This window comes from Nycticebus coucang, chromosome 14 (genome assembly GCF_027406575.1).
Source record: "Nycticebus coucang isolate mNycCou1 chromosome 14, mNycCou1.pri, whole genome shotgun sequence".
Taxonomy (NCBI): Eukaryota; Metazoa; Chordata; class Mammalia; order Primates; family Lorisidae; genus Nycticebus; species Nycticebus coucang.
The window spans coordinates 68491309-68632453 of NC_069793.1; the positions used below are offsets into that span (position 1 = coordinate 68491309).

At 51.1% G+C, this 141145-nt stretch overlaps 3 protein-coding genes across 7 annotated transcripts; all 3 read right to left on the minus strand.

The window, feature by feature from the left end:
* Window positions 1-641: 641 nt before the first annotated feature.
* Window positions 642-12647, minus strand: KLHL35 (kelch like family member 35). Its single transcript, XM_053560275.1, has 7 exons — window positions 12508-12647; window positions 9059-9940; window positions 7031-7215; window positions 5210-5328; window positions 4387-4575; window positions 2059-2247; window positions 642-1015 (listed from the first exon to the last, which is right to left on the minus strand). Exons 2-7 carry the CDS (start codon window positions 9937-9939, stop codon window positions 827-829), a joined length of 1752 nt encoding a protein of 583 aa, XP_053416250.1. The 5' UTR covers window position 9940; window positions 12508-12647; the 3' UTR covers window positions 642-826.
* Window positions 12648-14615: 1968 nt separating this feature from the next.
* GDPD5 (glycerophosphodiester phosphodiesterase domain containing 5) lies at window positions 14616-105591 on the minus strand. 5 transcript variants are annotated; one of them, XM_053560277.1, is made up of 18 exons: window positions 104772-105591; window positions 71923-72006; window positions 58189-58364; window positions 41867-41970; window positions 38077-38170; window positions 37066-37125; window positions 29688-29786; window positions 29287-29380; window positions 28789-28934; window positions 24251-24333; window positions 22733-22883; window positions 21980-22198; window positions 21328-21485; window positions 20868-21015; window positions 19170-19252; window positions 16802-17014; window positions 16326-16438; window positions 14616-15203 (listed from the first exon to the last, which is right to left on the minus strand). In XM_053560277.1, exons 3-18 carry the CDS (start codon window positions 58303-58305, stop codon window positions 15055-15057), a joined length of 2031 nt encoding a protein of 676 aa, XP_053416252.1. In that variant the 5' UTR covers window positions 58306-58364; window positions 71923-72006; window positions 104772-105591; the 3' UTR covers window positions 14616-15054. The 5 variants fall into 5 exon arrangements, with proteins under 5 accessions (XP_053416252.1, XP_053416254.1, XP_053416253.1 ...); XM_053560279.1 differs by lacking the exon at window positions 16802-17014 and adding an exon at window positions 18640-18654 and having other exon boundaries at window positions 104772-105588; XM_053560278.1 differs by lacking the exon at window positions 104772-105591 and adding an exon at window positions 100849-100950.
* Window positions 77133-77657, minus strand: LOC128564685 (cytochrome c oxidase subunit 6A1, mitochondrial-like). Its single transcript, XM_053560286.1, has one exon. The coding sequence runs from the start codon at window positions 77641-77643 to the stop codon at window positions 77317-77319; it is 327 nt and encodes a 108-aa protein (XP_053416261.1). The 5' UTR covers window positions 77644-77657; the 3' UTR covers window positions 77133-77316.
* Window positions 105592-141145: the final 35554 nt, after the last annotated feature.

Genomic DNA, 141145 nt, shown 5'->3' on the forward strand with positions numbered 1-141145 from the left:
TGTTTAGTTTACTATTCTTGAACTGCTATTATATACATTATTTTTATGCATGAAACATTAATATTTTATTTTATTCAGACAGAGTCTTGCTCTGTTGCCTGGGCTAAAGTGCAATGGCATCACTGTAACTCACTGCACCCTCAAACTCATGGGCTCAAGCGATCTTTCTGCCTCGGCCTCCCAAAGTGCTGGGATTACAGGTGTGAACCACCTGTAATCATGTTTGTTTGTTTCAAAATAAACATGAAATATTTTATAGTTTAAAGTGCGAATGTCAGAACCTAATACTAATGTGATAGTATTAAGAGGTGGGGCCTTTAGGGAAGAGTTTAAATCACTTAGGAAGTGAGGGCAGAGCCCTCATGAATGGGATTAGTGCCATTATAGAAGAGGTTGATGCAAGCTGCCTTACCTCTTTCCACCATGTGAGGACAAAGCAAGAAAGCACCATTTATGCAGCAGAGAGCCCTCCCCAGATAAAAAATCTCTGGCACCTTGATTTTGGACTTCCCAGCCTCCAGAACTGAAAAATAAATTTCTGTTGTTTATAAATAACCCAGTTTACAGTATTTTGTGAAAGCAGCCCAAAAGGACTAAGATGGTTTAAAAGTGCTTTGTAAAGATAAAGGAAGTAATGTTGCACACTACTTATCTAGGCAAAGCAGGCTCAAGTTGGAAAACAGATCCAATGAGGTTTTATTTCTACAAGAAAAGGGGACAATAAGTTAAGGGGCTATTTACATGGAGGTGCCATGAGGGGAGCAGAGAGGTTCGCCTGCATTCCCCCTGCTTCTCTACCTCCTGGCTCATGCTGTCCAAGTCTGAGTCACTTGCTTAAGCTCTGGACAATGGTGACGCAGCCGTGGGAGCTGGTACAGCGCTGCAGGGATGGCTGGGCCTCTACTTGCCCACTGCTGGGATCAAAGGTGAAGACCCTATCGGTGCCTTCCCCACGATCATCCCGCCCGCCAAAGATGTAGACCTTCCCATCACACACAGTCACGCCACAGCTCTCCTGGGTGGACAAACAGAAAGACAATTAACCACTGGGTCCAGCCTGGGGGGCCATTTGTCCCTAACTGGCCAACCCAGATAACAGAACTTTGACCCACAGACTATATGAACAGGCAATCTGGATTGCAGAAAAGCAGGAAACTGGATTGACCTGAGTTCAAGCTCTAGCTTGACCCTTTTTCAATGTAATGCCTTGGACAAGTCACTTAACCTCTCTGGGCCTCAGTTTCCTCATCTGTAAAGAAGAAGAATAGTGCCTTCTTCATATGGTTCTATTAACAGTTACGGGGTTAAGCAGGTAGTATATTTTACGTAGTGCCTGGAATATGGTAAGTATACCAATAACAATATTGGTGCGGTGTTGGTGGCTCAAACGAGTAGGGCACCGGCCCCATATGCTGGAGGTGGTGGGTTCAAACCCAGCCCCGGCCAAAAACTGAAAAACAAACAAACAACAACAACAACAAAAAAATACAATACTAACCACCACCACCTTAGGCTCTCAGACTCAGAGATGCCAGAAATCTTAGACTACTAGGGTCCCCAAAGGTTAGGATTGGCAGAGACCACCAGTTCAGCCACACCTTTATATAGTCTCTTTGGAGTTTCATGGGATGGTGACAGGTGGGGGAGCCTAGGAACTCCGGGGCCCAGAACTTCGAGGTCCTCAGCCTCCCCTCTCTGATATCACTGAAGCAGGAGAACTTAGCAGATCTCTTCCCTAGCCCCCACCCTATAATAGGCTACGAGCTGGTGGCCTTTAGGGCAGCGTCATTTAGGAACCCCCCTCCCCAAGGCTATAGCCCTTGGGACACGGGTTCTAAGCTCTGTCTTAACATGGCCGTGGGCCAGGTCCTCAATTCTCCTTATCTGTGAAATACACAGTTGATTATCACTGTGAGGACAAAGAGTGCTATATAAAATCACCAGGCATGGAGTCAACACACAAGACTCACTGCCTCTATGATACAGAGGCTTAGAAGTGGGTTCTGTTCTCCTGAATGGAACCAGTACCAGGAGCTGAGCCCAGAAGCCTCCACTTACCACCGGGCTGGGGAGGACAGCTGCCTCCCCCCAGACATCTGTGCCAGGATCATAGGTGAAGATTTTGCTCATGAGGCCTCCCACCACATAGATGATGTCCTCAAGGGAGACAGCTTCAAGACACCGCTGTGAAAAGGGTGCTGGTGACCGCAGGCTCCACTGGTCCTCCTTGGGGTCAAAGCACTGCACCTGGGATGTGGAGGAACAGCAATGAAGATTCATCCTCAATCCCTGCCTCCCCTCTCCCTCGGGGCACCCATTCAGCACAACAACACTTGCCAGTGTCCACCAAGCCTGAGGCAGCATCTTGGAGGAGACCCACTGTCCTTGCCCTAAAATGCCCTTAGTCTAGTTCTAAGTTCTATCCTCTGCCCCTAGACCTCCTTTGTCAAAAGCCACCTGATCTTTCAAGGTTTGGCTGAAATGCCACCTCATCCTTAAGGCCTTCCCTGTTTCCAGTCCCCGACCATCCCCCCTTGCAGAAAGTCTCCCCTTTGATGGAAAACTCAGTCACCATGTGTAAGAGAATCACATGAATTTGGGAGAGGTATGTGTCCCATGTATGTCTGTTGGTGCTTCAGAAGGCCCTCAGAGCAGGTCCCTCACAGAGATGTGTTCCTGGCTACATGCACTGCCAACTCCTTTCTCTATTCCTGGTGCTTTGAAGTCATGACAAGACTCCAAACCCGGCCCCAGCCAAGTCATGACATGTCTTATAGCCCCATGCCTATAGCTGTCCACAGGCCTCCCAAACCCATGGGTGATTTGATGCCCTTAACAGTTTCTTTCTTTCTTTTTTTTTTGCAGTTTTTGGCCGGGGCTGGGTTTGAACCCACCACCTCCGGCACATGGGGCCGGTGCCCTACTCCTTTGAGCCACAGGCTAAGGATGCACTCGTGCAACCTAGCTGCCTGCCCACCTTACTGTTTCTTCAGTTGTTTTCTTGGAGACCCAACACAACAGCGAGTAAAAGTCAGTGCTGCATGGGATAGTGCCAAACAGGGCCTCCAACCACAACAGCTGCCCACTCACCTCAGGAGAGTTTGGAGGAACGGAGCCCGACAATAAGGAAGGATGGGGATCCTAGTCTGGGATTCAGTCCCAGGACCACAGCTTGTGAGGCCATCACAGGCGGGAGGGAGCAGCCATGATAAAGATTAATTTTTATGGGTGGTGCCTGTGGCTCAGCAAGCAGGGCGCTGGCCCCACATACCAAGGGTGGCAGGTTTAAACCCGGCCCCAGCCAAACTGCAACAAAAAAATAGCTGTGTTGTGGCGGGTGCCTATAGTCCCAGCTACTTGGGAGGCTGAGGCAAGAGAATTGCCTAAGCCTAAGAGCTGGAGGTTACTGTGAGCTGTGATGTTACAGCACTCTACTGAGGGCGACAAAGTGAGACTCTGTCTCTTAAAAAAAAAAAAAAAAGATTAATTTTTATTCATACAGAACCTAAATGCTGAGAGGCTGAGGCAGGTGGATTGCCTGAGCTCACAGGTTCAAGAACAGCCTGAGCAAAAGCGAGACCCCCATCTCTAAAAATAGCTGGGCATTGTGGCGGGCGCCTATAGTCCCAGCTACTCCAGAGGCTGAGGCAAGAGAATCACTTGAGCCCACGAGTTTGAGGTTGCTGTCAGCTTATAATAGCCATAGCCCTCTACCCAGGGCGAGAAAGTAAGACTGTCTCAAAAGAAAAAAAAAAAAAGCCTCAATGTTCAACAATAGAAAATTGGATTTGTAACTGGTTCGTCAAGCCATGGGACTATTGCAGACATTGAAATGATGGCTGCGAACAGTTTCTGAGCATGTGAAAAGTACTTGTACAAGAGTAAAAAGCAGAATGCAGAATTTTACTAACAGTGAGAATACAAATCTAAGAAAAGCAAAATTCAATTCAGGAGAAGCCTGGAAGGCAACGCATCACATATTATAGTAATAGTAGTTAGCCTTAGGTGGGATTATGGGTGATTTTTTTCTTTCTATTCTCTTTGCTTACTAAATTTTCGGTAATGAGTGTATTATTTTTGAACTGAATAAAAGCATTTTAACTAATCCCACCCCTTACTTAATTTAAAAAATCTATGAAGCCCATATGGCACCAGTCAACGATTAGAGTTCAGGTGTGCTCTTCACACACTCAGTGACCTTGGGGTCATTTCTCTAAACTCATTCCCTTGCCTGAAACATGGGGGTGACCACTCTGTGATGTTGACTGGATTGAGAAAATGGACGAGGGCCCGAAAGCTCCCAGCTCTGCCCCTAGCACACACGGTAGGCGTTGCTGGTTTTCTGCAGCCTCCAACGCTCTCTGGGTCCCCAGGTGCAACGCCCACCTTGTCGGTGTTGATGCCATCCTGACCCGCGCCTCCGATCACATAGACTCGGCCAGCACAGGGAGCCACCGCCGCAGAGCTCACAGCCTCCAGGAGGGGCGCGGCGGCTGCCCAAGTGTTTGAGAAGGGGTCATAGCGCTCCACGCTGCGCAGGCGCTGCAGGCCGTCGAAGCCGCCCACTGCGAACAACTGCGGGTGGGGACATGAGTGGGGGTGCCAGGAGTTACTGCTTGGTTACCTGGCCTCAACGCTTCAGTCTTTCAGTCTGCGAGCAGGAAACTATCCCCATCCCCACCCCAGCCTCCAGACCAAGTCAATGAGAGTAGGGGCCCCATCGCTGCCACCACCTGGGAGGCCTCCACTCAGTTACTGAACCTCCCTGGTTGGTTTCCTCCGGTCAACCGCGGATGAGACCAGTCTCTCACATGAGCATTGAATGCGATTAGATCTTGCACCAAGCTGATACTTAATAATAGCCAGCAGCTTATTAAGGGTTTACACCTCCACTTAATCGAGTCTAAGAAACACTTTTATTTGCATTTCTGAATTCAGGATGTAGCTTAGACAATTGGCATTTTTTTTTAGTCTTAAGTGGTAGAGTCAAAATTCAGACCTAGCCTGTTTGACCCCAACCCACACTCTTGACCCCTAAGTTGTTACCATTACAGCAATTGCTATCATTATTAGCATTATTATGTGACTTTGGGCAAGGCCCTTTCCTTTTTCTGGGTCTCACATCCCTTCTGACACAGAGGAGGTCTAGCCTTCTCCCACACAGATCCATATTCTGGGTCCCAGGGTGGCAGCTGTAGTGTGTGCCTACCTGTCCCTGCACGACTGCCATCTTGTGCCTCCACCTGCCCTTGTGCAGCGAGGCTACCTTGATCCAGGTGTGCAGATGGGAGCTAAACATCCACACATCGCGACTGTTGATGTGGCCTCCTAGGGAGAGAGAAGCAGCTGTTGCCCCCAAGTGCTCTTGTTATCCCCAGTACCCCTAAAGAGCTAGAAACTAGGGCCTCCAGATCCAAAGGAAGAGTTAAGGGCTGACCACAGAAAGGACTTGCCCCTGGGCTGCTGTAAGACTCTGGGCCTGCGACCCACACAGTGTGCTTTGAACCAATGGGGAGAAGGTCTGAGTTAGGACTCCTCTGGGGAAAGCCTGACAGATGGAGGAGCTGACCTTTACTAGGTGCCTTATGGTGTTGTGCCAGGCTTTGTGCTCAGGGAAGCAAGGAGGGGAGCACTCTACTAAAGGTAAGAATACAAAGGGTACCCAAGACAAGCATCAGGAATGTGCTGGGGGCCACGGGAAAGCACAACCACCTACACTGGGAGAGCAGAGGGGTAGAGAGTGACCCAATAATCCTCCCCCATTCTGCCTTCACCTTTATCATGATTTCATTTCTGATCTCATCCCTCCATGAGGTGTGGGCATTCTTATACCCAGTTTACATAAAGGAAGCTCAGATGAGGCTTAGAGACCAGCAATGACATGTTGAAGATTACATTGGCTTTTGTCAGAACAATGACTAGAGCCAGAGCAATGCCTGGCCCCCAAAGTCAGCACGGTACTGCTGAGGGACACAACACACCCTATGGGGCCAGGCACTGGGGAAACAGGCTGTGGACTCTTTCCCCTGGTGCCTGGCCACACTGGGAATCTTGACCAGGAATTCCCCAGGAACAACCCTGACTGTACCTCTCAACCTGAGTGCATGACCAGAACCACATCTGCTTGGTAGCACCCACTTGTGCATTATCAGTGGCACCCAGCAAAAACCTCACATGTTGCTCAAGAGCATCAGTGACCTTGGAAAAATCATTCAGTGGTAATATGTGGTCTGGATGGTCTCTGAGACCTCCCTGGCTCATGCTACTGCTACTTACCTTTCATAGGCACCCATAGCTCACTACAACAGTCTACCTAGGCCCAGAGCCAAAGTCTCCCTAACTGATCCCTGCCATATTGACAGTAGCTTGCCCTCCTCTCCAGGATACTCTCAACCTGTGTTTCACAGGCCCTCACTACCCTGGGTTCCTTTCTGAATGTCTTAGCCCTCAAGCCTTTGGATGTATTGTTCCCTCTGACTTTCAAGGTCCGGGCAAAAAAATCATCCCTTCCATGAAGTTGTGCCAGATTCCCTAAATGGGATTCTAGATCACTTGGAGACTCTGAGAGCTCTGAAAACTTTCTGCCTGGTGGTAATGTGATGTCTGTCTCCTCTCCAAGGCACTCCAAGGGAGCAAGGACTGTATTATTCTCCTCTGAAGCTTTAGAGCCTGAATCTTAGGGAGGGCACAGTTTATTGGTATCAAACAGATCTGTGTTCCTCCCAGTTCAGTCGGTTTTGTGACAATGGGGAAATTCTGAGCCTCTCTGCCTGTTTTATAATCTGTGAAATGGTATTGTAGAGGGGATTAAATAAATGTAAGCTGCTTAGCACAATAGGCACATAGTAGGTTAAAAGAAGAGGTAAAGTCGGAGACACATCAGTGATCGCCTTTGCGGGCATACCAGTAACAGTAGGGCATCAGAAAAATCCCACCCCCATCTCTCGATTGGAGGGAAAAACAAAGGAGGTGTTGTGTGGCTGGTGATGCGCCAATCCCGAGAGGGCTCCTGCTGCGGCCCCGCCCTCACCGGAGACATAGACGTCATTGCGGAGAGCGCAGGCGGCGAACTCCGAGCGCGCGTAGCCGGGTAGGCTGGGCAATGGGATCCAGCGCTGGGTCTCTGGGTGGTAAGCATCCGCGAAGGGCAACTTCAGGAGACCCTTGCGGTCACAACCGCCGATGACCACGATCACTTCAGCTAGGTCCATGAATCTGGTGTGGGGATAAGCCCGATGTCCGCTGAACCACACCCAAGTCACGCCCCCCTCCTCCCTCTCGCTAACCACACTGTACGATCCTGCTGCCCTTCATGCCCTCCTGCCCCTCCCTCCGGACTCTACCACTTCCATCTTCCCTCTGGCTACTAATAGGAAGAGCGTCACTAATTCCATCCCATTGTAATGACCTCTAACTTACAGGGAAAAAAATCTTTTTGTTTTTTGTTTTTGAGTCAGTCTCACTCTGTCACCCTGGGTAGAGTGCTGTAGTGTCATAACTCACAGCAACCTCAAACTCCTGGGCTCTGGCAATCCTCTTGCCTCAGCCTCCCTGGGACTACAGGTGCCTGCCACAACACCCACTAATTTTTCCATTTTGAGTAGAGATGGTCTCAGCTCTTGCTCAGGGTAGTCTCCAACTCCTGAGCTAAGACAATCCAAGTGCCTGGGGCCTCCCAGAGCGCTAAGATTACAGGCTTGAGCTACTGCGCCTGGCCAAAAAAATTATGTATCTTTATGGAGCCCTTGCCCTGACCTAGAAAAATCACCTCCTTTAATCCTCAAGACAGTTCTATTAAGTAGGGATTATTACTCCTTTCCCGGAGGAGGAAACTGAGGCTCATAGTCTATGGCTTGCTCAAAACCACGCAGTTAATAAGTGCACAGGTTTGGGGTGGCGCCTGTGGCTCAAAGGAGTAGGGCGCTGGCCCTATATGCCTGAGGTGGTGGGTTCAAGCCCAGCCCTGGCCAAAAACTGCAAAAAAATAAATAAATAAATAATAAGTGCACAGGTTTGTCTAATGCTGACTCATCTTCTTCAACACCTTTTTCTTTTCTGGCCTCCATCCCCAACTGCTAATTCTGCTGCTTCTCTCCTCCTAGGGCCATCTCCTAAAGCCATCCCCCAGTAACGGATTCTATTGAACTAGACCACTCACCTCTTAAGCAAGGCATTCTTCCCTCCTACTCACTTCTCAGCCTTCTGACCCCAACAGAATTTCCAAACCCTTTTGTTGGTATTTTTCTAATTTTTTTTAACACACATTGAGCATCTTTGTCCCAGACTTCGTGCTTAATATTAAGAGATATAGGGGTAAGACAGTGTTATCCCAGTCTTCTGGCTCTGGGGTGGTGGTGGTGATGACAGACCATCTGGGATTACCCTACCCACAGTGTTTCAGTCTGACATTCCAGGGAATAGGTCTCTTATTTTTAGTTTCAATGCTCCTGTCTATTTATATACCTCACTAGCCTGTGAGCTCCCAAAGAGCAAAGGGTATTTCCAAATCAACCCCAAGGACCCACGGCAGGACCTGCACGGAGTAAGCACTTGGATTATGGATGCACCAGCAAGAGAAAGCAGGTGCGGGACTCCCTACACCTCCCCCATTGGCCTATTAACTCTTTTTTTTTTTTTTGTAGAGACAGTCTCACTGTACCACCCTCGGGTAGAGTGCCGTGGCGTCACACGGCTCACAGCAACCTCTAACTCTTGGGCTTACGCGATTCTCTTGCCTCAGCCTCCCGAGCAGCTGGGACTACAGGCGCGCGCCACAACGCCCCGCTATTTTTCTGTTGCAGTTTGGCCGGGGCTGGGTCTGAACCCGCCACCCTAGGCATATGGGGCCGGCGCCCTACTCACTGAGCCACAGGCGCCGCCCATTAACTCTTCAAAACCAGAACTCCCAGCAACAAGCCTAGAAAATGTTGAACAAATGACTGAATTTCATCAAGAGGCATGGCTAAGAGAGTGAAAGGTTGACGCAGGAATGAGTGAGTGGTTGAAGAACGTTGGAGAACGTAACAGGGTGCGGGTGGTTAGGGGGCAGCGGCCGTACCTCCGCGGCCGGGCCCGCAGCGTGCCAACCTCGCGGCCAAGGATGAAGCAGGCGCGGGCCTCGAGCAGCAGCGGGCGGCACTCTCCGCAGGCCTGCAGCAGCTCATCCGCTTCCACCTTCTCCATGAAGTAGGCTGGCGCCAGCAGCGGCAGGCGCACGTGCTCCAGCAGGCGCCGCAGCTGTCCACGGCGGGCCGGCGCGTCGTGCCGCACCCAGCGCATGGCCGCCTCGAACACAGCCTCCTCGCGCGGCACACCCAGCGCGGGGTCTGCCAGCAGCGCCGCCACCTCGTCAGGCGCCAGCTCCAGGAAGTCGGCGTGTCGCGCCACCTCGGCGAACGCTTGGCGCAGGACCCGGCCGCAGCGCTCGGCCAGCGAGCTGAGTGAGAAGGAGGCGGCCACGCGGAGCAGCGCCAGGCTGTTGGTGGCGCGCAAGCTGCCCTCTAGGAAGCGCACGCAGTCCTCGCGCAAGCCCGCCACGCCCAGCCGCTCCGCCAGCGCCAGCACGGCGGCCGCCTCGTTCTCGGCGCGCAGCCGCACGCCCGCGCCGTACACGTAGTCAAGCACCACGGCTAGCGCCGCGGCTACCCCAGCCGGCCCGGTACCCGGCGCCTCGGGCGCCACCGGCACCACGGGTACCACGGCCAGGCCGTGCTCCGGCCGCCCGGCGGCGAACAGGCTGCGGAAGTAGGCGCTGCCTGCGCTGAGCGCCGCACGGTGGCACGGGAAGTCGCGGCCGCCAGCGCGCAGCACCACGTCGGTGAGGGTGCCGCTCCGCCGGTACGCGTTGAGGGTCTGCAGGACGCGCTGCGCGTGGCAGGACCCCGCGCACTGGGCTTCGCAGCCCGGCTCCGACTTCTCCGACCCAGGTGCCTCCCGCATCCTGCCGGGTAGAGAACATAAGTAGAGTCGGGGAATCTACCTGTCTGGGGTCAAGTTAGGGGAGTGACTGTATCCATTTATTCCTTCCTTAGATCACTAGTTTACTCACGCGTGTATGCTTCCATAGATTCGACTATTCCTTCCACACACCTACCCAGATTCCTTGCAGCCACCGTGATCTAGTTCCTGTCTACTGAAAGGGCTCCCTGCGTCATTGGTACTCCCTCGCTTTTTCATTCAGACACATTGCCTTTTTCTGTTCTTCAATCTCGCAAAGTTTTTTGTCTGTCAATATCTGCAGTAGACAGATGGCCGGGGCTCAAATAGGGTAATTCGAGGAGAGACTAATAAAAGAACGATTTATAAACGGAGGCAGTGTTTAGGGACTCCAGCAGGGATAGAACAGTGAATAGCAGGAAGCCTTTACTGCCCCAAGGTCTGAGGGGGGAGGGCAGGGAGGCTACTGGAACCTGGACAAAATATCACTGTAGGGGAGGGTCCAGTGACCAGATCAAAGGATTCAGGCTACTCCACAGAGACCCGCCTCGAACACAGCGTCCTCGCTGGCCACGCGAGGTGGAGGGGGGAGGGGAGAGGGTAATGATAACTCTTCTTTGCTCAGTCCATACTGTCTCCTGCGGATATCATCTCAGGTTGGTACTTCCCATTGACCAAACCCGGATCACTCTAATTTAGAGCGGTTCTCAACCTGTGAGTGACAACCCCTTTGGATTATGTTAAAGGTTTGTGGCATTAGGAAGGTTGAGAACCACAGTTTAATTAGAGTCTAATAACTCCCTCTCCCTCCACAGCACAGCACAGCACCTTAACATGGTAGATGTTCAGTTAACACCTGTTCCAAATCGAATGAATGTATGCAAACAAATGTTTATTAAGAGCCTTTTCTGTGCTAGGGAGTGAGCATGACAATCACAGTCCCTCCCTTCCTACAGCTCACAGCTTGGCAGGGGCCCTCTGGGAAGTACAGAATCCTAGGGGAGCTCATAGAAAGGGCACTAAACCCAGTTGGAGGGAGGTCAGGGAAAATGTCCCTTCAAACTTGCCAAGTGAAGGTAAGGGGAGTGGAGGGCGGGTGTCTCCAGCAGAGGGAATAGTCTGTGCAAAGGCCCAGAAGACAGGAGGGCAGGGGTTAAGCCCAGGCTGGGAGGGAAGTTGGCTTCTCTCTAGTGAGTACTTCACTTTTCTCCAGGAGGCACCTGGGAAAGTGGAAAGAACTCTGTGGACAAATGAGAGTTTTAATCTTGTCTCTACCACAGACTTACAGTGTGGCCTGGGCCAGTCACTCCTCTTACCCACCTCACACCTGCCTCAGTTATTTCATGTGAAATCACAATTCCTACCTCCCAGGGTAGGAACATATGACAAGTGCTAGGTACATAGTACAAACTCAATGTTTCCTTGCAACATTCTTATTTAAGAAGGGAGCATACTATGTGTGCTAGTTGCTTTTATGTATATAACTTAATTTGACCCTCACAACCCTAGGAAGTGTTTTTAGAGCAACCCTTCTGCTTCATTTACTTTAGTCATAGGAAACAAGCACGCAGAAGTCTGGCCTTCAGAGGTTTCTGACAAGGATCAGAGGAGGGAAGGCACTGTATAGACCGAAGGACCATACCATGCTGGTTATGAACATACGCCATCTGCTTGCATACCTCCAGAGACAGGAGCTTGCTCCTGTATGTGGTGGCTTACTCTAAGGAAGCTCAGATTCCCCCCTCTACCCATTGCCTCTCCCTCCATTCACCTTGTCCCAGCTGCTCTGCCACCTCCAGACATTAGAACCTGCCCAGTGTCAGCCTGGCTTTCACCGTTCATGCCCTGATCCCTGCCTCAGCGTCACAAGAAATTAGCTCCCTAGTGGATAACAAAGATGGATACTTTTGCTTAAGTAAAAGGGCTAAGACCTGAACCCTGCTGGCTCTAGGGTCTGCCACATTTACCAGGATGTCATGTCTCAAGGAGCATCCCAGGACCAGCAGAGGGAGGTGAGACAGGTCAGCAGAGCATGCTACCCCCAGTCTGTTCTCCACTGGCCCAGAAAGCAGACATGCTTTGAGCTGAGATCCAAAGGGGCAGGTCTCCTCAGCACAGGAAAGCACTTCTCCTCGCAGAGGTGCCCCATGGCACAAGGGGCTCCCTGGGAGGAGGAGGGAGTCCCCTCCTGAGCATACCCATACTTTTTTGTTCTTTCTACTTCTACCATGCTGGGCGCTGTGGACACAGGATGTCAGACCCAGTTTCCACCCTGAGGATTCCCAGTCTAGGAGCCAAAGGACACCCAGTTGGAAGATGGAGGGTGAGCGTTACCATGTAGGGCTCCCTGGGCATCCACCCATCTCAGCTGAGAGTCTAGGCTCCTCCAGCCTAGACACTGGGTCCTGACACACACCGAGGGACCCTGCTTGTAGACGTGGACTTGAGCATGCCCCCACCCTTGTGTCTTTTTCACACTCACATCCACTCTCACCAACACAGGCTTAGTCCTGACACCGCGAAGCCTGGCAGCTCTGCCCCCAAGCCCTGCCCCAAGTACCTGCTGCTTACCTGGCCACACCCTCTCCGCAGCTGCTGCTCTTGCAGGGACCTCTCCTGTCCGTGCCTGCCGCCCACACCCCTGGCAACCCAGACTCCAATGTCCCTGCTGCTCTGCCCAGACTCCTGCTCAGGCTCAGCTGTGGGAGGACAAAGGGGCTGGACGCCAGGGGGAGGGGAAGGGAGAAGTGAGGAGGAGGGGGAGGACATTGGGCTTTTGTTCCCTCTTGGACTAGCCCTGGGAGGGAGGGAAGGCAGGAGGGGGCGAGAGTAAGCATGGGATTGAGTGTGTATGCAACTAAGGGATCTGATGTGGTTGGGATTGGGGGTGACCTAGTGCTGGCAGTGTCCCTGATGATGATGGATTTGAAGGTGTACATGCGGGGGCATGTAATTATGTGGTTGTGAGCATATGGGTGTTCTGGGTACCTATGTGTCAGTGTGGGAGTGCATGGAACAAAATGTGTAGTGTTGGCATGGGTTTGTGTGACCGTATAGCTGTAAATGTGTGACTGCCACAGGGGTAGATCTTGGTTTCCTTCCCTCAGCCTTGTGTGATTCTGTGCCATGTCTACATTCCTGCTAGACAGCAGATCTGTTACTGTAGGAGTTTCATAACCTTGCCTCTATGCAATGTTCATCCTGTGTGTGGGATCTGTGTCTCTGGACTGTGTGTCACAGGGTGTGTATGTGTGTGAGAGAGAGATGGTGTGAGTCAAGGTGTTGTGTGTCCCTTGGAAGAGCACAGTGGTTCTGGGTATCACTCACCCCCTTGTCCAGGGGGAAGTGGGAGCTGACTCTGCCCCAGGAAGGGAAGCACTAGCCAGAGATTCAATATTGAGGCATGGAGAGTGAACCTCTCAGCTCCCGGAGGAACGGTCCTCAAGACTAATATGTGTGTGTGGGGGGTGGGCGGTATAGATTCTAACATTTGGAGGGGGCTCTTCCTTTCCTCCAAGGCGCCAGACTCTCTCAGTCCCTAAGAATTCTAAAGACCTCTGTTTGGAGAAGAGACACATCCCTTGACTCCAGGAAGCAAGGAGTTAATTGAATGCAGGCCAGAGCCGGAGTTAGCCTCTTCCTTCTCCCTTAGGACACACCTGCGGCCATGCTGACTGCTGAACCTCTGGACAAAGGTCAGAGTTACAGGCCTGCCCTGACTCCCCCACTGACCCCTTCCCACAGAGGGTAGAGGGCAGATCTCCGAGGACTAAAAGCCAGGAACTGACACCTGTTGTCCCAAGGCTGTATTGTGCTGGGCATGGGGGTGAGCCTGCCCCAAAGCCCTGAGAAGTCAAAGCCAAACTCCAGCCACGGGTAACAGGCATCTCTGGGCTAAGGGCTGGTCCCTCCATAGTCCCAGGGCTCAGGCGCCTCCATGTGGCCATGAAGGGACCTACCACTCCCATTCCCCAGCCCTACAGGTCTGTTGTGTCCTTCCTAGCTGGTGTGGAAGGCACACGTTGCACTGGAGCCAGTGTCTGGGTGGGATTCAGACTTTGCTGGTTCTAAACTGTGTGGCGTTTACCTCCCCGAGGCAGTCTTCCCATCCACAGCCATGACACTGGTTCCCAGCCCCACGGCTGTTAAAAGAACCCCTGGCATCATGGCTGATGCAAGGTAGGGCCTCACCCATCCTGCCACTTTCCCATTAATTTCTGAGAATGATTCTTCCTTAAATCATGAGGTCAAAACTGAATCCTAAACCCAGCATGCTCTGTCCCTACCCTCCTGCTGACAATTCAGAGAGATGACACACATCAAGATGGCAGCTTTAATCATTGTGGCCAAGGCCCTTGGGCTCCCTCCACTGTAGGCATACACACCCACCCTTGACCATGCCCACATGGCTCCTTCCCTATGGCCACAGATGGTGGGAACCTGAGGTTGCAGCAGTCTGTGGATCTCCAAAATGCCCCAGCGGCCTACTGGACACTTGGGCATGAGATTGAGCAGCCCCAAACTTGCACTTCTGGCCATGTCTAGCTGCTCCTAGAGGACATGGCTGGGGCCCTCTCCCAGGACAGGGGGCCAGCGGTGGTGAGAGGCTGATCAGGCAGAGGATGTGTCTCCACCACCTCAGCTGGCTTTCTCCCTGGGCCGAACCTCCTTGTGCTTTGAGACTATGGGCAGAGTAGAGCTGCTTCAGGTAGAGGCCCAGTCCAAGCTCTTGGGGCAGAATAACAATAGAGAGGTCAGTCATGGATGGCAGGAGAACAGACACATGTGGGCACAGGTGAGCATCCACCTCCTCCATAGCTAGTTGGGGCATGGCATGGCCCAGTAACCCATCCAAACTTCCAGGTCTGGAAGCTAGGGAGGGCCGCTGGAGGGGGACCAGACCCCAGGCCCCACACTTCCCAGAAGGAGCCCCAGGCCTGCTGGGGTGTCTGAGAGGCAAGAGTCCTGGCCCAGCTAGGCCTCAGGGGAGAGGGGACACCCATCCAAGAGAGACCGTGGCTGACAAGGTGCTTGAACTGACAAGGCTGCCGTGCAGCCAGCTCCCATAGTGCTCTGAGTCCAGACATGCTTCTGCCAGCTCTCCTGGGTTCCCGGTTTCTAACGCCCACTCCGGTCTGTGAGAGTCTTGGTGCGGGTGCCACCCCCTCGAGGACCCACAGGGGTGGTATTGCTGTTGCCATAAGTGTCATAACTGTTGTCTGAACATATGGAGAGCTCATCAGAGACCTCCATGCCATCGCTGATCTCTGTTGGGCCAGAGGGAGACAGAATGTGAATTGAGGTAGGGGAGGGCCTGAGGATGTCTGGCAGATGGGGCAGGAAGGGTAGCCTGTGACAACGTAACTGGGTCCTTGGAAGCTGATGACATCACTGGGCTCAGGTTGGCATTGAACCTGGCACTCCGGCCTGTTGGTCTCTGCTGAGCCCTCTGGCCCTGCTATAGTTTGCTGTTCCTGGAACTCCACCTTCTAGCCACAGAGAACCCTCTAGAGTATGTGAGTATGGCACTTACATGTTTACTTTCCTTTGGGTCTTTGTACATATTAGCCCCTCTCTTGGTAGTGACCTCCCCATCAATACCTCCTTTTCCTAAAATCTAGCTCAGGTCTTCTCATTCTGTTGTTTCAGACCCCTGGAAGCCTCCTCTAAGTGACCCCGACTGGGTTGGGGTCTGGGCACTATGTCCCCAGTGCCTGGCAGAGTGCCCTGCTCAGCCCCTGGGCACCAAGAAGAGGCTCAGTAAAGGTCTGCTGAGTGGAGCTCAGCCCCATGGTGGTGCCCAGTGCTCTCTCACCACCTCTGAGCACACTCTGCCCCACCTGGAATGCCCTTCCTTCCCTCGCTCACCCAACCCGCACCTCAAACCCGAGACCCAGGCACCTCCCACCCATCCTCATCTCAACATGTCAGTCACTCAAAACCTTCCTCACTGCCCCGGGCAGTTCAGCTCCTTATCCGTGATAACTCTATTTGCCATGTCTTTGTTTACATATCTCCTTCTCCCCCAGACTGGGAGCGCCCACAGGGACTGGCAGTGAGCAAGAGCAAGACCAATATTTGTGGCATGTGTGTGTGAACTAGGCAAAGGGTCATGGGCCTTCAAAACAGACTCCTTCCCCACCCTAGCCCGACCTCCCCTTTGCCCACCAAGCACGATACTGACACAGAGCCACAGGGTTTGCGTGTGGAGGTGTATGCACCTTCGTGTGTGGTGGGTATAGACCCAGATAGGCTGGTGTGTGTCTGTACCCATGGCCTTCCCTGTATGTGCTGCACGTGAACGTGTGTGCTTGTACATCTGTGTACACACATCGGGTATGAAGAGCTGAGCCCTGTGCCTGCCTCAGCTCGTCTGTGGGGCTGCGCACCTGAGAAGATGAGCTTTTCCTTCATGATGCTGACGTCTCGGCTAGCCCGGCGCACTGCAGCGCTCAGCATGATCTGCTCAGGGTTGTAGCTCCGTATGCCACCCAGGCGCCACCTGCAGAGATGGCCCCATAGACATCAAGTCCTTCCCCACACCTTCCCTGGAACAGGGATCCTGCCCACTTCCACAGGCTCTCTGGACGTGGCCTGAGAAACCAGCAGGGCTCTTGTCCCTCTGTATAAATGGGGCAACTGAGGCCCAGAGAGGGTTGGAGTTGGGGCTTGAACCAGAGCCTAGTGAATCTTAACCAGGGCTGCCTTGCCTTCCTCTGACCTCCACAACCCTAAATCAGCAGCCCTGCCCCAGGATCAGAGTTCTGTCTCAGGTGACCCTGGTTCTCTTTGGATGGGACAAATTTGGGGACAGGAGGAGCTTAGCAGGAATGAGTCTGATGACCTCCCAGGAGTGTATACCAACCTCAAGGAGCACCAGGTGATGTCTCCTATAGCTCCACAATGATGACCAGGCTGAGTGAAGCCAGAGGGGAGACCCCAGGAAGGAAGGGAAGGAAAGCAGGGAGGTAGGGACAGGTGTAGGGGGCTTTGCCCAGAGCTGGTCTTCACGGGTTTCTGAGGGAAGGGGGTTAGAATGACATGGGGCAGGGCTGTCCATTGCTCTGTCTCAGCAACCCTAGTGGGAGGAACAGTTCAGAGCCCTCATCCCTCTGAGGGCCCAGACAAATACAAGGCTGGGGTGTGTACAGGGTATGCAGGGACCAGGCACTGAATGGGGAGGACTCGGCTTCCCATGCCCAGCCCAGGATACTGTGTCTGCTGTTGTTCCTCTGAACTGGCCCCGCATCCCTGGCCTCTGAACTTAGACTTTTCCTGGGGTCTAGGTGGAAGGATCTACTAGACCCCCAGCCATATCTCCAGCAAGAGGAGGGGGTGGTCAGCTTGGAAATAAGAATGCAACCCCCCAGGGAGTGAATTCTGCTTGGGTGGGTGGAAGGAGCTAAGACTCCATAAGAAACCAATGGCAAGTTTCTAGATGGGGTCAGTGCAGCAGAAATGGACAGACAGGTGGACAGGCAGACAGATGGATCAACAGAGCCGACAGAGAAGGGGACAGCAGTGCTCTGGCAGGGTGCCTGCCCTGTGACTCCTCGAGGGCAGTGACTGCATCTTATTCATCACTGTGCCCCCAGCACCAACATCAATGCCTGCCATTCACAGGTGTCTGGCGGATACTTTCTGAGTGAATGAATGGAATAAGCCCACAGGGAAATAATATTCTCTCCCTCTTTGTCCTCCAAGGTCCATCCTCCACCAGGCCTCTCCTGATCCTCAGGAGACAATGGCACCACCTTGGCTGCGTCTGAACAGGGCTGGGATATCTGTGCCTGCTCCTGGGATCATCACAGGGCAGCCTGCCCAGCACATTGGTAGCCCATGTGAGGAAGCCTGACCCCCTGCTGCAGGTCCAGCATGTGTAGATGTCTGTTAACTCAGTGGAGGAAGAAATGACTGGGTAAACGTCTCTTTGCTGGGCTCATTCCCACAGCCAGGGAGCACTGTTTCTCCTCCTAGAGGCTGGGTGGTAACACTGCCTGACCCTGAAGGGCCTAAGGCACTTGACCAAGGGGGACCCGGATCCCTGAGCTCTAGGTCTTATCTTGGAAATTAACACTAAAATCCAGAGGGAAGGTGTCAAGCCTAGGTTTCTAGCAACCAGAACATCCAGAACAGGAAGATCAGCCATTGCAGGGTCCCCTGGGGGGATGAGGAAAAGGCCGAGTGTAGGGGGTAGAGGAGTTGGAGTAGGAGTCAGAGGCAGGATGTGAGGAAGAGCTAGATGAGAGAGACACAGAGGAAGATAAACAGAGCAGGAACAATGGGAGAGGAAAACCCAGAGAGGGGAAAATGGGAGGAGAGACGGGAGTTTGGTAGAGTGTGCAGTGTGCAGGTGCTGAAGGCCCCTGTGGGTGGTAGATGCAGAGGGGTGGGGGGCCCAGGCAGGGTCCCTTCCCCAGAGGGAGACACTTTGGTGCTGAGGCCAGGTCAGGAAGCTGACAAGGGAGCGCTGGTCCCATCTGCAGAAACTGCAGTAGGAACAGAGCCCAGGGGGACACACAGGCCAGATGGGAAGAGCAGAGAGGAGAACTGCAGGGGCTGGGAGTCTTCAAGCAAGGGAAGGTGTCTGCAAGTGTGACCCGGCACGGGCTTGGTGCACAGCAGGCTTTCAGACAGAACTAAAGAAGGGGGTGGCAAGAGGGAGAGAAAGGAACAGGAGGAGGAAGATCACACCAGAATTACCTGATCAAGTGATAGCTGTGAGATGCCAGAGTGCAGCAGAGAGAGGGGGTGGGGAGAGGAGGGACATGCGCCGGATCAGAGCAGGATGGGACAGAGAGAGAACGTCAGTCAAGAATAAAACCCCAGCCCCTTGGTTGTGGCTGAGTGGGGCCCCGGGCTGGCCCTGAACCCTCCCCAGGACCAACCACACCTCCCACTGCGACCCTATCCCAGCTGTCTTGCTGGGGGCTGGGAGGTTTTCAGCATGGCGAGTGCTGGTGGGATATACCCTGGCTGCCCAGGTGTGCACCTGGGCCTGGAGATGGGTGGAATTTCACCTTAGTCCACACAGCAAATCACAGCAGTTTGGCTCCAGGCTTCCAGCTTGGCCTTTATTCCAGAAGCCACCCAGCCTCTGGTTGAGAGGAATGTGGGGCTACTGGGAGCCCTTCCTACTCCCCTGGTCAGGCCTGGCAGAGGGCCCTGGGCTCAGGGGCAGGGTCAACTGGTTGGGGTAGGGAAGCCCATGGAAGGGGTCAGAGCCTACTCACTTCTGGAACACAAAGATGCCAACGATGAGAGTGAAGGAGATCAGGTCGGTGGTGACCCACATGAGACAGTACTCGTCCGGGGCCTGTGGACAGATGACCGAAGCCAGCTTCCAGTCACGGCCAGTCGAGACTGAGTGAGTATTTATGGGTTGGAGGACCCCACGTGACCAGTGGGAAAGGGCAAGGGAGGACCTTGAAGGGGCTTGGTGTCTTAAGATTATATTTTGCAGAAGTGGGCTCTGGGTAGAGAGAGAGAGAGAGTGTGTGTGTGTGTGTGTGATGTGAGATCAGGGTAGGACAGATCTGTATGGTGTTCTGGGTATAGGTGGTGTGTGCTGGGGGGTCTCTGTGCTCAAGGGAGGGCTCTGAGTTGGGAGCTCATAGCAAGAGCCAGGCAATAAAAGGCAGATACATGAACGTGAGGGTGGCACAGGACTAGCAGGTGGGCATGGGACCTGTGACCAGACATGTGGCATCTGTGGATGAGTACACATGTCACCTTGCAAAGACCGGGGACATGGAGTGAGGGGCTAGGCCAGTAGGCCCCTGTGCAGCCTTCTGTGCAGTCTCTGTTTTAGGCAAAGGTGGGGATGGGGCGGGGGTGGAGGTCTGCTGGTCAACTCCTGAGAATTCCAGTGTGCTCATCATCAGTGCTGCCAGTGAGTTCTTTCATGTCATTCTGAGTGGAGCCTTCAGAGGTGTTTAAGGATGAGGGGCAGGTGACAGCTGAAGAGAAAGCCTTTAGAATTCTGAAGGGGTCATGATGAAGTCTGGCACCCACTGCCCCGGCCAATGTCCTCCCCTCCAGGCCCCTCTTGACTTCTCCCCCTTTCCCCAGGTTGCCTTCCTCCACCCTCCTCTCCACATAACCATCTGTGGCTCAGATCCAATCATGGGCACAGACACCTTCTTAGCCACAGGAGACCTTCCACCTGCCTTCCACGTCCTTGGGGAGGTGGCAGCAGAGCCACAACCCCACTGATCAGACAGAGGTCTGGGCCCAGGACCCCAGGGCAGAACGGACTGGCAGGTGGCCTGAGTGTGGGTTCTTAGTGAGCCAACTAGACATGGCTTTACTCTGTTCTCTGAGCTGATTTTAACGCTCCCCACTCTTGTCCTGTTGTCACTCTCTTTTTCCAATGACTTTCCTTCTTTAAAACAAAATATAATAAACACCAACCCCGGGCGGCACCTGTGGCTCAGTCAGTAAGGCACCAGCCCCATATACCGAGGGTGGCGGGTTCAAACCCGGCCCTGGCTGAACTGCAACCAAAAAATAGCTGGGCGTTGTGGCGGGCACCTGTAGTCCCAGCTACTTGGGAGGCTGAGGCAAGAGAATCGCTTAAGCCCAGGAGTTGGAGGTTGTTGTGAGCTGTGTGATGCCATGGCACTCTACCGAGGGCCATAAAAGTGAGACTCTGTCTCTACAAAAAAAATAAATAAATAAACACCAACCCCAAACCAAAAAATCCAAGCAGTTGTTTACTTCTCCAAGGCCCTTTAGTGAGGTTTTTCTCCCTGTGAGTGAGGCCCAGTGTCTGCCAGCACCCTGGCGCAGATCCCAGAGGTCATGCAATCCTCCCCCTACCCCACATGGACTCTCCACCCAAGACCCCACCAGGGACAGCCACCAACACAGAGCTTGCTGAGTGGGCCACAGGCAGCTCTCAGCTCTCCCCCAACACCCTCCCAACTCACCATGATCCAGAGTGGGGAAAGCACCTGGGACAGGGTGTGGGAGTTGTCAGATGTGACGGATGGAACCCCTGCACACCACAGCAGGGAGAAAAGCCACGGTGCATTGACTGTGTAGAGGTTCACACTCAGGTTCCAGGATGCATAGTCCCTGGGGCAGGGGGAGGCAGAGGGACAGAGGCAGATCAGCTCTGGACTCACAGCCGTGGACTCACTGTGCCACTCCAGGCACAGTGTATGAAGCTGGTAAATTAAGCTTCCCTTCATGACCTTATGTCACCCTCACAGCTGACCCTGGAGGAAGGAATGTCTGCTCCAGAGGGCCAAGCTCAGTTATAAGCCTGGGTCTGCCCTACACCCTTTACCTCTCATCCCTGTCTGGCTGTGCAGGGGTGACAAGCCTCAGGGAGGCTCAGTCCCCTTCTCTGGGTGAACTCAGGACAGGGCAGGGCGGGACAGGCACCTGAGCTCCTGGCGGGACACCTGAGTATAGCGCAGGTTCAGCCACTGGATGTGGCCTTTGCGCAGGCTGGTGACAGTCTCCTTGGAGCCTGATGTCTGCTGGAAACCAGGAGCCACTTTCCGCACGAGGGGCCTCTGCCTGTTGGGCAGCCACATGACCTGCAGGCAGGAGAGGAGGTGGCCTCAGAATGGGGTAGGAGTACCTACCCATCTTGGAGCACCTGTAAGGGTTAAAAGAGATGGGACCTAGCACGAGGTGAACGCTCAGAATACAGTCATTAGTAGAGGGTGAGTTGGGAAGTGCCCTGGCAACAACTCAGGAAGCTTCCCTCCTGAACCATTGTCACAAGATGGAAAACCCATTTACCCCTGACTTTGCACTCAGGGATGCATCTAGTGTGCTGTCCTGAATATGTATCTTGTTTCTCTGGTCTCAAATTATTGTACTATAGTGATGTGGGAAATGCTCCCACCCTTCGTACATTTGAAAGGATTTTTTTTTGTTCCCCTTTTGTCTCCACAATGACCATGTCAGAGAAGTGAGGGGCACACGATCCCATTTTATAAAAATGAAAACAGCAGTCTGGAGAGGGGACAAGGTGAGCTTAATGGGAGCAGGGCTCCGGCTGGGCCAGGACCTGCGGGGGCCTCACCTGGTGCTGGGGGAAGCCGGAGTGTAGCACAGCCTCCAGGGTGACGTTGAGGAAGCTGCTGCGGTAGGGGTGCTCCCGGGGTGGGTCTCGCAGGTTGAGCAGCAGTGTAGCGTTGCCCTTGGCCAGCTCCAGGAGCTCTGCCAGGCTGCAGATGGACTGGTTCTGGGCCTCCTTGTGGTCGGAGGGTGACAGGGAGCTGGCCGTCCAGAAAGGGTCAGTCTGGCAGGGACACACATGGCTATGTCACCAGCCCTTTGGGGCCCCCATGTCTTCCTGGCAACCATGCACGGAGACCCCTGGGCTGCCAGTATCTGCTTGTGTCAAACTGATGGCTGTGGCCCTGTGGGGGCTCTAGAAGCCCCTAGTCCTGACCTCTCTATTCCACACCCTGCTCACTGAGAAGATGACTTGCTTGGAATGTCTCCCAGACCCCAGCATGGTTCTCCTTTAGTAGCATGTCAGACCAGGGAACCAACCTCTCTCTAGAGTTTTAAGAGTTAGTACTTCTATTAACTGTCGTCATCAACATACTTTTCCAGGAAGGGAGAGGGATCCAAGAACAAGCAGTGACAACCATGAGATGAGGTGGCAGTGACAGGGGCCCAGAGGAGGGTGGGCCTGGGCTCCCTGGCTGTGGGTCAGGGATGGTCTGGGAGTAGGCATCACCGGAGCTATTGCTACCCCTGCTTCTCCTACTGCTTGGGGTCCCTGTCCATGTTTTCCAAGCCTCAGACTGGATCGGCTTAGCCAGACCTTCAGGAACCACTGGCCAGCGTTGAGCCTCTGCAGGGTGGTCCAGTTGAGCATGGAGGCAGGTCTGCGGGCCAGTTCCGGGAACTCCTCTTCCACGTTGGTGGTGCGGCGCAGGGTGGCGTCGTGCATGAGGAAGGGTACACCATCCAGGCTGCATGGAGGGGAGGCCACTGAGTCTGCCCATAAGCGATCACCTCCCCACCTGGCATGGGATCCACCCCTCTCTGAGCCTCAGGCTCCCCATCTGCACAGGGAGGACAGTGGGCTGGTGGGTGACCACTCCGGCTCTCTATGATGGTCAGATGGGACTGATGAGGAGAAAGGACTGAGAAAGGCTGGGTTTATCCTCTTAGCAGCCTTGGAAGGTAGGGGCTACCTCCCTTCATTTGATATTGGGGAAAATGAGGCTAGGAGAGGGAAGTACCTCACTCAAGGCCTACAGCCTGTAAGTGGGAACAAAATCCATATGATGCCATAATGAGAACAGTCAAATGCAGGTCCCCTTGACAAATTCCATCCCTACCTTCACCACCATTCTTGTGAATGGGACTGTCAATAGCTCATGTCACCTTAATGTGTGACATTAGCTCATGTCACAAAAAATTCTGTACCCATTCTCCAAGGCATTTTTACCACCATCTGCTCCTAAGTTGTGATAAATACACAATTCTATGATGTCTACACTGTGAACAGTATCCTCACATATGTGATGTATGTGAACCTTGTTCAGTACACAACCTGTGCAACCACATATAGCAGCCCTGCCCTCCTCCCTTCTCAGAGATAACCTCTGTTACAAGATTGGTGTGAATGGCTGTTCTTGCCATTTATACTAAAACACATTTGTATATCTACATATAGAAAACATATGTATCATTTGTGTATGATCTTTAAAATATAACTGGCATCATAGTGAATGTATCATTCTGCCCTTGCACATTTTTCTCATCAGAGTGTTTGAGCTCTATCATGCAGAACCACACAGATCCAGATTTTCTTTCAAGTGGGTCCATGGCAGGGCTCCAAATCCTCATCCCCCACCCTTGCCTGCATCAAGAGCTTTTCTTCTTTCCTCTATTTTATATCCTGGAGTTTGCCACAAGATTTGTTTGCACAAACAGGCTGCCTGCCTTGCTGTGAATAATCCAGGCCTCCACTCTCCCATCTCAAAGGCTCTGAGACCAGAGATTTGGCCAGCAGGGACTGGATGAGAATGCCGCTTGGGTTAGAGGTGCTATTTTCTTTCTTTTTTTTTTTTAGAGACAGAGTCTCACTTTATTGCTCTTGGTAGAGTGCTGTGCTGTCACGGCTCACAACAACATCTAGCTTCTGGGCTTAGGCGATTCTCTTGCCTCAGCCTCCCAAGTATCTGGGACCACAACGCCCAGCTATATTTTGTTGCAATTTGGCTGGGGCTGGATTCGAACCCACCACCCTCAGTATATGGGGCCGGCACCCTACCCACTGAGCCACAGGCACCGCCTTAGAGGTACTGTTTTCTTCCCCCCTCACACTTACCTGATGGTGATGTCAGCCTGGAGTCCATACAGTTTCTGCTCCAGGGCCTTCCGGAATGACATGAGTGTGTGCTCTGGAGCCAGCTGGGGAGGAAGAGGCGGGGAGAGGAGGGCCAGGATTCAGCTGATGCACCCTCCCTGCTAACAGAAAGCCTTCCACACTGGGAGGCTGGGGTGGGCCTGATCCTAAATCTGGCTCTTCCGCAGAGTAGCTGTGTGACCCTGGGCACCTGCTCAGCTTCTCTCATATTCAGTTTTCTCATCTGTAAAATCATGCCTACGTCACAGGCTTTTCTGCGGGGGGGGGGAAGAGAGAGGTGAGTAGTGCTGATGTATGTAAACACTGACACATAGCCAGCACTTCAGAAATAGTAGCTGTGATCATTACATTGTCATTGCTGTATTCCAGGCATGGAGCTAGACACTGGGGTGGGAGGACATTTGTACAGTCCTCTGTGGCAGCCTCAGGCTGAGGCTGAATGTGAAATTCCTTCTTAGTTATACCCTGCGGCAAGTCCAGATGGAGATCCTGGAGGGAGAGGAGAGGGTAAATGGATGGTAGTTTTAGTGGGGTGACTGGCTTCCTCACATGTAAAAACATGACAACACCATCTCCATCCTTGGGCTGTTACATGGATTAAAAGCCCCCTAGCACATTGCCTGACACATACAGTAAGTGCTTAATAAATGGCGATCATTAATTCTACAGCATATAAATCAGATGACCCTGGTTCTAGCTATGACTCTACCATTTACCTAGCACTGTGACTGTGGGTGTATTTCTTCCTCCTGTGGACCTCATTTCCCCATGTGCCCCTTGGGGCTGTGTACACTCTGAGGCTCCTTACCATGGGAGAGTTGGGGCTCTTAAGTCTTCCTTAGCTCCATCTGATCTGAGGACCCTGTCCTACCCTTTTCAGTCACTAGGGGTCAGCACCAAACCAAGGATTGGGCTAAAACCAGGTGCCTGTGGCGTGGGGAACAGAGAGGGAGGGAGGGAGGACGCCTGACAGTGAAGAAATGGGGTGGGAATCTCATCTCTCCACACCCCAGGCCATGCTCATTCCCACCTTTTCTTCCTCTGGTCTTGGTGTTCCCTAACTGTGACACATTCCCCTCCTCTGAGAGGAGCCAGGGAATGATGAGGACTTTGAAGTTCCAAATGAAGGAGCAATTCCATTTTGCCCTCACCCATCTGGGGCCTCAGTTTCTTTAGTTATAATGGGAGCTAACATCATCAACATCACTGGTGAGATGACGGGTGTCAGAGACCTTATCCCAGAGCCTGGCGCACAGTAGGTGTCTATAATGAGTTCCCTTCTTCTCCTTTCTCAGCACAAAGCAGCCTTGTCTCCCAGTCCAGTTGGCTATGTGAGGCCCCCAGAGAAGAAGTGAGACCACAGAGGCACAGAGAGGAGCATGGGCTCAGTGGAGTTCACACCTGTCCCTCTTCCAAATGTTCTGTGGCCTGGCTTATCTCGCCAGTGACCACACAAGAGGTACCGGTGCTCCCTTCTGCATGGGGTGGGGCTGCAGAAGGCATAAGCTTAGAAGGGGCTATGAAGACCCTTTCGGAGAGGGAAAGTCTTTCCTGGAAGCTAAGATTTCCCTGAGTTAAGTGCTGGCCTCCCTGGAGAAAGGCACAGAAACCTGGGCCTCCTTGGCCAGACTCAAGGCTCTGGGAAGGCCCCAGAAGCATGCATGAATTCTTAATCCTCACCTCAGCACTCCCACCTGCATCAGGCAATTCCAAGAGGGTTGTGTTGTCAGGAGTGTGTGCATGGGGTGGGGGTGCTACTCAAGCAGGACACTGTGGCTACAGTCCCAGCTTTGGAGTTTGTCCAACCAAATATCAAAATACACATAGATGAACACCCACATGTACTACACACAGCAGGTCTGAACAGGAATAAAATATCCAGGGCACACAAATGGTCTCTAAGACAGAGATGTGCACTTGGTCTTACCACACACAGATATATGGACCTAGAGTCAGAACCAGCCCCCTCCAGGTAATCATCTGAGGGCTACATGTGGATAAACACAGGTATAGACATCAATACACATGTAGCCACAGGGAGGCACACACCAGGCCCTTGGCAGCACCTCAGAAACCACCACCAGGATGAAATCAGCCAAATGTACAATGTGAAAAATTCTATAGGACAAATGACTCAGTTTCTTATAAGCAGCATAAGGAATTAAATGGAGAGGGAATGCTATGGAGTAAAAGATAACTTGGCAGACATGTTAACCAGATGTACTACTCAGACCTCATTTTGCTCTTGACTTTTTTTTTGAGAGTCTCATTGGTAGAGTGCTGTGGGATCATAGTTCATAGCAGCCTCAAACTCCTGGGTTCAAGTGATCCTCTTGCCTCACTCTCCTGAGTAGCTGGGACTACAGCATGCCCAGCTAGTTTTTTTCTTTCTTTTTTTTCTTTTTCTATTTTTAGTAGAGATGGGGTCTCACTCTTGCTCACACTGGTCTCAAACTCCTAAGCTCAAGCAATCCACACACCTCGGCCTCCCAGAGTACTAGAATTACAGGCATGAGCCACCGTGCCTGGCTGGGATCTTGATTTTTTAACAACGGAATTATAAACATGTATTTTCGAGACAACAAAAAAAATCAAACATGATTCGATATAATATTAGGGAATTATTGTTATTTGGTTCAGCATAATGACAGCACTGTGATTATGATTTGCTTTACTACTGCAGGAAAAGGCACGCAGGGTACAGATTAGGCGAGAATGGCAAAATGTTGATGAATGTTGAAGGTGGGATTGGATTCATTACGCTGTTCTTCAATATGCGTCATTATACTGTTCTTTCCACTTCTGCATACGTTTGACATTTTTCTATTAAAGAAAACCGTCCATGTTGGGACCACCTCACTCCCCTTCCTCCTCCTCTTGCAGCATCAGCACACTGTTTTTGCCCCCTGACCTCTGAGTCATGGAGAGAAGAGGAGCTGTATCTTCAGCCCCTGAGAAGGGAGCCCATCCCCACCCCCAGGCTTGGGCCCACTTCCTGGGAAGGCTGCGCATCTGTAGCTTCTAATTTCACCTCTTAACAACCAGTGGTGTGGACATCAGTAACCCAGAGGCGAAAGTGGACCATCTTCAACATTTATCAACATTTTGCCATTCTTGCCTAATCTGTTCCCTACTTGCCTTTTCCTGCAAATCCAGATCCCAGCTGGCTGCCTCTGGGAGGTGCTGAAGCCGGGGATAGCCTGGAGATTTTTTTTTTTTTTGGTAGAGACAGAGTCTCACTGTACCGCCCTCGGGTAGAGTGCCGTGGCGTCACACGGCTCACAGCAACCTCTAACTCTTGGGCTTACGCGATTCTCTTGCCTCAGCCTCCCAAGCAGCTGGGACTATAGGCGCCCGCCACAACGCCTGGCTATTTTTTGTTGTTGTTGCAGTGTGGCCAGGGCTGGGTTTGAACCCACCACCCTCGGCATATGGGGCCAGTGCCATACTCATTGAGCCACAGGCGCCAGCAGGAGGCGCCAGGGTCCAGCTCAGGGGCTGGGGTCTTCTCTAGAAAGTAACACCTACCATGGACAGTGGAGGACTCTGGGAGGACTCACAGCCATGTCAGATTTGACACCTCCTTTTATACCTGCTACCTGGTGAGGGCCCCTTTAGCACCATGAAATCCAGCCACACTATGGAACTCTCAGCAGGGACCAAGCTCCCGGGAGGTCCCCGAACTTCCCCTAGTGGCCATGGTTGGTACTGCCTCTGTTGAGAAACATGGGTTCAAGGCTTTGGTGGGTGAGGAGACTCTGGTCCAGAGAGGCGGGGCTGATCCAAGGCTACAATAGTGTCTAACTTGTACTTTCTGTGTGCCATGTGCCTCTCTGGGCACTTCACATGTGCCAAATCCTGCTTCTCACAACCCTGTGGCAGGTAATTCTGCTACTTCCGTGGTACAAGATAGGAAACCAGAAGAGATGGAAACTGTCTGGGCTTCCACAGCTTTGAGAGGCTGAGCCAGGATTCCAAGCAAGTGGCCTTGCAGCCTGTCCTCTCAAATGAAGCTCTTCTGCAGGGTCATGGGACACCTCAGTGGCAGGGGCACCCCTCCTTCCTCTGCTCCCACTCAGTCCCTTTCAGCTGTCTGCACTCGAGCAGAAGCCTCTGCACTGCCTCTCACTTTCCTGCCCCACAGCGTGGCAGGCTCTCCTGCTGCCTGGTCACATCTCCTGGGCCCACACCCAGCACCTTCCCCTTGGGCCTTCCTAACTTATAACCAGGTCTACCCAGGCCTAAATCCCTCCTGCATCTCTGCAAGGCACTCAGAACAAAAGTGAAATCTTTTGAGCAGGATGCCTTCTGGACTCTTCAGGATTTGAAGAGCTCTCTGGCCCTTGTCACCAATCCTTCCCATGTATCTCTCACAAAAGAGCTAAAATCCCTTGCTGTTATATTGCATACATCAGATTCATTTCCCAGCAAGGCCCTCTCCTCAAATGGCAGCCACACCCTGCACCCCGACATCTGTTAGGACTCTCAGGGGTACTCACCATGGGGGCTCCGCGGTGGCCAATGAGGGCAGGCTTGGGGCCGAGGTCCTTTTTCTCCATGATGCAAGGAGAGGAGATGGTGAGGGGCACCAGGTAGAGGGCAAACGCCACGGTGAGGAAGGTACAGAGAATAGTCACCTGGGAAGCTGAAGACACAGGCCGTGAGTGCCTCCTGGTAAGCCGCCACCTCCTGCTAGGCCCAACCACAAGCCCTGGGCAGGTTGCAGGTGGGATGCTGGAGCCCTCTACCCCCTGTCTGTCAAGACCCAGGTGTGCAGAGGGGCAGTCCTCCTTCTTGCTGGGAAGGTGAGCCCCACCTCTAACTCATGCAGACGTGGCGGAGGACTGAGGCCGCAGCCCTCCATGGGGTCCCTCGGCACCAGAATCGACCTCTGCTGAGTGAGGGCTACCTCATCCCCAGGTCACCAAGGTAAAGTGCAGGTGAAGGCAGCACAAGATGGCTTGGCACTTGCAAGGGTTGGGAGAAGCCATACTCACAGGACCTCTCTGCACGGGCGAACTGTCCTGCCACAATCCAGGAGAGCATAGTGACTGCAGCCAGGGCCCCCACGTGCAGGAACGGGGCTGTGCCCTGAGTGTAGAAAGAGGTAAAAAGGACCAGTGACTCCCACCCATGGCCAGACCCTCTGGTCGGCAGAGTTCTCATGGCCTACCTCTACCTCGGAGCAACCAACCCTGTCTCCAGGGCCACTGAGAACTCTGGGAATCTCAGGACCCAGGCTTGTAGCATCCTCCCTGCCTCTGACCTGCAGTATCACCCTGGGCCCCACCCTGCTCCTCTCTGGCCTTGGTCTGGAGAAAGGAGAATGGTGAAAAGGCCCTGCCTTGTTGCCAGCATCCTGGGGCAGCAGCAGCAGCCCACCCCCTGCCCTACTTACCTGCAGGGAGATCAGCAGCACCTCCCACTCGTCCTCCCACAGCTGGGCCACGGCTGACATGGCCACGACTGTTGAGGCCAGGATGACCACCAGCCCTATCTGGAAGGGGAAGAGTCACCAGACAGAGGGTCAGAGCATGGTCCCCGGTGTGTCTGCGAGGGCCGAGGGGAGACTGAGAGACAGACATGGGAGAGGTAGAGGGAGTAAGAAAGGTGGACCGAGCAGGGCAAGGGGCAAGAAGAAAAGAGGCATGAGCTACAAGGAAGCCAGGGACAGGCAGATGAGATGCTCGGCAGACCCCATGGAGGAGGAACAGAGAGAAATAGGAGTGAGGCTAGAGAGAAGCCAAGATAAGGAGGAGCTACGAGGAGGGAAGACACCCAGCAGGTGGGGGCCTCCCCGGGCCTGGCAGGTCACCTCCAAGGCCCTGCCCTGTCTCCCAACAACTCGGGCATGACAGGTGAAACCAACTTGCCAGGCCACAGGGGCAGCAAGCTGAGGAGCTGGGTCGCCTGCAGGAGCCTAATGCACTGCCCAGCCTTGTACCCTGGGCTGGGCTCACCTGTTTCAGGCAGGAGCCAGGGGTGGGGCAGGGCAGAGCTCCACGGCTGGCCCTGGGCCTCAGCCTCTCTGCACCTGGCTTCTGGTGTGTCATGGGGCTGCCCTCCAGCAGCCTCCTGCAGAAAACAAGGGGCACATCTCTGAGGGAGGCCTAGGTTGTACCTCCCAGGGGAAGAGATAGTTGGAGACAGATGAGATCTGGATCCCTCAAACTAAGTGAAACTAAGGTAGGGTTCTTATCTCTTGAGCCCCCACCTTGAGCCCTGAAACTCGCTCTACCCACCAGCCCTCTCCACACCTCCAAGCCTGCGTCCCTAAGGCCCAGGCCAAATCTCTCCTCCAGCTTCCTGCAGTCCCCACTTTGTGGGCCAGTCAAGGCCCTACACCTTGTCCCTCAGACTTCTCTAGACTCATCTCCTACCTCCACCTCTAAAGGCTTGTCTACCATGGCACTGTCAGCCCAGCCGGCCCACTCATGCTGTTCTCTCTCCCAGCAGGGTCCTCACCCTTTTCCTCCCCTGAAATATCTCCCCCCTAAAGGGGCAGCAGCATTCCGAAGCCCTCTGACAACTGAATAGGACTAAGTGGAGATTCTAGATGGTGAGGGCGGCAGGGGCCCGTCTTCACTCCCTGCCAGGCAGGGAAGATGAATTCTCCCTGGGATTACATTTTCCTTTGGAAGCCTGTCATTCCAGCCCATCAACCTGGAGATGAAAGTCCCCTAAGAAACAATAATGAGACTGAGATAGGTAATGGCTTTTAGGGGCTCTGGCTGGTCGGCTCCGGACAGGGCGGGAGAGAAAGCGCAGACGTGCCTGGGTCTGTGAGAGGTACTTGGGACATTGCAGCCTCATTTCACCCACTGGGAAATGGGGCTCAGAGAGCATGAGGACTTGCTTAGTCACGTGGCTTTGAAGGAACAGATCTAGAAATAAACCTCTCTGCCTGTCTCAGAGGCTTTGCTCTTTCTCGGACATTAGGCTGCTGTCAGAGGCTGAGGAGTCTCTGCAGGAGCTCCTCATGACCCCCAAGAATCCTCCTCCTATATCTGCCCACTGAGACCCGTTGTGGGAGGAGGCCCTGGACACAGCAAGAACCTTTGGAGGGTCATTTCTGAGAGCATCTTATTACAATACTTAATTGCTAGTGGAAATAACTTGCAATAATGTCTATTCCACATGATCCTAACACAATTAAGAGTGTTATTATCTCTAGTTTTACAGTTGCTGTGGTGGGAACCATCATGCTCAGCAGCATTAGCGCACGCTCAATGTCTGGCATTGCCCCCCGAGGTTGTGTCCTTAAGCCACAGTAATGGCCTTGGCTCCCAATGATGCAACTGCCATTCCTTAACTCTGGCTGGGGTTTAAAGGAGGGCTTTACAATAAGTAGGAGGCCCCTTCCTGGAGGCACAGTAATCTACCTTAGATGCCTGGAGACGGACCACTATCCACCTCTGAGAAAGTGGTCTTGGGTTTTCTGTCCTGGTGGGATGGTGGCTTGTGACAGCAGTGGAAGGGATGCAGAACACAATCGCCATTTTTGTTCACTTGATGAGGCTTGCCTGGGTTGTGGGACTGAAGAGGAGTCGGAAGTGTCTGACCTCTGAGTTCTATGTCCCAGCTGGCAGCCAGTGGGCCTAGAGTTGGGGGCCACACCTGAGTCACATTCCTTGCTCACATGTTGGCTCTGCTGCCTAATGGGAAGACTAACTTCTCCAGGGATCTTTCCAGAGCTGTGAAATGAAGATACGAGCGCACAGCCAGAATGGGTTGGAGGAAGATAAATGAGAAGGAAATGAAGTGCTTAGGACAATGGCTGGACCAAAGGAAATGTTTACTGAATCTTAGTGGTATCGTTTATTTTATTTTATTTATTTTAGAGACAAAGTCTTACTTTATCGCCCTCAGTAGAGTGTCATGAGCTCACAGCAACCTCCAACTACTGGGCGTAAGTGATTCTCTTGCCTCACCCTCCCAAGTAGCTGGGACTACAGGCACTTGCCACAACACCCGGCTATTTTTTTGTTGCAGTTTAGCCGGGGCTGGGTTCGAACCCACCACGCTCGGTATATGGGGCCAGCACCCTACCCACTAAGCCACAGGCACCGCCCCTTAGCGGTATAATTTTTTTTTTTTGGTATACCTGCCACCTTTGGTATATGGGGCCGACGCCCTACTCCTTTGAGCCATAGGTGCTGCCAAGCGGTATAATTTTTAAAAGTGGGCACAGTATCAAATGAACAGGATTACTGTGAGGAGTAAATGAAATTCTGTGTGGCGCGTGCCTGATGCATATAGTCAGTGGCCCACAAATGATGGTTATTGCCACCATGATGAACACAGTGCCTGGCACACAGGAGGCTCTCTGTGAATGTGCCTTCTTTAGGCTGCAGCTGGAGGGAAAAAGGCTGGATACCAGGAAGAACTGTGGAGCCAGGGCCAGTGTTTGGAGAAAAGTCTGAATTCACTGGGAGAGTGGACATGGCAGGACAGCAGGCGGAAGCTGCTGGAATAAGGGCTGGAGGCAGAAGCCGCAGCCCAAGCTAGGCCAGTCCTGCTGTGGCCATGCGGCACCCAGGGCTCCTCTCTGGGGCTCAGGTTGGGTCTCTGCAGACCTCTCCTCTATGCAGGTCCTGAGCTGGGGGCTGCTGCCACTGTGGCAGGGGACCCAGGCAAGGTCATGAGAACAGTGCTGTATGCTCAGGGCTATGTTGGAGGACAGCCTAGGAGGTGGGAGGTGTGACCCAAAGCACCTCCCAGAGACGTCTGAGTGGGGCAGGCCTCAGGAAAAGGGCCTCCTACTAACTGTAAAGCCCTCAAGCACCCTTCAACCTTCTCTCTCACCTCTTGGGCACCTGGACTTCACCTGGGAGGGATTTCTAGAAAACAGGAGCTTGGGGGAGACTGGGTTGGAGAATGAAGGTCCTCATGTGGGTACCGATCCACCCACAGTGGCTGCAAGCGGCCCCTCCCACCTGGTCCTGAGCACCTCTATCCTCCTCTCCCCAGGATTCAGAAGAGCCAGAGACTCAGAAAGGAGTTCATGATTAAAACATACTAAAAACTGCAGTCTTTAAAGCTGGCATAAGGCCAGAGAGATAAATAAAAAGTAAAAAGTTCCGAAATAGACCTGAATACATAAAGAATATTTAATATGATAAAAATGGCATCTCAAATTAGAGGAGAAAGGATGGATTAATCAGTAGAGAGGGCTGGGGACATTGGAAGGCCATCTAAAAAGAACATAGTAAGATCATACAAATCCCCTAAATAACTTTCAAAAAGGTTAAAAAAAATGAAATGTTAAAAATAGTGGAAATAGGCTTAGTGCCCATAGATCAGTGGTCAGGGCACTGGCCACATACACGGAGGCTGGTGGGTTTGAACCTGGCCAGAGCCTGCTAAACAACAATGACAACAATATTAAAAAAATAGCCCGGCGTTGTGGCAGGCACCTGTAGGCCCAGCTACTTGGGAGGCTGAGGCAAGAGAATGGCTTAAGCCCAAGAGTTTGAGGTTTCTGTGAGCTGTGATGCCACGGCACTCTACCCAGGGTGACATAGTGAGACTCTATTTAAAAAAAAACAGGTAATTAATTACCAAATGATACTACAGAGAAATATTTTATAATCGTGGAATGGAAAAGACCTTTCTGACACAAAACTTAGGAGCCATAGAAAGAGATATCAGATTATTGTTTTATTTTTTTTAGAGACAGAGTCTCACTTTGTCACCCTCAGTAGAGTACCGTGGTATCACAACTCACAACAACCTCAAACTCTCAGGCTTAAGCGATTCTCTTGCCTCAGCCTCCCAAGTAGCTGGGACTACAGGCGCCCGCCACAATGCCCAGCTATTTTTGTTTGTTTGTTTTTTGTTGGAGTTTGGCCAGGGCCGGGTTTGAACCCACCACCCTCGGTATATGGGGCCGGCGCCCTACTCATTGAGCCACAGGCACCGCCCGAGATGACAGATTCTAATACTTAAGAATAAAAAATGGTAAAAATATAATGAGCAAAGTCAAAAGGTAAATGATAAACTAGGTAGAATCATATGCCATTTATTAGCCAAAGGGCTAATTAGCCACATCTATAAAAAAACTCCAGCAAATGAATAAGCAAAAAGCAAATCCCAAGGCAAAAAAGGGCAAAAGTGATAAAGAGACACTTTATAGTAGTAAAATATGAATAACTCAAATGTGAAAAATGCCAAATCTATAAAAATTATCATCAGGGAAATGCAAATTGAAACTGCAGTAAGGTACAATTTTTCACCCATTCGATTGGCAAAAGTCAAGAAATCAGCTAATGCTTTATATGTGAGGGTACGTTTATAGGCACAACCAAGTAAGGAGGCCATTTGCAAGATCAGAATGATGGAATATGTATTCCTTACCCAGAAATTCCTCTCCCAGGTCACTGGCATGCTGTCCTGGCAAAGGACCAAAAGCACCTGGGCTGTCAGTGGGGTTCAGGAACAGGGACTGCCTAGATACCCAGGAAATCAGGGAGTTTCCAGACCAGGAACAGGAGTGGGTGCAGACACCAGTGGGATGCTATTAATGCACTGGAGGAGATGGAGCTCCAGAATTTTATTAAAATGCAGAACAGAGGGTGTAGGGGGCAACTGTTTGTGTTTAAAGAAAAAGGAAAAAGAAAATGCATATGTATAGTTGTGTGTGCTTCAAATGTCTCTAGAAAGACAGTAAGGAGATTTTCATTGCGTACTTTTAAATATTGAACCATATCGATGTATTACATGGCCAAAAATTAATTACAACAAAACAAAACAAAAAAGAAGGATTCCTTAAAGTCTTAGATTCAAATGACAGAATTTTGGGAGGAGAATAGACTTTCCAATCCCTGTTTAAATACTTTGAGCTCCAGGGAATTCCCTCCCTCATGGCACGGTAGCTCCAGCTCTGCAGAAGCTGGTGTCCAACTCCCTGCATTGATCTGGCACCTCCAGCTGGCTCTGGGATCTATAGCCCTCTCTCTCAGGATCAACCAGGTGTGACCTGACCTGCCGAGAGCCAAGCATGGCTCCAGGAGGTGACCACAAAGTGTGCCAGTTCCATCCGGGGTCCAGCTGGTGCATTTCTTTCAAGTGCCAGCTGTGTAGCCAAGAGAAGAAAGTGCCTTTTAGGGGACTGCAGAAGCCCAAGCAAGACCTCAGCATATGGTGACAAGCAGGAGAAAGGAGGGAGGGGACCAGGGCTGCTCCCAACTCCTCACCCCTGTAAGACTTCAGTTAGTAGGGTCTGATATCAAGTCCCAGACTGACGGCAGATGCCCCTTGGACTCTCACAGCCACCTCCCATTCCACCTGGATCAGCTCAAGCACATCTGTCCTTCTTCCTCTTCCTCTCCCAAGTCCCCCTTACAGATAAAAATGAGCTCCTCCCCTCAGAATCACTCTGGACCAATCTCATGGGCTCATGAATATTTCTGCCCCTTCCTAAATGACATTCCCACTCTGGGAAAAGAGATGACCCATGACCCAGCCCTCCCTCTATGGCCCAAATGCTCCTGGGAGGGAGGGGCTCTCCCTTGGTCAGCCTTGTGCCACCTCTGCATCCAGTGGGGCCTTGAGAAGAGCAAGCATTGGAAACATACATTCAGCACCTTGTGTCACTGGACATGAGCCAGAGATTAGCTCTGGAAGACATGAGGTCTGTCTGCTTTGGGCCTGCCCTGAGTGGGGCACTGGGCACAGAGAGATGGACTAGGCTAACTCTGGCCTCTAGGGAATACCTAGATGGGCCGGTCAGGGTTGGATAGCCAGACGGAAACTGACAACACAGATGCTCAGAAATGTGGCAGAGATGGCTGCAGAGACTGGGGGAGCCCCAAGAGAGAAGCCTGTGTACATAAGAGGATACCGAGGAAGGATCTAAAAGAGAGAGAAAGGGAGGGCGAGAGCAAAGGGTTAGACAGCGCCTGTGGCTCAGTGGGTAGTGAGCTGGCCCCATATACCGAGGGTGGTGGGTTCAAACCGGCCCCAGTCAAACTGCAACAAAAAATAGCCGGGCGTTGTAGTTCCAGCTACTCGGGAGGCTGAGGCAAGAGAAATCGCCTAAGCCCGGGAGTTGAAGGTTGGTGTGAACTGTGTAACGCCATGGCACTCTACTGAGGGCAGAAGAATAAGACTGTCTCTACAAAAAAAAATTAAAAAAAAAAGAAGAGCAAATGGTTAAAGGGAGAGAAGAGGTAGATAGGCTAAGAGAGGCTGAGGTGCCTCACACACAGGAGCTGAGGGTGACTGTCCCTTGCAGGGACTGGGAGAAGTTGGCAGGGGCCAGGTCATATTGATTGGGGGTGTGTGGGTCATCTTGGGAACATGGGGAATGGTGGAGAGGCTGTAATCTAGGAATCCCAACACTGAAACAGGGTTCTCAAAAGGGCTCACTGAAGGAGGGAAAGAAAGTGAGACCCGAGGCAGGGCCAGCTAGAGGGCCGGGGCTACAACAGGAGCCATGAATCTGTTGGGAAATTGCATGGCTACAGCGCTGGGATGCTGGTTCTTCCACTTCTAAACTAGGAAACTTTGGGAAAGTTATGTAACCTCTTTGTATCTCAGTTTTCCAAACCAGGAAACAGGATAACAACAGTTTCTACATCATAGGGCTGCAGGGAGGGTTTAAAGAGTTAAAACAGGCCAGGTTGTGAGTGCTTGGCACATACTGAGCAATCAGTGTTAGCTATGAGAACAATTAAGACCACCATCCAGGGGAGGATGAGGCCCTGGCTCTTCCTCTGCTGCTGGGGCCTCCAGCTTCCTTCCCCTGTCCCAGCCCCAGTGGAAGCATCCCTTACCTTGTGCAGCCAGTGCAGGTTCATCTGCTGTCCCACAGCAATGTGACATAGTGCCAAGACCTGGGGAGGGGCCCACAGGGTGACAGTCAGGCCCCATGTGAGCAGAAGCCTTTGCCCATTCCCCATACACCCTACTCCCCAGTGCTGCTCTAGGCCCAACCCAGCCAGAGTCAGTAAACCCTTCCTGCAGGCAATGGGAATGCCCTGGCCTGCCCCGCCCAGCCCAGCCCAAGCCTGGCCTCCCCCAGATTATTCCACCCCTCTAGCCCTCTAGGCTTCTCCTTCTCTGGGAATTCCCTCATTTTTTTTTTTTTTTCTTTTGAGGCAGAGCCTCAAGCTGTCACCGTGGGTAGAGTGCCATGTCATCATAGCTCACAGCAACCTCCAACTCCTGGGCTCAAGTGATTCTCCTGCCTCCGCCTCCCAAGTAGCTGGAACTACAGGCGCCCCGCCACAACACCCGGCTACTTTTTGGTTGCAGCTGTCATTGTTGTTTGGTGGGCCTGGGCTGGATTTGAACCCACCAGCTCAAGTGTATGTGGCTGGCGCCTTAGCCACTTGAGCCACAGGCACAGAGCCAGGGAATTCCCTCATAAAGTTTCATTCATCTTGCTACACTTGGACTGCCCAACTTAATTCATCAAATGTTTTGGGAGTTCCAGACCCCAGGATTTTGAAATGGTCTTGAACCCAGGCCCCCAAGGAGCTCCTAGGCCAGCATGGGGATAGATCTGAGTCTCAGGTTCCTGGAAGAGGAAGTCTGCAGTGGGCTAATAGCCAGGATGGCTCTCACTGGGTGGGGGGAAAACATTCTAGGAAGGGGCAGCTGGGGAGACTGGAAAAGCAAGATGACCTCCCACTTTGGGTACCATGGCTCAAAGGTACAGTGCCCCAGAGGGCCTAGGAAAAGCCAGCTTCCCACTTTTGATCAGGGCCAGCTCCTCCATCAGGCTGCCAAGTCTCCCTTCCCCTGGGAGCAGATCACCTGCCCTCCAAGACAGCCCCGCATACCAGGAGGCCAGCAATGTATGTGAAGGCAGCAGCTGTGGTCACAAGGATGGGCACAGGCCAGTCACTCCAGTAGCCCATGCGGTTGTAGAGGTACCTGCCAGGAGGAGGAGGGGTGGGGGTCAGACCTCCATTGGGCCACTGCTGGCCCAGGAACCAGGATGGTCTCAGCTCTGATGCAGCTGGGGAACCACAGGCTGGGCTGGGCTCAGTGACCAGGCCCTGCCCACCCAGAAACAATGCTCAGTGTCTCCTGATGCTCCGACGAACCTACTCATGGAGAACACCTGGGGACTAAGACGTATAAAGAAGGAAACAACAATTCCCCATGATTCTACTGCTCAGAAGAAAGCATTACCAAGATTGTGCTGAATTGTCTTCCTGCAGGATTCCCCCTCATGACTACATATTTGTGTAAAGCAAAGCTGGGCCCCCACTGCATACAGCACAGAGGTCAGGAGCATGGGCTTGGGAGCAAGGCACACATCCTGAATTCAAATCCCGATATGCCTCTCACTGGCTCGGAGCACCTTGGGGAGGTGACAGGCTTCACTGATTCTGAGATGCCATTGACTGTGCCCACCATCTCCATTTCAATGTTATAACCTGAAAACAGGAGAGCTTAGACTTGATCACGTATAATACCTAATTTCTCTGAATCTCAGTTTCCTCACCTGCAAGATGAGGGAGAAGTGAGGCAAGGCACAGTGTGGGCACTCAATGAACTTTCTAACACCAGTATTGACACTCATGCCAGTAAAATCCCAAAGAAATGTGATTTTTTTCAACAGCCATGTGGCCTTCCATTGAATTCACATGTAGCCAACTACCTACTGATGGTGCTCAATAGTTTCCAATTGTTCATGCTTAGAAGTTAAAACCCAAATGAAGATGTACATTTCTTTCTGTCTTTCTGATTATCTCCTTGGGATAGATTCCTACAGATAGAATTATAGGGTTAAAGGGAATTAACTTTGTAAGGTTTCTGATAGATAGTGCCTAGATGCTCTCTAGAAATATTGAACCACTCACTTCTTCCTTGTACAACTGGGAAAACTACAGCTCACAGGAAGCAATAACTTCTCAAGGTCATTAGAAGATCCAAGCCAACTTCAGCTTGCTGCCACCTTGGCAAGGAGCCTTGGCAGGGAGCTGTGAGGGGACACCAGCCCTCCCATCCCCCCTCCATACCAGGCATCTGCCCTCCCCATCAAAGCCCAGGAGAAAATCTGCCTGGAAGATTACTGAGTGCATTCATCTCTGTGCACAGTGGGGAAACTGAGGTATAGAGGGGCAGCACTTGCTCCCAGTAACTATTACTGAAAGATGTTCTGGTCCCATTTATCTCTCAAGCATGACATCTATTGGCAGGGGACCTCCTGGACAGTAACAGCCCTGACTCTCCTTGTCCAGGGCCAACCCCTTGGCTCCAGCTGCCAACCTCTTACTGTGTGAACTATCCCCAGGGACTCTTGAGAGCATCAGGACTAGGCCAGTGTCTCCTGAAACTAAGCACTAACACTAAGAATCTGAGGTGACAGGATGATCCCTGAGTCCCTGGCACCCATCCTCTGCTTGAGTCTCCCAATAATAGGGAGCTTGCTCTCTGTGCACAGTGGTAACTCCACAGGCCAAGTCCCCATCCCAGATCTGTTTGTGTTTTGCTGTGTGACTTTGGAAAGGTTACTTAACCTCTCTGACCCTTGGTCTCCTCAGACTGTCCTCAATACATATTTTTGGCACTAACTGGTAGTGTGGCCATGGATGAACCCTGTCCCTCTCTGGGCCTAATTTCTCCATCTATATATGATGGGGATGGGCCCAGTGATCTTCCAGGCAGCAGAAATGTCCAGGGTCTGTAGTCAAGAACCAGCAGGGAATATAACCCATGCTTTGGACACCTGCATAGATGAATAATTGATTTATGGCATTTAATAAAGGCCGGAGGCTACCTCTGAGACTTGGCTGGGGCTGCCGTTGAGCAGGGGCAGGATAGCAGCTTGTCTTTTATTGTGCTTACTAGTAATGGAGGCACAGCCTGGTGCCATGCAGAGAAGAGTGGACACCCAGCTCCATGAATCGGGTCTTAGGACCATCAGAGAATCCTAGAACCACAGCCCATCAGTAACCTAGAGTCCTAGAAATCCCCGACTCTAACTTCATAGCCACCTTCCAGCTGGAGACAAGGTCTCCTAGGAAGCAGCCTTCACGTTCATGTGCAGCTCTGAGCCCTTCCATGCCCATCGTTTCATCTCATCCTCAGAAAGACCTGATGAAGTCAGAGTTACCCCATTTTACAGATGAAGAAAGAGAGGCTTGGAGAGCACCAAAAACTTGCACATGGTCATTCTGTTCCGAAACTTCTGATCAAAAAGAAGGAACTGGCTGGGTGTGGTGGTTCATGCCTATAATCCTAGCACTCTGGGAGACCAAGGCAAAAGGATCCAACCAAGGCAAAAGGATCCATTGAGCTTAGGAGTTTAACACCAGCCTGAGCAAAAGCAAGACCCTGTTTCTACTGAAAATAGAAAAATTAGCCAAGTGTCATGGCAGGCATCTATAGTCTCAGCTATGTGTACTAGGGAGTCTCAGACTGGAGGATCACTTAAACCCAGGAGTTTGAGGTTCCTGTAAGCTTGGCTGATGCTATTGCACTCTAGCCTGGGCAAGAGAGTGAGACTTTGTTTCAGAAAAAAAACAGGGAGGAGGGAGGGCAATTGGTGGGGTCTCAAATAGTATACACAATTGATAAGTGTTCAGCACACCCACAAGGTGAAGGGCTCAAATACAAATTGAACTTTACCTAAGAAATGAAAACAATGTAACCTAAACATTTGTACCCTCATATTAATCTGGAAAAAAAAGAAAAAAACTCAGAAGGGAGGAGCTTGACTTTCAGGCCCAACTCTGCCTCCAACTAGCTATATGGCCTTGGGCTTTACTTTCTACACCTATCAATGGAACCTGGGTGCTTCCCTCCTCCCATGGCCTTCCAAACAAAAGGCAGGCAATGGAGGAGGGGATGAGGAAGAAATAGATGCCCCTCCTGTACCCAGCCACCTGCCTCAGACCGTCCACAAATGGCCCTGAGCCATCCCAGACCATAGCATCTGCCAGCCCTGCCCAGGGCCTTGGTCTTTCTACTGAGGCTGTAGTCTCTCTAGGCCTTGGATTTCTTTTCTATAAAGGGAGCGACCAGAGGTCCCCAGCCCCAGGCTGAGTCCTGCCCGCAGACTTACGTCTATTCTCTATGTTAGCAGCACCAGGAAGGAGTACCCTGTATCTCTTCTCCCATAGGCTTCAGCTCCTGCAAAGCCTTTGTTTTTCAGGCTCCCCACCACCTCTTCAGAAGACCAGAATGCAGCCTGAATCACCTGTGCAAACTCCAATGGGTCCCCAGGAAGCAAGCAGCTGAAGTTCCCAGATTACAATCCCAGCCATTCTTCAAGGCCTGGTTCCTATGCCTCCTCCACCAGGAAGCCTTCCATATGTCTCCATTGGGACTCCTCAGGGCATGGAGCTCTCTTTTTCTCTTCATATTTCTTGCCAGCCTGTGATCCCATATCCCCATCTCCCACCCACAGTCTCATCACCAGCCTCCTCACCCTATAGGTGGGCAGAACAGAAGCTCACAAGTGGATAGACCTTGCCCAAGGCCACACAGAGAGCTGGTGGCAGGGCATGGAGAGCCAACTGGGGGAGAGGCTAAAACCTCAGCCCCCAGGTCACAGCCACTGCAAACCTGGGACCCAGGCCCCCTTGACCCTGCCTGCCCAGCCCCGACTCCACTCACCAGTTGAATTCGTCATAGTCATTGTGGACTTCCCACCAGAAGTAGAGCCAGGTGAGCGTGAGGCCAAAGGTGAAGGTGAGGAGCAGGAACCAGAGGCGCTCCCACTGCAAGGGCAGAGCAAGGAGAGGCTGGTAAGTGGGGCGAGGGGCTAGCCCCCAGGCTGCCTCCCACTGGAATGGTTCCTTCCTCCCTTTTGGTGGCCACACCTGCTGGGCAGGCAAGACTGTCCTTTGTGCACTGGGAGAAACTGAGGCTCAGAGAGGGGAAGTGACCAGTCCAACCTCACAGAGCCCAAAGTCACAAAATAGTGGGGAGCCTGGAGCAGTTGGGGGTTCTCTGAGAGCTGTGATTTTGCTGCTGCAGCCTGAGGCCTTTCTGGTGTGTGCCGGTTTCCCCATCCTGGCGAAGGCCTCCAGAAGCAAAGCCCGCCCTGACGCGTTTGCACCAGCACAGTGATGGCAGTCTATGAAGTACAGCATGCTCGTTCCATCCTCACGCAGGCCTACAAAGCAGCTCTCGTTCTCCCCTCACCTCATGCTGCTGATAAAGACACTGAGGCCCAGAGGAATCAAGCAACTTGCCCAGGTTGCACCGCAAGTTAGCAGAGGATTAGGGCTGGGGCCCTGGACTCTGGACTTGAAGAAGTAGTGTCCTGCCACCTCCACTGGGCGCCAGCTCCCCCGCCCCCATCTCCAGCCGTCTGGGGGTGGGCCATGAGGTGACGCTGACCCCACGGCTGCTGCTTCCTGAGGCGCCTGCTCAGAGGTCTGTAGGCGCTTCCGCCTGCGCCTCTGGTCTATCCCTGCTTTCATTGTCCCCTTATCTTGGAAGCACAACAAGCTTGGAATATCCTGCATCCTGGGAACTGCTGAGATCATCAGAACAAATCAACAGCCCTTAAGGGGAGGTCAGTGTGAGGAGAGAATAGAGACACCTTCCCCTTAAGGGCCTGGAGCTGAGGCGTCCCCACCCCTGGGCTCTCTGCTACCGACCCCTCCCACACATGACAGTCAGCCCAGAGCTGTGGCACTACTCAATCTTGGTATAACTTCACAGGGCTACTCAGGCAGCAGGGACACCCTTCTGGGTGTGACCCCTGCCTTCTCCAGCTTTACCCCCAACCAGTTCTCTCAACCTGGAAAGGCCACTCCCCCTGGGCTTGTTCCCCCAACACTCACTCCATGCCTGGCCCCAGGCAGAAGGGCTTGTGCTTGGGTGACCCACCTGGGCAGGAGGGTGAGCCCCTCAAGTGTGGTGACTTGTGCTTGGGTGAGCAGCCGCCACCACTAGTGGCAAGGGCAGAACCAGGCTGCCTTGTTTGGTCCCACTTTGTACATGAACGGAGATGCAAAGGTGATAACGCCCTGAAAGGCAGTCTTTCCAGCAGGTTTAGAGTTGAGGGGATGGCTTCTCATTCTATCTGCCCCACCTGGACTCAGAATGAACAAACCTCAGGTCTAGGTATGGCAGAACCCAGCCATTCAGAAATGGGGAAAGCCTGGTTAAGTCAGGCCAGGCCACATGCCCTTCTGGAACAAAGGAACCCAAGACCCCTCAGCCAGACAGTGACCAGTACTGTCTGGGGGAACAGAGAAGGGTGGCAGCTCAGTCCTGCTTCTTGCCACCTGTCAGCAGAGCTGGGCCACACTGCCACATCTGAGCCGACACCTTCTCTCCACACCCCTATCCTGGCCAGCCCAGGACCCCAGGTCTAGTTCTTCTAAGAATTTCTTTTGCCACCTCAAATTCTTATTTACTCACAACAGCCCGCATTTCCTACAGAGTCCCAGGCCAGCTTAAACATTCGGGTCTCCCAAAGGGAGTGCCATGTCCTCCAGACTGACTCCCCACCCGGTCATGTCATGCCCCAGCTGGAGAGTCCCACTGGTCTGAGCTCTTCAGCAGATGTCAGGGCCCCCCACCAGGCCAAGGTCAGCCTCTGTGCCCACAGCCCTACAGAGGCACTTTATGCCCATGTAAAAGATTACCCATAGTTCCCCAGACAGGCTCTTTCAGGCCCCATGCCTTCACACAGCTCCATCCTCCATCTAGAAAGCAGCCTTTCTCTAGCCCCTCTGGGAAACCCTCCTCCTTCCAGAGTACCCTCCTCCCTGAGGTCTCCCCTGTCTGAGAGGGTGAATGTTATCTCCTCGGAACTCCTATAACCATCTGAGTTATGGCACAGTCCCAGAACTGTCTCTATACAAGTTGCTCCCCTTCCCCCTCTCTTCGCTGTACAGAAGCACCTTGAAATTTGGGTGGTATTTGGCCAGATGAGGTGGCTCATGCCTGTAATCCTAGCACTCTGGGAGGCTAGGCAGACTGCTTGAGCTTCGGAGTTCAGACCAGTCTGAGCAAGAGAGAGACCCCTATCTCTACTAATAATAGAAAAACTAGCTGGGCATTGTGATGAACGCCTGTAGTCCTAGCTACTCAGGAGGCTAAGGCATGAGGATTGCCAGAGCCCAAGAGTTTGAGGCTGCTGTGAGCTGTGATGATGCCATGGCACTCTACCCAGGGTGATAGAGTGAGACTCTGTTTCAAAAAACAATAACAACAACAAAAAAAAAAAAAGAAAGAAAGAAATCTGGGTGGTCTTTTTTTTTTTTATTTTTTTGAGACAGAGTTTCACTATGTCACCCTCAGTAGAGTGCTGTGGCATCACAGCTCACGGCAACCTCTAACTCTTGGGCTTAAGCGATTCTCTTACCTCAGTGTCCCAAGTAGCTGGGACTACAGGTGCCCACCACAATGCCCGGCTATTTTTGTTGCAGTTGTCATTGTCATCTAGCTGGCCTGGGTCAGGTTCGAACCTGCCACCCTCAGTGTATGTGGCTGGCGCTGTAACCACTGTGCTATGGGCACCAAGCCAAAATCTGGGTGTTTTTCATATTCTGGGTGACACAGGAATTTAAGAAAGATTTGATGGGCGGCGCCTGTGGCTCAGTTGGTGAGGCACCGGCCCCATATACCGAGGGTGGTGGGTTCAAGGCCGGCCCCGGCCAAACTGCAACCAAAAAAATAGCTGGGTGTTGTGGCAGGCGCCTGTAGTCCCAGCTGCTCGGGAGGCTGAGGCAAGAGAATCGCTTAAGCGCAGGAGTTGGAGGTTGCTGTGAGCTGTGTGAGGCCACGGCACTCTACTGAGGGCCATAAAGTGAGAATCTGTCTCTACAAAAAAAAAAAAAAGAAAGAAAGATTTGATAATGAAATGGAGTGCAAGTAAACACACTTTCTCCTACTTGAGTATACCCACCCAGGAGAGATTTCACTGGGGGCTTAATACCCCAACCCCACAGAGGAGTGCTCAGGCTTCTATGGACCCTGAGCTGGCAGCACCAGATGGCCACCTGCCCACAGAGATCCCTCTGCCCCAGCAGGAGCAGGGCCTCTATGCCTCTGACCAGAAGACGAGGTTCTGAGAGGGAGCCAGGGAAGGGGTGAGCCTCTGCTTAGGATGGGTCCTGTCCCAGGCAAGTAGCCTGGAGGTTGAGTGGGTAGAGAACCTGCTACAGGTGCTGAGGGGCCTTCCTGCAGCAAGGTGTGATGCAGGACCCAACACTGACAGATGGTCAGGGAGACCACAGGTGTTGGGAGGGCCTGTAGCAGTGCTGGGCTTTAGCAGGTGGGGTGCAGCAAGGGCCATTGTTCTCACTTGGACAAATCCAAAGATTGGGGCAGGGCAGGATAGTGCAGGAATGGCTCTGGGGACCAACCAGGGTGACAAGACTAGAACCGGCAGGTGGGTGAGACACCCTGACAGAGGGATGGGGGCAGGGCCTAAGGAACAAGGAACTAGAAACCCTATTATCAGAACTGGGACGTGAGCTGGGGCGGGGGCTGGGATTGAGGGCCTGGGAGCTGGAAGCCACAGGGAGCCTGTAGATGAGGATGAAAAGGCCCCAGCTGCAGGGGAAAAGAGGCAGGGGGGCTCACTCTAAGAACAATCAGCGGAAACACCAAATGGCAGGGGCTAGAAGAAAGGGAAGGGGAAGGTGGGGAAGAGGCCTGGAGCAGCTCTGCTGATAAAGAGGCTCCAAATGGCACTAATGGTCCCTGTCAGGGCTCATTAGGGTGGAGAAAGGCCTGTACAGCTCCATCTGTTAACAGCCAATCTGCCTCTGGCCTGGGGAGATGCTGCCCCACAATCACTGCCCTAATGCCCCTGCCATGTGGAGAGGGCCCTCGTTCTTTCCTAGTCTGTACCCTGCAAGGGGCTATTTACTTAGGGATATTTATCCTTGTCCCACTGAGGCCCAGAGGGCCACCACACCAGCTGAAAGAGTAGTGAGCTGCACCATGCCCAGGAAGCATCTCTCATATCAAGGTGGCCATAAAGGTATGTACTTATTATGACAGTTTTATAGTGCATGGTGGCCAGGTGTCCTGGGGAAGAGATTCCTGTTGAGGATTTGCACAAAGGCTCAACATAAGTGAGTGGAGGTGAGTCAGAGAGGTCACCAAGGAGAGGTCACCAAGAGGATAGGATGGGGTTTGAATCCAGTGTCCTGACAGGATGCAGTTCTCTGGAGGACCCCTCGAGGGCTAGCCCAAGATAGCTCCCCTCAAAATCCACCCTTATCCTCTGGGCAATCTAGCCCCAGTTTGGCCCCTTGGATTCTCTCTTCCCTTTTTCTGGGGTCCACCCCCAGGCCAGACCTCTTGCTCCTTCAAGAAACCTTTCCATCCCCCAAACCTCCAAAGACCTCCCTTCTCTGACCATCCTGCACAGTCACATTCCAAAGTATGGAGATGGAAAGAGCGTGGATGCCGAAGACAGGGCTCTGCCACTTGGGCAAGTCAGTCAATCCCTTTGAGCCTTGGTCGTCACTCCTGGAAATGAGAATAATGACCTGACCTTGGAGGGATGCTGTTAAACAAGCTTATAGGCTTCAATGGCACACAATAGGTGCATCCTAAGGGATAGTCCCTGGGCTATGAGCTCCTTCAGGGCAGAGATGGCCTGAGCTATTTCTGTGTCCCCAGGCCCTCACACAGAGGCCATCACACTGGGCACAAGGTGATGCTCAGATATGGTAAGAGAGACAGAAGTATAAATGTGAGACAGGGTGATGCAGGGCCACCTGTGGACAGGGCCATTGTTCAGGCCCCAGACCTACCCTCAGGAAGCAGGACAAAGGCCAAGGCAAGCTGGAGCTGGGGGCACTGCCACCCCTTGGCAGAACAGTCCCTAAGCTGGCCCAGCTGCAGCAGGTGGGGACCAGGTAGGAAGAGAACAGCTGCGGCAGCAGGTGACCCTGTTGTGGACACACAGGAAGCTCCATCCCTGCTCCCAAGGGACAGAGGCTGAGGTTGGGCGGCTGGGCCGGAGAATCCGGAGACTTGGGCATCTAGCCTCATGAACCCTGTCCTGTCTCCTCCAGGAAGATGAGCCCCCTCCATCATGATCTGGGCAAGATAGGCCAATGTCCCCAAAGGCTACTCCTCCTCCTCACTCTTTCCTGCCAATGGTCATGTTTCCTTGTCCTGTCCTATGCCTCCCAGCCCAGAGCAGAGCCCTCTGCATTCAGTGAAGAGAGTCCAGAAAGGAGCTTCTGAGCAGCTGCAGCTCACAGTCACGAAGCTCGACTGAGCCTCAAAGCCAGGCCCTGTGCAGAAAGTGTGGCCATAGCCGCTGGGTGGAACTGCTGCCTTCCGCCACTCTCCTTAGGCTCCTGGTGGCCCCACACTGCAGCCCCAGGCCAGGATGCACACAGCTGCCCCTCCCATTACAGGGGGCTCAATAGGACACAGAACACCTCCTCTGGGTCCCCAAACAGAACTTGGGGTCTGAACTCTGCAGGCCAAAAAGGGGAGCAGGAACTGCTGGCCCCACCCTGGCAACACCACAGACTTAGAATCAGACTGCTCAGAACCAGAACTGTCTTTTCAATTCCTGGTCCCCTGCCTGTGACCCCAGGGCAGAGACCTGTAGTCTCCAGGACAGGAGCTCACTCTGCTCTGGTCTGGTGGCTCCAGGCCTGCTCCCTCCAGATAGTGTGGTCCTCTCTGGACCCACAGTCCTTCCTCCCAGACCAGCAGCCTGACAGGGAGGCCAGCTTGGGGATCTCACAACACTTGGTTAGAATCTCAGACTGGCCTCTCCTAAGTGACCCTCGGGAAGACATTTATCCTCTCTGAGTCCAGTTTCCTGTTCTGTAAAATGGGGACAGGTGTGTTTGCATGCTCTATAGACCTCTAAAACCTCACATACACGGTGTCTGGGGAGGCCCTTCCCTCTGCCTCTTGGGAAGTGGAGCTGAAATTAGCCTTCTCTGCTCCCTGTGTCTGGCTCTGATACCACATAGAACATGTCCAACCAAGAGGGAAGAAATATTGAGGTCAAATGACCAAGGAAGGGTAAATAGAATAAAAGGCTGGATTTTAATCCCTGCCCTTCTTCCCATTAGCTGTGTGGCCATGGACCAGTCACTTAGGACCTCCAACCTCAGCTTCCTCCTCTGTTCACAGAGATGACATCACCAGCACCTCACAGGAGGGCTGCCAGGCCCCAGCACGATTACAGATGTAAGCTGTAAGTCTGTAAGTTGCAAAATCCACGATCTTTCCTATAATTATCATTTCGAGTCTGACAGCCCTTTAATTATGTGAAGACAGTGATCAAGCCTTTCCCCTCCCCTATTCTACACCACATTTCTCCAGTTGCTAAGGACAGAGAGACTGATCGTCTACCCTCAACCCAGACGCAGAGGTCAGGCCTGGCTCTGCAGGCTGTGACCCCAGGAGCAGGCACTGTTGGAGGAAGAAGACCCTGGCATAGCAGCTGCCCAATCCCACTTACAGGCTGCATTGCGGGCTGTGGAGCATGGGTCCTATGTGAGTTCATCATGGCGTTGGGGTGAGGGTATGGTAAGAACCCTGAACTTGTTTCAGCCCATTCTCCCCACAGCTCTGAAAAGGCAGAGGTAAAGAAACCCAGCCTCAGATAGTGGAAGTGAGTTGCCCAAGGTCACAAAGGGCAAACTAATGCTGGCGCCACAATTCACATGCAGGTCTGGGTGACTCCAGTGTTCCTGTCTCAGAACAACAAGGGATAGGACATGTAATTATGCTTGTCTGACCAAGAAAGGAACAGGCTCAGAGGGGGAGAGCCTTGTCTAAGGTCATACTTCGAATTACAGGCAGTGCCAGGGAAGGAACCCTGAAATTTTGGAGTTAGACAAGATGTCAGAGACAATCTTGACTTTATCTTCTAAAGGTCCAATTAAGAAAAGGAGAAACTGAGATCAAAATAAGGAGAATGGCCTGAAAACATGGATGCAGGATTAGGACATTAGTAAATGAGGGGAGAGATAATGTAGAATTCAACAGATGCTGTTGGGCCATCAGGACATCAGACATCCATTCAGTAAAAAAAAAAAAAGAAAAATTGGATGCACTCTGGGAGGCCGAGGTAGGTAGATTGCTTAAACTCAGGAGTTTAAGACCAGCCTGAGCAAGAGGGAGATGCCATCTCTAAAAAACAGTTGGCTGTTGTGGCAGGTGCCTGTGGTCTAGCTTCTTGGGAGGCTGAGGAAAGAGAATCTCTTGAGCTCAAGAGTTTGAGGTTGCTATGAGCTATGACGCCGCAGCACTCTACCAAGGGTGACAAAGTGAGACTCTGTCTCAAAAAAAAAAAAAAATTAGACACTCTACCTCATACCCCTTACCAAACTAAATCCAGTGTCTCCCTCCCACATCCTTGCCACCACTCTCTTCCAGTCATTCTATACACATGCACTTTGCCTTTCTGCTGAGCGTTGGATACTTGGAGATACATCAGGTCAACCTGAGCCATGACTGAGCAGCAAACAGGTGTTGCCAGTCCTGAGACTGAGCGTTGTGAAAGGGACTTGCACGTGCTTCTTAGGAGCTCAAAGCCTAGATCCTTAATGCTGCCAAGAGGGGGGATGGCCTGGAGGGCTTCCTGGAAGAGGAGACACCTGGAGCAAAGCAGAAGGAAAGGGTTTGATGAAAAGACAAGTTCAAGTTCAAGTTGGGTGAGCCTCTATCCAAACAAAAGCAGCAGAAGACAAGAAGTCATGGAGCAACGCAGGTTTGCTTTAGGGAACTGGCTTCTTTTCTTATGGGCTTTCTCCATGTGAGAGTATTAACCTTCATACATAGTGTACAGTGTTGCTCATTTTTTTAATTTAACTTAATTTTGTTTATCATGCTCTTTGCATAAAAATTTAACTTTTTATACAATCGAATCTATCCCTCTTTATGCACTTTGCTTTCGGTTTCACAGTTAAGGAAGGTGGCATAGGTTATATATTTAAGTCATGTTTTACACTGCTGGTGTCTTAGTTTCAGTGTTTACGTTTAAATCTCGAATCCACCATCTACCTATAGCTCCGTATGTATATCATGTGCACGGAGAGAGGTTTGAAAGCCTGATCTCTAAAGCGTGAAGACTAGAATTTCTTTTTCTTTACATCTTTCTGAGTTGTTTGAACTTCCTCGACGAATTTGTTTTCTAAATAGAAAAAAAGTTTAAAGATAGAAAAAAACACATTTTAATCCATCTGGAATTTATTTTAGTGTAAGAAGCAGGGGTCTAATTTTACTTTCCCCAAATGGATGCTTCAGCTGTCTGTATACCATTTGTGATACTCACAATAATTTCCACATTCATTTACCACACAGTAAATTCTCAGATGTGTGTGGCTGTGTTTCCAGGTTTTCTAGTCTGTCCCCACGCTGCCCTTTCCCCTTCACGCTGGTTCTGCCTGGCACAGCTCCTTCCCACGCAGTCAGCCCTTCCCCCATTGTGGTCCCAGCTCTGTTTTGAGGAGACCAGAGCCCTGCTGTGCCCTTGACACAACACAGGCCTGCAAAAACTGGGAGGGAGAAATTGAGGGGTGCCTACCCCTGAGTCTGCCACCTGTGGGCTAAATCTTGTGCACCTCAGCTCTTCCAATTGTCAGCCTGGCCCCACCTTTGCCAAGTTCCAAATCGGAGGACTGATGCATGGGCAAAGCCTAGGAAATCCCAGCTGAGAGGGGTGCGGGGAGCTCCCAGAAGGGAGAGATGGACAGGCTCTGGAAGGATCACCTGGCCTTGACCTGGGAGATTTGGGGGAGGGGGCAGATCCAGGAGGTTTGAGAGATATTGCAGCATTAGGGCCCAGCCAGGAAAGGGATTAGAATCTCCACCCCCAGCCAGCTCTTGACAGCCTGAGAGGCTGGATTTATTTTTCCGGGCTACAGAGAGCCTGGCAATTAGGCCTCTGTCTGCTCTCGCTTCTGCTGGGGCACACTGAGAACACTTCATTAGGCAGGAGAATGCAATCAGGCCCTGCCTGGAGCAACCTGTCTCTTTTACCCATCCCTCAAGTCCCATCAGTCCCTCAGGAAAACAGCAGAAAAGCAAAGAGGCCCTTAGAAAGGACTCTCCATAGGGCCCTGCCCAGGGCACGGGTGGGTGGCCCAGCCCCTTCCCTTGCCAATACCCACTCTCTCTCCCAGGTGCTCACAGAGCGACAGCACCCAGAGAGAGCTCCACCACTCCCCTGGAGTGTGGAGTAGCCTTGCCGGGTGCCCTCAGTGCTATTCTGCAGGAGCTAGGTAGGGTGTGGGGTTCCCACAGGCAGGAGACCACACAGCTTTATTGCAGTGATAAATCCTCCTCTCCCTGTGCTGCAACAAACCGGGCTATCCAGCCCCTCCTCCCTCTCATGGATATAATAATATCATCTCCTAGTTTCTTATCCTCATAGCAACCCTGCAAGAGGTATTATCACTCCCATTTTAGAAGCAGGAAAAGTAAAGTTCAGAGGGTTCCTCTCTCACCCCTACTGGGTCCCTTTTCCTCAAAGCACCAAAAAGGAGAAAGCCATCACTTTGAAAGTTTGGAGGGCAGGCACGTTTCCCCAGTGGAACAATGGTCTCTTCTGGTATGAGGCACAAGTTCATATCCATTATCGAATTGGACCCTCAGGACATGGATTTGTACCTCCATTTAACCCACAAGCAAGTTGAGGCCTGTGGAGGGTCTGGGCCTCATTTAAGGTCACCCTCTGTCACTGGGAAGCAGAGTAGAGCTCAGGCAGCAGGTCTGTGGCCCAGGATTGCCCCAGTTGCACATCTGGCTGAATCCAATCACACCCTGGAGCCCATCTCAAAGGCTGCTTCACTTATGAAGCCCACCCTGATTCCTGAGTGGGATCTGTTCTTTCCAGCCCAAGTCCCTGATACAAACCTACCTGGTTGACAGGATAGAGAGTGGGGAGGGGGGGGCAGATGGGAAACTTACCTCCCCCCTCTCTCTGGCAGCATGAGCCCAATCCCAGCGTCAAGGGTGGTTCTGGAGGTCCCACTGGCTGAATCAGCACCCTCCCCTGCCAACCACAGCCAGGGCACAGGAGGCAGCACCAAGAACACAGCACGCACCTGTCCACACATGCATGCTCGCCTTCACTGCACACTCCGGGGGGTCCTGCCTCCCCACCCAATCAGCAAGATGGCAGGCCCATCCTGAACTGGCTTCCACACCCAGTCTTAACTGCATACACTCAATCATCCTGCCAGTAGCTCACTTGGCAGACTTTGCCCGAGGATCCCCTCTGAGCCAGGCCCCTGCAACACTCAAGAGTCTAGTAGGAGATGGAGAAAAATCATAATCCACATGGCACACAGGCCAAAGTGCTCCAGGAGCCCACGGGCGAGAGAGAAGGAAGGAGGGTGACTGTTTTAGTGAGGTAGGGGGAGGGGCACGTGCAAAGAGTCCAGAGGCAGAGAGGAGAAAAAAAGGGATTCCAGCCAGAGGGAAGGGCAGGAGCAAAGGCCTGGCACTGTGAAGGTCTTTTCCCTGGGCTACCTTGGGAATGAGGCGAAGCCCAGCATAGCCAAATGATTATGTGGAGGGGCAAGGGGCAGAAGAGGTGGGGATGGATTTCCCTATAGCAGGCATCCTCCTTTTCCCCATCACATCTCAGTATAGGAGGCAGGAGCCTGGGGCTGGGGAAGCTTATTTGTTGGTTCCACTCCCCCACTACTGTGCTCTTCCTGGACTCTGCTGAGACCACTCTTCTTACCCATTCCTAGGGTACAGCAAAGTTTCCCATCTCAAGGAATGGCCTCCCACAACCGGGAGGGAAATTGTGGGGTGATAGGAGTCATCAGAGACTCTTCTCAATCTCAATCCACAGTCTATTGATTAACGTTCTTGATATCCCTGGAATTCCTCCCCTTGCTTACACCCCTCCAAACCCCCTACCACCACTACCCTCCCCAGGCCTCAGCTTCTCTCCTCTGGCTCCCTGGTCCTCCCCACCCCAATTCAAGGCCCTGCGAACATGTGCTATGATTTAACCACAGTGGTCCTTGCATGGCCTGAGTCTGACTGAGGCTCCCCACTGCCAGGCTGAAGTCCAGACTTCTCATCACAGCTCCAGGGCACCGGCCTACTTGGCAACACCTTCCCCCCCTCCTCACACCTGAGCCACACTGGGCAGAATTACTTTCAATTCCCAACACAAGACACTGTCTTGCATACACAGTTCCCCCTGCCCTGAACACTTTTCCACTCTGGCAAGATGGAGCTTGCTAGGAGGCCAGCTCAGGCAAGCTTTCCCATTCCTGGGTTTCCCTGGGCCTCTGCAGCGACTGCCCTGGGTGGTCTGGGTGTATCTGTTCCTATCTGCTCCCCAACCAGCCTGGAAGCTCTTCAAGGGAGGGAAGAACCAGGTCTGATATACCTATGACCTCAGAGCCCAGAACAGATAGTAAGGTGAATTTGTTGATTGAATAAGTAACCCATGTGCCCCAGACAAGACTGGTGTGAAATAGGGGAGAGGGCACAGGCCTGGAGTTGGGAGCAGGGGGCTTAAAGAAATCGTTTGCTCTTTCTGGAGCCCCATCTGCAGATGGAGGGGTCAATTAAGATTATGCCAACCTTCAAAGGATATGTGTACCGTACAAGTGCCATTATACTCTTGTCTCATTCAAGGTCTCTGTCTCGGAAGTTCCTCCAGGCATCTGACCTATACCCATCCATCTTGGAACAGACAAGCTGGTTTTGAGACTATGCTGCCTCCTACAGACACACGGTCTTCAGGGGATGGCCTGAAAACTGTCTTCTGTCCTACCAAGTCCTTAATTGGCAGTATTAGAGTAATGAGTCATAGACAACAAGCAATTAATTATCCTCAGTTATAAAAAGGTCTGCTTCCCTTCCTGGCTGTTGATGGGGTGGCCCCCTGCTGCCAGGCTTCTCCACTCCTCAGTGCTGGGGCAGGAGAAGAGCCATTCACCTCTCTGGTCCTCAGTCTCCTGCTTCCTCGTCAAGTGTGTGTTCTGGGGGGAGGAGGCAGTGTGGGCCCAGGCCTGGAGGAGGTGAGGCTTCATCAGTCTGGCTGAGCAAGAGGAGGGAAGCCAACATGGGTGGGGAGATGGTCCTTTCCAAGTGCTCCACCCACCCTCCCCATTTCCCAGGACCCACCTCTGCACAGTAGGGGCTAGATCTCAACTAGTGAAACCCTGAGGGTGCCTAGGCTAGCATTCAAAGATACTCCTAGTTGCCCCAAATGCTACAGATCCAGTTCTTGTTCTCATCCATCAGGCAACTTCTCAAGTCCTCCTCCTGGGGTCTCCTTTTGTCTTCTTCCAGCAGGCGCTCATTAAAACACATCCATGGCTTGGCACCCATACCACAGTGGTTACGGCATCAGCCACATATACAAAGACTGGCGGGTTTGAACCCAGCCCGGGCCAGCTAAATGACAATGACAACTGCAACAAACAATAGCCAGGTGTTATGGCAGGTGCCTATAATCCCAGCTACTTGGGAGGCTGAGACAGGAGAATTGCTTAAGCCCAAGAGTTGGAGGTTGCTGTCAGCTGTAATTCCATGGCACTCTACCAAGGGTGACATAGTAAGACTCTGTCTCAAAAAAAGAAAAAAAACACACACATTGCCTGTGGCTCAAAGGAGTAGGGTACCAGCCCCATATATCGGAGGTGGCAGGTTCAAACCTAGCCCTGGCCAAAAGCTGCAAAAACAAAACAAAACAAAAACAAAAACCCACACACATCTTCAACACTCAGGCACAGTGGCTCACACCTGTAATCCTAGCACTTTGGGAAGCCAGGGCAAGGAGAGGCAAGGAGGATCACTTGAGCCCAGGAGTTTGAGACCAGCCTGAGTACCATAGTGAGACTCCGTCTCTACAAAATACTTAAAAATAAGCCTGGTGTGGTGGCACATGCCTGTAGTCCCAGCTACTTGAAAGCCTAAGGCAGGATCACTTGAGTATAGGAGTTTGAGGCTGCTGTGAGATATGATCACACCACTGCACTACTCCAGCCTAGGTGACAGAGTGAGGCCCCATCTCTAAAATAAACGATAAAGATACACATCCTCAACACAGTTCTCTCCTCTAACTTCCAGTCCCCTGAGGCTCAAGCTGCAAATCCATCATTGACTTTGTGTGTGAGGGTTCTAAAGCCTGATTTCTCCATCCACAGAACCATTAAACATGCCCCCCCGGGTGTGATAACAATGAACAGGTATATGCATGTGAGCCATTTGCTCCTTGCATACAATAGGTACTTAATAAAGGCAACTGTTACTCTTACTGTCACACTTCATTTTCCAGCTCGAGGATGAGAATGGAATGTGTCTGTGACTCACCCACCTGTCTGTCTCCCCATTTCACAGGTAAGAGAGAGATACAGCTTTACAGAAGCACTTGAACCCAGCTTCTCTGAGTTGGGAGCTGTAAGGGGAGAGTCCCCAGAAGAGGAGGTGGGAATGAGGTGAGGCCCCAGGCCCAGGCCTCTCCACCACCCCCAAGCCAGGCAGCTCTCCTCTCCCAGCAGCTAGCCTTTATTTGTTCAGCTAAACCTAGGGAGTTCCCTATTCTGCATGACCCGTCTTTGAGAAACCAGATCACTCTTCCTTCACTGGGCCCAGCCTGTCACCTGTTTTAGGGGGGCTGGGGAGAGAGAAGAGAAAAGGCAAAGGCAGAGGCTGAGAGCCCAGGAAGTGGGAGGAGAGGGGGTAGGAGGTGGGTGAGTGACTGCGGAAAAACGGGTGGGGAACAGACGATGCTCATCTTTAGCTGTGGGTTTGAGGTCACTTAAGGTGACCTCAGCCCTTCCTGCAGAGGTGCTGCTACCCAGAGCTGCTGCAAAGCCCTGTCCCCTCTTCCAGCCTGACTTGAGGCCTCCTGCTACCTCTTTAAAAGGCTGGGCCCCAAATTCTGGCATTGAGGAGCCCACACTGCTCTGGTTCCCAGTGAGCTCAAAACCAGACTCGGGCCACCTCCTCCCACCAGGCCTGTGCCAGCTAAGCCAAGACCCATCACCTCCTGACTGCCTAGCCTAGGACTGGCTGGCCTGGACACACCAGGGAGTGAGGTGTTCTGGGAGATGCACCCTCCTCTAGCATCTGCCCTATGGTGCTGCTTAGGACCTCGGCTGTCCTTCTCCTCCTTTTGGCCTCAACTGTCTCCATATCCCCAGCCCCACCAGTGGCTGCTGGACCTGTCCCCTCAGGTCCAGATCCAGGCCCTGCCCCTCACAGTTATATGATTCAGTCATTCCTGCCTCTGGCTTCTGTGTGCCCAATGTGACTCACAGGTCATTGGGAGGAACATGCGTGCCCAAGTGTCAGTGCCTGGCATAGCACTGGCTCACTGAACACATGGAGTGCCAGCCACGGCTGAGCTCCTGCCTTTCCGGACACAGAAAGGCCAGGGCAAGGGAGGCCTGCTGCCTGCCGGGAGCAAAGTAGAGTGGCCGCAGAATTCTGAAGTCACCAACCCAACACCTCTCCCATTTCAGAGACTGAGAAGCTGAGGCCTGCACATCTGAAATGACCTGTCTCAAAGGTTAGTCAACAGCTAGAACGTGCTCATCTCCTTTCCTCAGCCCCGTGCCTCCTTGACAAAGCTGTGTTAGCGCCTCCTGTTCACAGGTGAGGAAACTCACAGGCAGCTAGTGTGTGTGGAGCGGCTGGCATGGGCACACATGTCCCTTGACTGCATAGCCCACAGCCTGCACCCCGTGGGGAAATCCTGTATCTGCAGAAGGGGCTGTAACGCATGGTGCCTCCAAGGGCTCCCCGAAAGAGGCTTGGGGGTGGCGCCTGTGGCTCAGTGAGTAGGGCGCTGACCCCATATACTGAGGGTGGCGGGTTCAAACCCGGCCCTGGCCAAACTGCAACAAAAAATAGCCGGGCATTGTGGTGGGCTTCTGTAGTCCCAGCTACTGGGGAAGCTGAGGCAAGAGAATCGCCTTAAGCCCAGGAGCTGGAAGTTGCTGTGAGCTGTGACAGCACGCCACTCTACCAAGGGCAATAAGGTGAGACTCTATCTCTACAAAAAAAAAAAAAAAAAAAAGAAAGAAAGAGGCTTGGGGTTGGGAGACTGGGCTTCAGTTCCTGCACTGCCAAGGGCTACTTTGTGGCCTTGTGTGGCCCGTCTTCCTGGCCTCAGATTGGCTGTGTGGCTCCTCCATGCTGGGAGTGGGGACATGGCATGTTCAGGGGTCATTGAACCCAGACTTCATCCCCCACCAGCACAGGCAGAGGTAGGCAGACAGGCAAACAAACTTTCCCAGCTACCCTTCAGACAACCCACCTACTGTACCCCCTCAACTGCACCCCCCACCCTCACCACTCCAGCCTGATTTGGGGCTGGCTGAATTTGGTGGCTAGCTTCTTTGTTCAGACAAGCAGGAGGAAGGAGGAAAGTTGTCGCCCAGACAGCAAAGTTTTTAGATAAACACCACACAGGCATTGGGTTCCTTCAGAGGAGAAACCAGATCCACCAGCTGATAGTGCCCCAGGGACAGAGCACAGCTTGGGGAGTGAGCTCAGATCTGGCCTGGGAGCCCCACACTGAAGGGAGCTTTTTCTCTCTGGCTGAGTGCCTGCTGCCAGCTCTGGCGGGCCTGTAGCTCAGGTGACTGGGCCCCAGTGCCAGGCCACACAGCACTGCCAGCTCCCAGGCTCCAGGATGGCCAGGCCCACCTCCTCATCCTCTCCTCCACCACCCGCCTGCTTGCCTGTCCAGCCAGATCTGCCAGGAAGCTGAGAACTGCTCACCTTGGGGTGACCCTTCCCTTCTGGAGCAGCTTCGCTCCCACATGGTTGGAGGAGAACTGACAACTGGCTATGTCCCTGAGAGGAGGAGCTCCACCCCTGCCTCCCTGGTCAGGTAGATCCAGGAATTACTGTGGGCCCATTTTACAGAGAAAGAAACTGAAACTGGTCAGGAGCCACAGAGAAGAGACAGAGCTAAGACCCAGCCCACCCCCAGCCCCTCAGGCTCAGTGGGACTCATTGGGTCCCTCTGACCCCGTCCCAGCGAGGCTCACCGGCGTGGTGTCATCGTGGGAGCGTTGGTAGCGCTTCCAGCGGCAGCCATAGATGCCCGTGAGGCAGGAGAGGCACAGCTGGGGCTCGTAGTACTGTAGGGGCTGGTGTCTCACCATGCTCGCGCCTGCCACCCTGGCACCCGGCCCTCAGGCGCCCATGGAGGCCCTGGCTGGTCCTGTGGGAGGAAGCACAGGATGTGAGGGGCAGGGAAGGAGCCTAGTCATTGTAGCCTAGTCAGGGTGGGTCAGCCCTGCTTAAAGCACCGCAGTGGGTCCTGGTCTCACCTGGAGTCAGAGGTCCACCCTGCAGGTCACCAGGGACCTGTCTGTCCCCTGCTTCCCTCCTATGACCTCATTCTCCCCACTCTTTCACTTATCGGCATACTGAGCACCTTCATGTTCTTCCCACTTGCCTGACATGCTGCTATGTCTTCTGCCAGGCACGCTCTTCTCATAGAAACCTGTGTGGCTCCCTCTTTCCCTTCCTCTCCTCATGTCTTCACTCAAATGCTCTTTCCTCGATGAGATTTTCCTAGATCACCTTATGTAAAACTGCGCCCTCTTCTCATATTCCCTCAGATCCCTCTCCAATTCTCAGCTTTATTTTCTCAATTATGTTCTTAAATATAACTTATTTGTTTTTTTTCTTGTCTGCCTACCCACTACAATGTAATTTTCATGAATACAAGGATTTTTGTCTGTTTTCTTCTCTGATGTCTCCTCAGTAACTGGAACAGTGCCTAGCACATAGACTCAAAATAAACACTTTCATATAAGTTGTCATAAAAGCTGACATACATTGAGCACTCAAAATATACCGGACACTGCCTGAATCCTTCACATTCACTATTCCATCTCGTTGTCGTCATGATCACCAAAGTGGCATACTGTGCCCTAAAGCCACTTGACAGTTCAACTAACTGAGGCTCAGAGAAAGGAAGTGGCAGTGCCTGGCCTGCAGTCATTTAGCTGGGTGTGGTCAATCTGGGAACCCGCTGCAGTGTTTCAAAGTGTTCAGGGAACTCCTAGCCCGGTGAGGGTGTGGGAGGATGGTATAGCAACAGCAGGTTCAACTGTCACTGCCAGGAGCAACTCCTCCAGCCTGCTTGGTGCCCTGGAGATACCTGCAGAGGGCTCAGCCTCCTGGGGCTCATGTTGGGTGAGCGTGAGCAGGTGGCAATTGGCTTGACATACCATGCACGCTCTGAAAGTATCAGGTATTACCCGATCCTCACCGCTGTGAAGTAGTTGTTATTATTATTCCATTTTGCAGATGAAGAACCCAAAGCTCAGAGAAAAAAATGATTCACACAAAAGTGTACAACTATACTGAGGTGTCAGGACTCAACCCTGGTCTGTAGGACTCCAGAAACTTGAAGTCCTATGTTTTGTACTAGGACCTTTCCTGGACCCTGGAGACAATGTAAGCAGGACACAGTGGCCTGTCCCCTCAAAGGATAATCAGGGACTGCTCCAAGCACCTTATATTCATTCACTCTGACTGCAGCCCTATGAAGTATCACCATTTAAAAAAATGAGATATAATTTACATGCCATAAAATTTACTCCTTTACAGTACACCTTTCAGTATTTAACATACAGTATCAGTTTCTCATATATTTATAAAGTTATACAACTATCGCTAATATCTAATTTCAAACCATTTTCATCAACCCCACAAATTCTCCCATATGCATTAGCAGTCACTCCCCAATTGCCCTAGCCCCATCAAATGGAGTCATATAATATGTGGCCTTTTGTGTCTTGCTTCTTTCACTTGGCATAATGTTTTTAAGTTTCGTCCACGTTGGAGCATACCATCAGTACTCCACTCCTCCTTACGGCTGAATAATATCCAATTACTTGGATTTACCACATTTGGTTTAGCCATTCATCAGCTGATGGACATCTGAGTTGATACCACTTTTTGGTTGTTATGAATAATGCTTCTATGAATGAGTTTTTGTGTGAAGATATGTTTTCTTTTATCTTGGGTACATATTTTGGGATAGAATTGCTCAGTCATATGTTCTTGTACATTCAACCTTTTGAGGACTTGCCAAACTGTTTTCCAAAGTGGCTGTATTGTTTTACATGCCCAAAGGATTATCATTATCTTTCCATTTTATAGATGAGAAATCTGAAGCACAGAAAGGTTTAGCCACTTACCAAAAGTCACACAGCAGAGCCAGAATTCATACCCAGGCAGTCCAGCTCCAAGGGTCATGCTGTAACCCAGGGGTTGGCATACTGTAACCCATCGGCCTGCCAAATCTGACCTGCTGCCTATTTTTATACAGCTCACAAGCTAAGAATAGTCTTTACATTTTTAAGTCATTGGGAACAAAACCAAAACTATCTTGTGACACATGAAAATTATATGAAAGTCAAATTTCAGTGTCCATAAATAAAGTTTTATGGGACGCAGCCACACTCATTCATTTATGTATTGTCTGCGACTTTTTTAACTGTAAATACAGAATTTAGTAGTTGCCACTGAGAACATATGGTTTGCAGAGCCGAAAATACTTACTGTCTGGCCCTTTTGAGGGAAAGTTTGCAGACTCCTGCAAGCACCAGAGCGAGCTAGTATCATTAAGCACAGCACATGATGGAGGGAGGAGAAGGAGGCTGTGGGCACTGAACAGGACGCAAGGAAGTCAGAGCATGCTTCCTGGGGGCATTGAGCTGAGGCCTGTAAGATGAGCTCCCTAAGATGTCACTCTCTGGTGCCCACGGGCTGCACTGGAGGGGCACGCTGGGCTTCGGGCCCACTCACTACTTCCACCTCTGGGCATCATTCAGGGCCTCTGCTTATCCCTCTACTTGCTCCCCCCGGCACCAAGGCCAAATGTTAACCTGGCCTCAGCACAGGGTTATAGCCTTCACCTGAGCAGAGCTTGCTTTAGGGGCTGGCTGGGAATCTGAATGCTCCTGAGCCTCCTAGGTGCTGGGAAGAGTCTGGTGCAGCCTCTGTCCCAGGGAGCATTGGAGAGACTTGTGGAATACAGGGCAGCTGCTGGGGCCTCTGAGTTGAGTCTAAGGGACAGGATGGGGTGGCGGTACTGATGCAGTTGGCTCAGGAGTATGTTTGGGCTTGGGAAGCTGGGGATGGGGCAGGGGGTGCTCTCAGCTTTACTATACTCCAGAAGATTTGGAGAGCTTTGTGTGCCCACATATGGACTCCCACATTCACAGCCTTTTGGGTAGAGGGCCAAAGCCCACAGCCAGGGAGCCACATCTCCCCATGTATACCCTGAAGATTAGGGCTGCTGCTGTCTTATCAGCCACCACACGTGCCCTCACCTCCCCAGGAAGTGAGGAGGCAGTTGAAATGCACAAAGGAACTGGAGTCATCCTGTCTCTCTCCCTTCCCTTCCCTCTCCTCCCCTTCCTTTCCCTTCCTTTCTTTCCTTTCCCTCTTTCTCTCTCTCTCCCTCCCCCTTCCTTCCTCCCTGCCTTTCTTTTTCTTTCTTTCTTTTTTAGACAGAGTCTCACTTTGTTGCCCTGGGTAGAGTACAGTGGCATCACAGCTCACAGCAACCTCAAACTCTTGGGCTCAAGGGATCCTCTTGCCTCAGCCTCCCAAGTAGCTGGGACTATAGGTGCCTGCCACAACACCTGGCTATTTTTTTTATTTTTAGTAGAGATGGGATCTCGCTCTGGCTCAAGTTGGTCTCAAACTCCTGAGCTCAGACAGTCCACCCAACTCAGCCTCCCAGAGTGCTGAGATTACAGGCGTGAGCCACTGCGCCAGCCTTGCTTTCTGAATCTGCAAAGGGAGTGAGAGCCTTTGCCTTGACTTCTACGGAACACTTGACTGGGGTTGGGGAGGAGGAGTGGGCCAGGAAGGTACATCACTGCAGTGACTGAGCTATGGCAGAAGGACATTCTGCAAGCAGGAGGCCATATCACAGTCCCCTGCCGGCACATTCCCTTCCCAGGCCCCTGGCCCTGGACTTGTTCTTACCCATCCTCTGCCTGCCCCTCCCCCAACCCCACCACTCAGCACACAGTCCTCTCAGGAATGGAAATTCTACCTCAGACACGGAAAAGAGGGAAGGAGAACTGTGTGCGTCATGCCTCAGCCCAGGACTCAGGTGATTTTGACTCTTGGAGTTTCTTCTCCCCCAGGTGAATTTTCATTCTGCTCCTAACTGCAGGGGCTTTTTCCAGAGGCAAACCTCTTTTCTTTCCTGTGTATGTTCTTTTGGCTGGGGACATCTCATATACTCCCATGGCTTTAGTTATGAGGCACTGCCACGGCCACCCAGTTTCTGTCTCTGACCGAGATAGTGAGCAGCTCCTGGCTTTCCAGGGGTGTCACCCAGGCCCTCTCCAGCCACAGCTCGGCCACAATGACCTCATAACCCTCAACCTGCTGCTAATGCCCCTTGGCCACTCCCCTGGTCCTACAGTCTGTCCTGTCCCTCCTGTACAAACTATCACTTGCAGATAGAATGAACCTTTTTTTTTTTTTGACTGGGACTGGGTTTGAACCCACTACCTCCAGCATATGGGGCCGGTGCCCTACTCCTTTGAGCCACAGGCGCTGCCCAAGAATTTTTTTTTTTAAGAGATAAAGTCGGGCGGCACCTGTGGCTCAAAGGAGTAGGGCACTGGACCCATATGTCAGAGGTGGCGGGTTCAAGCCCAGCCGTGGCCAAAAACCGCAAAAAAAAAAAAAAAATAATAATAATAAAGAGACAAAGTCTTTAGTAAAGTATCACAAGAATGGAAAAGCAACTATCCGATGTATTCAATACTAATACGAAGCCATTAGATGAACTAATACACATGTACACAACAGAAAAACTCAATTTAATTTACGTTGGGGGCGGGAAAGGGATGCTCTCACCTAATGGGCACAATATAAAGGTATATGACACACCTCTTGGGTGAGGGGCCCAATTACAACACGGCCCTTACCTAACAAATGCAAACATTGTAACCTAATCATTTGTACCCTCATATTAATCTGAAATTTAAAATAAGAGAGAGACAAGTTCTCATTCTGTTAACTGGGCTGGAGTGTAGTGGCACCATCATAGCTCACTGCAACTTCTAACTCTTGGATTCAAGTGATCCTCCTGCCTCAGCCTTCTGAATAGCTGGGACTACAGGTGCATGCCACCATGTTCAGCTAATTTTGAAAAACATTTTCATACAAATGAAGTCTCACTGTGGTGCCTGGGCTGGTCTCAAACTCCTGGCCTCAAGCTATCATCCCCACCTCAGCCTCCCGAAGTGCTGGGATTATAAGAGTGAGCCACCGGCAGCCCAGAAATTTTGGATAGGCAAATGACTGGGTCTGACCCCAACCACCCTTCCAGCCTCCCCTCCCCCAGAGTTTGCTGTCCCTTCATCTTGTCAACATTTCCTGATCCTGAGTCCCCACTCAGATGCTACCTCCTCCAGGGAGCTTCCCTGACCCTCAGGCCTACTTAGAGGTCTCCCTGGGCTCCTGCATGTCCGTCCTGTATATCTGGGCATGCTATGTGAGCATGGCTGGCATGCCTGTGTCCCCCATGGGATCACCTGAGTTAACCCCATGTCCTCAGTGACCAGCACAAGGCAGAAGAGGAGGAGGTAAGGGATTTCCTGGATTATACTTCAGAGAAGTACGCAGAAGTTCTGCTAACAGAGAAGCACTGCTCAGACATAGGGCAGCTGGGACAAACACCTAGAAATGGACTCTCCGCACCCTCCCCTTTCTGCAGTGCTAAGGGTGCTACTTAGGACCAATCAATTTCTCCAAGCCATCCCCCAGGGCTGCTGATACCAGCCAGGTTCCCAAGAAATCTCCTGCCAAGAGCCACTGCTCACTCTGAGACAAGAGAAACTTCTCACCTCTGAGCTTGGCATCTGAGGCCCCTCCCCAGCCCAAAGTCCCATTTTCTGTCTGCATTCCTGACCCCTGCCCTGAACTTTCATAGCCTCCTGTTTCCATAAAGAACAGTCTTTCAAGAGTCTCACTCAAGACGGAGTAAATGCCCTCTACAAGCAGAGGTAGGACATTGGGGATGCGCACACGTCTCTGGGGTCCTCTCCCATCCTGACACCCTGAAACCCATCTGCCCCATTTCCCTGCTCCACCTCCCCCCCACAGTGGGCAGGATGCCAGACCCTCCCTGCCCCCTATCCTGCACTGCTCCGGCCCAAGTTCACCCTCTTTCCTGAGAGTGTAATGCTGGTGTTCCAACCAGGTCTCCCTCAACTGATTTGTTATATGACCTCAGATAGCTCACTAGCTCTTCCTAAGCCTTACTGCACCCATCTGAGAAATGGGAGCAAGATGGAGCAACACAAGATCTGCAATAAAAAGGAACAAAACCCTGATGTATGCTACGAAAAATGAACCTTCAAAACATGCTAAGTGAAAGTAGTCACAAAGGGTCACATATTATACGTAGTATGATTTCATTCATGAGAAGTGTCCAGAATGGGCAGATACAGAGACAGAAACTAGATTAGAGTGAATGGCAGGGGTTGGGAGGGTTAGGGGAAAAGGGGAGTGACTGCTAATGGGCAGGGAGTTTCTTTCTGGGGTGATGAAAATGCTGTGGAATTACACAGCAGTGATGGTTGCACAGCACTGTGAATTGCACAGCACTTTAAAGGGATGGATACTACGGTATGTGACTTTTACCTCAATAAAATTTTTCTTTTTCAAGACAGTTTCACTTTGTCGCCCTCAGTAGAGTGCTGTAGCATCACAGCTGACAGCAACCGCCATCTCCTGGGCTTAAGCGATTCTCTTGCCTCAGCCTCCCGAGTAGCTGGGACTACAGGCACCCGCCACAATGCCCGGCCATTTTTGTTGCAGTTTGGCCGGGGCCAAGTTCGAACCCGCCATCCTCGGTATATGGGGCCAGCACCCTACCCACTGAGCCACAGGCGCCAGCCCCCCAATAAAACTTTTTTTAGGTGCCTGGGTCTTGGAGTCAAAACTGAAGACTATCCGCACTAGCTGGGGAGGTTCTGCAAGGCCAGCAACAACAACATCAGAGGAGACAACAGCCGGGGGACCTTGGCTATACCTGGACCCCCTCCTATTCAGGCTCAGGTCCCCAGAGCCTGCAGATTCTGGAAACTACTCTGTTCCCTTCCAACGAACTCTTCTGCTCAAATTAACTTGAATTGTTTCTGTTTACAACCAAAACCCTTGATGGGTACAAGGCTATTTACTGTGTCCCCAGGTTTTTTTTTTTTTTTAATATTTATTTTTTGCAGTTTCTGGCCGGGGCTGGGTTTGAACCCGTCACCTCCGGCATATGGGGCCGGCGCCTACTCCTTTGAGCCATAGGCGTCCCCAGCTTTTAACATGTTTTAAGCACTCAATAAACCTGTTCAAAAAATGGCTAAACTAACTAGTGTTGTTATTACTACTCGTCACAAGAGTTGTTTGTGTGCCAGCTCCTGTGGCTGGGTGGCAGCTCTGTGGGCACCACAGTGCCCGGGGGCTCTGCTGGGTCCTGTGCTGAGCGCCCTATGGGCATTATCCCCTGATGGCAGCTTTCCAAAGTAGAGATCAACTGGCTTATTTTACAGAAAAAAATATGAGCCCAAGTGAATGATCAAACAAACTGTGGTATAGCCATACAATGGAATATTATTCAGCAATAAAAAGAAATTAGCTATGGAGCCACAAAAAGAAATGGAGGGACCTTGAAAGCATAGTGCTGTGGGACAGAAGCCAGTCAGAAAAGGCTACAATATGGAGTAATTCCAACTAAATAACATTCCGGAAAAAAACAAAACTACAGAGGCAGTAAAAGGATCAGTGGTTGCCAGGGACTCGGGGAAGGGAGTGAGAGATGAATAGGTGGCGTGCAGGGAGTTTGTAGGGCAGGTATACTGTTCCTACGACTGGTGATGGTGGACACATGATGTTCATCTGCCGAACCCCACGGAATGTGCAACACACACAGAGTAAACCCTAACTCGAACTATGGACTTTTAATAATTACATTAAAAGTTAATATATTAAGAGTTAATAACTATGCTTAATATTACATTAAGAGTTAAAAATAAAGCATCAATATTAGTTTAGCAATTATAACAAATGTACCACATTAATACAAGATGTAAAGAATAAGGGAGGCTGTGGGGAGGGGAATAGAGGAAAGACATGTAGGAATTCTGTGTACTTCCCAATTTTTCTGTAAACCTGAAAGTACTTTGTAAACAAGTCTATTAGGCGGCACTCTTAGCTCAGTGGGTAGGGCGCCGGCCACATACACTGAGGCTGGAAGGTTCAAACGGGCCTGGGCCAGCCTAACAACAATGACAACTACAACCAAAAAATAGCTGGGTGTTGTGGTGGACGCTATAGTTCCAGCTACTCTGGAGGCTAAAGCAAGAGAATTGCTTAAGCCCAAGAGTTAGAGGTTGCTGTGAGCTGTAATGCTACAGCACCCTACCTAGGGCAACATAATGAGACTCTGTCTCAAAAAAAAAAAAAAAAATTGAACATATACATACATACATACACATATACACACATACACACACACACACGCACACACATATTCTCCAAGAAGTTAAGAGATTCACCCAAGGCCAAACAGCTAATAATGGAGGAGGAGGATCTGAACCCAGGGCCTCTGACTCTAAAGCCCAGACTCCCTCGGTACCAGCCAGAGGGAGGGTCCCACATTTCTATCACCTTCCATATCTCTGCCATTCTACAACATCTGTATACCTGCAAACTGCACCTCCAAGGGCCAAGCTCAATATTTTGGTTGGCACCAGGAGAGCCTGGGCATGGAGTAGGCCAGCAACCTGGGGGAGGAAAAGGAAAACCCCTGCTGGCGGGTGCCAGGGCTGGGCAGGGGAGAGCTGACCCTCTCCAGCAGCCTGCCAGGGCCCTGGGGAAGGAGGCGAGCATGCGGAAGAGGAAACACTCCCCTTCTCCTCAGCTGAGGCCACCCTCATTGGGCCTCAGCTGACTGGGTGACAGCCTCACACCTCTGGACTCAGTTTTTTTTTTTTGAGACAGAGTCTCACTTTGTCGCCCTTGGTAGAGTGCTGTACTGTCATGGCTCACAGCAACCTCAAACTCTTGGGCTCAAGCGATTCTTTAGTCTTAGCCTCCCAAGTAGCTTGGACTATAGGTGCCCGCCACAACACCCAGCTATTTTTAGAGACAAGGTCTTGCTCTGACTCAGGCTGGTCTCGAACTCCTGAGCTCAGGCAATCCACTTGCCTTGGCCTCCTGGAGTGCTAGGATTACAAGCATCAGTTACCGCACCTGGCTTGGACTCGTTTTTCCATCTGCATCATGGGAGGGTTTCAATATCCTCCAGTGATGTCCAAGGGCCTTTCAAGTACTCAATGTCTAACACCCTTTAGCACACTGCTTTCTCCTCATCCCTGGGAGCAAGGCAGAGAGGGACTGCTCATGGTAGGTGGAGGGTCCCTCCCTGGTCTGACTTGAGGAGAGTTTCTGTTCCCCAGGCTACTCACTAGAGGTCCTGATGGTGATCTTCCTGGGTCACAGCTTCAAGCTTGGATTAAAGTGGCAGGAAGACCAGCAAGAAGGTTACCCAGGCCAGGGCTCTGGTCCTGCCCAGGGGCCCTCCACCATCTTTGACAATGACCAACGTGAAGGTATGTCATGCACTGGATAACTCACAAACAGTGATAAATCCCACATTTCACATACAGTGAAATCCCAGGTGTGAAAGGCACAAGGTCATGGTTACTTCTTCCCACAGGACTTGGACAACATGGCCTTGGAGAGTGACCAGTACCTTTCTGTGGTCCTTCCTCAATGCTTCACCCATCTTGTTCCCAACCCAAGTGTGCCTGTGAAGCCACCTTAGCCTTGGAGCCCCTCTCCCTACCCACAATGCCTAGCAAACTCTGACTCCTCTCAGCTTGGGTAGCCCCTCCTCCAGGAAGCCCTCCCTGACTAGGTAAGGGTCTCTTCTGGATCTAACAACTCTGTATTTCCTCCAGTTCCAGCACTGATGGCTGTGTGGAGACTTCCTGCAACGGGTGGCATCTGTGCAGAATTCAGAAACAAGGAAGTACGTATGTGTGGCACAGAGGGGAGAAGGAAAGGCCTTCTAGGTAAGGAGACAATACAAAGAAAGTCTGGGTAGCAGGGAGGGAAGTGACCCGGCCTCTCCCAGGACAGAGGGTATCCCTAGGCTCTGGCCAGCAAGTTAGGCCCCAGTTAGGCTCCATCGGCAGAGGGAGGGTCATTGCTAACAGGAACCCAAGGTGGGCAGAGCAGGATGCCTTAAGGTGAATATGCCATGGGCCCTGCCGCCCAGGCCCCTCATACCTGCTCGAAATCTGGGGGAATATCACTCAGTGGCTGAGGCTGGGGCCCAGTCAGAGCCTAAAGAATCCCTGATGCCATAATTAGGGTCATTATTGATATCTTTCAGGGAGAACCTCCTTTTTACCCAACACTTCTGTCCTGAGAGACTTCTGTTGCCCTTCCTCTCTGGAGGAGCTGGGGGGCCTAAAGGCCAAGACAGACCAGCTCTTCACTGGCAGCCCAGCTGGTAGGCTCTCCAGGCCTGTCACCTCTCCCAGTGACCTTCCCATAGTAGGGAAGGAGCAGAGCCTAGGCATATTCCCTGCCGCTCCCAGTGGGAAGCTGGCTTCCTACTTGAACTGCAGCTTCGTACCAGGACACTTTCAGTGCTGAATCTTATGTTCTTTAGTTTTTTCAGTGGACATTTAAGAAGCCACCTCCATGTGCCAGGCACTGCTCAGAGCTGAGAGGGATTTATAGGGACTCAGACGTGGCCCTTCCTTTCAAGGAGACAGACTCATTATAGCAATAGCAGCTCCAACAATTATAATTATTTGCACAGTGCTGTACGGTTTACATAGAGCCTCCACACATATCATCTCATTGGAGCGTCACACCCACTCCACAGGTCAGTACCAAGATCCCCATTCTAGATATGGTGGTGGGGTGGGTGCTGAGGCTGGCGGGGTCAGGACTCAGCCAGCACCAGGCTGAGAACTGGGATCCCAGACCACGTGTCTGCTGAGCCTCTCCCTCAAGGAAGGCCTTGATGGGCACACTCACATGTTTGGGGCACATTTGGGGCCACAGGATGGACAGGAACCAGTCTTGGGAGCCTGCCCAGGGACCTTGGGTTCTCTTGGCACAGGAAGGACCTCTCCCACATCAGGGCTATGAATTTGGGCTAAGTAGCCACCAAGAGTGACCTGGCCTTGCCCAGAGGCACAAATTTCCCAAACCAGAGTTTTAGAATCATCTCACCCAAGACTCACATCCTGGAACAATTCAACCAGGACCTTAGGATTATCCCTGCATTTCAATCTTTTAAGTCATAAAATGTTAGCACCAGTAAAGTCCTGGAGGCATTCCATCCAGCCTCCCTTCCCTATTCCCTCCAAGTCGCCAGGACTGTAGGAAACTGACCTGAGAACTGCTGCCCCATTCCTCCCCCTTCTCCCACCAGCACCCACAGGTTCTCCCTGGAACAGGAAGAGCCAGCAAATGGCCCCAGGACCTCTCTATGTGCCTCCACCCTCTCACCCGCATCTTGACATGGACAGGCCCCTCCCAGGAGGCCAGTGATTCAGTCACAGGGAACAGGCTGGCTTTTTTCTAATGCTCCTCCCTAGGTTCTAGGGAGTGGGGGGATGAGAAGATGGGGGTCACCAACTGAATGAGGTGGGGAGGAGAAGGAGGAAAAGGAAGCTGAGTCTGGCAGAGACTTATGCAGAGCAAACTTGTCTCTGCCCAGTTTTTGCCCCCTGAAGGAATGGGGAGGAATGTTTTACTTATTTAAGTAAAATAGCAGAGTTGTTATACAAATAAGCTTCCCATGACGGCCCTGGGGATGGGAAGAGAAGCAAGTCTTACCATTTAAGGAATCTTTCTCTTACTTCCTTCCCCTGACGCCTACCTTTCCAGCCTCACCTCATCCTATCTCTCCTTGCACTGCTGTGCTCCAATGACACCTGCTACCCTGCATTCCCACCTCCATCCAAGTCCTTGCTCAAGCTGGGGCCCAAACCAGGAAAGCCCTCCCCTCACCCCAATTCAAATCCCACCCACCTTAACAAATGTACCCTGTGCAGAGCTTGGCGAGATTCTCCTCCAGAGCCTCCTGCCTCCTCCCTTTGAGCTCACATCATTTGGCAAAGCTCTCGGGACCAATCACAGGCTTCAGTGCTCTGTAATTACCTGCTTCCCCGGCTCGCCCACCAGACTGAGAGCTTCCCCAGGTTTAGACTTCTGATCCATTTTGCCAAGCTCTTCTGACGACCGCAATGCCTGTGGCTTTGCACAGAGTAATGGAAGACACAAGACACCCCAGGTCCTGTCTCCGCTAGTGAGTCTCTTGTAAGAGACCTATGTCCCCTGCACTGGGCCTGGCACCAAGGAGATGCCCATCTCTTTGTGAGTCAAACAGCCAGTTAAAGGCAAGAAGAAAGGAAAGACAGAACGAACCAGAGCTTCTTAACCACACAACTGCTGAGCCACTTCTGAGCCTGGTCTGAATTCTGCCTCTGAATAATAATTAGTCTTTTTCCAATTTACAGAAAAAAATTAAGTTGCTAAAAAAAAGTCTCAACAAGGTACTTCTCTCTCACAAATTTTTCTTAAACCTCTGTTATTGGCTTGTGCATTTCTGTACAGATATAGTATAAGATGACCTCAGATTTAGCATAGGACACTAATTTCCTCACTGTCATCAACATTGCTCCTCTTCACAGCATTCTGCAAAGAGCAGCCGTCTCTCTGCTTCTCAGGCATGTCTGAGAACCTGGGGCCTGAACTTTTCTTTTACTCTTTCAAAATGTCAGGTTTCCCTTCGGTGACCAAAGAAAACTGGTTCTGTTTGAAGGCTGAGGAAGAAAGTCCCAGGAGTTGGCCAGCCCACCTTAAAGCTTCATGCCACTTCCATGATTCAAGGCCTCCACTTCCACCACTTACCATTCGTTCCTTTGGCTGAAGCATCACTTTCTCTAGGATTCTCTTAAAATACAAATCTTCCGTGGAGTTGGGAGTCCAGTAAACCCTCGTATTGGAGGTCAAGGAAGCTTAGCTTATTATATGGCTCTAGGAAGGCAGTAAATCACAGGGGTTCTGAACAGGCCAGCCTGCTTGGTTGGAAACTCAGCCCTACCATTTAACTGAGCAAGTTTCTTTTTTTTTTGTAGAGACAGAGTCTCACTGTACCATGCTATGATGTCACACGGCTCACAGCAACCTCTAACTCTTGGGCTTACGTGATTCTCTTGCCTCAGCCTCCAGAGCAGCTGGGACTACAGGCGCCCGCCACAACGCCCGGCTATTTTTTTGTTGCAGTTTGGCCGGGACTGGGTTTGAACCCGCCACCCTCGGTATATGGGGCTGGCGCCCTACTCACTGAGCCACAGGTGCCGCCCCTGAGCAAGTTTCTTAATGGTTCTATTCCTCAGTTTCCTAAGTTACAAAGTGGGGATAACAATGGCACCAACCTCATAGGCTGTTGTGAGGATTAAATGAGCTAATGCATGGAAGACCCTTAGACAAGTACCTAGTACACTCTGCTAAGCAAGAGCTACTCGGGGCTTCAGCTTTTTATTGTCCATAAAATGGGACAATAATCCCTGCTCCTCCTGCCTTTTTTTCATAAACTATAGAGTGTTATCCCCATGGAAGAGGCAGGCATTAGAATCTAGTTGGCTGCTCTCCACTTCCGTCTCTAAATCCTTTCTCCCTCCTTCCCTTTCTCTTTCCTTTACCTGGAAGAAGGTACTGGTGGCTGTGAGCTGGGCTCCTGGGGGTGTCCTGTCCAGAGAGGCAGTGACGTCACTTCACTGGGAGAGCTGAGGGGACAAGAAAACACACCCAGTGAGATCATTCACTAGTCATTTCTGTCTTCTACCCTCCCAAGTGACCCTTAGTGAGCCCCCAGCCCACACCCTCCCAGTGCTATGGTCCTTGCTCTGGTGGGTGAGCTGAGAGGACACACGTGATCCAATCCTAGGTCATGAAACCCATCACATGCAATACCACCTCTATACATGCTGCTCACAAAGCAGCCCCAGGCCCAAACCCAGACAACCTGTTCCCTTAACCATTCTTGCCCTCTCCAAGAACCACGGAAACAGGATCCAAGGCCCAGCCACCCTGGGGGCAGAGGCCCTTTCATGCTGCCCAGGGACCTGCTTCTCTGAGGTAGCTGCTAAACCAGCTGTTCTTCTAAAGGAGCTGTTGAGGGAGGACCGGTGGGCTGGAGGCAGGATCTGGGGCACTGCAATTATGTGTTCTGAGTCACCGCTTCCCCCACCACTAGCTCCTGCAGCCAGCAGGGCAGACCCCCATCCAGGAACTGGGAGAAGAGACAGTACCAACAGATCGTGGGGGGAGGAGGAGAGGAGGAGAATTTTGGGTTAGCACTTTAGTCTTCAGAGGATGCTGCCACCTTACCTACTATATTGAGGCTGTTGGGGGCAGAGGCCTTCCTTTGTCACACAGAGGCAGAGGCAGAGCCAGGACTAGGACTCAGGCCTCCTGGGGCCCTGCAGACTCAAGGCAGTGGTGACTCAGGCCTAGTGCCAAGTCCAGACCCTTGCCAGCATAAGAACTCTCCCCAACCCAGTTGGACCCTAGAGCCACACCCCAGCAAGAAACATAGATAAGACACAGCCTTAAACCAGAGGTTCACAGAGCTGGACTCAGAAACAGTTTAGAAATGACATCAGCTGTCTGATGTGCACCCCAGCCCTGCCTCTCTGTGCCGCTAGTCCCAGAGTTTCTCAAAGTGCCCTGAATGTACAGCACGTCACAGTTTATAAAACACATTTATTTCCTTTACCGCCCACAATGATCCTAAGGCCTGAGTGGCAGGGGAAAATAAGTAAACTAGGGCTTCTCCAACTTTAATACGCCCACAAATCACCTGGTCTCATTGGGGCCTGAGAATCTGCATTGCTGACAAGCTCCCAGATGATGCTGACGTCACAGGTCCATAGACCACAGTGTCAGCAGCGAGGGCACAGTGGCTATGAGTGTGGGAGCTGGGGCCGAACTACCCAAGTCGGAACCTTTGCAAGTTCTTACTGTGTGACCTTGGGCAAGTTACTTCACCTCTCTGTGCCTCAATCTCCTTATATATAAAACAATAATAATAATAAAACCCAAGAGTGGCGCCTGTGGCTCAAGGAGTAGGGTGCTGGCCCCATATACTGGGGGTGGTGGGTTCAAGCCCAGCCCCAGCCAAAACTGCAAAAAAAAAATTAAACTAATAATAAAAATCCCACCCCAACAATCAGTGTGGTGGTAATTTAGTTACCATGTGTAAAACACTTAAAAACATTATATTTCAAATTTTAAAATGGGGGTTCTTTTTTTTTTTTTGGTTTTTGGCTAGGGCTAGGTTTGAACCCGCCACGTCCGGCATATGGGACCGGCGCCCTATCCTTGAGCCACAGGCGCCACCCTAAAATGGGGGTTCTGAGTGGTAAATATACCTAGCAAGGTGCAGAGACAGAATTCAAGCTCAGATCTCTTAATGTAAACCCTGCTGCACAAAATGTCACAACCAGTAAGTCCTCCCCAAATCAGACAGCCATGGATACTGAGGCCCAGAGAGGGGCAGAGAACTCACACCAGAAGGTTGGAATCAGAAATGAAAGTCTGTGACTCCGGCCCAGGGCTCTTTCAATCACACTTCACTGCCCTGTCAGGAAGAGAAAGTGCCATAGAATCTTCCTGAGGGGGTCTTGGCTCTACTGTCAGACCATCTGGGTTGGCAGCTACCCTGGAAACCAGTGGAGATGGCTGGTTATGGAGACTGCCCCATCCCCACTGTGGCCTCTCTAGAGCTCCTGCCTGGCAGGCTGGGGGAGGCAGAACTGATCACATCTTCCTTCCATTCCCCACCTCCTACCTCCATCCTATGCCCACTGCCCAGTCTCAGGGTTACCCAGCTGGAGTCACAGGCTGAGGGTAACACGCTTGGGCCTAGCTCCACCCCTACCTTGGCTTCCCAGCACAGGGCCAGTGGGAGCCTGTGAGTCACTTGAAGGAAGTGCTGGGCTCCAAGCAGGAAGTGGCTCTTGAAGCAGAAACCCCCTATAGAATGGCCTAGGGCCCTGGGGCAGGTGTCCGGGTGGTAGAAGATGGTGGAGGAAGGGAAGCTGATTAGGACAAAGAAACACCCTGATTTTACCTAACACTCTGCAAAACCTGGCCTGAGGACTTTCCTACTGTAGATTGGCTGTGTGTTCTTAGGTACATCAGTACCCTCTCTGAGCCTCAATTTTCTGAACTATAGGATCATGGCCTACACTAAAAGACTGCCACAGCCTGGCAGTCCACAATGAAATGAAGGGTTGGAACAAGTGCATATATGAATAAAATGAATGACTGAATTATGATACCCAGATTTAAACATTAGCTATAGAATAAGATCTATTAGTTCTCAATTTTTTTTTTTTTTTTGAGACAGAGCCTCAAGCTGTCACCCTGAGTAGAGTGCCATGCAATCACAGCTCACAGCAACCTCCAACTCCTGGGCTTAAGCGATTCTCTTGCCTCTGCCTCCCAAGTAGCTGGGACTACAGGCTCCTGCCACAAGGCCTGGCTAGTTTTTGGTTGTAGCTGTCATTGTTGTTTGGTGGGCCCGGGCTGGATTTGAACCCACCAGCTCAGGTATATGTGGTTGCCACGTTAGCTGCTTGAGCCACAGGTGCTGAGCCTACTTCTCAATTGTTAATTGTACAATAGAGATGTCCTCATCAGCAAGAAGATCTACCCCTGAACCACCTTTAGACAGGGAAAAGGGGCCACCACTCTGAACCCCATACATCACAAATATAAACTCATTAGAGCACAAACAGGAGCCTCTGTCATGGGATATCCACGTGACCTATAATCCTTAACATCCGCTCCCCTAACACCACTCAGGCCCCAGGGAAACTCTTCTCCATTCTTTGAACTTGGAACAAAGGTGATTTGTTCAGATGCTGTGAAGGTCTGTGGGTTGTGTTGCTGCAAGGTAGGGGCACATACGGAGAAAGGGGGCAGAGTGGCAAAATGTGTAAAGTGGAGACTAACTTGTCAAATCCTTTCTCTAGGACAGCAACGTGTGATGCTTCTTGTATAACCAAGTATCTGAATTTCAGTATTGCTGAACACCTTTTTTTGGTGGGGGTGGGTATGGAGGACATTTCTTTCTGTTCCAATTTGTGGTTCTAAGGTACACACGAATTAGTATAGTATTCACAAAAAATGCACGTGGTGGTTGAGAAACATCTTAACAACCTGTATTACCTAAGTTCATGTTATATTAAATGTGATACTAATTCTTTTTTTCTTTTCTTTTTTTTTTTTTTTTTTTGCAGTTTTTGGCCAGGGCTGGGTTTGAACCTGCCACCTCCGGCATATGGGGCCGGCGCCCTACCTCTTTGAGCCACAGGTGCCACCCGATACTAATTCTTTAAATCGGCAGCAAAATGGACTTTGAATACCAGTTTCATTTTTAGAAAATCCTTTAAAATGTGGATAATTATTTCATCTATAATATTTCATTTTAAAACCTGACATTAATTATGATGTATATTGTTTTAATTTTTTTTTTTTTTTTTTGAGACAGAATCTCACTGTCGCCCTCAGTAGAGTGCTGTGGCATCACAGCTCACACAACCTCAAACTCTTGGGCTTAAGCGATTCTCTTGCCTCAGCCTCCTGAGTACCTCAGACTACAGGCACCCTCCACAACACCCGCCTATTTTTTTTCTTTTTTTGCAGTTTTTGGCTGGGGCTGGGTTTGAACCCACCACCTCCGGCATATGGAGCCAAGCGCCCTACCCTTTTCAGCCACAGGTGCCGCCCCCACCTACTTTTTTGTTGCAGTTGTCATTGTTGTTTTAGCTGGCCCAGGCCAGGCTTGAACCCGCCTGTGGCCGGTGCCCTACTCAACTGAGCTACGGGTGCTGCCTCTATTGTTTTAATTTTAATAGGTAATTTTGTGCAATAAAAACTTTTTTTAGCTCAGTGCCTGTAGCTCAGTGAGTAGGGCGCTGGCCACATACACTAGGGCTGGTGGGTTTGAACCCAGCCCAGGCCTGCTAAACAACAATGACAACTGTAACAAAAAAACAGGGCACTAGGCATTGTTGTGGGTGCCTGTAGTCCCAGCCACTTGGGAGGCTGAGGCAAGAGAATCACTTAAACCCAAGAGTTTGAGGTTGTTGTGAGTTGTGACGCCATGGCACTCTACTGAGGGTGACATAGTGAGACTGTCTCAAAAAACAAAAACAAAAAAACTTCTTTTTTTTGAGACAGAGTCTCACTTTGTTGCCCTTGGTAGTGTGCCGTGGAGTCATAGTTCATAGCAACCTCAGTTGCCTTTTTTTTTTTTTTTTTGTCGAGACAGAGTTCTACCCTATGCCCTGAGCAGAGGGCAATGGCATCGTAGCTCACTGCAACCTCAGACTCCGGCTGTGGGCATCCTGCTGCCTCAGCCTCCGAAGCCGCTGGGATTACAGGCGCTCACTGCGGCGCCAAGCTGGGTTTTTCCATTTTTTTCCATGAGTCGGGGTCTCACTCTTGCTCAGACAAGCCTCCAACTCCTGAGCTCAAGCAATCCTCCCTCCTCAGCCTCCCACAGTGCTGGGATTACAGGCGTGAGCCACCGCGCCCGGCTAGCAACCTCAAACTTTTGGGCTCAAGTGATCCTCTTGTCTCAGCCTCCTGAATAGCTGGACTACAAGCACCCACCACAATGCCCATCTAGTTTTTCTATTTTTAGTAGAGACAGAGTCTCACTCTTGCTCAGGCTTCTCTCGAGCTCCTGAGCACAGGCAATCCATATGGCTCAGCCTCCCAGAGTGCTAGGATTACAGCCACCCTGCCTGGCCTTACTTTACATTTTTGATGGTCATGTACTTTAAATATAATTGCATTTAATTTTTAATCCTTTATTTATTTTTTTTTTTTTTTCAGCTCACGACCAATCTTAGTTTGTTTATTTAAGCCATCTCCTGCCACAAGTAAAGGGATGGAAGACTGGTAATCATATGATAAAAGGTGAGCTTAAGGTCCCGTACACTTTCTCTGGTCCATGTGCAGAGTAATGGTCCAAACTGATGCTGTGGTCCCCAATGCCTGGGTAGTGGTCTAGGTTCTCTTTATTCATCTTCATAACCAGTTGGAAGCGGATTCACGTGAGGGTTGTGGAATAGAGTATGGTTACCATCTCCCCAGGGAAAGGGCTTGGTCCTGATGCGAAGATGGGAGTAAGGGATGAACTCGGGTCTCTCGTGTTCTCCGTGGCGGGATTTCAAGAAGACATTCAGCATGCTCACTCCCACCCCGGGAAGGGCGACGAAGAAGGTGAGGGCCCTCCACATGCGAGCTGAGCCCTCCTGGCCGTGGGCGCCACTCAACATATGCCGCCGCAGCTGTGGGCGGGACCGACCCAACAGCCGAGAAAACCCGAACGCAGCCGCCGCCATTTTTTGACCTGGACCACCTCCCTTTATTTATTTATTTATTTATTTTTTATTTTTTTTTTTTTTTGTGGTTTTTGGCCGTGGCTGGGTTTGAACCCACCATCTCCGGCATATGGGACTGGCACCCTACTCCTTGAGCCACAGGCGCCACCCTGTTTTTAATCCTTTAGACCACTGCCATCAGCAGAATACAAACGACGTGCAAATCTAGATTACAGCAGTAATACAACTAGTGATCTCGTTAGAATGAAGACAATAAAACATATTTTATGGAATAAATAAATAATAATGAATTATAAGTCTTTTTACTCATCTGACTATCACTAGCCCAACAACAAAACGCCTACATATACAATAATTAAACCCAGAACTCCTTGAGATCTTGTCACTTGCAATTTTATAAAACTGTAACTTTATATATATATTTCAATTTACATTATGAAGGTCTATGTGTATTTGTTAAGGAGGGAAAATCAAAGCTGCCATTATTATTATTATTATTATTTTTTTTTGCAGTTTTTGGCCGGGGCTGGGTTTGAACCCGCCACCTCCGGCATATGGGACCAGCGCCCTACTCCTTTGAGCCACAGGCACCGCCCCAAAGCTATTATATTTAATAGTCTCTTGGCTTACTTTATAACCTTTAAATATCTGACAAAGCTTTACAGGTCTTTATTTGTACTTGTGCTCTGGGCTCTGCTAATTCAGGGACCGGTCTGTCCACTCCCCGCCTGCTTCTCACATCTGTGGGGCCCGACCACCTGTGCTAGTTGCTTCACCTCTGGTCTGACCCCCAGCCCTGCCTCCCCCAGAGTCTGCCCTCAGAAAGTGCTCTACACTCCCTAAGGCCTTATACTTTTACCCCTAGGTGGGACATTCCATCAGAGCAGTGACCGTGACTTGACTGACCTCTCCCACGGATCCAGAACCCCTTAAAATCCCTTCACCTCCAATCCCATCCCCAGGGGCACCAGGTGCTGAGGGGTTTCCATTCCAGGTTCTTGTTACCACCGTCCTACTAAAAAGGGAGCTAGTGGGTTCTGCTACGCAAGGCTGGCAGCCTCAAGCTAGGGAATGGTCCTGGTGACTGTGACTCCACATGTTTTTTCTCTTTCTCTACACCCCTACTAGTCCCCCTTCCCAACCCCCACTTGCCTCCTCTGGACCAATTGGTGCCAGTAACCCCCTTTGAGCAAAAGCCACCAAAATGCACCCTTATCCCCTGACACCTGCCGACTGCCCTTCCTAGCATCTTTCACAGGAGCTTTTCAGAGAGCAGGAAGCGGGTTCTGAAGGGGTGAGTAGTAGAGGAGTAAGCAGGAGATTGAGAGCCAGGAGATGTGAGCTCAGGTCCTGGCCTGGCCATCGGAAGGCAGGTCAGCATCTTCCTTTGTCATCTGGGGACATGGCAGCCTGCCCAGTCCCCTCTTGGGATGATGGGAGGGATGCAGTGAGCAAGACGAGGCAGGGCTTTGTGAACTGCAGTGTGGAATGGATGTGATGAGGGCCAAACTCCTCCTCTCCTGTGCTCCCTGGCTGGCCCTCAGAGCCCACCTGCTGCAGCTCCATGAAGCCAAGGCTTCTGTGTTCGTTGCCTCACTCTTCTCAGCCTCCCAATGTAACAGGTATTCTATAGGTGGTAGACAGAGGCTACCATAGGGAGGTGTCTCTTGGATTCATACTCTGAAGTCCAGTCACCAACAGGCATTCCCTGAGCTCTCTTTGATGCCCACTGGACAGAAGGGGTCCCCCAGAAGAGCCTATGGGCTAATGGTATAGACAGAGGCACCAAGAGCACCATGTGAACAAAGGAGAAGAAAGGGAGGGCCTCACTGGTGGATCAAAGCTGCCTCCTACCCTCATCCCAGAATGGACCAGGGCTAGACCCACCACAGGCTGCAACAAATACTCAGGAGTGAGCAAACTTATCTCCCTGGCTCACACCGACCCAGCCCAGCCACTCCCTCCTGCCTCCCAGACACGGAGAGACTCCAGACTTTTTAGACAACTTCCTCTTCTGGGACCACCACCCCATGTCCACCCTCACCCTTGGGATCTGTGGGTTCCCTAGGCCTTGGGATAGGTCACGGCTCTGCAGTGGACTGGACATTAAACCTAGTGAAAGCAGGACTGTGCCCATCTGAGCACAGAACCTCTTATATACTAGGTGCTCCATAAGTGGATGCCAGGCTGAAATAATGAGTTAATAGCCATGACTGACCACTCTGGTGCCTGGCCTGGTTTATCCCGACTGGGGACATAGCACAAATTCTGAATCAAAGATGGGCCAGAGCAGAGCTGATAAATGGTAAGTGGCCCTCATAATCCACCACAGGGCTGGGAGCAGGTCCTGGCCCTCTCACCTCTGTCCTTTCTCTGTGTAATCACAGGCAAATCACCTCACCCTCCTGGGCATCAGTTGCATCAGGCAAGGATTAGCACCATGTTGAAATCACCTGATTTTCCATGAGCACATATAACACATGGGGCACTGAGGCTCAGAGAGGGGAGGTGACTTGGCTAAGGTCACACAGCAGGTGATAAGAGTCTGAACTAGAGCCCAGGTCCATCATGCTCTGCATCGGGGCTGGACTCCTGAGGCCCGAAGGGGAGGCCAGATTATAAGTGACATCTTTTGCAATTCACAGGGGACAGGAGAAGAGTTAGGGCAGGTGCCCTCAGAGCCAACCCTGGCTGACATCACCCATTAAAGTCACAGTCAGAGTCCTAGGATTTTATCAGGACAGCCTGGAAGGACAACCTGTTTACTCATTCCTGGGACACGCTGACCAACACAAGTTTCCAGGTGATCCCTGAGCACCTTCTATGGAAAAAGCCCAGAAAAAGACAGTGGGGCAGGCAAGGAAGAAAAGCCAAATTCATTTCAGGTGGGGATGAGCCACAAGCGCCTCGATTTCCTCCTGGGTGTTGGATGCTTCCATGGCCCGACCTGACCTGCCTGTACCCTATCTCATCCCCTGCTCCTCACTGAGAGCCCGTGTGCTGGGTAGGTCAGCCTGGGCTGGGGAGGGAGAACTACAGCAGGGCACCAGAGACAGCTCTGTGGGCTGGACCTGACCCTGGTGGGGTTGGAGAGTACCCCACAGCCAAGTGATGTGGGTACACATTAGGACTGGGGAGCTGAGAGAGAAGGACCTGGCGTTGGGAGAGCAGTGGGGGCACAGGACGATCCTCAGAAGATACTAGCCCTTGCTGACCACACAATCCCCCCCTCCACACACACACACATCACCTTTCCAGGAGCTGTCACTTGCTGGTGCCAGGTTCTGGGGGATCAGCACCTCATATAACCCTGACACCAATCCTCTGGAGCAGACTGTGGCGCTCCACCCATCCCCTGGGACCCCTTTACCACGGGGGCCTACTGGGTTGAGCCAGCACCTGGCTGTGTGTGGGCAGACTGCCTCCCGCTGCCAGAATCCCTCTGCCTGCAGCCACGGCCACCGCCCCCACCAAGGCAGCCTTGCACCAGTGACTGAGAGGTGGAGGTATAAATTCTCCAGCATCCTTGCTCCTGCGGGGCCAACCGGTGACCTGCACTGTCCCCAGAGCTCTTCTAACCCTCTGCGGGGCTTGGCTTGAAATTGCCTCTTGCTTCTTTCTCCTCCTCTTCTTTCTGCTTCTACTTTCCCTATTCCCTTAGCAGCTTTTTCCTGGAAAAGTTCCTAATAAATCACTCTCATGGGAATCCTGGTCTCAGGCTCTGTGTCTAGGTCATCCGACGTCAGACACCTGTGAAGCAGGTGTCATTAATTTTCCCATTTCAGAGACTACGATATTGAAGCTCAGAAAGGTAAAATTTACCATTAACCCCCCAGCCGGCAGGGGACTAGACATTGACCCCTCCCCTTGCACCCCACCTCTTCATCCACTGCATCACCTGTGCCTCTTTACATGTCCCCAAACGCTGCTGTCCTCTCCTGGCCATCTAGGCTAACTTTCTTCCCTTCTTCTTCTTTTTTTTTTACTGTTAGGAAAGTAGGAGAATCTGTGGATAATCCAAAGGGGATGACTAAGTCCTCAGAACTCTCGCTGGCTCAGACCCTGTTTTGGTCAATCCCTGTGAATCAGGGCGGGTCTGACATTCTGGGAATGCAGGGAGACTTCAAACCAGCTTCATGAAAACAAGTTGTAAAAACACTGGCCGCCACTCTGAGTGATAGGCTTGGCTTCATGGAACAGGGTTGAACAAGTTCACCAGCAGGGAACACACAGCAGGAGAGACTGAGGCTAGACCCAAAGGAAGACCTTCCCAGTAATTGGGAGCTGGGCCCAGGCATGGGGTTGGGCTTGGCCTCTTTGGAAGCAGGCCATCAATGTCCTGACCTTCCTAAGTCTTTCTTTTTGAAGCATCAACGAGGCAGCCACAGTGAGCACTGAAGACCAAAACCGCAGGAGGCCAACCCCACCCAGCCCCAAGCTTTGACTCCTGACCTGGAACCTGGTTTATGAGGATGCTTGGAGTTTGTGGGGCTTCTGCCTCCCAGTATAGTGGCTGCCACTCTGCAGACCTAAAGATGACAACGGCCCTGGAGCCTGGCAGAAGTCAGGGCAGGGCTGAGGGCTGCCCGCCATAAGCACCTACGCCACCCTCTGCCCCCACAGCCCGCCCTCCCGCCCTGAGCAGAGACTCCAGCAGGAGTTTATGGATGACGGGCCCCCTTCCTCTTCCCTCTGCAGTTCCTCTCCAGTCAGCAGTGAACCTGCCTGGGTCTCACCCAGTGCGTCACCTCCACCCCTTTTTCCAGCTAGCCTCTCTTTCTTTCTCTCCTTTCTCATCCAAACTTCTGAAAGAGTTGTCCACACTCATGTCTCTGCTTCCTCTCTCCACCCACTGCTAAACTCACCGTCCTCTGTTCCCTCCAAGTTCAACAATGGCTTCCATATGGGCAAATCCACTGGACACTTCTCAATCCTCAACTGACACTGTTAGACTGCGCCATCCTTCTAGACAAATGATCTCCCTGCCTGGCTTCCAGGACGTCAAGTGCCCGGATTGGTAGGCCCCTCTCTGGCCCCACCTCCCAGCCCCCCAATGGCTACTCTCTCCTCCCAGCCTGAGTGCAGCTACTCTTCCCCCTGAGCTCTCCTCCCCTCCCTTGCCCTTCACACCTCCATGGCAATATCACCCACTCCTGTGGCTTTAACCACCCTTCTCTTCCTTCACCAGACTCAAGACTGGAGTACCTGCAACGCTCCAGCCATTTGCCCTTGGACACCCCACAGGAAGTTTATATCCACAGAGGCCAGATGGGATACCCCCTTTTTGCTCATCTCAAGGCACCTCTCATCCCCCAGGCTTGGAAATGAGAACCACCCTTCCTGTCTTCCTCTTCCGCCAACCCCCAAGTCCCATCGGACAGCACGGCCTGATCTGTTCGCCACCTTCTTCTCCTCCTCTCCCACCAAACATCCCTAGAGTCTCAGCTCCAACTCCTCCCACAAGAGGCCCTGACCCTCCAGCAGGCGCAGGTATGTCTTCACCTGTTTCATGTACCCTGTAAGGCCATCAGCCCAGCAGCCACGCCTGGGTCCAGCTGCACATCTCACGGCCTGGGCTGGCTCTAAAAGGCAGGGGCAATGTCTGATCTGATCCCGAGCCCCCAGCACCCGGCTTGGCTCAAGGTTGGCTTGAAGGGTCCCCCACAGAGTTTCTCAAATCTGGGAAATTGTATTTCTGGTGAATTTGCCCCACTGGTAAGGTCTGGCTCTTCCCTTGGCCTATAGGCTCCTCAGTGCAAGGGCTGTCTCCTGATGGCCTCTCCTCACCCTTCCCCCCTCTTAGTGACACTGTTGCCTACCTGTCCTTTACAAGGAGATATCACGTGGGGTCTGGAGAAGGCCAAAGAAGCCAGCCTCACCCATGCCCAAATGTGCACACAGGTGGATATACAAAAACACACAGAGCACATGGTCACAGGTGACAGGTGGACACACTGGCACAAGCTTACTGGCTTATGAGGTACATGCAGATGTGCAAAGTCAGGCCCACAGAGACATGCTCATCCTGGTGAACCATGGACCTGTGCCACTACCTCACTGGGAGTCACTGGCTCTAGGGGCAAAGGTTGGCTTGGTGGGTCAGGGCTCAGGGACGCCTCTCCAGGCTGTAGCACATGGGTGCAGGGAGATGCAGCAACAGCCCCAGGACTGCCCAGCCTGGTCTAGTTGGGCCCTGAGGCTATAATCAGAGTGGGAGGGGTGCGAGGTTTGTTATCCTTAGATAGAATAGAGGACAGAGCCGGCGGTTACTGGTGTCCTCTGGCCCTGCAAGCTGTTCCAGATCCCTTTGCCAAGGCAGCCTCCTCCACCCTCCCCTATAGTAGAGCCAATCTGAGCAGAGAAAGATTCCAAAGTTTGCATTGTACTGGAAGAGGAGAGAGATCAAGCCAGAGTGGGTATGCACATCCCACTCAAAACGATGGAAATAACTCAGGGCAAGCACTGGGTGTGAGCCCATGATCGTGACCTCCCCACACCCCCTAAGTGGAGTATTTCCCCAAGTCCTGCTGACTCTACCTCGGAAATGTCTTCTCTATTGCAGCACCCCAGCCCCTCATATCACTGCCTGAGAAGCAGCCAAGGACTCCTTGGAACCTAGAGGATCCCACCTGAAAAGGTTCTTCCAACTTGCCTTCAACTTACCTTTCTAATTCCTCCTCACCTGTGGGAGCCCTGCCATCTGGAGCTTAGTCCCTGCTCCAGGAACTCTACTCTCCCACCTTTGCATAGCTAATTTCTTCTGCATAGGAAGCCTTCTCACTTGCCCCTGCTTGATGAACTCCTATAGACCCCTCAATACCCAAATGGGAAGTGCTACTGGTTCAGTGGATTGGCTTCCACCATGTCAGGCAGATCCTAAAATCAGCACATCATGAGTAAATTGCATACAGTCAAAATCACCCTTGGCTATACATTGTTACCATGTATATGCAATGCCTAGGCATTAGATATATACTGTGTTTTGACTCATTCAACCACTTACAACTGTGGCAGATTATATTTCCAAAGACATCTATAGCAGTATCTCCCATCCCACATGCTCTTCTTATGTGTAACTCCACCTTCCTATGGAGAGGTGAGGTCTATGTCACACCAATTTAAATCTGACAGGACTTGGGAGTAATGGCTGAAGTGACACTATTAAGACTTCCCAGGCCAACTCATTAAATATGAGCAGCTTCCACCTCCTTCCCTGGGACACTCCTGCTACTATGTAGAACTATGTAGAACTCCAACTGCTCTGCTGCTCTGCTGTCCAGCAAGCCCATGGAGAGAAAGGAAGGCCTGAAATTACACGGACAGCAAGAGCAAGCTCCGGCTGCCCTGGCTCCTTGTCATTCCTAGCCACCATGTGACTGTAACCACGGGAGAGCCTGAGCCAGAGCTACTCAGCTGAACCCATCTTAAATTCCTGACCTATACAACTGTGAGATTAAACAGTAATCGTTCTTACACAAAGTCACTAAATGTAGGGATGATTTGTTTTATAATAGTAGTAAGTGGAACAACAACTACAAAGTATGAACAATCATTCTCCCCACTTGAGAGAAGAAAAATCTGAGGCACAGAGAGGTTAAGCAATTTTCCCAAGGTCACAGAAGGAGTGACTGGTAGAGTCAGCAATTAAACCCAGGCAGTTTAGCCCCAGAATCCACACTATTCACTGCAGGCCTCAGGGAGCAGTTCCTGAATAAAAGACTAAGCCAATGGACACGTGAATGAGAGTGAACCAGAGAGTGAGCTCCTGGGTGCAAGGCAAGGACCTCCACTGTCTACAGCCCTGGGAGCAGCCAGGCTATCAGAGGAACTTCTCGAGATGCTCACCACCCTGCTCCCCCCCTCTCCAAGTCCTGAGGGCTACAAGATTAGACATAGGCCCCTGGGGAGCCAATCCCTCCTAAGGACAAGGCCTGTAGATCCTGGGGACTGCAGAGAGACCTGGGTTTAATCCTTCCATGGCCAATGATTGGCTGAACTTGGACAAGTCCCTGCCCTGTCTGTGCACAGATGATCTCCGGCTCTCATATTCTAAGACTCACCAGGTATGGAGCTGGCCTCATGGATAGCTGTGCAGGTGTGCCATAGATATGTGGACCCTATAATCTACGGACCAAAGGGATCTGTCCCTAGAAGGAAAGTAGATAATGAGAATGAATCCTACCTATGACTCACTGTGGCATTTCCATATAAACAATTTCTATTCCTTGCAGCAACCCTCTGGACACAGGGGCAAATAAGGAGGGCCCCAGACTCACAGCTAAAGTGATCCTGGAAGCTGGGGTCCAAACCAGGGCCACTCAACTTTTTTTTTTTTTTTTGAGACAGAGTCTCACTTTGTCATCCTCGGTAGAGTGCCATGGTGTTGCAGCTCACAGCAACCTCAAACTCTTGGGCTTAAGCGATTCTCTTACCTCAGCCTCCCAAGCGATTCTCAGCCTCCCAAGTAGCTGGAACTACAGGTGTCTACCACAAAACCTGGCTATTTTTAGAGAGGAAGTCTCGCTCTGGCTCAGGCTGGTCTTGAACCTGTGAGCTCAGGTGATCCACCTGCCTCAGCCTCCCAAGTGCTGGGATTACAGGTGTGAGTCACCACATCTGGCCTAGGGCCATTCAACTTCAAAACTCCCACTCTTATCAAACAGCCAAGAGGAAGAAGCAATGCAAGAGTCCATCAGCTCCACTGCTGTCCTGTATACCACAGACAACATGTGGTGTACAGGGGAACAGCATTGAGCTTTAAAAAGGGAGGAAATCCCGTCAAATGCTGCAATGTGAATGAACCATGAGGAACTTATGCTCAGTGAAATAAGCTAGTCACAAAAGACAAACCCTGTATGATTCTGCTACATGAGGGATCTAGAGCACTCAAACTCATAGAAACAGAAAGTAGAATAGTAACTTTAGCAGGAGCTGGAGGAAAGGGGAAATGAGTGGTTTGACACGCACAGAGTTTCAGTTTTGCAAGATGAAAATGCTCTGGAGATCTGTTGCACAAGAGATAACATACTGAACTATATATTTCAGATGGTTAAGATGGTAAACTTTATGTGTTTTTTTAACTCGCTTCGTAAAATAATAAAATGTTAAAAAATACTCTCACTCTTAAAGTAGAAGAGGGAACTTAGGAAGGGTATTAAGGAGGAGAGTCCAGGAAGGTTTCACAGAAGAGGGGGGTGTGGGGCAGCACAGATGGGCACTGCAGACAGAGGCTGGCACCTTTGGCCCCTGCTGCCCTTGCAGGACCCAGCTGACTCCATCCCACACCCCACCCCAGGCTCTCCAGATCTCCACCCAAAAGCAGAGTCCCAGAGGGCAACAGGCACTGGCCTGTAAGGAAGAAGGGATTTCTTGAACACCTACTATGTGCTCCATGGCCCCCTTACTGAATGACTTCAGGCCAGTCTCCCTATCTGTACAATAAGAGAGTGACCAAGGAGTCCAAGTGTCCTTCCAGTTCTCATACTGGGAATAATCTCTGGGCGGAGGCAGGCAGGTAGAAGGTACCAGGAACCTGTAGAGAAGGGGGACCAGGACACTCCTTGGTCAAAAGACCAGGAATCTAGAGCTGCAGGCTTGTAATCCTGCCCAAGCAGCCTCTGCCCACTCCACAGGAGGGGAATCTGAGACCCACATAGGTTTCGTCTAACTCAAACTCAACCAACATGGTCCTGAACCTACTATATTTGTGATGGGGCCACACTTCCTCCCCCAGCCAGCACTGTCTCTCCTACTCGATTCTGCCAAAAGTGGAAAAGATGCTAACATAAGGTGAAGCATGACTCACTGCCATCAGAGAGACAAAATCCTCCATGCCTAGGGCTCTCTCTAAGAATTCTGACTCTCGCCTCTTCCCCTGGACTCTTAAGAATCCCTACTTTCTCCCCTAGAAGGAATGAGGTGGGACAGTCCTTGGTTCCAGTCCCAGCTCTGCTAAGTATTACCTGGGCCTTCATGTCTTTATCTGCATCGGGGGTAAGCAGACAAACACACGTCCCCTCATGAGGGTTAGATGAGTCCAGGGCCTGTCAATACAAAGTCTCCATCACCAGTTCTCTCTTTTCAGGCCAAGTCATTTTCATCAACCCTCTTGTTCCTCTCAGGGGCCAGTTTGTTTGTTTGCACTCTTCCCAGAAGAGATTTCCCCCCAGGAACACTGGGTGATGCTCCCCAGCAACACCCAGGGAGGAGGGATGAGACTTTACTTGATGGAAAAAGGAAACTCATCATCACATGGAAACAAGAGAGAAACCCTGGGAAGCCTGGTGGCTGCCCTGGCACCCTTTAATCACCCTCTCCCCCTCCACCTAAGAGGACCAGGGTGGCCCCAGATCCAGCTTAATAAGCTCCCTGGGGCCTGGCTGGGAGGCCTGATATGATTAGGCTGCTACTTAAGTCACACAAAGCCTTCTATTCTTAGCTGAGAGGGGCCTGGTCCTGCCCAGCTGTCCATTAGCAGTAACCAGCCCCAGGTGTACCATCACATTGTAGGACCTGGCAGTTAATCACGACAACTAGGAGGTGGGAGGACATCTCTGTGACCTGACTGAAGCCCCAGGCTGCATGAGGGGGCTGCTGAGTGAGCCCCCAGCTGCCAGAGTGTTTGAGAAGTCTACAGGGGAGCCTCCTGGGCTGGATGGAAGTTTGGATCTGATGAACGTTAGGTCACCACCAAGTCTGGATGGTAGTGCCTAGACTCTATGGTCCATGATCCAGTGCTTCCAAGATTTGGGAATGAAGAGTCCAGGACCAGGTTCCCAGATACTGGCAAAGACCAGGCACTGGGCTCTAGTGTGTGCACTTGGCGCCTTCAATCCTCCCTTCCGCCCCTTAAGAGGCAGAAGATGGCCTGCAGGGGTCCCCAGGCAGGGAAGTGGACTTGGACTCGTACTGAGGTCAGCAGCACTCCCCCATCCCACCCTCAAGCCTCTGGGGACAAGAATCCCAGGGAACTTCTGGGCACTGCAGGAACTGTGGGGAAAGGGAGAGAAGAAGGAGCAAAGCTTCCCTGGGGCCCACCAACACCAGACACGACCAGGCAGGAGTTCACCAAACCAGCAGGGCCAGCTACCTGGGAGGCAGGGAGAGTCTGGGGGAGGGACCTGCCCAAGGTCACAGGCTGGAAAGAAAGTGGAGGAGTACAGACGTGCAGGCTTTAGATCACTGCTCTCCCCACACGGCTTTGCTTTAGGCCACTATTTCCTGGGACCACCTCTTCCAACATCCTCTGTTAAATGGGAAAACTGAGGCCAGAGACAGGAAGGTCAGGTATTCAAGGTCACATAGGAAGTCAACGGCAGAGCCAGCAGAATTATTCCCAGGCTGGGGAGCACCAACAACTTTCATCCCCTGGCTGGGTCTCCACCACTGAGCCTCCTCTGATTCCTCCTTTCCACCTGCCCAGATCTGCGGCTCCGAGGGCAGGGCAGTTTCCTGTGCCCTTAGTCCCCTGATATAGTGACTGCCCCATGAAGTCATCTGAGGAACAAGCCAAGAATCAGAACGTGGGACAGTGGGTCACAGCCTCATGCCCAAGGCTGGCCAGCTGAGCACACACATGGTCAGGAGAGGGCTGACCCTGTCACTGTGGAAATGCTCAGAGGCTAATTGACCAGCTGTCCTGTTAAGGACAGCAAGTAAGCCTCCGCTGGGCTGTACCACAGAACCTGTCGGCCCGGGAGTCCTCTAAGTTTCCACTATATGTCAGTTGTTATTTTCCCCCAATAAGGTCTTAAAGATTATTCCTCATGTGAACCTCTCAACACTCCTGAGAGTTAGGTACCTGTTCCCTCTGTTTTATAAGGACAGGGAGGATTAGGAACTCACCCAGGTCACCTGGCTAATGTGACAGAGTCAGGATTCACGCCCAGGGTTGCCTGGCTCCATGTGTGACCTGATCCCAAAGGGAAGGTCAACAAACACGTGGGTGATGAGAGGCTCTTCTGTTGGATCATAAGGTATAAAAATACATCTAACCTACGCTGACCATTTTGAGGAGATTAACAGAAATTTCCCTTTTCCTGTTTAGAGAGACCACAGATCAAGTATCTAAAAATGTCCAATTACTTTGCTCTGGCCTGGCCTTAGATCCTTGCTGCAAGTAGTGGCCTTCCATGCCCCTGGCACCCTACTGGGTCCGCCACCTACCGTGGTGTTTGATTTGATCTCACGCCAGCTTTGTGAGGTTGGCCTTCTCATTGACATTACAGACGAAGCTAGGGAAGTTCAAAGAGGCTCTGTCACAAATCCAGGGTTGCATAGGCATAGGGATTGAGCTGGGACAGGTGTGTTTCTGCTTGGCCTTTTTAAGACGGGGTGTGGGGTGAGAGTTGGAGGAGGGGGTAAGTTAACGTTTATGCCCATTGGTTCTTGTTTCAATAATCTGCTTAAAAGCAGTTTGCATCCATATCCCACAATATCCTTCCTGCCTTCCCCACCCTGACCCCCACACCAATCCAAGTGGAGTAAGCGTCTGTGATAGCTCTGTGTGCCCATCTCATCAGCTGTCTTTCCCCTAGCTCCACACTGGTCAGGTCAGGACACCATCTAGGAACTGCTCAGGAATAGGACATTGACAAGGACCCTCAGAACTCCAAGGGAAGGGATGGTGGGCACAGCCTAGCCCTGTCACCCTAGCACCCCAGCAGGGTACCAGGCACTCTGTGTGACAGGGTGTGAATCTTCTGGAGTAGGTACCCAGCTGATGCCTCCTGGCACCAAGAGGGCAGTGGAGGGGATGGAGGGGTGTTCATCTTATTCTGTCCCCTGAGCCCTGTGCCCACCCCCCCCCCACCCACCAGCTACCCAGGGATTGAGGACACAGAGCCTCCTACATGTGGGCAGGCCCTGTTAGTCCCAGACAAAGTAGGACAAACAAGGTTGGGGATGGAAGGGCTATTTCCTGACATTCCCCCCTTACCCAGAGGCCAGGACCCCACACTCTACAGGCCTCTGGGGATGGTATCTGGTCCTGGCCCAGCAATCAGGAGTGGCAGAGCCACTGCTGTTCTTCCTATTCAAACATGCACAGACACGAGGCTGCGGACACACAGTCCTGGCCTGTGTGTGTTGCTTGTGCATAATTCAGGCTCCCAGGGCTATGGCCTGGATACAGTGTACCCGGCAGGGGAAACCTGCGTGGAGAAGGGGGAGCTGCTGCCAGGGAGCACTTCTCAAAAAGGAGGTGAGCGCTCCAGAGGCTTGGGGGTACTAATAGGGATTGAACAAATAAATAATATTAATGACAAGAACTGCTTGTATGGAGTCAGTCAGTTTAGAAAACATGTTAACAAACTTTATCTCATTGAATCTTCACTACAGTCCAATGTAGAAGTTAGAAAACTGAAGCTCAGAGGCTGAGAACCTGCCCATTCACATCAGGAAGCAGACTCCCTACCCTGGACCAGGCTGCAGCATGCTCGTGACCCTCGACCCTCAGCCCAGCCTGGCTCCACTCTGGACCCTCAACCCCTGGGGCCTCAGATGGGTGGAAGCCACAGGTACCCTTCAGTGTGCAGACCTTGTCCCACAGTGGACCCAGATGCATCATTTAGTCCATACTTCCCAAGCTGTGCCTTGAGGAACCCTGGTCTGTGGAATGAAAATGGGTTCTAGGACCCATGTGTATACAAGAGTCTGGGGCCTCAGAAGAGCCATCGGTGAGGAACCCAGGGGATTCTGTTCTGGGCTCAGTGCACCCACTGCTAAAGGAAGGATGTTTGAGGAGGAGCAAATCCCACCGGCAGCGAGTGGGCTGCCCTCACCTGAGGCGTGCTGGCCCCTGCCCAGCTGGGGCCGCCCAGAGCACCCGGCAGCAGGGGTGGGGTAAGGAGAGAGATGGTCAGGGCTTTCCCTGCACCCACACCTCAACTCCTGACAGCTACTCAGAGCAGGAAGGTATGTGCCAGGTGATCTTGCTTGACCATGAGTATGAGAAACCCAAGGCCAACAGAGGGGAAAGACTCATCCGAGATCCCAAGGTGGGAGAGTCTAGTCAGACCACAAATATCTGCTGGGCACCAGCCAGGCGCTGGGGCAACTGGGGTGAATGTGAGGGGCTCTCAAGGTGCTTTCAGTCGGGTGGTCCCACGCAGCTGGCGTTCAGCCCCTGGTGACCTGCCCTGCAGCTTCTCCTGCCCCATCTCCACCCACTTTTCCTCCCTCTGCTTCTACCTCATAGGCCAGTGCCCAGAAGACACAGCCCCACACATCGCCACATCTGTATCTTTGCTCCGGCTGTTGCTCTTCCAGAATGCCCTTCCCAACTGGCTGGAGACTGCACCCCCTGCTCTCCCCATGTCTTCTTTGCAGAGCCTCCCCTCAAGCTCAGGCTGAGGGGTCTCCAGAGGCAGTGCCCCTCCCTTCCGCCCTCCTGCTCTCCCTCCTCTGTGCGTCCCTTGCTACACCTGTGTTCTCCGCCCAGGGTAACGGGCCCTGAATTGCCTCACTCTTCCCCTTGGAACCTGGGACCAAGTAGGCACCGCTCCACTGAATTGAGTGAATGTGTCACCCACCCACCACAAGGACCCACAGCAATTATCAAATCACTTCTTCCTTTTAAGGCTTGTATTTGTCTTCTTTTAGAAATCCTTGGTAGGCTCGGGAAAATGAAATGGAAGAGTCTTAGTCAGACTTGTCTTGGCACTGCCAAGTGTTGGCTCTGTGCCTGGCACACAAGAGATGCATGAGATATGTTCGTTTGGAGGATGAAAGAATAAAAATATCTCCACCTGTCACTTGCCCCTGCTGCCTGAAGTTCCACTGTTATTCCTAAGTCTTTCCTGGAGCTAAACCGTGTTTCCTGTGATGCAGTCTCAAAATGCAAACGGTCCTGGGCCAAGAAACTAGCTCTAGCTGGAGGCCTCCACATGCAAACAGCAAGGTCAGAGTTCGCCCACGAGCTCTTCTCAAAGTGTTTGCTCTAGACTATTAGTACCAGACCCTCCTCTGTGACAAAAAAATCCTTAGTAGGCATGGGAAAATGAAGTTTGAAGTTGCACAGTCAAAAGAGTTTAGGAAAGGCTGGCTGTGCACCACCTGTTGGAGATCCCTGATTGAGATCAACACATTAAACACCTGCCCAGGCCTGTTTGGATTTGTGATCTAGCATTTTGCAAATTTGCATACACATGGGTCCTAGAACCCATTTTCATTCCACAGACCAGGGTTCCTCAAGGCACAGCTTGGGAATATGGACTAGATGATGCACCTGGGCCCACTGTGGGACAAGGTCTGCACACTGAAGGGTGTCTGTGGCTGCCACCCATCTAAGGCCATACTTCTTTGAGCTGACCATTTTACAGTGGCAGGTCCAACCTCAGCCACCACCACCAATCCTTTGTGACAGAAGCAGAAAATGAATGTGGCTTGTGACAGCCTGTAAACACAGTACAGAGCAGGGCAAGGGTAACAGGCCAGGCTGGAAACCTAAGTGAGTTCCCATTGCAATTTTGTGCTCACTGCTGGCTATCAGACAGGGGACCTCACCATGCTGGGCTTTGCTTTCATTGTTTGCAAAATGGGGATGCTGTTATTTCAGGGCTGCTGAGAAGATTCAGCATTTAAAGGCAAGCAGAGGCAAATTATAAACTGTCAAGTCCTGTACCAGCCTTTGCTATGTGCGTCATTTCACTGTGTGCACTGCCAGGATGGTATGATCATGCCTCAGTTGATTACGAGCCACCGCAGAGGTCGTCAGTCAGGATGGATGGAGAGGAAGAGTGAAAGCCCAAGCTCAGCAATGGCTGGTTGAATTGGCATCAATGAATCAATGAATCAATTCTGGTAAGGCCAACTGTTCTATTTCTCAGCCCCCAACTGGTAGAAGCAGCATATTAGGAAGCACACACACACAACCCCCCCCCCCCAAAAAAAAATCCAAGAAGGGAGAAGGAAGAGGTGCAAGCTCTGGAGGCAGTTTGTGGACAGCAGAATGAAGGGATAGGTAGAAAGAACCAGAAACCAGAGTTGAACATAGCCTAGGGTCATCCGGTGCAGAGGCCAGGCAGTCTCAGCACTTCCAGCCAAGCAGGCAGGGTTCAGAAGGCCCATTCCTGGTTAACCCTGTCTTGCTGTGTAGAGAAAGGAAGTGATTGATGCCTTTCACAAAGGCTTCCAATGAAAACGATCAGTTGTTTTTAAAGGGGTGTGGAGCAGAAGGAAGCTTAGGACACAACACAAGCCTTAGCTGCCTGGCAAAATGCTTCTTGTACTTTATACCAGTTCATCAATACAGAACAAACATTTTTAAAGTGCCTACTGTGTGCCAGGCAAGTGCTATTAGGCACTGAGGACACAATGCCACAGTATACTGCATCCTGCAGAGATTTTGGATAAATAGGTATCAGGTCACTTGAGTATAAATAGGGAGGTGGTGTTGAAAGAAATTCACCAGACGAGAAGTCTGGAGGACCAAGCTGAATCACTATGTGATCTCAGACAAGTCACTTTCCTTCTTTGAGCCTCCATCTTTTCATCTATAAAGTGGGGCTGCATGCAAACTACAACATGGCACCAGCCACTGAACCAGCAGTTACAGACGTTCTCTACTTAAAGTGCACAGCCACAAAGGCAGGTGTTGCTGTTTGTTGTGGGTAATTTATCCCTTTCATAGATGAGAACTGAGTCTCAGCTGGTTACTAACTTGCCTGAGTCAGGATGTGAACCCAGGTGTGTGATTCCAGAAGTCACTCTCTCCTGTCCTCAAACAAGTCCCATGCTTCCTCCTCAGACTGCCATGAGGATTTGGTGATATAGATATCAAAGTGCTTTGTAAAGTTAAACTATTCTGTGTCCAAAGGCAACAAGAAACAAGCTTTGGTTCCTCCACAAAACCAGATGCTGAATTTCACAAGAGCTTACTGGCCAGAACTCCTGGGTTCCTCATTCCTCAACCTCTGGCATTCCCTGGCCAACTTCCTCCCAGGGAAAGAGACTTGGCAATCCCGGGAGCCCCAGCTGACCCTTCAAAGCCCACAAAGCAGACCTTGCTAGACCAGAAGACCACCTGGTTCATGATCACCTGACTCTTGTGCTCTATCCCTGATGAGGACCTAGAAGGCACAGCCAGGCCTGGGATCATAGGAGCTGCTCAAGGCACCCTCACCAACCTCCACTGATGGGCTGTGGGACCTCAGACCAGTCACCTCCTTGCTGTGAACCCCAAGGTTCCTACTGCAAAAATGAGGGATTAAAGCAGATCTCATGTGGGAAAGGGTCTACTCCAAAGACAGACTCAACAGACAGGATTGCCTTTTAGTTAGACGAGTTCAGTTGGGTAGGTAGGAAGAGGTGCTCCAGGCTCTCAAAATCTTGAGTCTGAGGAGGTGGTGTTACCCTACCCACCAGGAATCACCCATCTATCCTTGAACTCATGGCTACCCTTGGGAGTCCTGATCTGAAGGTAGACTTAGCTCCTATCATCACCAGCCATCAGCAGGACCCTATTCTACCTTCTTTCCAGCTCCGCTGGGATCCGAGTAGGGTAGAGATAGGAAAAGGGTCTTCATACAGAACTCTGTATGTCTTCATTGGAGGGCCTCGGGCCCCAGAGCCCTCATGGGCCCACTGTGATCCAGAGAGGTTATTAATTGGCTTCGGACTACACAGCAAGATAGGGGGTGCCAGGATCCTGGCCTTCTAGGCCCAGCCTAGGGCTGTCTCCACTGACCCAGAGTCACCCTTTCGGAGCATGGAAAGCAGAGAGAGGAACAGTGTGAAGAGTTAGGATGATGCACCCACCCACACTCTGCCCCGGGCAATAGGCTCTGACATTGACAGTTGGGTCCCCAAGCCCCAGGGGGAAAATCAACACCCAGTCACTCCATTCCCTGATTCACTAACTGCAGGCACTGACAGGGCACATTTGCATGGAGAATGGGCTCAGTCTGCCTCTGCAGAGTCCCAGCAAGAGCGAGAGGATTCCAGTGGCAATATAATGGACTTTCTGCTAGCCATGTCCCTGAAGACACCACCCCATGGGGGCCTCCTAAGGGCCTTCCATGCAAAGTGCCACATCTGTCTTTTCCCCTGACCATGCCTCCTCTGAGGTCCAGGTCCTTTGCTAGCAGGATGCCTTCTGCTCTCTGCTTGGCAAGAATCTCACACCCTCCCACACACTGCGCTCAGAGACTCCATCACAGGACCCTGCAGCATTCGCTGACACCCACTGTCCCAGACCTGCCCAGCCCCACACTCTTCTTACCTGGCCTACATAGGCTCTCTGGGGGCCCTCTCAGTTGAGGGTTGCATGGCCCTTTCTGGGAGTCAAAAATGGGCCCAGCGCCATCCCCAGAGCTGTGGCAATGGCTGCCCAGCTCTAAGGAGAGTATGTGAAGTACATCAGGGCTATTTGTGGCAGGGCTGGGGCTGCTGTTCTATGCACCTGAGCTTACTGGACCCAAGCCTACTCATGACCTTTGCCCCCCTGCAGAGATAAGGCTATCTCCAGTAAGGCCACCTGGAAGCCACCTGCAGCTTGATTTCGGGGAGGAGGCAGAGATGGAGAGATGGGTACCCCTGAGAGGACCGTGGCTTTGGTTCGCCTTTGAGGTGCAGGCTGAGGGTCCATTTGTTAAGGGACATGCTCAAGTAACAACAGATGATCCTTGAACAGTGTCCTAAGGAGGGTGTATCCAGTGGACTCCATGGCTTTTCATGGACAGGATGAGGAAAGCCTTCAGTTTGCCTGTCCCAGGCCACTCTCCACCCTGCTTACGGCCCTGGGGGACCAGCCTGTAGGGACTTCACAGGGCTCTGAGCTACTCAAGGAAGAGAACTCAACAGGAAGCACAAATGGGAGACTAAAGGAAGGATAGCTGAGGTTTATCCCCCAGTGAGGTCTCCTGGGTTGACTGGGTCCTTCTACTGAAGGTCACAGCCTGTTCCTATCACTGAGCAGTTCCTCCCCTGGCTCCTTCAGCCCTGGGTGGTAACTGCCCCCAGATGCTGCACTATTCCTTGTTGGTTTGTTGCACCCCTACTCCTGAGCTGATCCCCCGGGGCTGATACACCCAGGTCAGGCTGGGCCAGAGCAAAGAGACTGAGACACCACAGTGACTCAGTGAACAGCCCTTAGAGCTACATCTGCTCCCATTAAAGAATAGCATCTGAAGCGATACCTGTGACAAGGGGTGCAGGTATCCTCTGCTCGAGCCTGGGCCTGGCCAGAGCTCACCTCCCCAGCAAAAGCACTTGCTAACAGTTTTTGAGTGGTTTTTAGTGGCTATCTGGTAGCCACTGGGCTTCACATATCAAGAAATTCATTCGCTTCTCAGACAATTCAGGGAAGTGCATCCTATTGATGTAGAGACAACTGGTGCTCAAAGAGATAAAATGACACCTGGGGTCATACTGGCAGTAGGTGACAAAGCCGGGACTCACATACAAGTCCTTCTGCCTCTAGAACCCATTCTGGTAATGATCTTGAAATAATTTTATTGAACTGGCTCATAACAGAGCTGGATGACTTAAGTAGGGCTGATTATCAATAAAGGCTTGCACAGAGCCCTCCAATGTCCCCTAGACACTCTCCCTTAGATGGTGAAAGAAAAATCTCCTCTGACATTTTTTAGTTCCAGGTGGGACAGGGGCCCCAAATGGACGGTACATTTGGGTGTCCAGATTGGAAAAACAAGCAGATTCAGACAAGGCTTCATTGTTAAAGAGAGTCTGACACTTTGACCATTAAAGCAAAACCAAGCAAAGCACAAAGCTTGCTGCCTTGTCTTATCCCTTAGAGAGAAAGGGGACAGCGGGAAGGGCCCCAGGACTGGGTCATGAGCCCTCCTCCACCAGCCCCAGCCTCAGAGTGCTGTGGTGGGAGTTCAGGGTCTGAGTCCAGCCCGGCTCTGCCGCTGTTTCTGTGACCTTTCACTGCACACTAATGACATAACAAGCACTGTGCTGGGGCTTTCCATGCATGGCCTCATTTGGCCTCCATGTCCCTTTCATCATCATCTTTTTTCAGATGAGGAAACCAGGGCTCTGAGAAGACACCCAAGAAGCAGAGGGTTGGCACCTAGGCTGACTGAATAGCAAAGTCGTCCCACTCTACACTTCCCAGGCGGGGAGGTCCCCCAGGGAAGGAGAAGCAACTTTGGAAGGAAAGAGCTCCTTGTCCTGGGGATATGCAATTGTCATCTGGGGCTGCTGCACAGCACAGCCAGGAGGTTCTCAAATTTGGCTGTGCATTGAAATCCCCTGGGGGGGCTTTACAACTACTGATGCCCAGGTCTTACCCCAGAGATTGCCGGCGTCCAGGCAGGACTTTTAAAAGTTTCTCAGATAGGCCAGGCGTGGTGTAAGACGCCTGTAATCCTAGCACTCTGGGAAGCCAAGCCTGGTGGCTGGAGTTGGAGACCAGCCTGAGCAACAGCAAGGCCCCGTCTCTAAAAATAGCTGGGCATTGTGGCGGGTGTAGTCCCAGCTACTCGGGAGGCTGAGGCAAGAGGATCGCTTGAGCCCAAGAGTTTGAGGTTGCTTTGAGCTATGACGCCATAGCACTCTACCGAGGGTGTCAAAGACTCTGTCTCAGAAAAAAAAGTAAATAAAATAAAAATTTCTCAGATAATTCTAACATGGAGCAGAGTTTGACAGCCATAGATCCAGATGTCCAGTGCTGCCCCTTCTGCCTCAGAAACTCTCCCCACCCCCTTCTTTACTTAATGTTTTTTTTTTTAGTAGAGACAGGAAAAGGGGGTCTTGCTATATTGCCTAAGCTGGCCTTAAACAATCCTCTTTACCTTGGCCTCCCAAAGTGCAGAGTTTATAGGTGTGAACCATCATGCCTTGCCCCCACATTCTCTTTAAAGAAGAGAAGGGATCTATTGCCCCAACCAAGCTAGGCAAAATACAAACATGTCCTCCAGGGGCCAACCACAAGTAGAGGCAGCATAAAGGGACCCCTGACTTCAAGGTGAGCCTCCTTTAAGATACTTTGGGTGGGGGGGTCCTAGCTCCCTTGTGAGTGGGAGATAACTTTGTCTTTGAGCCTCCTGGGTGAGAGGAAGGGTGAGACAAATTCCTCATGACACTTTTTTAAAGAGTCCATTTGTTCAAAAGGTAAACAGCTGCAGGATTAATGCTGGAAGACCCCCTCTGCTTGCTGGCATGCCTTGGGAACAAGAAGATAAAAGAACTCAAAGCAAGCCTGTTTATTCTTTTCTGTAGAATATTTGGTCCCAAGCCTGGGAAGAGCTGGGCGTCTCAGACCGGCAGCCCACACTTCCTTCCCACCTGTCTTTTTGCCTTCCTCATGTCCTCAAAGCAGAATGTCACAGATGGGGAAACAGTATGGGGTGGTGGGAAGGGAGAGGTCTGTGGGTCTGCCCAAACTCTCCCCTTTGCCAACTGCCTTTTAAGAGTAAACACTCCTCTGAGCTCATTCACAGTGCTGACCTCACAGCAGGCTAAACTGAGCTCTGTGAGCACCACCTCCAGGAAGCCTTCCCTAACTCCCTCCCCAGCCAGCACTGGACAGCCCCAGCCCCTGGCCTTCCCCATCAGAGTCTATGTTGTGATTGCTTCTGTGTTCTCTCCTTCCTACCAGGCTGTTCATTCATTCATTCCCTAGAGCAGCTGCCCTTTGCCTGGGAGTCATTCCAAACATCCTTCCCAAGCACCTGTTCTCTCTCTCGCAGCTCCTCTGCTAGGTGCTGGAGGTTCAGATGCTAACAGCTAATATTCATTGAGTGCTCATTACTTTGCATTTAATCCTCACAACAATCCTATGAAGTAGGTGCTATACTTACCTCCATTTTATATATGGGTAAACTGAGGCCCAGAGGAGTTAAATCACTTGTCTAAGTCACCTGAGCCCTACCCAGTACCACCAGCCACAGATATTGATGGGACCCCTGCCTCAGGAGCCTGCTTCTCATAATCTACTTGTTTAACGGGTTTCCCCCACAGATAAGAATCTCCAATCATGTTGTATTTTGGGTGGTATGTGTGTGTTTATGTGTATGTGTGTGTGTGTTGAGGGGAGACCAAATAAATGCTGTTTCCCTTTATGGAAGAACACACTGTCTGCCCAGCATCTGCTAGCTGGTCACCAGATGGCTCCTCCCAACTGGGTCATTTCTGCTGCTAAAGCCTGAGAGGAAAAACCCAGGTCCCCAGACATCCTGGCCCTGTTTCCTGCCCTAAACCTAGCTCAGAGTCCCTCCCAATAGTACCTGCTTACAGCAGGCCAATAGTACCAGCTTACACATTGCTGTTCACTGGGAAGGTTGTGGGAATTGTGCCTGTGCAAAGACCATCTGACACACAGGAGTCCTCCTAAGGGAAGGCTTCCCTCCACCCGGCACACTCACAGGACTCTTCAGTCAGCTTCTTAGAGAGTCACTGGTTCACTAGGCCAATACAAGGCGACAGGCAAGGAGACTCATCCTGAGGGAGTGCCCATCTGTGTGCTAAACCTGGACAGGTACCTCGCTCCTTTCTTGTCATCTACCCCTCACAACACTGTTACTATGGTGCCTCCCTTGACTTGGGGGTTGCTTTGTGCTAGGCACGCTGCTAGGCACCTGGGGCATAGAATCTAGTTCTGACGAGCCGGCAAAGGAAGAGACCTGCACAACCCCACAGTCAGTGAGCAGAGGGTTGTGATTGGCCCCAGAGGAGGGCTGGCTGCCACCTACTTAGAAGGAGTCTTGGAGGCTCCTAGGAGGTGGCAACTTCGGGCCTAGTTAGATACTATGTACTGCTCTCTCCCACAACGACCACAACAGGAGAAAGGGCAAGCCTTGGCCAAAAATCTTCTGGGGCCTGTTGTGTGCTTGCCACTGCCTTGAAGGGGGTGAAGGGAGGGGAAGCCGGCTGCCCTGCCAGCTGCCCCACCAGTGACCCCTCTGTGGTCAGGCCTGCCTGCCTCTAGTCCTGCCAACCTGGCCTGGTCCAGCCAACTCCCAATCACTGGGTTGTCTCTGCCAGCTAATGACCATGCTGCCTGCAGCCCAGGCCACCACCCTCCATGGGGTGAGGCAGCAGCTACCCACAGAGCCTGCTGGCCCAGACAGTGGCCAGGCCAAAAATCACAGCTGCCTGTTACACCACATCCTCTGGCCCTGGTGCTGTGGTATCCTCCTCCTCATCCCAGGGTCACAAAGGATACTGCAGAAAGCTCATACCCCACATGCTCCCCATAGACAGTAGCAAACAGTAGACCCCAGAGAGGGGCTGACTCACCCCTGGTCACACAGCCAGCCAATCCAGAGTCCAGAGCCCGATCCCCCACCCTGGGGTCCTTCCTCTACCACATGTTTAGTCCGGCACTGCTCTTCCTCAGCCTTGAGAAGAAGGCTCGTGTCCAGGCTTTATGCATGCAAAGTATGCTTTCGAGGTACCTGGGTGGAGTTGAGAAGACGGGTCACAGATTCCAATTTAAATGAACGCAGGCTTGACTCTCTGCTGTGAGACCTTAAGCCAGATAATGTACCTTTCTGAGCCCCAGTTTCTGGGGGATAACGGTAGCCCTCTCTGAGAGTTAGTGTGACTAAGAATGCAAAGCGCCTAGCAGATCGTTTGGCTCATTATACTCAAGAGTATCGGCTATTGTTAATATCATCATTGTAGTAGTAAATGGGTGTATGAATACATTTTATCAACTATAAAAATGTTATGGGTAGTAGGTATTAACTATTACTATTACCGGTAAATATTAAAGATTCAGAGAGGGCATAACCAGAAGTCTGGGTAAATCCAGGAATGTTTCTGGGGTAACCTTCAGTTTATGACCTGAGTTGGGCCTTGAAAGATGAAGAGGGGAGTGGAGAAGACACAGGATGGTGATTCTGATGGGAGAAGCCCCCCACAAGCAAAGGGGCAGGGATGGGCCACATGGAGTGTGTTCAGGGCACAGTGATGAGCAGTGATCCCGAGGGACGTTCAGCAGGCTATGGTGGGAGAGGACCTGAACACCATGACTAGGGGCCTGGTTTTCCTCTTATAGACAAGAAGCCACAGAAGATTCTAAATGGGGACCTCATGATGCTTTCAATATGCAAGGCCCTCTCCTACGTGGTCGCTCACATCTTTTCTCCTCACTAACCCTACAAATCCAGGCTTGTTACCCCAGAGTTCTGGAGCTCCTTGGCATACCACACTGCCTCCCCCACCACTAGCCCACCTCTGTTCACCCCCTTGCTGAGTACCTATCATGCCATGTGTTTTACACATGTGACCTCACGGTCATGAGAATTACTACCTTCATTTTACAGAGGAGGAAATGGAGGCCTGGTAGGGTCAGGTGTCTTGCCAATGGTCTCACAGTGACTTAGTGGCACAGCCAAGATTCTTACTGAAGGGATGTCAGGACCCCTACTCTACAGCAAGATGCTTCTACATCCTGTCCAGACACCTTACCTCCTTGAAGAAGCCTTCCTGGTTACTCCAGTCCTTAAGGGCCCCCAGCCCTTCTTACCCTATATCCTCACCCTTACCTCTTTAAAATCAGAGGCCCACAACTTGATCCTGCTCAGCTAACTTGGTTCCCATGGTTGCCTCTGTGGATCCAATGAGTGATGGGTCACTTTCTCCCTGTATCCCCACCCCCCATATCATATCCAAGACTGCTAACAGCACAGATAGGAGCCACCCCCTCTTCTGGCAGGGTTCAGAAGCTTAGCTGAACATACAGCTATTTCCCTGCCTCCTAGCTGAAGGGAGCAATAAATTATTCACTGCACCTTTGTGCCTAGGGAGACCAGACTATGGCCCAGGGGAATGGACACCAGCACCCCGACCACAACTCCCCAGCACGAAGCCAACAGGGTTGGGGGGTTGTCAGAATTCAGAGCCCCTTGTTAGTGTCCTCAAGCAGACTCTAGAAGGCCATGAGACAAGGGGAGGTGGCACAGGGTTATCTGACCCACAATGAAGGCTGTGCTGCTCAAATCCTGGTCTCTGAGCCTACAATAGTAGTTTACATTCTAATTTAAGGCAAGTTTGAGAATTTTCCCAGAATTCCTGGTCAAAATGCAAGCTTCCTTTTCTTCATAGGGAAGGAAGTGGAATATTTGGCCAGGCACTGTATATTCGTGTCTGTCATTTAATCCTCACATTTTAGCCTGATAACGGAAGTATTCTAATTTTACAGAGAAGCTAGGGCTCAGTGCTTTGCCCAGTACCACTCAGCTAGTGGGAGGCAGAGCAGATTCATGCCCACCTAGCTGATCTGACTTAACCACTGTGGTTCACCAGTCACTTAGGTTCCAGGCTGCTGCTTTGCCCATCCAGGTAACTTTCAAGGTACCTGGCATGCAGCTGACACTCATTGTTCCAGAAGCAAACTCAAAGGCCCTGGGTAAATGGTTTTTCCTCTCTGAGCCTTGGTTTCCCACACAGGGTAGCCATTAATAACAAGTCCAGTCTTGCAAACACAGCAACCCCCTTAGCATTTGACAGTTTGCCAGATGTGATTGTCCCATTATTCGAGCAGATAACATATAGCCTGTCTTGACCCCATTTTACAGGTGGGGCTTGCAACCATGGATGGATCCGAGAGATCCCCTGTGACTCCCCAGCCATGCTCTGCCTCATTTCAGGTTTCAGGCTCTTTCCACCATAGCATGAAATTAGATCACAGGTGTGAAACTATTTCACCAAAGAGGAGCTTCGTTTAGATGCAAGGATTATTATGAGGATTTGAATATCTGGACCAAGGTTGGGGGGAGGGGAATCTCAAGCCTCTTCCAGATTCCCCCAACTCCTCCACCTCAGGGACAGAATGTCCAGTCTTCAGCTCACCTCTCACCACCCTCCTCCACCTGCCAGGGGCTTTCTAAGATGGTTTCACCTTAACTCCAGGGAGCTGAGCACAGCATGGGTTAATTAGTTCCAGCCAAGGCCGCAGGGCCCAGATCAAGGCCATATCCTCTCCCCACCCCCCAGAACAAGAGCCTACAGAGTCCATGCCAAGGGCTCTTTCACAATACCCTTTGCCCTAAATGGCTGGCCCCTGAAGACAGCAGAAGGACCCTCTACCTAGGAATCAGGACACCTGGGACTGTGCCCCCAGCTTAGGGAGCCCCCAGCCATGAGAACTTGAGCAAGCCCCTCCCCTCCTGGGCCAGGGATGTCTTGCAGGTTTCCCTGCCCAGGAAAGACTGAGGTTGGACTTTCCATCTGGGCCAAAGGCTTTGGGGACAATGGCATTTCTCAGGCCCCAGCACCAACCACACAGACACTTCCCCCCACTTCATATCAGGAGTGGAGAAAACTCCAGCCACCTACCCAGAAGATGCTAAGGGGAGGGGAGTGGATACCTCTAAAGGTGTTTGGGAAGGTTTTCTCAAGTCTGCTTCTGGCTCAGACACTCACTGGCTTTAGGACCTGGGGCAAACTGGCATCCCCCTTAGGTGAGCCTCCGTGTATCCATCAGTAATGTGAAGGAGATGAGTAGGTGAGGGCTGAGGGGCCACATCTCTTCCAGCTCTGATGGGCTCTAATTTGGAGACCATGCGTCAGATAAGCATTATCTCAGGACCTCGAGTGTTTTGGAGATCGCGGAGTATGTCACAGGGCCTAGGAACAGCCCCTTTCCCATGTGGGCGCAAAGAGAGAGAAGCTTTGGGACTAGGAAGCTTCCCACCTCTGCCCTCAACTCTGGGTCACCTTTCCTGGGAGGTGACACGGCCAGGAAGTGAGAGACAAGGAGAAGTCACCTCCCCAGCCTCAGGACCAGCGCTCAGATGCTCCAGGGGCCCCACCTGGATCCTCTCTCCTACTCGCCAACTTCTTCCCTCTGCTTCTTCCGCTCTTCACCCCCTGCCTCCTCCCCAGTCTCATCTGCACGGTGAAAAGAGAGGGTCATGCAGCCGGGTTGAACCTCAGTATCCCCACCTGTAAGCGCCCATAACAGTACACAACACCTATCTAAGGTAGCAGTAGTGAGCCTTACATGAGGGACCATTTGTGCAAGGGCGGAGCTCGGACCCGCACACAATGGGCCCTCAATAAGCGCCTGCTCTCTCCCTTCCCCCTCCCTTTCCCGCGCCCTCTCCTAGCGAGTTCCACCCTCTGCCTGTGCCCCCTACGCGCCCTCAGCCGGTCGCCACCCTGCCACGATGGGGTCAGGGACCGCTCCTGCCCCGCATCCGGAGCTCTCTCACCTGCAGCCTGGGCTTTCCGCTCTGCCCCCTCTGCCGGGGCAGAGGCGGGCCCTTGTGTTCTCTTCGGGGCAAGACTTGAGCCCCTCGCCTGGGGCTAGAGGAAGGTGGTAGCCTGCGTTCACAGCACCAGCCCAGTGGTTCAGTCCGACTGTCTAGCCCGCCTGGGATCCTTTACAGAGCGCTGGACCCGGGCGCTCGCACGGTTCCAAGTCCGAAGCACTGGGTCAGAGGCAACTGAAGGTTCAGTATCTGGTGGAGCCAGAGAATGGAGGTGTCCGGGCTCCTTTGAGCCCAAGTAGAGGGCGTGGGGCCACCTTGCGCTAACCTCAGGGCGGAGGGCGGCGAGCTCCGACACTCACTGATAGGCTGGGAACGAACCCGCAAGGACGGACCCGTATGGTGGGGCCAGAAGCGTCCTGTCCCGGTGCACCAGATCAGGGCTGAGGCTTGGGGCGTCCCGGCCGTACGCCCCAGACAGCAGGACTGGGAGTGTCCGGGAGCGGAACCCGGAGCTGGGACCGGCAAGGGCAGGGCAGGAGCCGGCAGGGAGTCACGGCCGCCAGAGCCCTGCGGGGAAGTCTTCTCGGGTCCGGACTCGGCTCGCACAGCAAAACGGGGCGGACCTCGGCGCGGCGGCTGACTCCCGAGCTCCACGCCGCTGCTCCACTTCCTCCTCTTGCCCCTGCTCGCTAGCCGCTCGCCCAGCCTCGCTCCGCAGCCGCTGCCACCGCCGCTGTCATCCCCGCCGCCCACCCCCACTGGAGCTGCAGCCAAAGCCAGAATTGAGCCCAGCTCAGGCAGCGCCGCCCAGCGACCGAGCGCCGGCCAGCGCGGCCCCGCCCTAACGGGGCGGAGTCAGACAAACCTCCGCCCCTTGTCGGCTGCGGGCAAGGGCGGGGCGCATGCCGGCTCCCCTTTCCGGGCCCCGCGCCGTCGGGCTGCAGGAGCCAATCAGAGAGTCGGAAAAGAGCGGCGCTCTGCGGAACGTGCACTCTACCTCGGAGAGGGCGGGGCGGGCGATAGAGAGGTGCGGCTGCGGAGAGGACAATGGACCGGGTTGGGGTTTAACCTCCGGACTCGTTAGGGAGGGAGGCGTGGAAGGCTGGCTTGTCTGGGACCGGGGTTTCTGGACTGCTGTTAGGGGTGGGGGGAGCCATGCTTAAGGAGCAGGGATCGATTAGGGTGGAGGTGAGGGGGTCCCGCGGCCAGGAGGTCCCAGGGATGTTGAAGCACTTGAGGGTTGTGGGACGCCGCCCTGGTGCTGCCCCTCGGAGCTCAGCGCGCGGAGGTGAGAGTTGGGTGCTGTGAAATGTTCAGATTTCAGGAACCGGTGAAAAATAAGTTTTTTAAAAAAGAGACTGGATCTCTCTTCCACACTTCCCCCTACCCAGCCCCCATCGTCAGTTTTTAAAATGTGAAGAGCAGAATTGGGTGAGGACAGCATACAATTCAAATCGTGATGTGTCTTCTGCTCCCGCCCGGTCTCACCCCCGCCATTGGGTGCAGAAGCCAAGTCTAATACGCCTCTGAGCCCACAGCGCCCTGCACGGGGCGTGCGCAGAGCAGGCGTTGGAGGGACTCGATGTATGAATGAACGTTGAATGTGCCGCGGGGTGATGTGAAAGCCACTGACTGGGCCTGCGGAGCGAAGGACTGTTGGAGGAGCAGTACCGCTTCCCTGTTAACTTCGTACAACCTTTTGCAGTAGGCGCCCCATTTCACTGATGAGGACTCAAGCACAGAGAACCTGAGTGATGTTGACCGCACAACTGGCAGAGGAGTCATTCCACCCATCACTATTGCATTCGAGGGCAAACCTGTCTTGAACAGGTTACTCTTCCTCTCTGATCCTCTCGTTTCTCATCTGGAAAAGGGTGCTACTACTTGGCAGGGAAACAAGTGAGGGACTGGACAGACACCAGGCTGCAGGGGTCTTCAAACTGCTGCCCGCGGGCCACATGAGGCGGTGTGATTGTATTTGTTCCCGTTTTGTTTTTTTTACTTCTAAACAAGATATGAGCAGTGTGGATAAGAATTTGTTCATAGTTGTTTTTTGTTTTCGTTTTTTTTAACTGTAGTCCGGCCCTCCAACGGTCTGAGGGACAGTAAACTGGGCCCCTGTTTAAAAAGTTTGAGGACCCCTGCTAGGGGATGGAAGGGAAGGCGTTCCCGTCGGAGGAAACTGCCTCAGTCTTAGGACTGAGGGACTTGCTGGAAGAACAAGAAAGAAAGAGTGAGGTGGAGGGTGAAGCCCAGGCTGGGGGTGTGGGGGTGCCCTCTTTTTTTTTTTGTAGACACAGAGTCTCACTTTATGGCCCTCGGTAGAGTGCCGTGGCCTCACACAGCTCACAGCAACCTCCAACTCCTGGGCTTAAGCGATTCTCTTGCCTCAGCCTCCCGAGTAGCTGGGACTACAGGCGCCCGCCACAACGCCCGGCTATTTTTTGGTTGAAGTTTGGCCGGGGCCGGGTTTGAACCCACCACCCTCGGTATATGGGGACGGCGCCTTACCGACTGAGCCACAGGCGCCGCCCAATGGGTGCCCTCTCTTAGCCAGGCCCAGGGTCTGGAGGTAAGGAGGTTGGCCCCAGGAAGCTCTGATTGGTTGCTGGAGCCCGTGGGCGCGTCGGAGGCAATTTTGCCTTACTTGTTGAACTTCATAATGATGCTAAGAAACCTTGTGTGTGACTTTTCCCTCTGCTCAGAAACTTCTCTGGTTCTGAGTGGCCAGCATGATCAAATCCTAAGTCTCCGGCATTCCAGCCCCTCCACTATTGCTCTCTGCCAACCCCACCAGCCTCCTCTCCCCTTGCACCAAGCTGCTGTCAGCTCCATCAACAAGCAAGATGAGTTGTGTTCTCATATGGTTCTGCCTCCTGCATGTGGTTGTTCCTGCTGTTCCTCTTCTCTCAAGTTTAATCCCTGCTTCCCTGCTGGGTGGAAGGGAATAACCCAGAGGCCAAATACCCATCAGTTCTCTTCATTGCTGTATCCACAGAGGCTGCACATAGTATGTGCTCAAAAATAATTGTTGAATGAATGCTCCATCTCTTGAATCACATGTTGCCACCTCTGAGGAGCCGTCCTAAACTCCCCCCAGGCTGCCTGGCTTTGGTCTGGGCTCCATTTCCATGTCTGGTTTCCCACCACCTCCATGGCATTGCACCCCACCCACCACCACCCACCCTGCTCCTTGGCCTGCCCTTGTGAGACCTCAGCCTTAGGAGATGAATGAATGAGCCTCTCAGAGAGTTCTCTGTCTGCCTCTGGTGTGAGAGCCTCCTCAGCTGGGGTCAGATGAGCAGAATGTCAGACTGAAAAGGAGCTTTTCAGAAGAGACCCTTCATGACTCCTGGGGGCGGGTATGAGGGGAGGAGGAGGCATGCCCTAGAGGTGACCAGCAATCAGGTCTCAGCCGCCCACATTTGCCCCCTGGCCACTGGTCCAGAGGGGAAGGAGTCTTCTGACCTGGAAGAATTTAGCCTCACTGTGGTGGGGGAGACCCACAAAGCTTGACAGGAAGTGGTCATGGTGTTGTCTTGTCTAAGAGGCTGGCTCTGAGCCTGCCTGGAGGCCTCATACCTTCCGCCCCTTTGCCCTCCTGCTCTTCTTACCCAAGGCAGATTAACAGTGAAGCTCTGCGGTTTAAGCCTGGACAGCAAAGCTATTAAACACAGCTCCTCCCTTTCTCGTTGCAGATAAATGTTCACTTTGGTGCAACATTTAAATTAGTATTAATAAATTTGCATTGTTTTTCTTAAGAAGGGCCACCAAATTGTATAAGGCTTTACAAACCATAAGATCTGCTTCCAGCAAATCCTTACAATGCTCCACGTGTGGGGTCCCGAGTGCCGGGTGTGGCAGGTACAGCCCTGCCCTCCGGCTGCTCTCTGTCTGTGGTGAAGTGGTTGAGCCTGATTGAATTCACTGGAGCCTGGAAATGCTTTGGGCTTTCCTACCTCCCTGCCTCCGTCCCAGCCAGCCTGAAATCTTTTCCCTGTCTCTCCTGCCTGCAAGTGCCCCACTTGACCAGTAGGGATTTTCTCCACCCTTGAAGGCCCAATGCAGGCCTTCCCTACCCAACTTTCCCAGTGGGAAGCATCACATTTTCCTTTGAAGCCTGTGACACCGAAGGCCCTTTGCACCTCTCCTGGAGCTCTGATGCCCTTGGATGTTGGAGTGCTATCGATGGGTCAATTTTCCTACCAGATTATGAGCTTTTAGAAGGGAAGAGTTATGATCTGATTTCTCCCTGCCCCAGCATCTCTCTCCCTCATTCACCAGTGTTTCCTGAGCTGGATGAAGTCCTAAACAGATAGGGAAGAACCCACCCTTGTCACCAGGGAGCTCCCAGTCCCAGAGCTATCTGTGCTCATAGAGGTGTGTACCAAGCGCTTTGTGAACTGAGGATTCCTAAATCAGCCGGGGAAGGCCACTTTACAGGGAAGTGACACAGGTCTCTAAGAATGAGCAGAACTTGTCAAAATAAGGAAGGGCTCAGCACCTGTGGCTCAAGCGGGTAAGGCGCCAGCCACATACGCCTGAGCTGGCGGGTTCAAATCCAGCCCAGCCGCCAACAACAATGACAGCTGCAACCAAAAAATAGCCAGGCGTTGTGGCGGGCGCCTGTAGTCCCAGCTACTTGGGAGGCCGAGGCAGGAGAATTGCTTGAGCCCAGGAGTTTGAGGTTGCTGTGAGCTGTGATGTCATAGCATTCTACCCAGGGTGACAGCTTGAGGCTCTGTCTCAAAAAAAAAAAGGAAGAATCTTCTAGGCAGGGGGAACATTAAGCACAAAGGCATGAAAGTGGGAATGGGCAGATGATAGGCGAGAAGCTAGGTATGTTTGGGGGAACAGGAGTGACACAGGAAGGGGTAAAAAGAGAAACAGATCACACAAACAGTGCAGGTTCTGGAGCCACATGACCTGGGTTCAAATCCTGACACTGACAAGTACTAACTCTGTCATCACTCTGTGCCTCAGTTTCCTCATATGTAAAGTGGGGTTGATCCCAGTATTTACTCATAGGGTATTTAGGATTGAGTTAACTTTTGTAGAATGCCCAGGATAATTTTGATACATGTAAGTCCCAAGTGAGGGTCAGATAAATAAGACAGAGCTGGAGGGCAGATGGAGGCCATGCTAGATGGGATTTGAGGTTGGCCTTTTTTTTTTTTTTTTGACACTCAAAATTCAGTTGTATTTCAATGCATTAAAAATTATCAATCTTAATTTTTTTTTTTTTGAGACAGTTCTCACTCTGTCATCCTTAGTAGAGTGCTGTGGCATCATCATAGCTCACAGCAATCTCAAACTCTTGGGCTCAAGAGATCCTCCTGCTTCAGCTTCCTAAGTAACTGGGGCTCTGGGCATCTAGCACCACGGCTGGCTAGTTTTTCTATTTTAGTGGAGATGGGGTCTCACTCTTGTTCAAACTCCTCAGCTCAAGCAATCCACCCAATATTGCCTCCAGATTATAGGCATGAGCCACCATGCCCAGCCTGAGGTTGAACTTTATCCTGAGGATGTGGGAACATGAAAAACAGGGCAGGCTAGCGGGGGTAGGAAGCATGACTTGGATCCAGAGTGCTCCTCACCACTCTCCCACATCCAGAGGGTCCCCAACCTGCCAGCCTCTCCTCTTTGCTAGCCTTCCCATGCCCCAGTGACCCTGTGTCCTCCAGTGATGTATGGTGGGACCATAGGGGCTGGAGCATGCTTGCCAGCAGCACATCTGAGGGAAACCTATGGCCCAATTTATTGCCAAAGGAGGTCAAGGAGGGGGGTATGAGGCACCTAAGTCCCAAACCCCGTGGGGGGGTCTGTGGCACCTGATACCCAGCCCAGCTTAAAGGATGTGGACGTGAGGAGGGTATATGTTGAGTGGGGAATGGATGGGGACGAAGGGGGGAGTTAGAGACAAAATCACTTGCCTGGGCTACAGCGCACGTTAGATGTAGGACCCTGGGGCTTGAGGGCCAGATGCATGTCCTGGCCCAGTCACCTCCCCTCTCTGAGCCTCAACTTCCTTGTGCAAAAGGGAATGAAAATAGGAGCCCCTCAAAGGAGGTGGGGATTAAAAGATTAGTGTTAGCCAGTGAGGCCTGAGGTGCAGAGTATGTGTATAGAAACACCATAATCAATTTCTTTTTTTTTTTTGTAGAGACAGAGTCTCACTTCATGGCCCTCAGTAGAGTGCCGTGGCCTCACACAGCTCACAGCAACCTCCAACTCACGGGCTTAAGCGATTCTCCTGCCTCAGCCTCCCAAGCAGCTGGGACTACAGGCGCCCGCCACAACGCCCGGCTACTTTTTGGTTGCAGTTTGGCCGGGGCCGGGTTTGAACCCGCCACCCTCCGTATATGGGGCTGGCGCCTTACCGACTGAGCCACAGGCACCGCCCCATAATCAATTTCATAGTAACAATGCAGAAGGTCAAGAAAGTCTGTGGCTGGGGAGGTGGGTGAGGGGACATGTCACACAAGGTCTTGGTCATAGAGTTGGCCTCTGTGCTGAGGGTGGAGGGAGTCATGGGAGGATGTAAGCAGGGACAACAGGCCAGACTTACTTATCAGAGTGCCCTGGCTGCTGTTTGGAGACTGAGTCAGGGAGACAGATTTGGGGCCTGTTTTAAGAGTCCAGAGGACAAGGAAACACAAGGGTGTGAGCCAAGAATATTTAGTGGGAAAGAGGCAAGAACGGCCGACTGTGTCCGTGGAGGGTAAAGGGAGATGGGGTGCCTTCTGAGGGAACAGCTGGGGGCCTGGCTAGGTGGTGGCCATTTCCTGGGGTAGGAACCCTGAGGTGGCAGGTGTGGGGAAAGATGATGATGTGATTTGGGGGTGAGGTGAATTTGAGGGGCCTGTGGGAGCTATGTGGGTCTGGAGCTCAGTAGAAGGGCTAAAGCTCGAGAACTCATCCTGAGAGTGGACCGCCTTCAAGAGAGGGTGAGTGGCCCCACGGGTGTGGGCGGGGAAGGGGGATAGAGCTCACAAAAAACGCCAGAGGTAGGGAGAAGAAGTCAGCAAGGTTGGCATGGATGAAAGTGTCCCGCAGGGTGGACAGCTGGGACTATGGGTGACTCAGGAGAACAGTGTGGGGGTTGCTGGCATTGTGGCTGTCCCTTTCCAGCTGGTTGGCAGCTGGAGAGGAGGGAGGAAGGTTTTGGTTTTGTCTTTTGGAGAAGAACTTAAGTTAAAGCTGTGTGAAAGAGAGAAAGGCAGAGCTTTTACAGGGGCTGAGGGCCACAGAAGGGTCAGGGACGGGTAAGGAAGAAAGGGGTGGCCCCTTTTCACATGTGTAGAGGCCTTGGGGATGGCTTTAGGAAAGGTTTCTGTCAAGCTAATACAAAATGATATCCGGCCTCCCTTCTCGTTCTCCTGGACACTGATCAGGAGTCCTTTCCCTGGAAAGGCTGGAAAGCTCACATTCCTCTTTAGCCCCAGATCCTTCCCTCTATCAGGCACCAAGTGGGAATAACCGTGGTTATTAAAGGCAATCTTACCCTTTCCCAGCACCTCTGGAGGCTCACTAGAGAGGTTGCCTACTTTGTCCCCATCCCTGAAAATTTCCAGGGTCTGGTACCCTCAACCATGAACTCCTTGTCAGATTTGCTTCTGTAGCCCCAGCACAGGGTGTGGGTCGCACCCAGTAGGAGCTAAGTACCCTTAACTGTAGAAAAACAAAGGGGGTGGTTTCATTTGGTTGCCTCTGCTGCCCTCTTCTGCCTAATACTGGTTAATGCAGAATGATAATACTAAACTAGAGTGCTGGTTCTCAAACTTTGATTTCAGGACCCCTTTTCACAACTAAAAATTATGAGACCCCCCCCAGCGAATTCTGTTTGTATGGTTTAGATTTATTAGTATTTATATGACTATAAATCTAAATGGATACATTTAAAAATTATTGCACAATTAATTTAAGACGACAATAAACAAGCGTGTTAACATAGTGACATATTTTTAGGAAAAAACTTTTTTTCTTTTTTTTGGAGTGTCTTACTCTGAGCCCTGAGTAGAGTGCCATAGTGTCACAGCTCATGGAAACCTCAAACACTTGGGCTCAAGTGATTTTCTTGCCTCAGCCTCCCAAGTAGCTGGGACTACAGGCGCCTACCACAATGCCCAGCTATTTTTTTGCTTGTTTGTTTTTGTTGCAATTGTCATTGTCGCTTTAGCTGGCCTGGGCTGGGTTTGAACCCACCAGCCTCTCGGTGTATGTGGCCTGCACCCCACCCACTGAGCTATGGGCACTGCCCCCCTGTCGCATTCTTACTGTTTTGTAACTTTAGATCCCACCCTAAAGATGCCTATCTTGAGCAGTTTAGTGGATTGATTTAGGAGATTAACTTCTGAATTAGAATGTTATTCCAGATCATGAGTTATACTGATTATTGTTTACTCTGAGTCCTGGGTTTAGCCCATTATTGTTTGAGATAAGGGTTAACATGGTCTTCACTTTGAACTCAAATGTATAAAACTATAATTTTCTTTTCTTTTTCTTTTTTTTTTTTTGTAGAGACAGAGTCTTACTGTACTGCTCTTGGTAGAGTGCCGTGGCATCACAAGACTCACAGCAACCTCTAACTCTTGGGCTTATGCGATTCTCTTGCCTCAGCCTCCCAAGCAGCTGGGACTACAGGCGCCCGCCACAACGCCCGGCTAAAAACTATAACTTTGAAAATGGAAGAACAGAACAGTCTTGGAGAGGCTACTCTCACTGTTCTCCAGAATCCCAGCCTCTGACAAATAAAGTTTGGTGGATCCATCCCTGTCTCTGCACATTGGCTGACAGTGGCAGGCAACTGGACCCTCTTTGTCCGGTAACACTATAATGCCACTGCACTCTACCCCAGGTGACAGAGTGAGACTCTCTAAAAAAATTACATTAAAATTCATTAGAATTTTTTTCATCTTGAACGTATCTTTTACCTAAGCATGATTTTGTAACATTAGGCATTGGTCCTTTGGATTATGCAGCTCTTCCAACTATTGACAAATTTCAGTGTATAATATTTTAAAAATCATATTTGTTAGTATTACCACTGATCACATCAGAGAAGTCTTTAAGTATTAGGAAGCTATTGAGCTCACAGAGGTGAAAACAAGTTTTCCAAAATTCTGATTTTCACTTAAAAGCTTGGATTTAATCATTAGAAATTAATATTGTCTATTGGTCATGACATGACAGGCTCACTTTGTTGATTTTAAAATTTTTTTAAGTTTTGGGGCGGCGCCTGTGGCTCAGTCGTTAGGGCGCCGGCCCCATATGCCGAGGGTGGCGGGTTCAAACCCAGCCCCGGCCAAACTGCAACCAAAAAATAGCCGGGCGTTGTGGCGGGCGCCTGTAGTCCCAGCTACTCGGGAGGCTGAGGCAAGAGAATCGCTTAAGCCCAGGAGTTGGAGGTTGCTGTGAGCTGTGTGAGGCCACGGCACTCTACCAAGGGCCATAAAGTGAGACTCTGTCTCTACCAAAAAAAAAAAAAAAATTTTTTTTAAGTTTTAATTATTACAGGCACATAACAGTTGTATATCTTTATTGGAGTATGCATCACCTCAAGCATTTATCATTTATTTGTGTTAGGAACATTCCAATCCCACTCTTTTGATTAAAGTATATCCTAACTTATTATTGGTTATTATAACTTTATTCATTTTTGAGAAAATGTCTGCCAGATGCTCAATTACACAAAACCAAAATTTATCTGAGTATTTCTTTGAAGTCGAAATGGCGTTCCATGAAAAAAATGGCTAGTTGGCTGGCGCCTGTGGTTCAAGGAGTAGGGCGCTGGTCCCGTATGCCGGAGGTGGTGGGTTCAAACCCAGCCCCGGCCAAAAACCACAAAAAAAAAAAGAAAAGAAAAAAATGGCTAGTTAATCTCACAACTGAAATAACGGCACAAATGTTTTCCTGGAAGCAGCCATCGGACTGCGTCATATATGGCAGAGGGGCTTCATGAGACTTCCCTGTGTATTCCATGCTCTTTTATGTAGTGAATAGTGCTTCATCTAAGACTTTCCTGTCTGGAGGCCCGGTGCCATGGCTCACACCTGTAATCATAGCACTCTGGGAGGCCAGGGTGGGTGGATCACCTGAGCTCAGGAGTTTGAGACCAACCTGAGCAACCTTAGCCTTGCGTTGCACCAGGTGCCTGTAATCCCAGCTGCTTTTAAGGCTGGAGGCTGAGGCAAGAGGATTGCTCAAGCTCAAGAGTTTGAGGTTGCTGTGAGCTGTGACACCACGGCACTCTACCAAGGCGGACAAAGTGAGACTCTCTCTCAAAAAAAAAAAAGAAATACTTTCCTTTCTGGGCCAGGTGGCTCATGCCTGTAGTCACAGCTACTTGAGAAGCTGAGGCTGGAGGATCACTTGAGCCCAAGAGTTTGAGACAAACCTTGGCAGCATAGCAAGACTTGTATCTCTAGGAAAAAAGTAAATAAATAAAATTTTTCAAAAAGACACTTTCTTGAGTGATGTTGGTGATGTTTTACTGCAAGGGTGTGGCAGTGAACAATGTGATGACTTTTAGTACAGTGAGACACCAGCAGTTTAACACACCTTTGCTTTTGCACTATCAGAGAAAGATCAATGCTGTAAAAAGGCAACAATGCCTTAGTCTCAATATGAAGAGTTTTGACCCTGCAGACCCTCCCACAGGGTCTGGTGTCTCTGCTCTTCTGTGTAATTGTGTACCAGGCACTGGTCTAAGCGTTCTACTATTTTAAAAAGTTTGTTTACTACAATACACATAATAAAATTTACATCCTGACTATCAGTAGCATTAAGTATATTCACATCATTGTGCCACTATCACCACCACCCACCTGCAGAACTTTTTCATCTTGCGAAACTGAAACTCAAAACCTACAAAACACTAAGTCCCTATTCTCCCCTTCCCCAATCCCTAAAAAACCACCCTTCTACCTTCTGTCTTCATGAGTTTCATGACTCTGGGTACCCCACATAAGTGAAATTACACAGTATTTGTCTTTTCTGATTGGCTTATTTCACTTAAGTGTAATGTCCTCAAGGTTCAGCCATCTTGTAGCATGAGTCAGAATTTCCTTCCTTTTTAAGGCTGGACAATAGTCCATTGTATGACTAAATCATATTTTGTTTATCCGTTCATCTGCTGATGGACACTTGGGTTGCTTCCACCTTTTGCTCTTGTGAGTTGGGCTGCTACGAACATAGAGGTACAAGTATCTGAGATTCTTCTTTCCATTCTGTTGGGTGTATACCCAGAAGTGGAGTTGCTGTATCATATCAGTAGTTCTATTTTTTTTTTTTTTAGAGACAGAGTTTCACTTTATGGCCCTTGGTAGAGTGGCATCACACAGCTCACAGCAACCTCCAACTCCTGGGCTTAAGCAATTCTCTTGCCTCAGCCTCCCGAGTAGCTGGGACTACAGGCACCCGCCACAATGCCTGTCTATTTTTTTTTGGTTGCAGTTCGGCTGGGGCCGGGTTTGAACCCGCCACCCTCGGTATATGGGGGCGGCACCTTACTGACTGAGCCACAGGCGCCGCCCAGTAGTTCTATTTTTAATCTTTTGAGCAACTACTATACTGTTTTCCATGGAAACTATACCATTTTCCATTCCTACCAGTGCACAAGGATTCCCATTTTTCTACAGTCTTGCCAACACATACATTTCTGTTTTTTTTTTTAATAGTAGCTGTCCTAATGGGTGTGACGTGGTATTTTACTATGATTTTGATTTGCATTTCCCTAATGACTAGTTCTGTTGGACATCTTTTCATGTGCTTATCTGGCCATCTCTAGAATTTCTTTGAAGAAATGACTATTCAAGTTCTTTTCTTGAATCTGATTTATTTATTTTGCTCCCCACAGGAAATCTGTTTGGATAGTACACTGGAACCAATAGAGATGTTGCCTCAAGGATCCCTTCCCTCTCTCTCCACTCCCACTCTCAACCTGCACTTCCTGACTGCTGTGTGTGTGTGTGTGCGTATATACAAGCTCTAAAATCTCTTAAATTTTCACATTGTGTTGTGTCACTGAAACAATCTGACTCCTGAAGGCCAGGCTGTCCTGGACCCATGCAGGTGGGTCCCTTGCAGGTGCTTTCATTTCCTGGGCCTCTCAGCTGCTGGGGATGGTTATCACCAGCTAAGCTGACAGTTTCATTCACAACACAGCCCTGTTAGGTACTATTCCCATTTATAACTGAGGAAACAGAGGCACAGAGGTTAGGTAACTTACATACAGTCTCAGATCAGGATTCAGAGAGCTGCATTCTTTTCATTCTGCCATTCTGTTTATTTATTTTTATTTATTTGGTTTTTTTTTGTAGAGATAGAGTCTCACTTTATGGCCCTCGGTAGAGTGCTGTGACCTCACACAGCTCACAGCAACCGCCAACTCCTGGGCTTAAGCGATTCTCTTGCCTCAGCCTCCCAAGTAGCTGGGACTACAGGCGCCCGCCACAATGCCCAGCTATTTTTTGGTTGCAATTCAGCCGGGGCCGGGTTTGAACCTGCCACCCTCGGTATATGGGGCCGGCACCTTACCGACTGAGCCACAGGCGCCGCCCTGCCATTCTGTTTAGAACAGGGGCCCATCTCTTACCCCCAGGAGCAGGAAGGGAAGGACATCCTGCCCCTAACGTCATGTGCTTAAGAAGAAATCATGGCCACTGTTCAGGGCAGAAAATTAGAAATACCCCAACCAACCAGCACCACAGGAGTGTTGACACTAACTCTGACTTCTTCTAATGACTTGATCCAAGGTTGGCACTAGAGATGCAAAATGGAATACGACTCTGTCTTCTGCCTCTATCCAAACAGATTTCTTATGGGAAGAAAAAAAAAAATCAGATTCAAGAAAAGGACTTGAATAGTCATTTCTCCAAAGACATTCTAGACTTGTCAGGATAAACACATGAAAAGATGCCCAACCTTGGGTGGTGCCTGTGGCTCAGTGAGTAGGGCGCCGCCCCATATATTGAGGGTAGTGGGTTCAAACCCAGCCCCGGCTGAACTGCAACCAAAAAATAGCCAGGCATTGTGGCGGGTGTCTGTAGTCCCAGCTGCTCGGGAGGCTGAGGCAGGAGAATCACGGAAGCCCAAGAGCTAGAGGTTGCTGTGAGTCCTGTGACATCATGGCACTCTACCGGAGGCGGTAAAGTGAGACTCTGTCTCTACAAAAAAAAAAATAACGAAAAGATGCCCAACCTCACTAGTCATTAGGGAAATGCTAGTTTTCAGTCTTCAGTTTGGGGGGGAGATAGATGTGCCACTTCATAATAATCACAGACTATTTTACTTGTGTTAATTTCACCAAAGGAAAATTCATAAATTCAAAATGCCTTCTATCGCTCTGACAGGGTTCTCTTCTGATTCTCTTTGTTCAGGTAGTTCTCTTGGACCAGGCCCCCCTTCTCCCACTGAGCTGGGTCACTGGTAAGGGACCCAAGGAGAATGGGGCCTTGCCAAGAACACTGCAGTAGGTCCTGAGATGTTGTACCCCGGGGCTGTTGTTGATGACATTGCTGTTCATACCCAAGAGACATTTGAGTGGCAAACTCCACGGTTTGATCTGTGTCTAAAGTTGGAAGGGATTTAAGAGATGCTCTAGGCCAGCAGCTGGCCTGGTTTATGTATGAAAAAACTGTGGTTGTTCAAGAGGAAGTGGTCTGCCCTGAGTCACCTGTCTGGTGAATCAATATGCAAATGCGGGTTGTTCTGACTCTCCGTTCTGGGCTTGTCTGTATCATGGTTAACTCAAGGTTACTGAGGGACTGAAGGATAGTGTTGGAGGAGTGGCAAAGTACGACTTCAGGACAGAGCTCAGTATCACCTCTCCCAGAAGCCCTCTGGGAGTCTTCGGCTCCTGTCTGGGCTCCCCCAGGTCCCTGTCCTGCCCTGTGCCCACTCATGTGCCAGTAGGTGCTATGAATATCAGTTGTGTTTCTGCACGGGGCCTGGCACATTGTGGTCCACACAATGATCATTGCTGCCTCACTTTCCCCTCACTGTCAGGGCAGCCCAACTCTCCTGGGCAGGGAGAGCAATTCCTTTGCTTATTATATTGCTTCCATCCTTTCATCATTCTTTAAATCAGCGGTTCTCAATCTGTGGGTTGCGACCCACAGGAAATGTATTAAAGGGCTGCAGCACTAGGAAGGCTGAGAACCACTGCTTTAAATGGATTTTTAGTGAGCGGTTACTTTGTGCCCAGCATTGCTGGGGCACAGCAGTGAAAATCTCTGCCTTTATGAGATTTATGTCCTAGTAACGGGAGGTAGACAATAAGCAAAGCAAATAAAATGAGTAGTATATTAAATGGGATACGTGCTATGGAGAGGAAAGAGCAGTGTAGACAGAGGAGACTAGCAGGTGAGTCAGGAGTCAGGGAAGGTGACATTTGAGTAAAATCCTGAAGCAGATGACAGGTGCAAAGGCCCTGAGGTGCCTGGTGTGCTCAAGCCACATGGCTGGAATGGAGGGAGTGGTTGCTGGGGGTGGGTGACACGCACATCTAGAAGGTCACAGATCAGATCACAGAGGGCCCTGAGTCCATGGTGGGAATCTAACTTTTACTCCAATTGAAACTGGAGTAAAAGTTCACAAAGTTCTAAACAGAGGTGTCATCACTTACAAGTCACATAGACTGAGGGGCATAAGGCAGAGGTGGGGTGAGTGCAACGCAGCCATCCAGGAGAGGTGACGGGGTCCACATCAGCACGGCAGCAGGAGCTCTGCACAGCTGGTTATTCTGGGATATCTTCAGGAGAGAGAGCCACAAGATTTTCTGATGAACTAAATGTATATTGTGAGAGAAAGAGAGAGATCAAGGATGACCCCAGGTTTTGGCTGACCACCTAAGGATGGCATTACCATTACCTGACATGACGAGGAAATCGGAGGAGCAGATCAGAATTCAGGTTGGACACATCCATCCTCGGGTGTCTCGCAGACTTCCAAGTAAAGGTATCAGGCACATGGCTGGGCGTAAGAGTCTGGAGTCTGGGAGAGATTTTGGAATTTGGGGCAACAAGTATTTAAAGCCTGTGATTAGATGAGAGTGTCAAGGCAATGGTGGTTTCTGGAAAAGAGAAGAAATCAAGTACTAAACTTCAGGGATCCTACATCAGGGGACGGTCAAGAGCCAGTAGCAAAGACTGAGAAGAATTCTCCAGGGAGATGGAAAGAGCACAGTCCCGGAAGTCAAGTGAGGAGAGGCGCCCAAGGAGGGGCCAGCAGCAGGTCAGAAGCCACTGACTGCCAAGTGCAGTGAGGGTGGAGAATCAGCCACTAGATTTAGGAACACAAAGGTTTCAGTGACTTTGGGAAGGAAAGTTTCTGTGCAGTGATGAAGGTAAAACAGGTAGGTTGGGGCATAAGAGAGACCAGGAGGAAGGAACTGGAAACAGACAGGGACCACTCTTTGGGGGAAGTTTTGATAGAAAGGGAAGGAAGGAAAGAGGATGAAGAGAAAAACAGGGGTTTTTGTTTGTTTGTTTGTTTGTTTGAGACAGAGCCTCAAGCTGTCGCCCTGGGTAGAGTGCTGTAGCATCATAGCTCACAGCAACTTCAAACTCTTGGGCTCAAGAGATTCTCCTGCCTCTGCCTCCCAAGTAGCTGGGACCACAGGCGCCCGCCACAACACCTGGCTATTTTTTTGGTTGCAGCCGTCATTGTTGTTTGGTGGGCCCAGGCTGGATTCGAACCCGCCAGCTCAGGTGTGTGTGGCTGGTGCCTTAGCCTCTTGAGCCACAGGCACCAAGCAGAAAAACTGGGGTTTTGTAGACTAGAACGTGTGTGCGCTGAAGCGAAGGATCTAGATGAGAGAGAGCAGCTGAAGGTCCAGGAGAGAGTGAGCAGGCTGCAGGCGTGCTGCCCTGGGACAGGCCAGGCGGGAGTGTGGCAGCGGGGACACAGACGTTTGCAATTATTTAATTTTTCTCTGTGAATCAGGAAGCAAGTCAGAGTCTGGGAGACTGGAGAGCAGGTGAGTGAATGACCAAGGGTGTCTGTGTGACTGCGTGGACTGTGCAGATACCTGGGAGCAGTGGATGTGACTAAGCAGCAGGCCTCCTGGAGGGCCCCGCCCCAGCCCCTTCACCAGAGCCTGTGGTTTCTTAGTGAGCAACGGACCAGGCATTGTGGCCCTGTAGCTGCAGTATTTATCACCCAGGTTTCTGACCGGGAGCTGAGGAGAAGGAACGTGCCTGCGAAGTCTCAGCCTTCACAGATTTATTTACATATTTAGGCAAGGCCACATGCTCGCTCCCTGTTCCACATTAGACAAAGTGTGTGTATGAAGGGGGACGTTTTTGGTGGCTCACACCTATAATCTTACCACTCTAGGAGGCTGAGGCAGATGGCTTGCCTGAGCTCAGGAGTTTGAGACCAGCCTGAGCAAGAGCAAGACCCCATCTCTAAAAAATAGTCAGATGCTGTGTTGAGTGCCCATAGTCCCAGCTACTTGGGATGTTTAGGCAAGAGAATGGCTTTGAGCCCCAGAGTTTGAGGTTGCTGTGAGCCATGGTGCCACAGCACTCTGCTGAAGGGGACAAAATAAGACCCTATCTCAAAAAAAAAAAAAAATGAAGGGGGGCATTTAACAACACCTTTTTGGGATGATCTCACCCCTATGCCAAGTGCCATGATAAATCAGGTCCTAACACCATCGCATCCTTAGAGAACAAGGAACACCTGTTTCCCTGGCAAGACAGGGAAGGGCCGCCCTCTCTGTTTTCTTTGGTTTTTGCTTTTTGGCAGAGGCTGCTTTTCCTAGATTACTTTTAACATCTGTTCAATTGCTTCTAAAATAAAACAGGACAAGTTCGGCTATGGTGTTTTCTTTTTCTCTGAGGTGGTCTTCAGCAGCAGCTTGGGCTGTGTCCAGGTGACCACCTCGTACCTCCTCACTCTGACACCATGGCACATGGGTGGGCTTTGTGTCCCCTCCCTGGGTGCCACCAGACCCCACACACACTGGGTCCTCTTTTCCCCACAGCTCCTGGCCTGGCTCCCGAGGACTCTTTGCACCCCAGAGCTCCATCGCTGAGCTCCCTGGGCTGAGGGCCCAGAACTACCTGCCTTCAGATTGGAGCAGTACATGTGACTACCTGGCCAGGCCCATCCGGGGACATCCCTACCTCTTACCTCCCTGTCGGTCCCAATTCCATTCTCCCCTCCTCACAAGCTGTCAAGGATTCCAGGAAACCCTGCGCTGGCTTCAGGGCTAGACCACTGCTTTTCTCAGGCTGGGCAAAGTCAGCAAATGTTAAAGGGAGAAGGAGCCACATGTCCTGAGCTCTTCTGATGCATTCTTCTGACATTTCTGCTAGGCCCCAGTACCCATGCCCTCCTTCCTCCACAGTAGCAGCATCTTGACTTTTACCTGGGCTTATGGACCCTCAGGATAAAACATTTCACAGACTGCCTTGCAGCTCTCTGTGGCCCTGGGACTAAAGTTCTGACTATTGGGATGTCAGTGGAATTGCTGTGTACCACTTCTGGGACATGACCTTGGAGAGACGGACATGTACCTCCTTGATCCTTCTTCCATCTGCTGCCTGGAACTGGGGCTGTAGCTACCATCTTGGTCTTTGGAGGCAAGGGCCACACCCTGGGGATGGAGGAACCATGGGCTGGGAGAAGCCCGAATGCCCAAGGACTTAAGAAGCAGAGTCCCCATGGACCACATATTTCCAGACTTTCGTTTGAGTGAGAAGCAAACTCTTACTTAAACCACTATTTAAATAAGTTTCTCATGAGTTATCTCATTTCATCCTCACAATAGTTCTGCCACGGGGATGTTACCTTATTTTAGAAAGAGAAAAGGAGGTTTGATGATTTTAAGCAAGTGGCCCAAGGCCACCCAGGCTGATCCATGTGTATGGCCCCGGGTTGACTAAGAGCTTTCGGCCTCCCCAGGCATCCGTCATCCAGGTATCTAAACCTCCAGTGAGCAGAAGAAACCATTGCAGGCTCAGACATACTGCAGAGTGACTGGCTGCTGCTGTTTGTCCCAGACTGTCCTGTTCCAGCACTGAAAGCCCCACATCCCTCATTCCTGGGCAAACCAAGACAGTCACCCCAGAACTATAGTTGGCCAACCTATTGCTTTTCCTATGGGCACTCAGACCCTGAACCCTCACAACCTGCTGGTTTCCTGGCATTTGTGCTCCCCCCCCCCAATCCCCGGGTGCCTGCAGGCTCTGGTTAGAGTCTGTGGTGGGGAGCTATGGCATTTAGGTAACGAGGTTCATCATACCAGCAGGAAGCAACAGCCCAACTAAGATCTTGATTTGACCTTGCAATGGCCTCAGAAGATAGCAGCCCCCACGCTCAGCTTGACTCTTTGTCCCGACTCTCTGTATCCTGTAACCCCCATGAAAACAGAAAGGCCCTGCCTGCTAGGGCCTGAGGCAATCAGGCTGATCTGCAAGGGTGCCCAGGAGCATGGCCTGACTCACTCTAGCATAAGCCCTCTGCACTCAGAAGTGCTCCTGCCAAATCCTGGCTCCCCCAGCTTCCACCTGTGTAACCTTGGTCAAGTGATTTCATCTTCTAAGTCTCAGTTTTCTCATATGTAGAATAATAATATCTGTCTCAGAGGTGGCTTGTGCCTGTAGTCCCAGCTGCTTGGGAGGCTGAGATAGGAGGATCCCTTGAGCCCAGGAATTTGAGGCTACAGTAAGCTATGATTGTGCCACTGTACTCCAACCTGGGTGACAGAGCAAGACACTCATCTCTGAAAAATGAAGTAACACCTGCCTCAGAAGCCTGTAGTAAGGACTAATGAGGTAATGCACCATGAAGTTTGGAACACCAGGAACACAGCACTGGATGAAGATCATAGTTGTTATATCACCATTCTTCTGTGCCACGCGGCTGTTGTGCTGAATACTAGGGACCTGATGATAAACCAGTGGCCATTCAGGGACTCCTCAAGGCACTCAAAATCTGATGGGGAAACGTGACACAATGAAAGTTTTTTTTTGTTTTTTTTTTTGTAGAGACAGAGTCTCACTGTACCGCCCTCTGGTAGAGTGCCGTGGCGTCACATGGCTCACAGCAACCTCCAGCTCATGGGCTTATGTGATTCTCTTGCCTCAGCCTCCCAAGCAGCTGGGACCACAGGCACCCGCCACAACGCCGGGCTATTTTTTTTGTTGTTGTTGCAGTTTGACCAGGGCTGGGTTTGAACCCACCACCCTCGGCATATGGAGCCAGCGCCCCACTCACTGAGCCACAGGTGCCGCCCCGACACAATGAAAGTTTTTGTTTTATGGCCAGTGCCGGGTTTGAACCTGCCATCTCCAGTATATGAGGCCGGTGCCCTAATCCTTTGAGGATACAAAGAAAGTTTTTAAAAATAAAATAATTGGGCTTAGCATGGTGGCTCACACCTGTAATCCCAGCACTTAGGGAGGCCATGGCAGGAGGATCATTTGAGACCAGAGTTCAAGACCAGTCTTACAAAGTAAGACCTCATCTCAAAAAAAAAAAAAAAAAAATTAGCAGGGCATAGTAGGGTGCACTTGCAGTCCCAACTATTCAGGAGGCTGACTCAGGAGGATAGTTTGAGCCTAGGAGTTCAAGCTGCAGTGACCTATGATGATGATGAAACACAGTGACATCTTGTTTCAAAAGAATTTTTTTTTTTTTTTGAGACAGAGTCTCACTATGTTACCCTCAGTAGAGAACCCTCAGAGCTGAGGCATCACAGCTCACAGCAACCTCAAACTCTTGGGCTTAAGCAATTCTCTTGTCCCAGCTTCCCAAGTAGCTGGGATTACAGGTGCCTGCCACAACACCCAGCTATTTTTTTGTTATAGATGTTGTTGTTGTTTGGCAGGCCCTGAGCAGGTATGAACCGCCAGCCCCAGTGTATGTGGGCTGCTGAACTATAGGCGCTGACCATCAAAAACAATTTTTTTTGGCCAGGCATGGTGGCTCACACCTGTAATCATAGCACTCTGGCACGTTGAGGCCAGAGATGGATTGCCCTGAGCTCACTGGTTTGAGACCAGCCTGAGCAAGAGAGAGATCCTCGTCACGAAAAATAGCCAGGTGTTGTGGTGGGTGCCTATAGTCCCAGCTACTTCAGAGGCTAAGGCAAGAGAATTGCTTGAGCCCAAGAGTTGGAGGTTTCTGTGAGCTGTGATTCCACGGCACTCTACTGAGGGTGACAAAGTGAGACTCTGTCTCAAAAAAAAAAAATTTTTTTTAAATAAACAAATAAATGTATGTTCTAATGGGGAGGTGAACGAGGTGTGTCAGGAGCACCAGGGAGGAGAGGAATGCCACAGAACAGTTAGGAAGATCATCCTGGAGGAGGCTTACCTTGAGTGGAGGCTCACAGAGAAGTGGGACCCACGGGACTAGTGGAAGGAGGGAAGGAAGCCTTTTGCTACTCTCTACTTTCTCTTCTAGAGAATCTCTGTGGGATTCTTGAGTGGTGACGCTCTTCCTGTTGGCTGGCATCTCAGCAAGGGCTCTAGAGGATGAGAACTGGAGGCCCAGGCACCTCTCATCCTTCATGGAGTGTCCACTCATCCTGCAGAGCCAGCAGAGGGCGCCCTCCCAGACCTGTCCACCAGCCGCCACCCATCACCACTATGTTGAAAGGCTGTTTTGGAGAAAACTGTCATTTGGCTCTGAGCTTCCCCTCCCTCCTTTAAGCCAAGTGAGGAGCAAGACTTTGAGGGACCCTGTTGCATGACCGGAGACGTGAACGAACAGCAGCTTTGTCGTGGGTGTAAACTCGCTCCTGTAATTAATAAATCAAGAAACAGACTACACAAAATGAGATGGCGTGTAGCAAAAATCTTTATTTCAGGTTTTGACTTTATACTTTTCTAGTCACGTACACACTTAATCTATTATTTATTAGTTTCATCATTATCTTATTTTACCTATCTGAAATTAACTTGAAAGGAAATATCCTGTTAACCACATCAACATAATCACTTTTGCAGTAAACATCTTCTTTCAAACACTGACTAATTTCTGGGCAGGTGTGTAAACAAAATCATAAAGAAGAAAGTAGTCACAGGGGAACAGAGTTAATGGAAGAATATCTTCAAGCATTCACTCAGTATACTCAGTATGAAGTAATGACTGTGTCTTTCCTTCAGGGCAGAGCACCTATAGACCTCTGACAATTTGTTGTTAACATACATCAACCCTCTGGCCTGTATCTCTGAGGAAGGGAGGCATGCCCTTTGATCTCAGGTTTCATGGGGTGTACAGCTTCAGAGAAATGGCTTTGTGGAATGTTTAACTCCAGGCAAGCCAACTCTGCGTGTGTCCCAGGGGGGTCCAGGTCCCGTAAGCCTCTGGAAGAAAGCAAGTCATTTTAACTCACACTGAATTTACTTTGTGTGCTTGATGGAGGATATGTTTATTTCTAAATATTATCCCACGGACTCGGGGACCAGAATTGTCCTCACACACTGCAGAGTCTAAAGGCTGTGTAGTGGTGGGATGGGAGAGCGGGGGCCACACTGGGATGGCTCACCCTGCCAGGCTAGACCAGACAGAGGACGCCTAACTTTCTGGTGACTTGGCCTGTGGAAAGCACTGGATAGGGAGGCGAGGGGATCCCAAGAGAGGAGGAACTGCTGGAACTGTTGCCAGAGGGGAGCAGCTACAAACCGGAGTGGGCAACATTATTTCTCTCAGAGGAAATCTACGTGAGAAGTCCCCAGATGAGGCTCCTTGAAAAATCTCCTCGAGAATCCTGTGGGTTGGAGATGACTTTGGACATCTACTGCATTTCAGGGGGGTCCCCAAGCCAGGTCACAAATGTGTCAGGCAAGGAGGTCCCTTCCTGTTTTGTCTCTCACTCTGCACTCTGCCTGCAGGTAGTGGCCAGGACGGGTGTGGAGGGAGAGCAAAGAGGTGGTCGGTGCCCTCTCTAGGCCTCTAGTTCTGAGGCAAGCCCAGCCCTAGAGAAGGGCCTCCTACACTGGATGAGATCTTGTCATTTTAATATTACTTTAACTGTACTTCAAAAAAAGTATGGATGATTTCAAACATACATGAAATCAGATTAGCATGATGAACCCCCATGTACCCATCTTTCAGCTTCAGCAATGATTGGCTCATACCAATCTTGTTCCATCTGTAATGGCAGCTAACGGTTGTCACGAAAACAAGGGTAAGGGGACACCCAGAGAAAAATTTTGAGCAGGAAGGTACAGTGGGTAGACATCTTTGGAACTTCACATTACTTCGTGGAACGTAGAATAGAAGGGCTGAGAACAGAGGAAGGAGACAGGGAGGAGACAGGACCTGCAGTCTGGGAAGAAGGATGAAGATCTGACCCACCTGAGAGGGGAGCCAGGGGGCACATGGAGGAGGGGGATGCTGGGAAAACTCAGGGGCACTGCTCAGCTGCTATAGGTCCCACCCCTCCTATCTTTGGTCACTCTATTCCAGAGTCCCTAGTGAGGCTTTGCAAGGGTTCTTCCTAGAACCAGCTACATTTTGCAAGACCCAGTGCAAAATGAAAATGCAAGCTCCTTGTGTAAAAATTATAAAGAATGTCAACAGGGCAACAGCAGAGCATTAAACTCTGCAAGAGCAGAGTCCAAGGCTTCCAGACTTACAAAGAAAAACAAAAATAGGACATCCAGCTAGAGCTGAATTTCAATAAACAACAAATCATTTCTTTTTGGTTTATCTCACAAGATATTTGCAATAAAAACTTTTTAATAACTTTTTATTTCTTTTTCAATTCTTACGTACATACCCCCACCCCAATTTTCTATTGTTTACTGAAATTCAAAGCTAACTGGATATTTTATCTGGTAACCTTACCAACCTTACCTGGTAATGGAGGTTATGATTTCTCCATTACCTGGCATTCCCAGGAGTGGCTCAGGCTCGGCGTTCTTCTGGTTCTCAAACTTCAGCCTTCATCAGAAACACCCAGAGGTGTTAAAACACAGATTACTGACTGGGCCTGCTCCAGGAGTTTCTGTCTAGGGTGGAGCCCAAGCATTTTCTGATTCATGTCTAAGGTGGAACCCAAGCCTACCCACGCACTTTCATTCCTCAAACTCCTTGCCCCCAGACATCCTCCCATCTCAGCCTCCCAAAGTTCTAGGATTACAGGTAGGAGCCACTCACCCTTTCCAAGCATCATTTCTAATAAGTTCCAAGGTGAAGCTGAAACTACTGGTCTTGGAGCCACACGCTGAGAATCACTGCTGGGTTTCATCACTAGTCAGCCCATGAAAGATACAGAAAAGCATAGTGACCCAAAAAGGACACCAGAGGGCAGAAGCGCCCAGGAGTCAGGCTGTAGGACCCGCCCACTCTGGCTAGGCTGGGCTTACACTTTTGCCAGCCACATCCAGGGTCCTGGAGGTGACAAACATGTGGAATCAATCCCTGCCCTTGAGGGGCCCAGAGTAAGGGAAGGGAGACAGATGTGTTAAGTGACAGTCACAACTGGTGCTGAGATAAGGGAAGCACACGGGTGGTGGGAGCCCAGAGGAGGGTGGGGGTGGTGCCCTGAACCAGACATGCAGAAGTCATCCATATAGGGAGCAGAGGGGAAGGGAATTCTGGGCAAAGGAATAACTACCAGAGCATACAGGCGGTAAAATGCCGTGTGTGCTCAGGGAGTGGTGCAGGGGTGGATAAAAGCATAGGTGGTTGGCTACCTGATGAGCATGGTGGGGCTGAGAAGGGCTTTGACTCCTGGCTGGAGGCTTGGCTGGATCCTGAGGGTTGCAGAAAGCCCCAGTAGGGTTTTCAGAAGATGGTGTGCTGGAACCATCCCTCTGGTAACAGTGTGGAGGAGAGACAAGGGTTTGGAGGCTAGGGAGCAGTTGGGTATAGCAGTCAAGGAAAGAAGAGACTAGGCGAAGTGAGGGTGACAGTGGCCTCTCATTCTGCCATGCACTCATTCACTGCACGTATATATGGAACAACTTCTCTGAGCCACCCTGGGCTGGAAGCTGTTTGCTGAGACTCAGTGGTGATCAAGGCAAACAGTTACTGGCTTGTTTGAAGAACTTACATTCTAACAAGGAAAGCCACCATCCGATAGCCGGTGCGACAGGGATACAGAAGTTTTACAGCTGTGGTCCTCGAGGGATGGGTACAAGAGATGTCAAAGAGGCCAAATGGCAGGGTCCGGGCAGAGCTGGGGTTGGGGAGGGGCTGGGAGGCATTTCCTGATCAAAACAGCCCCTGATCTGGGCATCCCAACCTAGCAAACACAGATGCCTCATTCAACCTGCCCTGTGCTCCCAGCCACAGCCCAGAGCTAACAATATGGCCATTGAAGTCTCTGCCACTGCCTGAGGTCCAGCTCTCCTGCTCCCATCCTCCCTCAGCCACACAATCCTGGCCTTCGATGGGGAAGAAAGAGCAGGATTATTCTCAGGTACCAGGGACTGGGCCTGCTCCTTCACCAGAGTCAGCCTGGCCCCCACTCAGGTGAGTGCCCAGACAAGTACCTTTTTAAAACATCCAGGGCTCTTGTTCTAAACATGTGAAGAGGCTGATAGCTAGACATAGAGGGATACAAGAGCTGACCTAAGATGCCAGGAGGATGCCCTGTTTCCTGGACTTGCAGGGCTCCTAGAGCACACACTGTGGACATTTGTCTACAGAGGTGGGATTGGCTCAGAGATGATGACCTTCTAGAAGGCTGACCTTGCTGTACCTAGAACGTGCCTAGTTCAGTCTGACTTCAGGGGCTTTGCATATGCAAGCCCCTCTGCTTGGATGCTCTCCTCCCACCACGGGGTCTGCACAGGTCAGCTTCTTTAGTAGGAAAAGGAATGGCTCCCCAAAGATGTCCTCGTCCTAATCCCTGAAACCTGTCAATGTATTGCTTTACATGGCACAAGGGACTTTGCAGATGTGATTAAATTACAGATCTTGAAACAAGGAGATTTTACTGATGGCCCAGAGTCATCAGGAATGTCCTTATAAGAGTGAGGTAGGGAGGTGAGAGTCAGAGAAAGAGATGTGGTAGTAGTGGAAGCAGAGTTCAGAGAAAGGGAGATTGGAGGCTGCCAAGCTGCTGGTTTTGAAGGTGGAGGTCGCGCCATTGGCCAACGCATACAGGTGACCCCTTGAAGCTGGAAAGAGCAAGGAAACAGATTTGCCCCTAGCCAGAAAGAGCTACCATCCCATTTAAGTCTTCTGACTTCCAGAACCGTAAGAGCATAAATGCACATAGTTTTAATCCTCTAAGTGTGTGGTTATTGCTATAGCAGCCATAGGAAACGAAGACAGCTTCTCTCTACTCAGGTCTCAGGCTAGCTGGTGTAATATAGTCTTCCCATCTCCTCCACCCATGTTAGTTCCCTCCTAGCCCTAAGCCTTATACGAAATGATCCTATTTGTTTCATAGTTTATTGTCTGCCTCCCCTGGCCAGCATACCAGGCTCCTGGAGGTCAAAGGCCTGCTTTTGTTCACTCTTGTATCCTAGAACCTGGTACGTAGAAAGTTCTCACTAAATATTTGCTCATAAGAGAGAATGAAGGAGTAAATTCATGGTGGTCCTCATGCCTATAATCCTAGCAGTTTGGAAGGTCAAGATGAGAAGATCATTTGAGGGTAGGAGTTCAAGACCAGCCTGGGCAACATAGCCAGACCCCATGTAAATATATATTAAAAATTAACCAAATATGGTGGCATGCACCTGTAGTCCTAGCTATTCAGGAGGCTGGAGTAGGAAGGTCACCTGAGCCAAGGAGTTTGGGGCTACAGTGAGCTGTGATTCGAGCCTCTGTATTACTCCAGCCTGGGCAACAGGACGAGACCCCATCTCTAATAAATAAATAAATGAGTAAATGAAGGACTTACATCTTCTCTCTCACATGCACAGTGAAGGCAGGGAAGGGGGTACTTTGGCTGACTGGGGAGTCTTAGGGCTGTGAGAATGGAGATGGGTGGGGGAGATGTCCTTGTGCAGTCCGTGGGAGTTGGCAGGGCACCTGGTACGGAGTGTGGACAGTTTACAAGGCCACTTCAAACCTAGTGTCTAGAAGACAGGATATTGAAAGGAACCACCATTTCTCTTCACTTTGCAGATGGGCTGAGGCTCAGGAGAGTGATTTGAGGTGGAGTGGTGTGGAGTGGTGTGGAGTCTGGTGCCTCTCCAACAAGAGTCGGTGGGACCTGGGAGGTGCCTGAGGCTCTGCCTGGTCCCCAAACCTTCCCAACCTTCTGGCCTCCCAGGCCCACTCAGCCTACGGCTTGGACTCGCAGCTTTTGGTCAGCTGTCCCCTGCCTGCCTGGGTGCCCACCTTCCTTTCCTTGGCTTCTCTGAGGGCTGGGACAAGGTGACACAAATGAGGCATTCACCAAGGGTGCAAATTAAAAGGGGCACCAAGAACCTCATTGATCAAGATAAACAAAATTTTCATGTAACATTTTTATTTTTATTTTTTTCTTTTATGAGACAGTCTCAAGCTGTCAGCCTAAGTAGAGTGCCATGGAATCATCATAGCTCGTAGCAATCTCCAACTCTTGGGCTCAAGCAATCCTCTTGACTCAGTTTTTCTATTTTTAGTGGTGATGGGGATCTTGCTCAGGTGGGTCTCTAACTTGTGAGCTCAAGCTATCCCCCTGCACTGGCCTCCCAGGGTGCTAGGATCACAGGTCCATGCCTGGCCTCATGTGACATTTTTAAAAATCAAAGTTAAAGGAAAAAAGATCCATAATGGACAAAATATCAAATTTTAATTTTTTAATATTTTTTTTTTGAGACAGAGTCTCAGTATGTCCCCCTCAGTAGAGTGCTGTACCATCACAGCTCACAGCAACCTCAAACTCTTGGGCTTAAACGATTCTCTTTCCTCAGCCTTCCAAGTAGCTGGGACTACAGGCACACGCCACAACACCCAGCTATTCTTTTTGTTGCAGTTGTCGTCATTTAGCAGGCCTAGGCCAGGTTCGAATATACCATCCCTGGTGTATGTGGCGGGTGCAGAGCTACAGGTGCCGAGCCAAAATATCAAATTTTAAATACAGACTTTTTTTATTTTGAGTCAGCCTCTGATATGGCTTGACACAGCTCTGTCTTACTGATCCTGTCTGAGACTGGCTATGGAAATTGTGAGGCCCTGTCTTCCAAAATTATCAAGAATTCCAGGATTAGGGTGGCGCCTGTGGCTCAGCGAGTAGGGCGCCGACCCCATATACCAGAGGTGGTGGGTTCAAACCCGGCCCTGGCCAAAAACAAACAAAAAAAAAAGAATTGCAGGATGGCAACAGCACGACCCTGAAGCACGTGGGTGGCCCCGGGAGACTACAAGGGCTGTATGCCCATGCAGCCGGCCCTGATCCTGCCTTCATTTTACATAGTGATACTTTGTTCATCATGGAAATTTTGCATTGAACTGGGTTGTTTAAAATATTGCATGAAATATTATTTATTTTGATTACTGAGGATTTTGGGACTCCTGTTAATTGTTCCTCTCTCACCTCACCCTACTCCCTGTCTTCTCTTCTTGGTGTGAACTTCTCAACCTCAGGTGGCCTCCTCCAGGAAGTCTTCCCTGACCCCAAGACGAGCATTGGATCAGGTACTTCTGGGCTCTGGCAGCCCTCTGCTTCTTCCCTTCCGTCACATTCCTGAGCATCCTGTGTGAACTCTGTTGCTTAATGACAAGAGTGAATTTGGTTTGTTCCTGTGTTCCCAGAGCAGGGGCCTGTTTCAGAGCAGTTGCTTAGAAAAAGTTGATTTTAAGTGAAAATGAGTAGTCTGCCACTGTTTGGGATTGTATGTCAACATGATGTTTTGGGGTCAAGTTCTTCTGTCTCCAGAAGGTCCTTGGTAAAGCTCCTGTGGGGGTAACCCTTGAGCAAGACTCCCTCTCTGAAAATGTCCAGTGGTGGCACAGCCACCTCTGTGAGCACTGGACCTGCTTATCCTCTGCTCCACCCAGGGGCCCCATGGCAACCTCAGCCCCATTCCACATGGCAAGGCAGACATCTGGCAAGGACATGGGGGTGGCCAGTGCCATGGATCTCTGATGCTGGCACTGCTCTGGCCTGTGGCTTGTGGTCAGGCCACTCACTCACTACACAAACCTTACTGAGCTCCCTCTCTGAGCCAAGCCCTGGGCTGGGGGCTCCTAACATCAAGGACTCAGAGTCTTGCTCCAATAACCTGGCTCTCTGCCTTGTTCCTGGGACCAGGATTTGACATCTAGATTTGCACCTGACACAGACCCCTTCCGGCATTCAGCCTCACCCTCGCCACTCTTTCTAGGGATCTTACATCAGGGAGCATGAGGAAGGTGTCTGCGGTTTCTGAGCCTCAGCCTGTAGTCTAATCAGTCCCTTTAGACCCCCCGCTGTGTTCTGGGGCTCCCACAAACCTGGCCACCATTTGTCCAGCTCTTCCTTCTTCATTGCTCTAACACATCAAGGCTCCTTCCTGGGGCCTGGGCAGGGTTAACAAAGTAGTCAGCTTTTAGCAATGCCTGAAATATGGGCAACTCCCAGAGTATTTGGTGACACTGGCACCAGTGTGGGTCTCCTGATGCCCTCTCGGCATGGCCCGGTGTCTGCAGAGGACAGCGCAGAGGACAGAGGACAGGAGTCTTGGCTTTAAACCTAGCTCAGGGGTGGTGCCTGTGGCTCAAGAAGTAGGGCGCCGGCCCCATATACCAGAGGTGACACGTTCAAACCTGGCCTTGGCCAAAAAATGCAAAAAATAAAATTAATAATAATAATAATAAACCTAGCTCAGCTTCATCACTCCTGGTTGTTTGAGGAAGTTTCCTCATCTGCGAACTGAGGATTACAATGCCTACCTGACAGCGGCAGTATGGGAATTAGTGGAGAATGCGAGGGCTCCGCGCACAGGGAGCCTCAGAGGGTACTAGCTCCCTTGCTCCAATGCTTGCTTTGGGCGCTCAGACTGGTCAGCTGTATCCCCTGGGAGGCACCCTTCCTACTCCAGCCTCCAGCTTCTGATTTCTTTTTCCAGCTCTTTGACACAGCTAAAGAGATGGGGAGACTGAAGCTTAAAAGGATCAGGGACTTGCCCAGAGTCAAGTGTAGTGTCAGGCTAGTGCAGACTGGAACTCAGGAGCTGCTCAGAGGCCAGGGCTCTGCGGGTACCTGGCTTCTCCCCTCCTGTTTCCCCATTTGGCCCTGGGAATGCCCAGCCTCACGCATCGCATCTACAGCCTGTAAGGCACAGCTGAATGTGCAGCTTCAGCGGTGGGCCCCGCCCTGATCACACAGACACACACACACACACACACAGCCAAAGGCTCTGGGTGCTTCCATGAAAGGCATGTTTCCCTCCTGAGTCACAGCAGACCCAGAGCAGCCAACCTTTGGGCCTGGCTGGGCTGTAGTCCCAGAGCTCCAGCCTGCCCTGAGAGCCAGGCCCCACTCCCTGCTGGAACCTCTGGGCAGTGGCCAGCACAGCTGCATCCCCTCCACAGGGCCTGCAATGATAGGCCCACGTTGCATCAGCTTGGCCTGTCTCTGTGCGGGCTCTAGCCTTAATAGCCAATGGGGCCCGGCCCAGTGTACAGACCCCAGCACTGGCCCTGCCCACCCGCCATGGAATCACCCCGTGGCAGCCTGGTCCTCCCTCAGCATTCTCAGCAAGGGAGGAGGGGACTGCTGCTTATGGCATCCAGCATGGCCTTCCCTCTCTTCTCTCCCAGCTCCTCCACCCCTACTAATAGCCCTGCCAACTCCGCCCTCGTTTCCCTTCCTGGAGGGGCAAGGTCTCCCCTGTGCCTTGTGTGAGCTTCTGTTCTCAGGCGCTGTACTCGCTCTGATCCACATCTTGCATTCCTCTTGCTCCTGTGCCAAGACTCCCAAATTGTCATCCCCAGACTGCTCCTTCTATCTTGAGTGCCAGACTCCCACATCTACAGCCTTCTCTGGTTGTCTCAGTCTGCAGACTGTGGAGCTTGCCATCTTCCCCTCAGAGCTCACTGCCTTCCCCCAGAGTCTCCATCTCAGGAATGGGGCCGGCCGTTGTCTGTACATAAGGCCAGGCACCGGAGAGTCCTCCTTCCCTCCTTCTCATGGCCCTCCATGCCTAGTCCACTGCCACTTGCCCCTCTCTAGTCCCTGCCCGCGTCTAGGTACCAGCATCTTGCTCTGAGTTATTGTGCTATTCTCTTCAGCTTCCTTCTCTCTCTCCACTTGGCAGGCAAGAGACCTCTTTTAAAAACATCAATGTGGCGGCTCCTGTAGCTCAGTGGGTAGAGCGCCGGCCACATACACCCAGGCTGGCGGGTTTGAACCTCGCTTGGGCCCACTAAAAAAAAAGCAACAATGACAACTGCAACAAAAAAATAGCCAGGCACCTGTAGTCCCAGCTACTTGGGAGGCTGAGGCAAGAGAATTGCTTAAGCCCAAGAGTTTGAGGTTGCTGTGAACTGTGACGCCATAGCACTCTACTGAGGGCACTATAGTGAGACTCTGTCTCAAAAAAAAAAAAAAAAATTGAAAAACATCCACCTATTACTTCCCTGTTTAGTTGCCTTCAGGAGGAAGCTCCAAGCTCTCTGACCTCCAAGCTCCTGGGAGACCAGCCTTGCAACTTCAGCAGCTTCCCTCACATACACCCCAGTCCCTCACACAGTGACCTCTCTGGGGACTCTTTCCTCCCCTGCCCTGGATGCTTACCATGAAATCCGTTCAGGATCTGGCTCCATTTAGCCTTAGGCCTAAAGCCAGCAGGCCCAGCCTAGTGAGAAATGCTAGGCCCAGCCAGAGGGCCCTTAGCCCTAGCCACCAGCCTTCCCCAAGACTGCAGTGAGGGAAAATGAGCCCCAGTTCCCCAGCACCCCACTCAGACATGGACCCTTTCAGGCTGCACCTTGACCTCCTGCTGGCTGTTCTTTTTCTAATCACTTTGATTTTTTTTTTTAGCTGATTTTAAAAGTAATATATATTATTGAGAAAGTTCAGAGAAGCAGAGGAAGGAAAATAGAGATGATGCACATTTCTATTTCCAAATATAAACACTATGTGTTAAGAGTAATTCCTTCTAGCCTTCGTCCATGAATATTATATGCATCTCTATATATTTTATTAATTACTTTTTTTTGAGACTGGTATCTCCATCAGTTGCCCAGGCTGGAGTGCAATGGCGTCATCATAGCTCACTGCAACCTCAAACTCCTGGGCTCATGATTGTCCTGCCTCAGCCTCCCAAGTGGCTAAGACTACAGGCGCCAACCATGCCCAACCTTAATAATTTACAATACATATTGATTAAAAACCCTAAACCCAAGGGGGGGGGGGTCACAGAGTGTGACACGTCTCTTGGGGATGGAACACAATCATAAGAGGAACTTTATGCAAATCAGTGTAACCTGGTTCTTTGTACCCTCAATGAATCCCCAATGATTTAAAAAAAAAAAAAACCCTAAACCTCTTAACAGTAGAAATATTTTAAAAATTAAGTGGAAATCAGCCAATAACCAGTACTGACTTTTTGGTGAAGTGTGAGCATCCTTCCAGGTATCTGTAGCTCTTCACATAGAACTTTCACAAATGTGCTATTTTATAAACTGCTTTATTTTTTACCCAACAACCCACTGTGCTTTCTCTGCCTGAAGGTTACAACAACTTCCTCCTTTTTAATGTCTGTCAATATTCCATCTATTACTGACTTTGTCTCCAATTTTGTTTTGTCATTACAAAAAAAGCTCTGATGAACATTCTTCTGCCTGTATCTATACTCATATTTTTAAAAGTTATTTCCTTAAGCTAAGTCCCTAAAAACTGATTATTTTTTCCAAAGAGAACATGCACAATTTCAAATATTAAAAGTGTGAGAATATGTAATGTGTGCATAGAGTCCAAAAGGGATAAAAGATAAGTCTCCCTTCTCCCTCTCTTGGTCCCAGCTACTTCTCCCCAGGCCCTGCAATCCATGTGTGACCTTGCAGAGACCATCTGTGTGCACATAAGCAGTGGTGACATACCGTACACACTCTCCTTCACTCTGCTCTTCCACTCTAAGAGTAAATTAATATCAAGACGCAAAGAACTTCCTTACTTTTTGTTACCAGCTTCCTGGTATTCCTACTTCCTATTTATAGACAGGTTGTTTCCAATTTTCGCTATTACAAGCAATGTTGCAGGAAATTATTCAACAACACTTTTTTTTTTTTTAAACAAAGTCTCACTGTGTTGCTCTTGGTAGAGTGCTGTGATGTCCAAGCTCACAGAAACCTCAAACTTTTGGGCTCAAGCAATCCTCTTATCTCAGCCTCCCAGTAGCTGGGACTACAGGTGCCTACTGCAATGCCCAGCTATTTTTGTTGTTGTTGTTGTTGTTGCAGTTTGGCTGGGGCTGGGTTCGAACCCTCCACCCTTGGTATATGAGGCCGGTGCCCTACTCACTGAGCCACAGGCGCCGCCCTGCCCATCTATTTTCTTTTAGAGACGGGGTCTCGCTCTTGCTCAGGCTGGTCTCAAACTCCTGCCTTGGCTTCCCAGAGTGCTAGGATTACAAGGGTGAGCCACGCACCCGACCCCTTAACAACACATTTTAAAGTATAAACTGCCTTCTAGAAAGAGTGTGCCAATTTCTCCTCCTGCTAGGAATATATATGAATCCTTTCTGTTTAAAATAAAATCCCTCAGATCCTCCAGATCCTGCTCAAATACCACATTACAGATGAGGAAACTTAGAGGCAGTGCAGTGACTTTCCAAGGTCATGGATGAATGGTGGCAGAGATGGATCCCAATCTAGACTTCCTGACTCCTGGGCTTGGTTCTTCTCCCCATTGTCAGGACGCCATCATTTGCTTGTGCCTCCCAGGGAAGGCCCCACTCCAGGTGCAGCCCTTGTTAGCCTCCTGTAAATGTGAGGTATGTGTGGAACCAAGGAGGTGCGGTGGAGAACAGAGCCTGAGTGGTCAGAGGTTAGGTAGGATTTGACCGATTGGTGAAGAGGTGAGCAGAAGTATGAAGTGGAGATCCCAATGTCATTTAGAGTACAGAAAGTCCTATTCATTATTTTGTCTGTGCTTCAATAGTCCATCTCTTACTGACTTCGTCTCCAATTTTGTTTGGAGACAATTTTGTTTGTTTGGATTGGGATCCATCTCTGCCACATCATCCTTGAGCATTTCAGTCCTATTTTACAGAGGGGGGACTTAGATCATGGGCATAACAGCTAAGAAGTGGCAGAGCTGGGGCAGCAGCCCAGGTCTCCCAATTCCGCAGTGAGGGCTTTTTGCATTCCATAACTCTGGGGAGGCTGCAATGGGCTTACGCAGAGTAGAGCCAGGTTCAGGTTTGGGTTGGAGGGTAGGGCTACGGTCAGAGCTTAGGAGTACCTTCTCTGAACATCAGAGATGCTAAGACAGGGAGAAAGCTCTCTGGCCAATCTATCACGATTACTACGGATGTCAGCAGCTCCTGGGGGAGAGGAGAAAAAGGAAGAGAAGGAAAAGGGCAGAGCAGTAGTTGCCAGCCACACTCCCATCCTGCAGCACTGGAGACATTCCCATGGGCTGTGAGAGGCATCCTGGGAGAGGGCGGCTGGGAGGAGGTAGGCAGCCTGTGCCCATGTAAACATCAAACACATGCCTGTGTGTCATGTGTGGGGCATCTGGGTTGCTGGAAGTTATGCAGCCATGTTTACATGGATTTTGTGAATGGGCTGCCCCTGAGTGTCATGTGTGTGAATGTACAGGGGTGGGTGGACACGTGTGTGTATATAGCCTGTCAATGGGCTTGTGTCTCCTGGGTGTTGTGTCAGGCTTGTGGGAGAAGGCACTGGAGTCTTATGTGGCTTCCCACAGCCCTAGAAGGACTGCAGAGTGATGAGATGGGGGCAACACTGCTCTAGGGGAAGGGAGGAACCATGTGCCAGGCCACCCCCACACTGACCAGCCTCCCACCCTCCAACGTGGCAATATGCAGGAAGCTAAGAGAGAAATCAGAGATTGCAGAAATCGCTTTTCCTGACTCATGCCTTGGGCTGAGAGCACATTCTTGGCTTCTGGACAGCATCTCAAAGAAGAGCTGATATAGAGGCCCTGGCTCCTCAAGGGAAGTGGCTGACCCTGGACTGGTTGTCAGAGCCTTTCTGGGCTCCAGTTTTATCCCATGTGAAAAGGAGGAAGGGCTTAAACTTTCTTCCAATTAATGTTCCATAATTAAAAGTGAGATCCTGCAAGGGTGCCCAGCACAGGGCCTGGCCACAACAAAATGTCCCATAACTGTCGCTTGCCCCTCCTCCATTTCCTTCCATCCCATTTGGCACTAGAAGGACTAAATGCAAATGTGCCGGGCACTTAAATCACACGCTAGTTTTTGTCCTAGGATTCTGCGGGGTGAGTGCAGAGTAAATCTAGCTATTGGGTCAAAGAAAGCTGTCTCTGTACCTCGCTGGGCTAGCTGGGGGGTGGAAAGAGGGCTGGGGTCCAGGAAATGGGCTCTGGCCCAGCTCCAGCTCTGATTTGCTATGTGACCTGGGGTAAAGTCCTGGTCCTCTCTCGTCCTGAGTTTTCCTCTCTGTACAGTACAAATGTAGTTAGGCTGTATGGTTTTCTGTTTCCTGCTGTGGCCACACCTCTTGAGACTTAGAGGATTTCCAGTGGGGCTCTCACACAGGGCAGAAGGACCACCTCCTGCAGGAAGCCCAGTACTGGACAATTCAGGCAAGAAATGTTTTGGAGTTTCTCTGTACTTCACAATCTCCTCTCCTCCCCTCCAAAAGAGTGCTATTTCCAGCAAGTGCAGCCTGGAATGTGGGGGAAGGGCCACAGTCAGCAGCCAGGGCTGGGCTCAGAACTAAGAATAATGTGGCAAAGTCTCTTGACATTTTTTTGCTGCTCCTGGAAATTTAAAGGAGCCATTGCTTTTCTTCCCTCAGGAAGGCCAGGTTTGGAGCACAGTAGACTCAGGCAGCCATTTTCCATCACTTCCCTGCTGGCCATGTAGACCAAGCACCTCTTTTGTGCCAAACCCTGTGCCAGGAACTGGGGACTCTGTGAGAAGGAAAAGGCCCTGCCCTTCCAAAGTCTCCAGTGACATTCACTGACAATACAGGGTGATAACACAAAGATAATGCAGCCTGATAGGCCACGGAGGAGGCTTCTGACCCAGTATGAGCAACAACAGGGGTCTGAGGAGGCTGGGAGAGGCCCTTCAGACCCAGTGCCCCTCCTCAGACCTTTCTACTCTGACCTCCTAAGATTCCAGGTTTATCCAGCAGCTTAAGCTTCAGTTGGCCCATTTGCAAAAAACAGGACAGTAACAGCACTCTCAGCTTCCCCTGAGGTGTTGATGAGGCCCAAGAGAGCTACTTTAAAAGTGTGGCGGGAAGGAAGATTTTGACATCTGAATTTGCTAAAAACCAAGGCAAACCTCTCATTTCTGCCAGCTTTGACAGGTCTTCGTTTCTGTCCAGTCCCTTAGATCACGTTAGGAAGGAAGCCTGAGGGCCAGTGTGGGGGTGTGATGGGTAGGAAGTGGGGTCTGGTCTGGAACCCAGGAGATGTCTTTGGATAGGAGGGATAGTTAGCACCAAAAGCAATACACCGTTGAGGCCAGAGGAAGCACATGAGAAGCAGGACAGCCACAGCAGAGATGGACACCACTTCAAGGTTTCGCTAGTGATCACAACTGTCCTAAAAAAGAATCTGTCTGCATGGAAGGAGACAAGCTCCCTGTTTTCAGAGGTGCTCGAATGCTTGCCTTTTGAGATACTGAAGAGAGGGCTTCTGCCATGGCCTGCAGATAGGAGTCTATGACCTTTGAAATGTCAGGTAGCCCAAAGACTTTAATACTTTTATTCTAAGATCTTTTGATGCTAAGATTTTTTTTTTTTTTTTTTGAGACAGAGCCTCAAGCTGTTGCCCTGGGTAGAGTGCTGTGGCAACACAGCTCACAGCAACCTCCAACTCCTGGGCTCAAGCGATTCTCCTGCCTCTGCCTCCCAAGTAGCTGGGACTATAGATGCCTGCCACAATGCCCGGCTATTTTTTTGGTTGCAGTCGTCATTGTTGTTTGGCGGGCCCAAGCTGGATTCGAACCTACCAGCTCAGGTGTATGTGGCTGGCGCCTTCGCTGCTTGAGCCACAGGCGCCGAGCCTGACACTAAGATTTTAACATGCTAAGATACCCCACTGGAATCCTAGCACTCTGGGAGGCTGAGGCGGGTAGATTGCCTGAACTTATGAGTTTGAGACCAGCCTGAGTCAGAGCGAGACCTCGTCTCTAAAAATAGGTGGGCGTTGTGGTGGGGGCCTGTAGTCCCAGCTACTCCGGAGGCTGAGGCAAGAGAATCGCTTGAGCATAAGAATTTGAGGTTGCTGTGAGCTATGATGTTAAAGCACTCTACAGAGGGCAACAAAGTAAGACTTGCTCAAAAAAAAAAAAATACCCCTTTGGATTCAAAGATTC

Excerpts from the sequence above, each read along its gene's own strand:
- LOC128564685 (XM_053560286.1), bottom strand. The coding sequence starts at position 77,643 with ATGGCGGCGGCTGCGTTCGGGTTTTCTCGGCTGTTGGGTCGGTCCCGC.
- GDPD5 (XM_053560277.1), bottom strand. The coding sequence starts at position 58,305 with ATGGTGAGACACCAGCCCCTACAGTACTACGAGCCCCAGCTGTGCCTC. Across the intron at positions 29,787-37,065 it reads ACCTGCACTGGCTGCACAAG|ATAGGGCTGGTGGTCATCCT; the intron begins GTAAGGGATGCT and ends TTCCCCTTCCAG. Across the intron at positions 21,486-21,979 it reads CCGGCTTCCCCCAGCACCAG|GTCATGTGGCTGCCCAACAG; the intron begins GTGAGGCCCCCG and ends TCCTGCCTGCAG.
- KLHL35 (XM_053560275.1), bottom strand. The coding sequence starts at position 9,939 with ATGCGGGAGGCACCTGGGTCGGAGAAGTCGGAGCCGGGCTGCGAAGCC. Across the intron at positions 7,216-9,058 it reads CTGCGGGCCCGGCCGCGGAG|ATTCATGGACCTAGCTGAAG; the intron begins GTACGGCCGCTG and ends TCCCCACACCAG. Across the intron at positions 1,016-2,058 it reads CTGTCCTCCCCAGCCCGGTG|GAGAGCTGTGGCGTGACTGT; the intron begins GTAAGTGGAGGC and ends TTGTCCACCCAG.